Genomic DNA, 144,179 nt, shown 5'->3' with positions numbered 1-144,179 from the left:
TTTCCGGGGCAAGTTGTGCAACACCATGGTGGGCAAGCTGTGTAGCACCATGGGGTAAGTTGAGCAACATTAGTGCCAGGGGCAAGTTGAGCAACATATTACGACCATATTACTGTTGCACAACTTGCTCCGTTATCAATTGCACAACTTGCCCCATTCACACTTTTTTTAAAGAACAAAAAATTTCAAGAAAACTAACAAATGTACAAAAAAAATTTATCTGCGAAAATACAACTACATCACATGTCTACTGACCCCTGCTGCTAAAGTTTGACTAGTTCTATTGAGCATCCAAAAAATCAAAATTTCGTTTGCATCCGAATTTAGATCCTAAGACCTAAACACCTTATATCGTTGATCAAGCCTAACCTGACCAAAAAACTGATAACTGCAATTCACGTGCTTCAAAGGCATTATAGGTAAAATATAATAATGGCGTTAAAGATTCATTACGCTCTTTATTTCCTTTCAAACGGGGACTTGCACAACTTGCCCCGTTGCACAACTTGCCCCGGTCTCCCCTACCTACAAAAGCATGAAATCAAACGCTAGAAAATTCACCAATTGTTTTCATTTAATATACTCTTTCACTTTGTGCAGGCCAATAGTTAGTTGCTGGGATCAAACACTCACAAAAGTGGTGTAGGCTATATGCGGCCTCACAATTGTTGATTTTTAAAATTTATGACAAATGTTTAACTTTTTTGGCAATATCTAAAAATGATAAGCTATCTTTGTAGTATTTAAGTTAAGTTTTGCGAGCATAGCATTCATCTTGGTAAGATTGATTTGTACAATAAGTGGATATCTTTGCCCAAATATTTTTACTAACAACTACATCAGTAGGATATAGAGAAAAAAGCAAAAAACCGTAACTATAATTACTATACGAATAAAAAACTATGAAAGCTCAATTTTTTTTTATCGAGAACATCGTAACATGATGGCGATGATTTACGGAGTTTTCAGTCTCTGACAACTAGATATTGAATGGCTATCTGCAAGAACCTGCCCATTCAGGCCGAGGACCAAGATCATCGTGGTAGGCCTATAGGCTAAGACAGCTGGCGTTGCATAGTTCTGCCAACATTTCAACTTAAAGCACAAAAAATTGACTACCATCGCCTTGTTCAAGTGACACACAACAGCTTACTGAAACTCTGCGCACATCAGCTCTTGCATTTGTTGACCTCAAGGCTGAGCATTGCGCACCTGTGTGAGGTCGAAGTGCACATATTTTCTTCATTGATAGCACCATTAGCGACCTCCTTCTGATAGCGACTGAATGAATTTCTCATATCCCAACGAAATATCTTCCCATCTTCTTCGGAATCCAACCATGTGAGGTTTGTCGTGGGGCTCCCACTGTATATAGTTTGACGTGACTCGAACCCATTTCACTTGCTTTACAAAAAAAAGGAAATTTAGGAAATGAAAAAGGCAACGACGCAAATCAAGACAATCATTTGTGCCTACATTAACCCTTAGTCTAGAACTAGATATACTGTAACTGCATGATGGCCTCGTTAGTTCAGTGGTTACGCGCCCGGCTCAAGATCACACCCCGCTGGTTCGACTCTCGGGGTGTGCGCTTGAGCAACGCATTTCAGGACTGCTCTCCATTCAGCGGCACCAAGTGAATGAAATAATTCCCCGGCAACAATCGGAAAACTTCACTCTGCCAATCTCGGTAACTGGCCCTGCGTCAAGAGCCTCTACAAGCATGCGAAACTACCAAGAATAACCTATCAAGGCTTTGTCAGTCCGAGGATAAAGATTCAAAACCAACCACTTGAAATTATGCCCAGATGTCCACAGGGCCTCCGAAAGAAATCAGGACTGGTCGGGAAACAAATGGGCCCCAAAAATTTTTTTTTCAGCAAAAATAAAAGCAACGATATTGTATCATGCCGATTCATGCGTTGCATGATATGTTTTAAGCTGAACTTGGTTTACTTTCCTCAGCGTGAAATTGAATTCCTTTGAAGTTTAGATTTTAACAACATATCAATATGAAAAAAAAAGCTTCTTTTAATATGAAAATCAACAAAAATCACTCGACTACACTTGCAACAAAATTGCTAATATGTTCACTATTTTATGTAGAAAAGATTGTAGTTTACACATTCCATACGCGGTGCCTTTGGCACATTCAACCAGCTCTTTAAAAATGTCGTTACATATACTCAGTGGCGTAGCCAGGAATTTAAACAAAGGGGGGGGGTTGCTGACCGGCAGGCGGCGCTCGTGGGGGAGGCCCCCCATACGAGGGGTCTGGGGGCCTCCCTCAGAAAGAAAAGTTATTTTGAATTTGCTGCATTCTGAGAGCATTTTCAACAAAAATGTGGGTATGAATATTCCTGTAAAATGGTGCTGTCCGGTGACATAGCAAAAGGATAAGATCATGTTTTTTTTCTGCATTTTTCAGAAATAAAGCTAAGTCTCTATGTTTTCTTGTTGCTAATTCCTGGCCGAGATATTTGAATGTTTGGTATTGGCAAAACTCGCTCTTTTAATGCAGTTTCGTTTAAAATTAGGTAAACTTTGTTTTAGAGACATAAAGAGACTGAAATCATCATTCTCAATATCGTGACGTCACACGCATGCCAAAGAGGGGATGAAACCCCCACTCCCTTGGCTACGCCACTGCATATACTGTCATATATCAACATCTACACATCTGCTCAATCCGACACTGATTTTGGTGACTGGGCAATCCTTGACCAGGTGATCGACGTCCTGAATGATGAATTCGCAGTGTGGGCATCCAGGACTGCTGAAATTAAAGTACCCTACCTATGTAGTCTTTGGGCAGTGCGGGCGTGTAACCGCGTGTTTGCTGATGATCCTGTTATCCACTTTTGTCGGTTTGTTGAGTGGAATCTTGGAAGAGCCGTTGTTAGGGTCGGTGATGACGTCTCCTCTTCTTGACAAGTCTGCCTACCAGTAGCCTATTAGTTCCAATCATGATGCAAATCGAACTTATTGTAGCTGGTAATTTTAGTATAAGTGGAGAAAAATTTGTAAGCACACAATACACGCAATGAAAATAGCTCAACAAAGCATTCAATTCATTCCGAACCTTTTGCAATGCAAAGTTGCGGGTCACAGCGTCAAGTCAGCTAACAAAGATTTTGCAACATCTGATTTAAATGCACATCATGCATACGCTGTTCAATCGGTTTTGATCGTGGCCACGGTTTTTGAGTCATGGACGGTGAATCGTAAACAATTCTTTAAAAATTTCTATGCTCTAAAGTTAGGCTTTGAATCTTTATCCTTTGACTGACAAAGCCTTGAATAGGTTATTCCTTGTAGTTTCAAAACACTTTCAGAGGCTTTTGACGCAGGGCCTTGTTCCATCCATCCATTAGGTGCCGCTAGGAATTGTTCCATCCAATAGGTGCCGCTGAATTGAGAGCAGTCCTCAGAATGCGTTGCTCAAGCGCACACTCAGGGAGTCGGACTAGCGCCGCTTGATCTTGAAGCTTCTTCGTTCATGAAGTCACACGCGCTAACCAACTGAGCTATCGGGGCGGACATCTATCCATTAAATATCTTGCTATCCATCGAACAGTTCTTTATCGCTGTATGAATAACTAGGTTAGTCGAGTGAATATTGTTTAAAACTGTAGGCTAATCCACAGAATGAAGAGAAGCATAGATTTGAAACTATTCAAGTAGACTGCTTGGATGAGACAGCTTTCTTTAGAATTTCCTATCTGGCAGGGTTACAATTAAAAATGACACAATAGTAGGCTACATTCCATGGGGAGCACAAGTTGCAAATACGGACAGGAGAAAACGATGCAACATCTACTCGAATGCCCTGACCTAAAAGCAAGGTGTTCTGCACAGGATTTGGCCGAGTTCAACGATAGAGCAAGAGCTTGCATGATGCTCTGGGCTACGGCTGTGTGACACACAATGAAGAAGAAGCAAATCAAAGGTTGAGAACTGCGCATGATATGAAGTGAGCTGTAGTTTCAATTAGAACTGTGCAGTGTGCATTGCACCTGAGTTCGAAATAACATTGGCATGGATACTTAATCACATTTGGAATTCAGTCACTTTTTTTTCAAAGGATTAAGGTCTGTGTATAAGGGTTGCCAAGAAGCAAAGATGTTCACAGAATCATTAAAAATTAGCAAATCAGGAAAGGATCTTTTAAATTTCCAAAACCATCGGACCAGAACGAGATCTCGACTTTACTTGTCGGATCAGGATCTTGTTGTGGATTACAACTGACCATTCTTTTGTCGCGTGCCTAATCACTTCTTTTGCTTCTCCTTGCGGTACTATGACGTAGGTAATTGCTCGTTTTATCAATCAAGTACCTGCAGCGACATTTTACTTGTGTTCTAGCAGCGTAGCTTCATACAGCAGATTGTTTAGTAGTGAAGACATTTCAGTTGCATGCAATCTTTAGTTTGTAAGCTGTAGTGTATAATCTCTTTATTTAAGTTAATACCTACTACCTTATCATGTTGATGTTAACTGCTATGTTTATGTTCAGCTATATGGTGTGTTTTGTTTATTAAGCCCTAATTTGAGGATTTGTGATGAATGAGTATGGATTCATAACAGATCTTAGAAAAAGTGAATCCCAACATCTCTGGTGACTGGATGGCATGGCCTGGGTAATTTCACAAAGAATGATCGACCTTCAGGCAAAATGTTAGCGTGGCTAGCAGTGAATGATAGCGCCGGTAGACAACGGCAATTCGTCACAGTTAGGGCTACCATATGTCTTAGAGGATTTGTACTCTTTTTTGAAGAAAATTAAATTGTCCTCCGAGGACACATAAAAATGCTCTAATGTCCTCTTTTTTTACATTTTCAGTTTTCTTGCTCATATTTCCAACAGGATTTCATTGTCATGTGACTTTTTCGCAATTTCCAACCATTTGTACCAATGTACCAATGCAACATGTCGATTTATAGATTTTCAAAAACACATTGGCGTACTGTGTGATCTGTTGTTCTAAACAATCTTAGACGTTTATTTTTTTGTCGTATCAGGCTTACTCCTGGTGGTTGAAGATTTAGATTAAGTGGACGGGATGGCAAGAAAGCCAATCTTCATGTCCACCTTATCAGAGACGTTCATTGAAACATTACATTGCTTTGCTATTGTCGTAGGTAGCCAAATGGCGGTCAGCGATGAGTGTGAGCGGAGCTGTAAATCCACTTGTGAGGGAATTTCCTCATTTGAGGAGATCTGATCAACAATTTATACAGTGGCGTAGCTAGGGAATGTTCCGCCTGGGGCGGATTCAGATTCTGCCGCCCCTTCAAGAAAAAGCATGTGAAAACAGGCCCGGATTTAGGGGGGGGCAGAGGGTGCAGGTGCCCCGGATCCCTCGACTTTTAAAGGGCCCCCCTACGCGGAAAAAATGTGATTTTGTGTTATTTTTTTTCTTTCAGCCTTTGTAGTTTCTGCAAAATGCTGTGCAGTGCTGGATTAATGCTATTGTAAACGTCAAGGTGGTTTTTTTGCACGGGGGCCCACCGATCTAAAAGTGCCCCGGCCCCCCATCAGCTAAATCCGGCCCTGTGTGAAAAGGAAATGCGTTTTTTTATCAGATTATAATCAAAAATCGTAATCTGAAAGTGCCGCCCCCAGACGTGCCGCCCGGGGCGGTCCACCCCTCCCGCCCCCCTAGCTACGCCACTGAATTTATAAAAAAGAAAAATTGGGACAAACTAAGAAAATTGAGAAAATTAAAAAAATGAGTAAATCACAAAGAAATAAAACATTAAAAAACGCAAAAACTTGCAAAAGAGTTTGACGTGTTTACATTTTAAAGTTTTTGCACTTTTACAATAAATTATTATTTTACCCAGATCTATTTCATATTGAGTCAGCGCTTGTAGACGTTGCTGATTACCAACTTAATAGTTTGGCTAATTTGTCAAGTGAAGCAAATCGAAAACAATATCCAACTATGCTAGGGCTACCATATGTCCTCTTTTAGGAGGATTTGTCCTCTTTTTTCATAAAAAATGAATTCGTGGTTCCGGTGGTTCCGGTTCGTTCAATTAAATGTTCGTTCAATTGAATTCGTGCTTCCGGTTCGTTCAATTGAATGTCAGTATGTTAAAGTTCCTACCTTTGCAAGGGCGCTTGTCGTGTGGTTGAGAAGCTTTTTGCCAGGCCAAGACTACCCAGGTAGCAAAAATGTATAATTTTGCATCGTTTTTAAGTTGCTAAACGTTTAAAAAACCCATGTAACTTGGTTGTTTTTAGTAAGCTGGTTCTACCAGTTTGTGATTTAATTTCCACCTTTCGTTGTAATAAACTCATCAAGCTTAAACAATGTCAGAGTAAGTAGGCTGTGCAACAAACTCCCACAGCCACAGTTATCACCATTTGCTGCTGACAAGTCAAAGAACATCTATGTCTTTTGATGTTACCGATTTGAGTCACATTTTGGTGTTTTTTTTTTATAGTGATACTTGCTCTTCGCTATTTCTGTTACGTTACTTGGTGTGGTGTAGCACGTGTCATCATGCACCACCATCTCTCTTGACGACAGCGCAGTTGTGAGTTTTGCGATTTTCACTGTTATGCTACAGAACAAAAATCGCCCGAGACTAAACTTTGATGTCAAGTTAAATATTTCTGCTTCTGAAGTGCTCCAGCGCACGATCAAATTTGTTAATTCATTATAAAAGGTGCACGACTGCGCGCAAAAAGTCATGGGAGTGTGACGCATCAAAAATTTGAACATGTTGTTATTTTTCTACATCAATGTGACGTTAGTTACAAAAATCTTTATCTTTGCTTCTGTAGAAAATCCGCAGCAAACGCCTTATTTTACATGTTTAGTATCGGCCAAATTTTGCCGATACCGATCCTCAAAAAATGGCCGATATCACCGATACCGATATTAATCGGTACATCTCTATTCAGAATATTTAGAAGTTATATCATTATTGACTTACTTTTTTCTTTCCTAGAGTAAAAGTAAATTCCAAATATTATGATTACAATCTTCTTTCAGTTGTTGTTTCAGAAGTTCAGAAGTTGCTTTCAGTAATTTTTTTTTGTACTCCGCAAGAAAGACCGACCAAACATCACTTGCAATAATAGGTTATTTGTGAACAATGAATTGCATTCCCAGTCTACACCGAATAGCCGGCATTGTCTACTAAACTTTAAAAGTTAATCTATTTTTTAATAAAAAAACGTAACGTCGATTAGATTAACTGAAACGCCTTGCAGCTCTGATAAGCCCATTACAAACCTACATTTTGTAACCTTTCCATCAAGCCCGTTTCGTTTCCGCCGAGGACTAAAACTCGGTGGTCATGTTTTTTACCTTAAATTTTTTTTTCGATTTCTTTCTCAAGAACATTTTTCTACGTAAGCCACTAATTCAAATAAAAAAGTGTTTTTCTCAAGGTTTATGGTGCACCAGTGGCGTAGCCAGAAATTTTGAAAGGGGGGGGGAGTTGACGGCCGGCGGGCTTCGCTATAGACGATACCCAGCGGCTGAGGGGGCGCCCTCAGAAAATTTAAAAAAAATTGCATTGAATTTGGTGCATTCTGAGAGCATTTTCAACAAAGATTTAGGTATGAATATTCCTGTAAAATAGTGCTGTCCGGTGGCATAGCAAAAGGATAAGATCATGTTTTCTTCTGCATTTTTCGGAAATAAAGCTAAGTCTCTATGCTTTCTTGTTGCTAATTCCTGGTTGATATATTTGAATGTTTGGTATTGGCAAAACTCGCTCTTTTAATGCAGTTTCGTTTAAAATTAGGCAAACTTTGTTTTAGAGACATAAAGAAACTGCAAACATCATTCTCAATATCGTGACGTCACAACCCCTTAACTCCCAAACTCCCCCCCCCCCCCCCTGGCTACGCCACTGTGGTGTACATAGGCCAACTGGCGAGTTGAACGCTCAGTAGCTACTTCGTCTTTGTAACTACGCAGCTATACCGCAAGAACTGTGACCTAATTTCAATATAGTTCGTCTTACAAAACACGTTTGCCGCATTCTAAAAAATCAAGAGTCCGTCGCCGAATTGCGCATATGTCTTCATTTTTGTTTGTTATATGCGTCTTTTTTATGTGTGTGATGCATAAAGTAAAAATTTCTAGGTATTATAACAAATTCGTGTATTGGATAATGTGTAAAAAATATTGAATTTTACTAAAAAATTACTTAAGACTAATTGTTCATGTCCATTTAAATATTTGTGTTTCTGGAGTGCCCCCCAATCAAAATTGTCAGCTGTGATATCTGAATGTGCTTTAACCTGTTAAGTGCGTATGACGACAATTGTCGTCCGAGACAGTCGCTCTTGCTGTGCGTAAAACGACAACTGTCGTTTTCGTGATCGCAGCTTTCCATGGCACTTTTAATTTCGCTTTCCTCTATTCGCTTTGTCTGGAAGGCGCAATTATGACGTTTGAAGAAACATAGATGCATTATTTACACTACAATAACGATTGCAGCCTGACGGAAATCATTAATCCCTAAATCACTCTACTACAATATTGGATAGCTTCTGCACTTACCTACAATATAACCACAATGGCAAGAATAAGAAAATGTCATCCTAAATGTGTTTTTTTTTTTCTGAAATGGCTTCCTTCCGGTGTATAAAATTTGAACCACATCATCGCGTTCAGTCAGGGTGAAGTCATTTTGATGTAATGTTGCAAGCAGTTTCAGAAATATTTTGTTATGTTCGAAAACATATTTTGTAACGTATATATTACTATATAGTCAACAAAACAATAGGGTTTTGTGTTGCTGCTAATGTTAGAACAAGGATCAGAAAATGATACAGTTTGAATATTTCCAAACTAAACTTACGCGTTTAAGGCCTACTTTGTTTAGTGTCCTATAAATGCTTAGAAATTATTCTGTTCTGTGAACTGATGTATTTTTTTCTTCATAATAAACAACTCAGAGTTGAATAATTTCACAATTGTGAAAGGTATCAACTCACTTGAGAGTAATGCGTTTACACCAGAAAACAATAGTTCAGCGGGAGACTTCTCCGCAATAGTCGCTGAAAAGGTAAAGCAATAGATACAAAAAGAAATTGAACAAAAGCGTATTGTGCTGCGTCATGGGGGTTCCCCAATATCCTAGCAAGCAATAATGCGACGAAAAATACTGCAAGTGATCAAATTAAATACGCATAGTTAGGAGAGTTTCGAAAAATTAATTACGCACTTAGCGGGTTAAGCGAATGTTGTTTGATGAAAATAAATCAACTTTTTTACACAACTCTACACAAAACTTGGTAAACAAGCGAATTGTTGAAGTCCTTGTGTGGTCCGAAAGAAAATAACTTAAAACACAGCTTCAATTGTCGCTCAAACGTTTACAGTAATCCAGTTTTTATTTAGTGAATACACAACATGATAACTTGATATAATTTGGACTCGTTGTAGCCTACATTTTCCTTGAATATATAATTTATTTAATGAATTTGAGTAAATACAAAGTGTGTGTCTTCATCAAAAACGCATTATTCAACCTATAAAACCGCATAAAATTTGACCAAAACTAGATGAAAACTGTCAGATTGCTATGGGGTGTAACCCCCAGACCCCTACTACACTAGTTTGCTTTTTCGGAGTTCAATTTTTATTTTGTTTTACAGAATTTGTCTAGTTGAAACTCCAGTGCCCTCCAAAAAATTGTAGATCCGCTACTAAACCAATTCAAAGTATAAATTTTCCAGATGCTTTTTGAAGGTGGTTAATTAAGGTTTTTGTTGGTAAAAAGTGAAAAATAATAGAAAATTCGATGAAGAAATTGTCTGCTACTTTTGGAATCATCAGCTTCTATTATTTGCTCAGTGGTATAGAATATGGTAAGGATAGCTACCAAAATGTCTTTTATGACGTGCAAAAGTATGTTTATTATGCTTAGTTGCTTTTGTAAAGTGGAAAATACATTGCGACTGTCGTACAAGCCTACTCGCTAATGACACTAGAATTCGGCTTACTAGTCTATGCTCCGTCGTAAAATACTTGATTGATTGAATCTTTATCCTCGGACTGGGAAAGCTTCTTGCAGAGCTTAATCCTGGCAGTTTCGCATACTTGTAGAGGCTTTGAACCACTGACGCAGGCCCAGTCACCGAGATTGACAGAGTGAAGTTTCCGATTGTTGAAGTCTTGTTGCCGGGAAATTATTCCATACATTAGATGCCGCTGAATGGAGAGCAGTCCTTAACGTGCGTTGCTCAAGCGCACACCCCGAGAGTCGAACCAGCGCCGCTATTGATCTTGAAGTTTCTTCGTTCCAGAAGTGACGCGCTAACCAATTGAGCTATCGGGGCTTCACTTAAGTTCACTTGACACTTTTAGGCGAAATTAAACAAAAGGCCAATAGCAGATTTAAAACAATATGCCGGCATAATACGTTAGACCAGGAGTGAGCAACCTTTCTAACCCAAAGGTTAGTTAGGAAAATGCAATGCTTACTGAAAGGGCCGCACTGCAAATAAAGAATGATTTGTATTTTCCGCTTTTACTAGAAAATATTGCAACTATACACTTACGTGTGGAATATCATTGCAAATGTGTACACACGTAAATGTTCAACATGCAAATGAAAATATGTATAACTAGTAACACAAGTGAATGTTAGCTGAAAGAAGAGTATAGGCCACACAAAAAGTGAAAAAATGGCCGCACCTTGCTTAACCCCTGCTTTACACAAAGTTAACATTTGAAAGAATAAACAACGCAAAACTGTGATCTCAAAACAGCGAAGATTTACGTCAGAAATGTGCGAGCTTGCTTCCGAGAGCTTTATTTCGTTTTATTACTTTCGTTTTTTTTTTTTGCTTGGGAATTGTGTGAAACCAATGGCTTAGTCAATGACTGAACGAAAAAAAAAACAGTTCATAAAATTTTAGGCCAGCAGAAAATTTAAAGGCACTTACTTGGTCACGAACCCAAAATCAATCTTATAAATAAAAATATTTTCTCTTGCTTTGTTCCTTCAGTTTAGCCGTTTTTTAGTCAATAGGAAGTTAGTGCTGGCAGGCACCTATAGTCTCTTATAACCTAAAAACATTTCTAGTTTCAAGCAAAAATATTCGGATCTGCGATGTTTCTTTAACGGCCAGTTTATTAATTTAGGGCCTGCTTATATATGCCGGAGCTATAGAGTCTTAACAGCAGAGTCTTTTCAAAGAGAAAAGATTTTCTTATCCGTTTGTTGGAAACGCAATATGACGCAATGCTGCAGTAGGCTAAACAGTTGTTTTATAATTTTGCCAACAATTGTATTGTAGCCTACTCAGTTAAAACGATGCGTGAATTTTACTGAAACTAAACAATAAATTTCTATTATCATAAGCAGCTGACTTGATTTGACACAGTTTTTTTCAATGTGTTCTGTTGAGTGCCGATTCATTCAGCTGATATGCAATATCTGGGTTTAAATGTAGTACCTAACCTTAATTCATTTGAAAATTATGTAACTTTTGCATGAAAGCATTGGCCTCTACAATTCTAAATGTGTGATGATTTCCTTTTACCATTCTCTCTACCTACTAGGCCTACAATTTATCATCATGGCTATCTAGAGATGCGGCTGTTACATTGTTACATTTTGCACACTTTTCCAGATTTTGCCAACTTTGGTAACTGAACAATTTTTTTAAAATAATATTTTTACATCTTTTTTACTGTCTTCCCTAGGTGACAATTTATAAGTTTTAACATGACCAGGCTTTGAAAAACAAATAGGCTACAATTTAATTTTGACAATTTCAGTCAGACAGTCACTTGCTAACAGTCTAATTCAGGGGTGACGAACCTTTTTGCGGTCGTGGGCCACTTTGACAATTACACATGAGTTATCGGGCCACACAACTTTTTAATGGTAACCTACTATGAAATCTTTTAGAAGCGACTCAAGATATTATTCATGAAAAGTAACAAATGGCAGATGAAAGTAATAAAACCCACACATTAGAAATTATCTTGCGCAGCATCGAAACATACAACAGTAAAAAATAAAAAATAAATCAACTTGAGCAAAATGGATAGAGCAACAGTACTTGCACTGATAATGAACACAGTTCAATTTTCGAAGTGTTTGCTTTCATATGAGTATGATTTCTTCTTTTTTTGGCTCTATCCTTTTTGCTTAAGTTGACTAAATGTTTCGACCATTATGCTCCGAAAGAACAAATCAGTTAATGAAATTTCTTTTTCAAACAACAAACAGAAGCTCATGCAAATCATACAGCTGAAACTATCTAATGCAGCTTGAAGCTATCTAAAATATTAAAAAATAACATTGAAACATTGAATTTTTTTGCTTAGTGGGATTTTTGGAAAGTTTTTTGCTTGACTAAGCGTTCAATATTAGGTCGAACAGACGATGTGGCAACTCTCAACTGCATAGACTACTAAGATTTTCATCTGGCAGTCTCGACCTGTAACGACTTTTTTAGGCAAAGTGTTTAGGGGAAGAAAATAGCAAAGAGGAAAGGTGTACCAGTAAAGGCATAAAACAGCTTTGAGATGTCTTTTGTCTTTAATGCATGAGCGATTGTCAAATTGTTTTGCGGGCAGCACAAAATTCTTTGACTGGCCGCAGGTTCGTCATCTCTGGTCTAATTGGACATTTTTTGACTCAGTTTTTCTAGTTATTTTTGCTGCTTCTCCAAAGCAAGAGAAAGCTTTTATATAATTACCATTCAGCAAAAAGCAAAAAAAGTCTTAACAAATTTCAGTCAGACAGTAGGAGTAGCGGAAGTCACATACTGCAAAATGTGACAAATCAGACCCCTCCTCCAGGTAGCCTTAGTATCATGTTGGATAGCTGGTCTATAGTGGGCCTGTTAATAAATTACTAGGCTACGTTGGACGTTTATTAATTTAGATAAGTGTATTGTCTTGTTACGCAAAATCTTAGTGTACCATTTTGTGCTTTGTTTAACGGTTGACATAAGCGTGCATACTCAGAAGCTTCATTTTGTCAAAAATCAAACACATGTTTCTATTTATTTTCACAGCTGTGATCCTGCCCACTCTAAACTTGTATCTCATGAGCTTAGATGCACCAACTTTTTTCATTGGAATCGTGATGTCATCATTTAGTTTGTCTGGACTTTTGGGCGCTCCTGTATTTGGATACATCACTGACCGAACCAGATCGACGAAGGCTGCCGTTATCGTTAGTGATATGTTTGAAATTGCAGGTAATTCTACTTAAACAAGAAGCCTTTATGTGCTAACAAAACAGCAATGAAAATTTTTAACAAAGATGGTTTATGTACACTTTGTACAGTAGGGAGGGCCGTCGAGAACAGATCGCTTAGCAACTCGAGTTTCTTAGGAGGTTTGTCGAGTAAATGGCAAAATCAAAAACCATTTTTTAATTGAACACCACGAAGACGATGCACAACAGGGTCCAACTAATCAGTAAATCACCCCATTTCAGGGATATTGCAGTGACGTATATTCAGGGTGTGTGTGCTGCACACCCATCAAGCACGGTTGATTTATCAATCATCATACAGTTAAACTCAGCAACTCAGCAACTTTTTTTAAAAAGAGAGGTAAAAGCTCTCTTTTTAAAAAAAGTATGGAAAACCTTGATGACTAAATTGTACAGTAGATTAAAAGATTTTCTACAGAAGCAAAGATATAGACTTTTTAAAGTTTTAATTAACGTCACATTGAAGTAGAAAAATAACAACCTGTTAAAATTTTGACACCTCACACTCCCATGACTTCTTTCGCGCGCATTTTGGCATTGGTTGCTTGCAGTGATTCTTTCACTTAAATAAAACGTTTTGTTTCAGCAGTTTTGAGTTGTTCGATTCTTAAGTTGTAAAGGAGACTCAATTTCTCCAATATTTATCATTTATGTTTCTTCTTTAATCTCAGCAGAGTATAAAACTTGTAAAAGTTTTTCATCCATACGACGTCATGAATGAAATTATATCTCAAATCAGCCTAATGACGTGACATCATCTAAACATTTTACCGAATAATAAATTAACAAATTCGATCGTCAAAAGTGGTTTGGTGGTGGTAAATATTACGTAATGAAAAAAATGTGATAAGGTTGGAAGACATTACGTCATGTATTTTCAATACAAATATGAAGTTTAAAATTTATTCTTTTGTTCATAGTCGTAATCCACCTTCAAAGCGGTACTACAAAAAACAATTTTCGATAAGGGGGGCATCAAGAATAAGTCGACATGACTTTTAACCCTTAGAAGGTTGGGCTCCTGGAGCCTTGCTCAGTTTGGAGGGGGCTGTCAATTCTTCTTATGCTTTAGGAGTGATATTTCTGTTATGTTGGCACGGTTTCAAAATTTGGGATTCACTTTGTAAAATTATTCACGATGAGCATATCCGAAAATTAAAACTATGTGAATTTTAGAACTGCTCATATACGTTGAAATGTTGAGGTCACTTATGAGTGTAATTTGTATCGTGAGTTTACACATTATTTTTTGGTAGAGTAATGAAGAACGTGCATAGTAATGTTGTGATTAATTTGTTTTACATTAGTTTACATACAGCCAATGCCCTTCACGCTGTGAAACAGTTAGGATTAACGAGACATGGGCCAAATTAATTAAGCTACTTTCATCCAGCTGGTGGGAAAATGTTTCACAATAGAATATAAAATATTTCAGAGGATGTGCTGAGAAATGCCTTATATCTTTCAATTTATAACCTTTATTCGCTCAAAATTTCAGCTCAATAGAGGTGAATAAAAGTTAGGAAAAGTCAAGAAATCTCGTAGTCGCAGCCTCAGTGGTTTTAGAGATACAACTGTTGATACAAAAAAGTTGAATTGACAGCCCCCCCCCCCAACCTTCAAAGGGTTTGCATTGAGTCAACAGATCTATGCCTGGTTTACGTCAGCTCCGGGGATCAGTGAAATATAAGGTTGTCATCTTCAGTGCAACAAGATCATTGATTGATTGGTTTAGTGAGGATTCGTAGTCCCATTGCTTTCATTTTGAGTGATCATACTGATTTTCAATTTATTCCTACAAGACGTTACGTAATGAAAAAATATATAACTAAGGTTGGAAGACATTACGTCATGTCTTTTCAATTCAAAATGAAGTTTAAAATTTATTCTTTTGTTCATAGTCGTAATCCTCCTTCAAAGCGGTATTACAAAGAACAATTTTCGATAAGGGGGGCATCAAGAATATGTCGACATGACTTTTAAGGTTTACGTCAGCTCCGGAGATCAGTAAAATATAAGGTTCTCATTATCGTGATTGTAAGCCGCGGGAAATTTTTTCTCTAAAAAACAGATTCCCGGAAAGCTAAACATTTTTTCCAGCCCTGGTAGAAAACAAGAGAAATTAAATAATATACCATTGTCTTGCATGTCTTGCACCAGTGGCGTAGCCAAGGGAGGGGGGTTCGGGGGTTTCAACCTTTCAAATTGAATTTACGGATGTTAATACATTGTTTACAAGAAAAGTTGTAGCCTATGATGTAGTTTCTCGTCAAACTGTGCAAGGATGCAAGCCATCTGCAACTGCTGAGATCGCTTGTTCGATCTACAGTAGATTAACATCTAAACAGCTATTCGTTATACAAAACTTGAATATATCAGAAATAGCATAAAGTAACTTCATTGTCTCAAAGCTTTTTGTTTGACACTCATCAAGATGTATGACCTCTATGACGTTACATTTTCTAAACTTTGGGTTGACTTCAGAGCATAAAAGTTAGTGACTTACCGGAATAAGATCGTTTTTTGAATCAACCAAGGAGAACATTGATAAATAATAAAACTGTAATAATCTCGCAAAAAAAAAGCAATCAACCTATGTCTCTAAAACAAAGTTTGCCTAATTTTAAACGAAACGTCATTAAAAGAGCGAGTTTTGCCAATACCCAACATTCAAATATCTCAGTCTGGAATTAGCAACAAGAAAACATAGAGACTTAGCTTTATTTTCGAAAAATGCCGAAGAAAACATGATCTTATCCTTTTGCTATGCCACCAGACAGCACCATTTTACAGAAATATTCATACCCACAATTTTGTTGAAAATGCTCTCAGAATGCACCAAACTGAAAGTAATTTTTCAAAATTTTCTGTGGGAGGACCCCCAGACCCCCCGCCGCTAGGTGTCGCCTTCGGCGAACACGCCATCGGGCTTCGCCCGCCGGCTGTCAACACCCCCCCTTTCAAAATTTTTGACTATGCTACTGTCTTGCACTGTCAATATTTTGCCCCCCCCCAATGTTGAAAGTCTGGCGGCGCCACTGCTTGGGATGCATGACAATCCAGTTTTTCACTGTTTCTTGTTGTAAAACATAAAAATATATTGGAAACATGTGTGCTCAGATCTTAAAGCACAGCTGGTAGCCACTTAAACATGTTAATTCCCAGTAAAGATCCCAATTTCAGCTTTGACACCACCAACCAATCAGATCATGTCAAAAGTGGCTACTGTCCAATTGCAACCCTTCTGACAGGCAGGGTTGCCTGGATTCAGAGTAAGCTTAGCTATATGGCTAGATAACTAGGTTAAATAAGCAGGGTATGCAAGTAGCCTACTTGGTAGCCTATATAAAAGGTGATGGCATGGGATAAAAGTAAGCAGGCTATTTGGTAGCCTATATAAAAGGTGAAGGCATGGTATGCAATTGCAAGTAAGTAAACTACTAAAACTTAGGTAGCCTATATAAAAGGTGAAAGCAGCAGCAGGGTATGGGCATTGCAGGTAGGTAAATATAAAAGTGAAGGCAGGGAATATGGACTACTCAGGTATCAGGGCACAGAGAAGGCAGAACAGGTAGGGTGTTAGCCTACTGACTGAAGCAAGTATAATTGAGTTCTGTTTCAGTAAAAAAAATTATTCACAATAGTGAAGTGGAGGGAAATTTTAAACACAAATTGCAATTTATTTCGGGTATTCAGTAAAGTAATTCGTAGTGGTAGTGGTTACCTACCAGTCATATTTACATTGATTGATTGAATACAGATAATTATCAGTACCAATGGCAGTTTATCAATTAATTGCAGTTGATTGGGCTATAATAGTTATAACATGGCCGCATATACTCGATCTGCTGATCCGGTGTTCGGCTTTGCCAAAGAAATGAATGAATTGGTTCTTTCCACCAGTGGTGACGTTCTCCGATATTGCGCCCGAGTAAAAGAAGAATACAAAATCACGAAGAAGGACACCGGAGATTATAAGGAGTATATGGGGCTGCGCGAAATGGCGGAAGCAGTGGCGACTAAGATAACAAGTACTATCTACGATTTCGCCACAGTGGCGATCATCATGCGTGAGGGAGTGATCAAGAAGATCCTGAAGGAATGGGCCATGGTTAAGACGAAGAATAAAATCCTAACGGCTAGAAAGACGGCTGAATGGAAAGCTTCAATGAAGGCGAGTCTTTGCCTCGACACTCTCTTCGACGTCGTTGACGACAAATTGCTGTATTCACGCGAAGTTGATTTTGTTATGGACCAACGCGGAGCAACGTGGTTTCATTGGAAACGTCGATTGGGAGGCGGTAGAATCTGAAGAAGAAGAGGGACGAGCGGAAGGAGCAACTGCTTTCGAGAGAGAAGCGAGAAAACAAGCGGAAGGAATGCGAAGAATGTACTCACGACTCGGATGACGACAATATAAAAGAAACTCCCAGATGGCGCTTCCCTTCAGAGTGCTCGATCGCCAGAGAATAACTCGAAGAAGAGCAGGAGCGATATACTTTCGATAGTCGTACAGTTGCTCGTGAGGCGGAAAGTTATGAAATTCCGAGTCGAGCAGCAGCTGCCCTCGCAGCCGCAACATTACTGGACACAAAAGATGATTTCAATTCGACGATTGTAGTCGACAAAAACAAGCTCGTTCGTTCACGACAAACGGCTCCGTTTAGAGATGAATCACTTCGCTTCCAGTTTACTCGGCACAATAACTGAAGGCCTTTACTTTGACTGAAGAAAGGATAAAACCCTTCTTTGATTGTGTTTGACTGTTTAGCGTCGTTTTGTGTATTTTCTATTTTTTAATTAAGTTTTTTTTTTGGGGGGGGGGGGAACGTTTTTTATTTTATTTAAGTGATATTGATTTTTTGTGCGGCGTTTTCCCGCGGCCCGATCTAAAAAAGATTTTCAGATTATTTGTTTGTAACCTAATTAAGCCTCTTACCTGAGCTGAGTTGCTAAGTGATTTGACAAAAAAGGTGCATTGTTATTGACAACCCTCCCTAATGTGCAGACCACCGATTTTAAATCACAAATTAGGACCAAACAGAAGCCAAAACATTTCAAGGAATTAATTTAACAATTGTCAATTTAATACTATTACGTTTCATCAAAATCATTATGTATTTGTTTGTTTTTTAAATAAATAAGTTGAAATAACCTACAACCTGCTTTTTTACTGCAAATAAGTCATTCATTGTTTGTACTAATTTAACGACAATAGCTTAAACAAAGAAATGAATATGTAATGCAACGGGCTTCGATGATAAAAGCCTGAAGCATCGATAAAAGATATTCAAATGCCAAGCAACTCCACATAAAAAAATACTCAAAAGCCACAATAAAAATTCGAACGAAAATCGCAATCATGAAGGGCCATATGCATGTAAATACACCACAACGATCGAAACCTAACCAGGTTTCCGAGGCCAAGAAAGAAACCTTGTTCATCAGACTGAAAAATACTTTACTGCAGTTCTGAACCGATACATTGAGACGAAGAATCAGACTCGGGTCAAAACAATGAATTTCCCTAGAATGAAAGGGCAATAGTATTTGCTAAAAATGGTAGCCTACTGTTATTTTGCATTCATCAAATGCTGGCATTGGCACAATTTAACCTCTCAGTGTAATTTATTGAGAATCCATTTCGCAATAGTAATAGCATTTTTTAAAAGTTTTTTATTAAAAGTCTTTTGTTTTCAAGCAAGGAAAACAAGTGTATGTGGAATGGAAGCTGAATGTAGAGCTTGGTCATATAGAGCAGTGGTTCTTAACCGGAGTTCGATTGAACCCCAGGGGTTCGACGAAGCTGTTTCAGGGGTTCGGCGCAAACGTCCTCTGAAACATTAACACACGGCCTACTGAATGGTATATCAGCAAATATTTTTGGAAAATATTGTAAAGCCGAAACTTGATTGAGGCTTACATGATGGTAAACAAACATCTGTGTATTTGACTGGTGATGTAGGCTAATGATGCCATCTGCATGTAACACAGAATGCAAAAATATATATTACTACGTAACATCGCAAAAAAAATCGGTAAGAAGAACTTAATTTTCTCAAAGCATGAATTTCCTCATGCTTGTTTTTTGTATGGAACGGCAGAAGCAGGGCTCTCACTTTTAAGGAAATTTCCATAGTTTAAGGAAATTTAGTTCTATTTTTAATTTTTAAGAAAATTATTTTTTGTAAGGAAATCGAAAGGAATTGTTTAGCCCGCTTACTTTACTGCATTTGTACTTTTTTGTAGGCGTAGGCAGGTTTGCTCAAGGTTTTGTATTGACTGGCGGTAGTGATCAGTAGCCAGCCATTAGTCAGTACCGGACCAGTAGGCCTACATTTTATTTCTTCACTGTATTAAGAAACAGATATTTATGCTAGAAAAAAGAAAGGCTCATGGTTGCAACACCTTTTAAAATGTAACATATTAATAACAACGAATGATAAAAGTAAGCACGAAAACAGCACACTTCCAACAGTGTTCATTTCATGCGCATTTCATACATGTTGTTTTTTGTTTATTATGTATAATAAATTAATAATAATATAATAATATTTTTATCTGCTGTTTAACTTTAGCCTAACATGCCTGCCAAAAAAACGAAAGTGCCAACAAATAGAAAGTTATCCTTATTGTACAAAAGTTGCTCTTGAAGTTCTCACGCCATTCGTAAGCACTTATTTATGCGAGCATGCGTTTTCTATTCTGGTGAATGTTAAAGCAAAAAAACGAAACCGGCTTGCATGCGAAAATGACATAAGAATTGCTGTTTTTGAGACAAAGCCATGAGTCTCACAATTGGTCTCACAAAAAGAACAGCAGAGGTCTCATTGATGCAGTAGGCCTAATGTATAAATATTAAATGTGGTAGATTTTTGTTTTTGTGACTCAGCGAAAATTTGGGGTTCAACGAAAGCTTGCCGATTAGCATAAGGGTTCGGCAGGTTAGTAAAGGTTAAGAACCACTGATATAGAGCAACAAGAAATTTTACATCTGCACTTCAAAGCAACTTGATACTGTGTCAGTCATAGCAGCTTTAGTCTTCATTGCATTTCAAGCTACCTTTCAAACTAATATTAATGAGAGCCTGTTCTTTGCAGGCAACTTCATGTACTTTGCTGGTGGAAACCGTTACCTGATATTAGGAAGTCGACTTATAGCTGGAGTTGGTCCCGCTTCAGGTTCATCCCTTTTCGGAATGGTAACCCGATCCACTTCAGAGGAAGAACGAACTGCTACTATTTCTATCTTAATAGCTTTGCGACAATTTGGTCTGGTAATTGGACCAACGTTTAATTTAATTCTTAGAGAATTACATTTTTGGATTGGCCCGTTTGAAGTTAATTCATACACGTCTCCAGGAATTTTCATGGCGTTACTATTCATCATCCACACTTTTTTGATGATATTTTTTTATCGAGATCTTGACTCAAATCCCACTGACAGTGTTACAATTCACAACGAACATGAATATGAAAGATTAAGGCCAAAAATGTATGGCACGACATGTAAAGATGGATCACCCAGAGCTCAAATTGAGAATGGAGATACAGACAGGAATCACGAAACAGCTGTGGAGTATACATATTCGTTTTGGTCCTATGTGTACCAAGGTGAGTGTCATGCAATATTATATACAGTAGGCTCATGCTTTTATGTTTATCTTAAATTAATAGCAAGAATATAAAAAAAATAATTTGGTTAAGACATCTTAGTTAGTTTATGAAATTAAATAGTCCACAGCAGTCTTGCTCTTAAAGTATGAAATGTTTAATACAAAAGCGCTTGAAACTTAATTTCAGCTGCAGAGATTTTTTACGTTGTCAAAGTCTTCTATTTTGACTTGGCCTTGAATTAATTTTCATTTAACTAATTTCGATTAGCTTCGAACCGCCTTTCACGGGATCAAGGTTCGTTTGGTTTAGCGCACATTTTCTTGCTTTTGTTTTAAATTCAGTTTCACGATGCAGTTTTTTTGGTCTTGCCAAAAGACAATGACAGCTGACCGTTGGATCGGAGACGGCACGTGATGATGATGATGAAAAGGCACTTTGCTTTAAACCAGGAGTGCCCAAAGTTTTTTTTAGCCACATTTTTTAGCATTTCGTTTTTCACGAGTTTTGGTGATAGCAGTAAAATTGTCACTCTTTTTTTCCTGAAAATCGACCTAAGCTTTAAGGTTGTATATTCTAGAACCCAAACGAGGGCTGCAGACACTGTTTCCGCGGCAGCACTTTGGGCACCGGCACCGCTGCTTTAAACTTTCCTGTTTTGAGTTATTGAACTTCAATCGCGAGGCTGTAATGATCATCATCAAATGTTGATGCAGATGATGTATAACCGTTTGAAATACTGACATAACTTTTCAAGCATTGTTTGTAGCTAAGTTTCAATTTATTTCAGATTTGGTTCGAGAGGAAGTTGTCGTTTGTCTATCCTTGACATTTGTTCTTACGTTTGTCCAAAGTGGGATGGAAACGATGGTCACACCGATAACTCAGCTGCTTTTCGACTGGGAAGATTTTTCTAATAGCATATATTTTCTTGTTTGTGGCATCATTGTGAGTAGATTGTTTTTTTATGCTGCGATTATTTTGTAACAGACCACTGACATGACTAGTTAAGTGGTTAAACGCTTCGCTCTTTGGCGTATTTGTGATCTGCAGGTCGCTTCAGCAGATGAGGTTTATTAACCAATCAGAAGGCAAGATTCTGATTGGTTAATAAACCATCTCCAGGAAGTATGCTTATGCAGACGATCTGGCTCTCCTGCATCCAGCCGGAGATTGGCAGTCAATGGAGAGGAACCTAAGCCAGGACATGTCAACTATATCAACATATCTCCAGAAATGGAAGCTACAGCTCAGCAAGGCAAAGACAGTGTCGGCAGCCTTCCACCTAAACAACAAGGAAGCAAAACGTGAGATCAACATTACCACCGATGACGAACACCTCCCCTACTGCGCCGAACCCATCTACCTCGGCGTAACCCTGGACAGGTCACTCACGTACCGACGACACGTGGAGTCACTGCGCAAAAAACTATCTGCGCGCGTTGCACTTTTAAGGCGGCTGGCGGGTTCCGGTTGGGGAGCTGATGCGAAAACCCTTCGCACAGCTACCTTGGCCCTTGTCCATTCTACCGCTGAGTACTGCGCACCAGTGTGGTGCCGCAGCTCTCACACCCGCCACATTGACACCGCCATCAATGACGCACTACGCACTGTGACTGGATGCCTGCGTCCTACTCCAACGGACTGCCTTCCCATCCTTGCAGGCATCCAACCTGCTGAGCTTCGCCGTAAAGGAGCCATGATTTCCCTTGCTCGTCGCGCACTGGACCCCGACCACCTCCTCCACAGTACATTCCAGCGCCTACCTGGAGGACAGCAGCGACTGAAATCAAGACGCCCATTTGTGCCCTCCGCACGACAGCTTCTGAACAACGTTGAAGATCTTGGAATAAGTGCGGCACACTGGACGAACTACACATGGAACATGGAGTGGCAAAACAACACCTCCCGACTCCGTGATTTCCTACCCGACGTCGATCCCCACCCTCCGGGAATGTCCCTCGCAAGACTTGCGTGGGTCCGGCTTAACCGCCTACGAACCGGCGTCGGTCGCTTTCGTTCAGACATGTGCAAATGGGGCCTGGCTCCCTCACCGGGATGCGAGTGTGGCGCCACAGACCAGACAGTAGATCATGTCGTCCATGACTGCCCAATCCATCAACCACCACATGGAGCGCCTGGACTGAAGGCCCTGGATGACGAGACTGTCGAGTGGCTGATGACATCATGCCCAAACATATAGTCCAGAAGAACAGCTCATACGACGAAGAAGAAGAAGGCAAGATATAAATAAGCTGATTGCAGGCATGTGACTTATGCATGTTATGAAAAGTAAGTGAACGTTTCGCCGTCGTCAGAGTGGCATAGCAGTTTGAGGGTTAATGTTAAGGGAGTAGCCATTTCGATGGTGTGGGTTTGATTCCCACCCCTGCTATTAAGCCTACTATTTTTCTTCTGTAATTACCAAACAATGTTCAAAGCAAGAATCAACACTCTGGCTGAGTGCGAAGAGGGTCTCTTGTAATCAGCTGGTATATAAGAAAAATTAACCTATGTTAAAGCAGTGCCGGTCTTAGGGTATTTCGGGCCCTGTGCGGAATATGCTTTGCTGGCCCCAATGACAATAATCCAATTCAGTAGCGTAGCTAGGTACTTTGAAAGGGGAAGGGTGGTGGTGGCGGCGTGATCGCCGAAGGCGACAACCAGCGGCGGGGGGTCTGGGGGCCTCCCCCAGAAAATTTTGAAAAATTACTTTGAATTTGGGGCATTCTGAGAGCATGTTCAACAAAAATTTAGGTATGAATATTACTGTAAAATGGTGCTGTCCAGTGGCATAGCAAAAGGATAAGATCATGCTTTCTTTGGCATTTTTCGGAAATAAAGCTATGTCTCTATGTTGAGTTTGGATGCAACCTATTTCGTCCCCTGAAAAATTCGTACCCTGAAATCGTGTAACAAAATTAAATTTCGACCTATTTCGTCTCCTGAAAAGATCGAGAAATTTTGAAATGTTTGCGGCAACTCCGAGTAGCGACTTCGGCTATGTCGTTTTTTTTTCTCGATCTTTTCAGGGTACGAAATGTTCAGGTAACGAAATAGGTTGAATTCGTTGAGTCTCTATGTTTCCTTGTTGCTAATTCCTTTGTTGAATTTACTTGTTGAATTTTTTCATTGAAAATGACAAAATTACTGCATTTTCTGAGTAAATTGCGGGCCCCCTAATTTGCGGGCCCTGTGCGATCGCACGGTTCGCACATCCCAAAGACCGGCACTGGTTAAAGTGTTTGCTGGTCAAAATAACCTATCTACCTGGAAAATGGAATAATTTCCAAGGAACACTATAAGCTATCACCAAGCGGTAACTTTACTTTGTCAATCTTGCTGATCGTGCCGCAAAATTTTTTTCCCACAAACTTTTTGTCTCATTTGCATATTTCTGTAAGTGTAGCCATTACTGGTTACTGCGCGGCGCGCGTAACTGTTTTTACCGATTTTCGTCCTCACAGCAGCCGATTTTCGCCCTCCAGGTCCAAATCTAAACATTGAACTGGAAAAAAAAAAACGTAGCCTGGAGACACACCTAGTCTAGTCAATTTAAAAAAAGTTGAGAAAAGAAATTGATTCTGGTGAAATTGATTCTAGTCTAAAAGTAAGATTTTCCAAGTAACAAAAGTTCGTGGCAAAAAAATTTGCGACCGGGCCTACGTCAGTGATTCAAAGCCTGCACACGGATGCAAAACTGCCTAGATTGAGCTACCAAAAAGTTTTGTTTTGGTCCAAGAAGCTGTTAGATTTCGCATCATATCTTTCCATCACACTTTTTTGCTACATAGAGTGCAATCGATTTGTTGTGCCTCTGACCAAATCAGTTTGTTTTGCTAATTTTTCATAGTAATTTTTGTGCTGTACGTTGTTGATGCAAATATGATCACTTAGAATGAAGCTCTAAAAGCATTGCATGCTTAACAAAAAAATTTGACCACAAAACCAGGGATGCACAGAAGATACGGAGATCAAGTTACCCTTACTACGTAGCGTAGTAGACTTGGACAACTAGATAAATCTTGTTGTCTAATTTGATGAATTAGAGCGAAATGTCGGTATTCTAATCTAATTTAGAAAAATTAAAAAGTTCTAGCTGTCCAAGACTGCGATGTAGAAGCTTTAATTCATACGATTTGATCATGTTTTCTGACAAAGGCTTTTTATTCACATGCATGCTGCGCCGTTAAAATCAATGCTTTTTTGCAGCTCATTTTTAGCCTTGGCTCAATAGCCGTCATTAGCAAAAAAGTTTCCGACCGTGTTTTACTGATGGCTGGCATGACAGTTTCTGTGATCACATTGCTCGTGTACTTGTTGATGTTTGTATTCGGTGTGAAGGAGCCAGTTGGTGAGTTTGACCGCTTGTAGTTGTGTTGTACTAATGTACTGTAAAAATTGGATTACTACCTGAAACAAGCAAACCTATAAACTCTGATTCAACAGTGTATAGCAAGCACCAGTGACATCAAACTAAAATACATGTGACCGTGTCATAAGACGAAACACGTGTCTATCGCTGAGTTCTTGCTACACTCGACTGCCGAAAAACACACGATTGAGTAGATGTCGGTTCGACACCGCTCCAGAGCATGCAGCTGTGTCTCAGCAAGACGCTTAATGACATGTCAAAACAGACTAGATGACGATGTGCAGGTTTTTTTAAAGGTTTGGTTTGGGTGACCGCTAAGTAGTTTTAAGAGACCGCAAGTGTTTCATTTACATACCAAAAAATAGCCATATTTGCTGAAGACATAGCGAGAAACAACCATTACTTTTCTACTGTAGTTGCAAGTCCAAATTTTGGGAAACCGCTGGAGAAATTTGGGGGACCGTTTCGGTCCTCCAAAACACCTTAAAAAAAAACACTGAATCGCATTGTCGAAATGAAGCTAAATTAAACATGTTTAGGTTATATTTGATGTGAACGGGTAGTCGCAACCAATCACAAGTTTTCTTGTAATTAAATGCATTTCCAAAGTGTAGCTAACTGCTCTAGGCTGCTGCTGAGCTGAGTTTTAGCTAGCATTTCCAAAGTGTATCGATTAATTTTCTTAAGACTGAATCATCACAAAAGGCAAAAATCCATTTACTGCTCAATAAAAATGTAAAATATCCCCCATTTATGGCCTAGCCTTGTGGCTGTTAACCTTTTTAGAATCACGGACACCTTTCAAAGAAATAGTAAGTATGCGGCTTTCTTAAGCTTTCAAGAGTGATCTTGAATGGATATTTAGCGATATTATTCATAGATACGTTAATTGCATTGCTTAAACTTAAAAAAAAAAAATTAAAACTCAATGTATTGACAAAACCCCTTTAAACACTTCCATAGACTCCCTAGGAGCCTCCATAAGTGAAGAAGCACTGACCTAGTCACTAGTCAGTGCCACAAAATATTGAGTCAAAGCAGCAACGCAATGTTTCATAACAATAACAATATTGTGGTAGCTTTATTTGATTTCATCTTGTTTTTATATAACAGGCTTGAGATGAATTAAACAGTCACAGTACATCTAACATGACAATCAAAATCAACATTTGTGATTTGGAACTTTGACTAAGCAATAGCATCAAAGTTTTCATCTGCACAAATAACACTCGACTAAAGTGTTCTGGAAGCTTGATGATTAAGATTCGATGTCTTTTGTGTAACGTGCGCTTTTATTGTGACCACAAAATGTAAAGGTCTTCGGTTTACACATTTAACTTAAACTTTTGCAGTCTTTTAATGATAATGTGCACCATTTATGTGACCAATTCATGTGAAACATTGTGTTTACTTTTGGCAGTTCTGTAACTGATGTTACACAAGTCGTCCAAGAATATAGATTTACTGCCAAGGCTATTTGAGCAAAAAACCAGCCCGTGTTCCAGAATATAGATAATATGAAACTGGTAAAATTAAACTAAAACTATCGAAGTGATGCGTAAATGTATGACGATACATGGTCGCTTGCCAGAACATAAAATATCACCAATACTTGTGCGTTATTTGCTGGAAACCGATTACACAAAAGGTGTCATCGATTGCAATTATACCCCGCTGTCACAATCAATGTGCAAGGCCTCGCGATGGGCTGCTTTGTATCTTGACCGAACGTGCTGTTTTGATTGTGGAATTCTTGAGCGATATGTTATTATCAGTTACTGTCTTGTAGTAACCTCTGATTGCGAAATCTTTATTATGTAACATATTTCCCGATCATTTTACTTTTACGTGCAAATCTGGAAGCTTCTTTAACTTGCTTGTTTACGTGTAGTGCAACTTGACAGAACAATGAGTTCTTATGATGTAACATTGCGTAACCTTCTCGAAGTTACTAGAGCGAACAACCTGCTATAAATAGTGGTGTAATTTGCGTAAATGATTATTATGAATAATGAGTTGTAGATTGTTGTTGTTGTGGTAGTGGGTAATAAATGCAGAGATCATTGTTGATTGAGAGTTGAAGTAATTGAATACAAGTAGATGAGAAGTTGGTGCTGATATAAATTGTGATCGAAATTAGAGTTATTTGAGAAGCCGTTCGTTAAAGTCCTTTAAGAATTTTCATTATCATTTCACTAGTAGAACTATTCGACATTTAATTGACTGCCTTTCGGTAATATCCCATTAACGTACGTCATTGAACCTTTCCAGGTCTCTTTCCTGGTAAGAGATAGAAAAAAATCGTGACATCCGCATGTCTCATGCAAGCGCACATGCCATGAAAAAGACGTTTTCAATAAGGGAGAATAAAGTTTTTTAACTATCTTCGATCTGATTTACAGTTTGAAACAACTCATTTTTTAAGTATGCAAGATTTACCTACGCATTTAAACATTTAAAAAAAATCAAACTCACATTAGTTTCTATATATCCTAATATTATACATCTTCAAACTTTGCATACACGGTATAGACCCATTTGCTTTGTTTAGAACTTTCCTAAGATGTTACGTAACAGTAACGTATTGAATTGCTAAAGTAAAGTGTCTAAAAACACATTTTATATATAGACAATAGACATTTGGCAAGGGTTAGTTTATATGGAATAGTACGGTTATGGGTTTATATTGTAGTAAACACCCCATAGCTTGCGTATTTATTAATTGTTTTCAACATCTTGAACTCTCATTTCATTTTTTAGGTACTAAATGGGTATTAGTTGTGTTTTGGATTTATTCCGCTCTGTGGTCGTTTACTCTCTCGTATGCATGGATCCCACAGTCTTCATTATTTTCAAAACTAACTTCAGAAAAGACGCAAGGTAAAGTCATGGTTATTTTTGAAACTTCGTAATAACTGAAAACGTATCAAGTGTGGGAACAACTGTACTTTCCCACTTACACAAATGTCAAGAGCTGTACCGTACCGGTATTTAATAATTTAACTAATTTATTATTTCAGTTCATAAGGAATAAAAGCTGGTTTATTTCAAAAGTAACTAAAAAGTAAAACGAAATGTTTTTTCTTGTGGGCAAGATAAAATACTGTACGTTATTTGGTAGCACGACAATTCAAAGTAGATAATTCAAAGCCGTTGATTCAAAGACGAAAATTCGAAGCCGTCAATTAAAAGCCGACAATTCAAAGCTGATCTTAGCAACAAAAAACAAAACAGAAAGGAAACAGAAAAAAGCCGACATTTCTAACCGAAAATAGTTTACAAGAAAACTACATGCCAAAGTTGTGAGCAATTCCACGCAGATACTGAGCCGTTGTTCAAGCATCATACTGTTGCACAACACGAAGGATCCGTTCGTTTAGTTGTTTATATTTCCTTTTTTGCGGTGGAGGATGTGGCCTGCCACAAGACGTTCCATTAGGGCTTCGTATAATGTTTTTGCTCTTAAGAGCGTTGATGCAGCGAAAGATGGACGGACGAAAGCAACCGACAGTTGATTGAAAACGAAAACGTTTATGCCACCCTTCAATGCTATTGTTGGTGCGATGCTCTCCACCCAAAGTGCGCTGATAAACATTCTAAATTTCATTTAGGAACACAGCAGGTCTTTGATGCCCGTGGCGAGTTGGTCGACCAATCCAAGTGTCCTCAAAGTAATCAGCTACAGGTTGAACTCGGTGATCAAATTCTTCATTTATCACTAGGGCTTGTCATGTGTTCTCAACGTCTTGTTCTGGTACAAATGCTAGTGCTGCCAGGCTTTGAGCACTCATTGAAAACTTCCCATCATCTTCTTTACAAGCAGCCGTCAGTGAAGTTGCGGAAAAATTGTTTTAAATGGCATTGATTGCAGCCGTCTCAAAGTCTGTCATCCAGGACATTGGATTTTTTTGAGGTCAAAGGTTTTTTATAGCCTGCAAAAGTCGACGATAGGTTTGAGCAGCTTTGTTCGGAAGAAGAGCATAGACAAAAGGTACAATTGCGCCTAATTCAATACTATGGATAGTATATAGCTGGTGAAAGAGATTGCTTGGAGCTGTGCTAAACGTTCCATCAGAGAAATAGCTTTGAATCTGAGAGAGAAGTTCAAGGTTACGCTAGGTACTGAAGATGCATATGCGATCATTTTCAGGTCCAGAATCACAAAGCAGAAACACAGCACCATCATCCAATTTCTTGAATTCTAATGGAATTACAAGTTCTTCAGCATTTGACGGCTCCACAGGAATATTTTGTACTTGCCTTCTGGCTCGCTGAATGCTGCGCTTCAAAACACGTTCCTCAGGAATTTGAGCTACTGCATTTGGATTCAAATCTGCTGTTGCCGCCGTAACGATTTGCTGAGTTGTAGCGTAAGACGTTGCTGCTTGTAACTTAACCTGGGCACAAACGTCCAGAACCTGCTTACGCTGACCATTAGGAGCGTGATTATGTTCAACAAATTTCACTGCCTTTTCATTGCAGACATGCAGGGGCGCCGGAACGATTTTTGACTGGGGGGGGCAAGATTACGAAAAAAGGGCACTTTTGTTTACTAAAAGGCCAATTTTTTTTCAAGTTTTAAGATAAGACATAGCGATAATGCTAATCTATCAGCTCACTATGTATTGAGTAATGATAGCCTACAAGTGTCCGGTATACAAAGAAGGGCATCATGCTATTTTATAATGATGTAACCTACTGTCAAGCCTTAAAGCAGCCTGCGGCCATGGCCGCTAAGTAGTGCTTGAATGAACCGCCGGTGCTACCTCCTCAATCGGCCAAGTTTGGCTGCCGGTCTCTCCTAGCCAATTATTTAATTTCGCAATACAATGATCGTGGATTAACTGTCGAAAACATGCAGTATCAAAGAGTGACGCAAAGTTAGATCAGCGCGTCATAATCGCCACTGTTGCATTGTGTGGGGAATATTTGTTATTGATGGAATATCCATTTGCGATCGCCAGCGCTGTAAGTCTTGTTTGTAATTCCCGACGTTTATTTTAACAAAGTCTTAATCCGAATTGCTAATTTACATCGGCTGGCAATATTGTCGTTTTTATGTCGATTCGATGTTGTCGGACATTGAACCGTTGTTAAAAAGGAGAACAAAGTTAGTTGACATCAATGGGAAAACATTTTTTGATCATATTTTGCAAAAATTATGCTTCTTTTAGTAATGTCTTTTAGTAATGTACATCATTGAAATAGCTAAAACCTCAATTGCTAAGGCAACAGGATCAGATGTCAGTAGATGTAACAGAACAAATATTTCGCACTTGCTAGTGCATCGTCAGTTCTGATAAAGGGCAGTTAAAGCCTACAAGTAATGTTTTAATCATTGAAATACTTATTTTATTACCTTGCCGTCATCGTCAACACATGTCGAACGTTGTTTTTCGTTGCTAAAAAGAATTCTAGGGGAGTAGCGAACTTTTATAAAATCAGCCACATTGGAGACACTCGTGCGAGTGTCGTTTGAATAGTACTGGATTACAATCCCGATAAAGCAGTTATTGCGTGGTGCAGCGATTCTATTGTAGGACGTCGCCCAGGCCCAGACTTCAACAACGCTAAGTGATCATTTTAGCATTGTTGCAAGTTTAATTCTATTTACTTGTGCTATCGTTATTTTTATTTTGTATTTTGGCCTCCAAGCACGCAGATTTGGCAGCCGAGAAGGAGCTCCCGTTAGGCCACGATGGCTGTCGAAAAAAAAAACGAGTTTTAAGGCCTGTACTGTGTTGCAAAATTTTGTGCCGTAAATATTATTTTGAGGCAAAAATGAAAGATTATAATTAGGCTAAAAGCGAATAGCAGAAATTGTTATATTGCAAAATGTGCAGTAGCTTACATGACTTTAAAAGGGAACCATTGCCCCCCCTGCCCCTCCATCTGCAGAAAATTTGAGGGCAGGGGGGGCATTCGCCCCCCCTGCCCCCCGCTTCCGGCGCCCCTGCAGACATGCATTCTAGCTTTGCACTTGTTCTCCTTCCAATACTCTTCACACAACCAGAAGCTTAATCCCTCATCAAGCTTACTATCCCTGTCGTGATTATAGCGGTAGCCGCCATGACATGCTTTATTCTTTCCTCTCTCCGTTTTCGTGAAAGAAGCATCCATACCACTCATTGTTCGACTTCTGACTAACTTCAGCATTGCGAAACGATGGACTTTTGAGTACAGTACGAGCTCGTGCTCTTATCACATCACAGTAAGATTAATTAATTTCAATTATCGACTTTTCCAATCAAGCGGCTTAATTATCGTCAACTTTGAATTGCCGACTTTCCATTATCGGCTTTCAATTGACCGCTTTGAATTGTTATCTTAGAATTATCGGCTTTGAATAGACGCATAACCATATTATTTATACCATGCTTAATTGCTTATACTTTTCCTGATATTCTTCTTAAAGCTTTAGTAGAGAGTTTGCTTTGTTGAACCATAAACAAACAAAACAAAGTAACTTTAGCGGGTTTAACGTGTTTTATTCCAAAGATGAAATAAAATATGTTAAATCCCCCAAAGTTACTTTGTTTTATTTGTCTATTCTTCTTACTTGATAACTTACTCGTTTCATAACTGAAGACCAAGGAGTGTTTCAAATCACGGCCTTGAGTAAACATTTTATTCACTTCAATCAAGAAAAAAGTGTCTCAAACATGCTCGTTGCTTCTTGCAGGCTCGCGTCAAAACAAGCGTATTACTGTACGTACAGCTTGCTCTTTTGGTCGGTTAGCCTACATTTGTAGCTTGTTTTAACAGAGCTTTTCTTCGCAGGTTTCAACCAAGGTATCCTTTTATTTATTATGGGAATAAGCCAAGTCTTGGGGCCACTGTGGGTTGGCTATACACTTAACCACTTATCTGTGATGACTGGAATGTTTCTATTTCTTCTTTTGATCGTATATGTAAGAAAGCTTCCATTTTCCAATAGTAATGCTTCAACCTTTGAATGTTATGCAGAGTTGTAAGCTACTTAGGCTAAGAAATGCAAAACAAATAGAAGTGGTAGCTACTTCAAATATTTTATTTAAAAGCAATACTTGGACAACTGGTAACGTCATACATTAAATATTTTGTGGATTTGCAAGGTTTTAGGCTAATCGAAATGAATTCGCTTTAACGAAACGAAACAATTCGCAAAATTTTTTTGATAGTCAACAAACTAAAAAAAAAAAAACTTGTAGCCTACCGGAAGCATATGAAAAATGTTAAAGTTATGAAATATTTCTTTGTGTGGCAATCGTAAGCTTGAATATTGGGTAACCGTTTCGAATTTAAAGCGAAATGAACAACAAGCAATTTTTTTGCAACAAAAACAAAGAATTGTGCATTGACATAAAATATTTTTGCTGTGAGCAGTCCAAGTATATCTTTTCTAGTTACATTTTTTACAATTTAAGGATATATAATACTAATATGACAAAAATACATAAACTAGAAAACAAAGCGCAGTGCTATTGCATTTAACTTGCAGACTAAGCTGTAGCCCTGCTAAGTTCTATCAACATTGTATCTTTTTTTTGTTCAGGTAATGGTATTATTATCCTACAAACGACTTGATTCAAGAAATCAAGCTCAAAGAAACTCGGAAATGGCATCTCTCTTGCAGCAGTCTAGTGGAGACACCCATGTGACCTAAATTCGATTGACTGACATCTCGCAAAAGAATTTCTACAAAATTTTGGTTTTTTAATCTGGTCCATATTGCATATTTCTATCAGCAAAATATTATAGTTGATGTCAAAACAATAAATTTCTTCAATAGTGGAACTGTTTTTGTCCAATGGAGCAAAATGTCTTAAAAGGAATCAAACTGGTGTTTTTTGTTTCCAGATAACTGCAACAAAGCAGGAACATAGTCATGGGGGACTTGGGGGAGCAATTGCCCGTCCAAAGTTTTCTAGATCTTGCCCCCCAAAAATTCGTTTTTTTAGTTACTTTTAATGCTGTTACAATGTTTTGATGACATTGTAAATACCTTCAAAAATATTTAACTACAATCAGTACCAAATTTTAAAGCAAATTGTTTAATTGAAATATTAAATGTTTGCCCCTCAACATCCCCCCCCCCCTTTAAAGAAATCTAGCTACTGCAACAAAGTCTAGACTAGTGAACGTTTTGTCATCAAACATCCGATACTACAGGTCAGCCCTGTGCGCCATGAAAGATTGCCATGCGTTCCGCTGGGAGATAGAAAATTTATTCAAACAAAATCTGCACTACATAATTTTAGCATTAAAGTCAGAAAGTATTGTTTAGGCAACAAAGTTTTATATATTTTCATTAATGCATGAACCCTAAAAATCTCGCAGTTATTAATAACACACACAACAAAACGTTCAACTTGTTAAACAAAGCTGATTTAACTTTAATCTACATTCATAGACCTGTCTGTGTCCCAATTACCCTATATAATCCATCAAATTGAATCTTTTTTGCATCAAACTTGCACCTTTAAACAGAACTACTTCAATGTTCTATCAGTACCATCGTTAGGTTAATAACTGGACGTTTTTCCCCACATATTTTACAAATAACTGCATTAGTAGAGTATCATGAGTATGGACAAACAGGCCCGTAGCCAGCCGGGGGCCAGGGGGGGCCTCGCCCCCCTGAAAAAAATTTTGCCCCCCCTGGCAAAATTCCAACATTCTTGAGCAACAGCTGCAATTATAATGATTTTGCCCATTTTCCCGTTGCACAGCTCCAACTGGCCCAATTAACTACAATTGTTTTGTTTAGTTAACAGCTATGATGATTAAACAATTTCGCCCCCCCCCCTAACTCCTCCTTTGGCAACCTCAATAGGTTCAATTCAACCAAGGTCAACACGTGTTAGGTTGGTAAAAAAATTGTCAGAAACTGTGTAAAATAAAAATGTTTTGGGAAAGAATGATAACCTAACAAAGAGGGAATGGATTTCCAGCAGGCCTACAAACCGGTACAAATTAGGCTATACTTAATTCTTACCATTCTTAAATACTTACCATACTTAATTCATACTTAATTCATACCCATTACTTACCATACTTAATTGAAATTCTAAGGGTCAGTGATAACCAATCTGTGCAGTGATAAACCAAATTTGTGCAGTTAAGCAGTGTTTATTTTTTTTCTTCAATCCAATCAGTGTAAATAAATTTTGTTTCTAGTTTTCTAATCTGTGAACTGTTCAACCTTGCAGCAGATATTGCTACATTTGAATCTAGCACTGCCGTTTGTGAGTGTGGATTCTCAGTGTTAACAAGGGCTGACGCTCCCTCTAGACGGAGCATGTTACAACCAAGACAGGCAAACTTAGTGCTTACGGCCTTTGAACATTCTGTATCGAAATCTATCGATTTAGACTTGTTTGTGAGACGGCTTGCATCCAACCATCCGCGACTGCAATTGCAATAGACTAGCTCACGGTTGTATAGGCGGAATGTAATCATATATATCAAAATCCTCGGCACTAGCTTCTTCGAGCCAGTTAAAGTTTTTGCTCGTAACAAGTACCGCTATTTATACAACAAGTCAACAATTGCTTTGTTATGTTGGTCATTGTAATATGGTTGCCGTGATAAGAGACCAGTGTTGGTCTTAACCAGTGGCGTAGCCAAAGGGGGGGGTTACAACCCCCCCCCCCCCTTTGGCACGCGTGTGACGTCACGATATTGAGAATGATGCTTTCAGTCTCTTTATGCTTGAGCATGATGCTTTCAGTCTAAAAAAATTTGCCTAATTTTAAACAAAACTGCATTAAAAGAGCGAGTTGTGCCAATACCTAACATTCAAACATCTCAGCCAGGAATTAGCAACAAGAAAACATAGAGACTTAGCTTTATTTCCGAAAAATGCTGAAGAAAACATGATCTTATCCTTTTGCTATGCCACCTGACAGCACCATTTTACAGGAATATTCATACCCACATTTTTGTTGAAAATGCTCTCAGAATGCACCAAATTCAAAGTAATTTTTCAAAATTTTCTGGGGGAGGCCCCCCAGACCCCCCGTCGCTGGGTGTCGTCTTAGGCGAACACGCCGTCGGGCTTCGCCCGCCGGTCGTCAAAACCTCTCCTTTCAAAATTCCTGGCTACGCTACTGGTCTTAACACTAAACTGACATATTGCAATTTTTGTGGATACCGGTGTTTAAGAGGTTAAAATACCAAAATCATTCAAATTTTTTCGGCCCCCCTTAACGAAAAGTTGGCCCCCCCTTGCTCTGCGGTCTGGCTACGGCCCTGTGGACAAAAAAATCAAAGCTAAACAGGTTTTAAGCTAAGAGCAAAAAATAGACCTGTCATGTGGTGCGTGATCTGTAAACCTTCCTGTTTGAGCGGCCTGCAAACCATTTTGCCCTGGGTCTATAGCTCGATCCACATGAATTACCGTAAGTAATTTCCTGTTAACTTGTTTACGGTTTTGAATAAACGAGGTTGGGTTGATGACTGACGAAGTACAGACCTAGTCATGTTTGTCCAATTTAACAACTGCAAATTAATCTTATGCATTGCCATGGACATTTCTTTTTTATTTGAGCTAAAAATAAAATCAGTTTTAGTGCTTCTGTGTTTTTACCAGTGAGATTTTCCCATAAACGTGTTGATTCGGTGTTTTCCATTGAGCATCTTTCGCACCATAAAAACTCATAGCATGATAACAGCATACATAAACCGGTTGAGATTTGGAAATTCGAAAATACCACATGATTTTCAAGCGGCTTACAGGACCCTCGACATATGATCGCAGACAGGAGATAAGATAGGGTGGAATGGAAGGCAGATTTCGTGACGAAAAATGGAAAGGACCTGAAGATTTTGATTATGGGATGTGAGACAGTTTTCCATCATTTCACCCCAATTCCTATATCGATCTTCCTATTACCTACTACCGGTCTTCCTATATCAATTTTTGTAGTTCCTATCTTTTTCGTCCCGGACGCGTTAATGACGAAAAATAAAATGAATGATGATTGCTTGAATTCCATCATGAACTTAAAATCGTTTCAAAATATAAAAAAGTCGTAAAACATATTGAGTAAAAATTTCCGTTTGATTGCATTTTTCAAAATGAAATAATTCGACTCTTTTTTCGTATTGGACAAGCGACTGTTGCCCAGTTGTTCGTGAACAAGAAGTCGACAACATTCGCACTTCATGAGTAACTTAATTTCATTCCGGTTCGCGTGTGTACGCTTAACAGTGACGTGCGGTGAGGTTCCTAGATGGTGAGGCACTAATTTTTTGAAGTCACGTTTAGAATAAATCTTTAACATCAACAAAAACGGTATCGTACTAATCAAAAAAATTAGCAGCATGCTTTCACATTTATTTAAAAATAAAATCCATGCGCCTATCCTTTAGGACAAAAACATTTGTGACGTTGTTGTAGAAATCCCTTCTTTAGTCCAAATATTATCACTGGATGTTGAAAACAAGAGACAGGGAAAGCAGAATAGGCGATATTTTAAAGCACAGCCACTCCTTCTAATACCAATCTCTTTGAAAGTTACGAGTTATTTCTTTATCCAGTCGTCTGATGCAAACGAGTTTTAAATCTGGAACAGGTCTTCCTTTATTCATGACTTCAACTTTAGAGTGAAAGTTTAGTATTGAAAAATCACTCAGCTTAGATACTAAATGTTCTTCCATTTTAGTTAAATTTTATAAACAGTCCACCGCAAGCAGTCGCATACAGGTAGCCGGTGTCCGACGTTTTCTTCGTAAACAGTTCTTCGTAAAGCAATTCTTCGTAAGCAATTTTTCGTAAAACAATTCTTCGTAAAGTTAATTCTTTGTAAAACAATTCTTCCCAAAGCATTTATTCGTGCATGCAATGGAGATTTGATGTATACGAAGAAATGCTTTACGAAAAATTCTTTTACGGATTTCATTTCACCAACAACTGTTTACGAACAATTGTTTTACGAAGAATTGCTTACGAAGAATTGCTTACGAAGAATTGCTTTACGAAGAATTGTTTACGAAGAATTCGCTTATAACCCAGGTAGCCTACTACGCGGCGTTCCAGCTTGATGAAGAAAGGTTTCATAGCTGTAACGTCACAAACGTTCACATTTGAGGCATGCCTCAAATCGTAGCTAAATGGTTCATCATGTTTTCTGGGCGACTTGGCAAAAGAAAAAGGCACGCATAATGCAGTGTATGGAACTTTTGGAATCTGAATAGAGGCACAGCTTGGCACTGCATCTCTTGGTGTATTTCAACGACTTTGACCACGTGAACGCTTGATACGAATATCTCCACAGAAATTGAAAAAGTTAAAGCACAGTTCGGGCAGAGAAACGTGAAATTTGAGGAGAGGAGGCACAACAACTATAGCAATTCACACTAATTAAAGCATCTAAAAACGTGCAAGTTTTACTACTTTTTAGCAAATAATATTTATTCTGTGAATGTGATAACTATCTCTTTGATATAACTTTTTCTTTGCCAGATGTGGACAGGTGAGGCAGTGCCTCACCTGCCTCACCTGACTGCACGTCCCTGGACTAGGCTATAATCTGCAGGGTGCTGCAGCAGGCACGTAAATTTAACGTAAATTATCTGAAAAGTTTGCAGTAAGCAGATTGGCGTAATAGTTTAACGTTAGGGTTTGGGAGGTATTCATTCTGATAACGTGGGTTTGATTCCCACCTCTGCCATTATTTTTCTCTTAATTACCAAACATACTTCAAAGCAAAAAAGTTGAACAAAAAACTGTTTGAAAACTTGAACAATTACTCAATGAGTCTGAAAACCAGTCACATTATGTGAAAGCATGCAGAGCAATTTGAAAATTTAAGCGTTAAACTATGATAATAGCTAGTGCCTAGTACAATCAATCAAGTATGTTCCAGTATAGCTTCATGTAAGCCTACCGATGTAATACATTGTACAAATTCATATATCAAACACATAGCTTTTATTCGTATGGAAGCTACACCGTTGAGGCACCGAAAAAAAAAACTATGTTGTTATCTATGTAAGTCAAGATGCCCCGCAACTTCAAATAAAACTTAAACAGAACATACACGTAACAGAAATCACAGCAAAAACAAAACACATAGGGGAAGGTGGGGCAGGACGGGACGCTTAACTTTAATCGATGTTTTGCAGAATTCCTTTTTATCAATATCGGCAACTTTGGTATGATGTTATTCCTATTGTACACCACTACCAACCAGCAAGATATAAAGACTCAGTCAGTATCGCATGACCTCATAATTAAAAAAAAAAAAAAAAAAAAATTGTCCCATCTTGCCCCACACATGGGGCAGGACGGGACACATGTCCCATCTTGCCCCATTGTCACTAAAATTCATTACAGTATTGTTTATAACTTAGGGAATCAACTGTAAAACCACAAATCCACTGATATATTTTGTAATTTCAAAAATGACTTGCATTTACAACACACATAATGACATCAGGGCAAAATGACAGACTAACTTGCTTTTTTCCATAAAAATCACATACAAAATTGCCACGCCCATTATAAGCAGAACAGTTTTCGTGGCACCATTTTTTGCACAAAGAATAACTATCTTAGACTTTCAATACAGACAATTGATTGATTGCTTGTTCAATTGTATTTATTCAAGTCAAAGATAGAATTTTGTGACAAAAAGGTGGTCCTTTAGTCTGTAGAGGCTTTGACTTAGTTTAATGAGATAATAATATAATAATAATCAAGAGATGATAACATAATTATGTGACAACCATTTGATGTTCTACGGTCAAGCCACCTATTGCTAAAATGATAACTATTTTAACAAAGGTTGGCTACAGCATGCTAAAACTGCTTCAACTTTACAATAAAACAAAATTCATTTAACCTCTCCTCTACCATTTATAGTAGGTGTACTAGTGTAGCCCTAATGGAGAGTGTGATGCAAAGCTTACTAATAGGTGCCTAACTCTCAAGTTACTAGTTAACTTAGCATTTGCACTAGCTAGTAGGCCTTGCTTACGTGACAAGTTGGGCTAGCATATCATTGAAAATTGATAACTTCATTGGGGCAAGACGGGACAGATGTCCCATCCTGCCCCAAGCAGCTCTGTCCCGTTTTGCCCCAATGATTGGCATTTTGAAATTTTCTGTTTGTTTATTATATATGCAACTCACATCTAAAAAGTCAGATACCCCAAAAAGCACTTTTATTACTGTATCTCTAGACCACGTATCATCTTCCAGATTTTTCTGAAATCATGCTAAAATGTGAAAAGTTTGATAAGATTTCTTATAGCAACTAGCCTCTAATTAGTTATCCTGCTGCCACGACAACGTTGTTTCTCTGAACATCTCTTTTTTTGCAAGTCATTGAGAATCATGGTATCCTGCAACATCTAAATGGGTAGAGGTTGCTAAAGCTAATACTTTTAAAAATATCCACGGTGTCCCGTCCTGCCCCACGTCCCATCTTGCCCCACCTTCCCCCTAAAAACAGTCGCCCTTACGCTCTATACGTCTGGAAGTATAAAAACACTGTGATCTAAGTGAAATGCTACTGAAATTTTACACGAATTGACAAAACCCGAAAAATAGCCACTCCAACGCATTCCACCTCGCTGTGCTCCCTGCACACCAGATGTGGATCAAATACCCCAATACTATTTAAATGTAATTAATTGCATATTTTCATAAAATTCCTATTAAGACTTTTTGTTGCTGTATAACTTAACTGTAATTTCAAAAAATTGTGATCCAAATTTCAAGTAGCCTATAGCCTACTTGGTAAGCTAAGTTGCACTCACATCACTAGTATATATCTTAAAGGAACTCTAAAAAGCAATTCTACTGGCTTTGATAAAAGCAAACAGTAAAAAATCATTGTTGAACATAAATACTGAAGCATTAAAATGTTTGTAATTGAAACATGTACCGGTAATTAATTACATTTGGAAGTAGTTATCATTTGAAAACTTCAAAACAACGCGATTGAAATGTGATTAAAATTTTTAATCGTGTAATTGTTGTGTAATTGAACTGAAACTATACGCGACTGATCTAACTCTGCTGTACACCAAACTTTGTAATTGCACCGAAAAAATACCACAGGAATAGGTCTTTTACAGAAATTTAACTTAGGCTATATCACCAGATCCATAAATCTTGCAAAAATACTGCTGTAAATTTTCAGCTTAAACTTACCACAAAATTTACAGATAAAAGATGGAAGAAATTTTTGTGATGGATTGGAAGATTTCTGTGATGAAATAGAAATGGGGTGGAAAATCTCAGGAAGAAAGATGAAAAAAATGTTTTCCATTCCATCCCATACCTTAGTCGCAGGACCCTCACTTGGGGGTCGTATATGAACCACTTTGGAGAACGTTACATTGTTTGCTCTATAGTCTAGAAAATTCGCTTCCACAAGAACATGCTTAATATTCGTTTAAGCATGAAGACTGTAGGTAGATACATATATGTAAACTTTGAGACGAATCTTAGATACCAAAAAAATTTTGTAAGATTTTTTTACAAATTGGCTTGCAGGTCTCACCCTTCCATCCCTGGCAAGCGCCGAGCGAAGCTTTTCTAAGCTGAAATTTATGTAAACGTTTTTTATAGTCTACACTCTACAAAGCCCCGATATAAGCTTGATGGCTTACAATAGTTACGACGAGGGCCGTTGAAAGAAGAGGTCAGGTCCAATACCAAACATAATTTCAAGCCTTTTCTAAAAAAAACTTTTGCATCTTTAAAAAAAAATTCTGAAAAAAGTTAAATGTTTGTTTCATAAGGAAGGAGATCTCCGCCATTGAAGTGTAACAATGAGACAATTATAAAATTATCTGTCTCGGGCCTTTCAACAAGCTTTCGTGTATGGTAGCTAAAACAATCCTGGTCCCTGGTTCAAAAGTAGGCTACTCAACGGATCATCCATGTCAACGTTAGTAGATGTGACATCCGTCGAGCTTGACTATAGGTTACTCCCACGTTCAACATGGAGGAATTGGACAATAGGTAACAAAACATGTGAAAATTAAAGAATTTAGATTTTGACATTAAGTTGTAGATCTACTGTATTATTTTACCAGTATTGTGTAAATTTTAACCAGTCTTTAATTTTGAACTGCTACTTACTAACACAAAGTAGTAATTCAATCAAAACCGGAAGAATTCACATCTTTTATTATACCCTTATTACACTAAAATGCTGAGTGATGGGGCGGAGAAATTGAAGCTTGCTTAGGATAAAAAATAATTTTACGGCGGCCTTGCCAGGACCGGTGATACATCAGGGTTACCCAAACTAGGCAGTCGCCTAGGGCACAGACTTCAAAAGGGCGTAAAACTTTTTTCTCGCAATTTTGTGATTGTTTTGAAATTAGTTTTCTTTAAACATTTTTTTTTATGTTTCGAATATTGTCGCACAACCTGTTGGCAGAGATGTTTGTGGCTTTTTATATTGATCATCTTAATTTTGATCTAATATCACTTTATTGTGTGATCTTGAAAGTCAATAAAATCAAGATCACTTTGGAATATAAGTTAACTTACTAGAAAGAGGCATATTTTAGATCTCGTACTTCGTAAAGAAATTAGCGGCAATTACTAACATTAAGCCACTAGTGATGACGTTAAAAGAATGCACTCTAGTCAAATTTGTCTTGTGAAGTGGTTCATTGCAGAAAATTAATCCGACCATAAATCATTGTATTTGTTTAATTTTTAATTAATGGAGCGTCCCTCAAGGCTATCGAAGGACCCTTGCTATATTCAGGGAGCTTGTCCAATAAGTTTCTCTATCTTCTTCTGGCAGACTTTACACCATCACTAACTCATTTTATTTTTTACGGTTGTTTTATTTTACAGAATTAGGATTAAAAATAGATTTTTACACGAAACTCCAAAATATTAAACAGAAGTCACGGCCGTCCGGACGACATCTTACATCGCACTGAACTGGCAAAAGCAAAACGGTGTTGCCATCCTTTTGAAGCGTCTTCACGCAGGTAAAAGCGCCAACAACAAAAAAGAAGCAATGCGTGAGCACGACTAATAATGGCAAGAGCCGGCAAGCAGCTGTGGCACTGCGTTGAGGCAACGAGCCTCCGGAACATTCCGTGTTTCATCGTATGTGCTGCTCTGTTTCACTATTTAGAATAAAAACACCAGCTCTCAGTAGCCGAGTGGTTTCCCCTTCGGCTCTAGTGCTGGTAGAGATCGATTCCAGGTCGGTTCAAACTAATAACTTTAAAAACGGTGCCGCTTTGTGTTCTTTCTTGCATAACGCAGTGAGAACAAATCGGGAAATAGTGTGATGACATCGTAAACCTGATATAAAATTAAAAATGAGCCTTGTCGCTGAAATACCTTAGCTGTTGTATAGCGACAATACATAAAACCGTAACTATTATTATACGAATAAAAAACTATGAAAGCTCAATTTTTTTTATATTGAGAACGTCGTAACATGATGGCGGATGATTTATGGAGTTTTCAGTCTCTGACAACGAGTTATTAAATGGCTAACTGCAAGACCCGGCCCTTTCAGGCCGAGGACCAAGATCATCGTGAATCGTGTTATAGACTAAGACAACTAGCGTTGCATAGTTCTGCCAAGATTTCAATTTAAAGCACAAATAAATGAAAAAAATGACTACCATCGCCTTGTTTAAATGACACACAACAGCTCACTGAAACCCTGCGCACATCAGCTGTTGCACTTGTTGACCTCAAGGCTGAGCATTGCGCAGGGTCGAAGTGCACTTGTTTGCTTCATTGATAGCACCATTAGCGACTTCCTTTTAATCGCGACTGGATGCGTTCCTCATAGCCCAACAAAATATCTTCCCATCCTCTTCGGAATCCAACCATGTGAGGTTTGTTGTGGGGCTTCCACTCTGCATATAGTTTGACGTAACTCGAATGCATTTCACTTGCTTTACAAAAAAAGGAAGTTTAGGGAACGAAAAAGGCAACGACGCAAATCAAGACAACCATTTGTGTCTCATGTATCCGAGATGGATTATTTGAAAACCCTTGGTCTAGATATACTGTAACTGCATGACACTTCAAATTATGTCCAGATGTCCAGTTCAGATAAGTTATAGACTATTACACAACCAAGGGGGTCAAAAAATAACTCTCCGCATTAGGTGTGACGTCACGGTCCTACTCAAACTTCTAACTTAGGCGCAAAAATCACTCATGCATGGAGGCTGTATTTCTTTTGCCTGAAACCAAAAGCTGACGCAACGAGATTGCAAGTAAACTTTCACGCCGATTTGAGATATCACTTCGGTCATTTTCATTTCGCCCCTCATGTAAACGTTGCCTTACTACCGTTAAGTAATTTCATGAACAGCAGTTTGAGTTATAAAACCCGAAAAATTTAAAACTGTTATTATTGACTCATCACAGTAATATGTTGAGCAAGGGCGCGCAGAAATCAGAGCTTGCTTAGGGTGCAGAACAGCCTTGCGCCGAACCTGACTATCAGAGATGTTCACACGGTCAGGACATGGTTAAAAGTGGAAAGTGGCAGTGGAAGCAGATCAAAGGTTGAAAACAGCGTACAAAACTATTTACAAACTTACCAGATTTTATTTTTCATATGTAGCCTGCGCATGACATGAAGTGAGCTGTAGTTTCTATTAGAACCGTGCAGTGTGCATTGCACCTGAGTTCGAAATGACATTGGCGTGGATTCTTAATCAATAATCACATTTGTTGGAATTCAGTCACTTTTTTTTCAAGGATTAAGTTCTGTGTATAAGGGTTGCCAAGAAGCAGAGATGTTCACAGAATCATTGAAAATTAGCAAAATCAGGAAAAGATCTTTTAAATTTCCAAAACCATCGGACCAGAACAGGATCTAGACTTTACTTGTCGGATCAGTACTGGATAAGGATCTTAGAAAAAGTGAATCCCAACATCTCTGCTGACTATGGATGGCATGGCCTGGGTAATTTCACAAAGAATGATCGACCTTCAGACAAAATGTTAGCGTGGCTAGCAGTGAATGATAGCGCCGGTAGACAACAGCAATTCGTCACAGTTGACTTGTTAAAGTTGTTCTTATATAACTCAGTCATCAAAAATTGTGTTTCTTTATATTGTTTAAACGTTGCTGAACAATAAAAAGCACATTTAATTTTTGCTGTCGGGAAATACGTTGCTGCTGAAAGGAAATCGCGTTAGTCCGAATCAAACTTCCTAAAACAAACTTAAAGCAGGAATGATCGTAGTGTAGAATCGTTTTATTTGTCGGCTGTTTTTGCAACAAGGCACTACACAGCGTTATGCGATCTCTGTTTTTCTTGTGTGGGACAACCCACATGGCAGTTGAAAGCAGTCAAGCGCGTTGATGTATCATCAACTACCCAAGCAGGCTAGAGACGTTTTTGATTGGATGAAAGTGATTAGCAAATCGATTAGTATGTAACAGCAAAATCTCTGAGCATAGTAAGCATCACAGCCTTTACAGGACATGCAAGCTAGTTGACTTACAAATAACAACTAGCAATCAATATTAAAAACGACTAAAAACGTCTGGGGTGGTTCCCAACCGAGGAATTCCTCTCCAGGGAGGAATTTTATTATTTTAGGGAAAATTTTTTCTCTTTACTGCTCATAACTAAGTCATTCGTTATAAGTAGGCTACAATAACATTTAAGTAGCTCTTTAGGCTGACATTGGTCTTTTGAATTTATTGTATCAGTTTGTATCTTTAGGTAGTTACAAGTTACAGTTAAAGTTACAAGATGGTTTGAAAAATCTTTGAATTTTTTTTTTCGAATCTAGGCTTAGGCTATGCATGTGGCACACAAAAGATTTTATGTTGATAAACAAGTTTCTTTAATTTTAGTCCATTATACAACTACCTAATCTATCAAGAGAACGAGCAGAGTGACTTGTTTCACTCCTAGAAGACTTCTAATGTTGCCAAACGTATAACTTTTGCAATCATCTTTTGAGTAGATTTTTGCTTCATAAGTTTTCCAAATTTGTATTCCACCTTTTCATACTCTGTGGTTTAATGGTAAACGCAGACAAAGTAAGTCAAAAATATTTTTAATAACTACGTGATTCTAATTCTTACTCGAACGTTGAGAACAAAAAAATCGACAACCTGGTCTCATACCCCTGTTTAAAAAAATGATATTACAACCAGGGGTGGATCCAGTAAGTAGCCTTAAGGGGAGCGATTACAACGAAACACGATGAAGTGTAGGCCAGGTAAATATTATTCCAACCTTGCAAACACTGTACACGTGAATAACGTTACTTTTTGTGTTTTAAGGAGGAAGGGCTATCGTCCCCCTACCCCCCTAGATCCGCCTCTGATTACAACACCATGCTGTAGCACAATATATAAAACTCTTAATGAAACTAGAAGTACTCAAGGGTCAAGAACAATGAAATATTTTAAGCCACAAGAGCATTTCCAGTTGGCGTTTAAAAACACAGACCTTGGCGTTCAAGGACCTCTGGCAATTTAAATGGATGTGACTGTCAGTTGATTTCGCCGCTTTTAAGCCAAGCTAGCGCACTTCTTCAGTTTGTTGTTATTCCATTATTCTTCGATTGGCGGTAATCTTCTTGTCTTAGCGGATTTTGTGTTGGCAGCAGCCAGGGCCTTTGAGAAAATGATTTAGGCTCGGTAACAATTAGAGGCACAGGTCTCCAAACAAAACCCATTAAAGAAAACAATAGAATTCCAAAGAATATGCATTTTTTTAAATTAACCTTCGAACCGCTAAAATGATTCCGAGTCAAAAATTACCCGCTGGATTTCAGTCAACGCTAGTGTCCGTGGCACGTATTTGGATTCTTTCCATTGTCAGTAGTATCAAACGAGTTTGAAGTAGGTTATGCATTGACACTGACTACAGCCACTGTTTAGAACATATTGCAAGGTGCGTATATAATTTTACGCAAAAAAAGTGCGTAGTTAGCTGTTGCGTAGCGACAACAAATAAAACATAACATTAGTAGGCCTATATTACGATGCTGGTTAAATTACTGATGCTAATACTATCATTGTTCAAAAAATTATGTTTTAATGTTGATTAATATCATTAACTCGCAGGCCTATAGTCGAAGCACTTTGTCAACAAAGGTGTCAGACCTAAAATATTTTTAGAATATTTAAAAGTTTTATCATTATTGACTTACTTTTTTCTTCCCTAGAGTAAAAATAAATTCCTACATCGATCAAGTATTATGATGTATTCTTTCAGTTGTTGATTCAGAAGTTGCTTTCAGTACATTTTTTTGTACTCTGCAAGAAAGACCGACCAAACACCACTTGCAGTAATAGGTTATTTGTGAACAATGAATTGCATTCCTAGCCTACACCGAATAGCCGCATTGTCTACTAAACTTTAAAGGTTTAACCATTTTTTAATCAAAAAACGTAACTTCAATTAGATTCACTGAACAATCTTGCAGCTCTGATAAGCCCATTACAAACCTACATTTTGTAACCTTTCCATCAAGCCCGTTTCGTTTCCGCCGAGGACTAAAACTCGGTGGCCATGTTTTTTTTACCTTAATTTTTTTTTCGATTTCTTTCTCAAGAAGATTTTTCTACGTAAGCCACTAATTCAAATAAAAAAGTGTTTTTCCAAGGTTTATGGTGTACATAAGCCAACTGGCGAGCTGAACGCTCAGTAGCTACTTCGTCTTTGTGACTATGCAGCTATGCCGCAAGAACAGTAGCCAATTTCAATATTGTTCGTCTTACAAAACTCGTTTGCCGCATTCAGAAAAACCAAGAATCTGTCGCCAAATTGTGCATATGTCTTCATTTTTGTTTGTTATGCGTTTTTTTGTGTGATGCATTAGGTAAAAATGGCCAGACTTTATTACAATTTCGTTTATTGGATAATGTGTAAAATATATTGAATTTTATCAACAAAAAATTGCTGACTAAATGTTTATGTCCAATAAATTTTGTGTTTCTGGAGTGCCCCTTAATCAAACTTGTCAGCTGTGATATCTGAATGTGCTTTAAGCAAATGTTGTTTGATGAAAATAAATCAACTTTTTTACACAACACTACGCAAAACGGTAAACAAGCGAATTGAAGTCCTTCAGTGGTCCGAAAGAAAATTACTTAAAACATAGCTTCAATTGTCGCTCAAACGTTTACAGAAATCCAGTTTTTATTTTATGCATACACAACATGGTAACTTGATATAATTTGGACTCGTACTTGTCGTACATTTTTCTTGCATTTGGATTGATTCATTGATTGAATCTTTATCCTCGGACTGGGAAAGCTTCTTTGAGAGCTTAATCCTGGCAGTTTCGCATACTTGTAAAGGCTTTAAATCACTGACTCAGGCCTGGTCGGCGGTCACCGAGATTGACAGTGTGAAGTTTCCGATTGTTGAAGTCTTGTTACCCGGGAATTATTCCATCTATTAGATGCCGCTGAATGGAAAGCAATCCTTAACGTGCGTTGCTCAAGCGCACACCCCGAGAGTCGAACCAGCGCCGCTTGATCTTGAAGTTTCTTCGTTCCAGAAGTCACGTTATAACCAACTGAGCTATCGGGGCGGACAATTTTAATTTATTCAATTAGGGATTAGTTTTAGAAATTTTTAATTTATTTAATGAATTTGAGAAAACGCAAAGTGTGTGTCTTCATCAAAATCCCATTATTGAGCCTATGAATCTGCATAAAAATCAACCGAAACAAGAATAAAATTCTCAGATTGATCTGGGGACAAACCCCCAGACCCCTACCGCACTTGTTTGCTTTTTCGGAGTTCAACTTTGATTTTGTTTTACAGAATTTGTCTAGTTGAAACTCAAGTGCCCTACAAAAAATTGTAGATCCGCTACTAAACCAATTCAAAGCATAAATTTTCCAGATGCTTTTTGGAGGTGGTTAATTAAGGTCTTTGTTGGTAAAAAACAAATAATAATAGAAAATTCTATGAAGAAATTGTCTGCTACTTTTGGAATCATCTGTTTCTATTATTTGCTCACTGGTATAGAATATGGTAAGGATAGCTATCAGAATGTTTTTTTATGACCTGCAAAAGTATATTTATTAAGCTTGGTTGCTTTTGAAAAGTGGAAAATACATTGCGACTGTCGTACAAGCCTACTCGTTGATGACACTAGAATTCGGCTTAGACAATGCTCCGTAGTAAAATACTTCACTTAAGTCCACTTGATACTTTTACGCGAAATTAAACAAAAGGCCAGTAGCACATTTAAAAAAATATACCGGCATAATATGTTAGACCAGGGGTGTGCAACCTTTTTAACCCAAAGGCTAGTTAGGAAAATGTAATGAAAATGCGTGTTGTCGAAACTGCAAATAAAGACTAATGTGCATTTTCCGCTTTAACTAGAAAATATTGCAAGTACACGTATGTATGGAATATCATTGCAAATGTGTACACACGTAAATGTTCATCATGCGAATAAGAATATAGTAACACAGGTGAATGTTAGCTGATAGAAGAATATGGGCCACACAAAAAGTGAAAAAATGGCCGCACCTTGCTTAACCCCTGCTTTACGCAAAGTTGGCATTCGCAGGAATGACGCAAATAAATTTCGAAAAAGCGACGATTTACGTCAGAAATGCGCGAGCATGCTTCCGAGAGCTTTATTTCGTTTTATTACTTCCGTTTTTTTGCTTGGAAATTTTGTGAAACCTTTACTGTAACCGAAGCAGAATCGTTGGGAAACCAATAGCTTAGTCAATGACTGAACGAAAAAAAAAACAGTTCATAAAATTTTAGGCCAGCAAGAAATTTAAAGGCACTTACTTGGTCACGTACCCAAAATCAATCATAATAATAAAAATATTTTCTCTTGCTTTGTTCCTTCAACTACAAAGAATGTATTTGTTTTGCCGTTTTTTAAATAAGTGTATTGTCTTGGTACGCAAAATCTTAGTGTAACATTTTGTGCTTTGTTTAACGATTGTCATAAGCGTGCATACTCAGAAGCTTCATTTTGTCAAAAATCAAACACATGTTTCTATTTATTTTCACAGCTGTGATCCTGCCCACTCTAAACTTGTATCTCATGAGCTTAGATGCACCAACTTTTTTCATTGGAATCGTGATGTCATCATTTAGTTTGTCTGGACTTTTGGGCGCTCCTGTATTTGGATACATCACTGACCGAACCAGATCGACAAAGGCTGCCGTGATCATTAGTAATATGTTTGAAATTGCAGGTAATTCTACATAAAGAAGACGTGTTTATGTGCTAACAAAATTGCAATGAAAATTTTAAACAAAGATTTTTTAGGTTCAAATCCAATCACTGAATTTCAAATCAAAATTAAGACCAAACAGACACCAAAACTTAGGGTTTAATAACTAGGAACCCGGTTTCGGGAATTCGGGATTTTGTGGTTTTCGATTTTCCGTTACCTGGTTTTCTGAAGTAAAAGTTTCCGTTTTTCACAAGCATACTATCACTACCACACACTGGACACAGTGATTGCTAAAAAGTTGTTTAGCGTATCAAAAAAGGTAATAACTTAACTTTTCTGAAAATCAAACACATGTTATTGCGTATTCCAAAGACTCACACACAGGAGCGTAGCCAGCAAACAATTTTGTAGGGGGTGGCAAATAAGTATATTGCACATGTCAGTGAAACAGGCAACGTGTTGGCGAAAGCAAAGCGCCCAGAGGGGTCTGAGGAGCCTCCCCTGGGAAATTGGAAAAAAGCTTAAAATTGCGTATTTTGAGTGTACGTACTTTCAGCCTAAATCCATAGTAAAACTCTGTCAAAGGATGTTGTAACAGAAGGCGAAATGTTTATTCATAATATTTTGCGGGGAGGGTATTGCTCTCTTTATCCCCTCCTGACTACGCCCCTGCTCACACACACAGTACGTCACAGTGTTGAAAGAAGCCGGCTCCAAGTCATTACTGAAAGTTACTGGACAAATACCAAGGAAACTGAAGCAGCTTTTTCCCACCAGCTTCAGTGGAGTTAGAACGAGCATTTTTCGTAGCAGGATTGTTTACCAATCATGGCTAAGTGACAAATCTATCAATGTCCTGTGTTTTTTTACACCGTCATCATCAAAAATCAATGAAACAAGCGTGACTGCAGTTTTTGTTTAGTTCGATATACTACGCCCTACTGTTTGTTTTTTCACGTTGTTGATTTACTGTTAGTAGGCTCCCGGTAAAACCTCAGGCGGCGGCGTAGCCGGGTTTCCCCATTGTATTTACTGTTTAGGCCATTTCTGGTCTTTACATGATTCACTGCTAGATTAAAGGCACAACGCAAATTGATCGAAACGGCATTTTATTGCTCCGCGCTACCTTGATCCTGAGCTCCAAAACAGATAGCTTCTATATTTTGATCCGATCGAGAGTTGAAACTCAATCTCCGGACATGAAAACGGACGTAGTATGCAGGTAGTCAACTCATGATACTGTTCTTGAAAATCCCGAGGTTTTGTTTTGAGATCTAGGGATTGGGTAAAACTTTTCCCGGTTTTCGGGAATTTTTTCAAAACCTGAAATTCGGAAATCTGACCAAAATACTTTAAAGAATTAAACCTACATTAAAAGTTCTGCGTATTTTTTGTATTTGTTAACAAATTAAGCTGAAATAGCTAACAAGTAAAAAAACAAAGTAAAAATTTTTTTAATGCAAATCATCTTTTGTTTTTACTAATTAAACCACGATAGCTTGTAGCTTTAAGTGATGAATACGTAATAACACAATTTCGCTTCTTTGTGAAGTCACAAAACCTCGTAGGCTACATCAGGCTGAAGCATATTTTTATTTTAAACCGACATATTAAGATAAAAAGTAGGACTCGAGTAGAGGTATTTGCTCAAAAACATTCTTTCCAAATAAGGCAACAATTGTAGGCACAATAGTAGCTGAATACAGATTTAGAATGCTATGGTACAGAGAGCAACACAAGATTTTACATCTGCACTTCAAATTAGTTTGATATTGTGTTGGCCATGCTAACCTTAGCCTTCATTGCATTTCAAGCTACCTTTCAAACTAATATTAATGAGAGCATGTTCTTTGCAGGAAACTTCATGTACTTTGCTGGTGGAAGCCGTTACCTGATATTGGGAAGTCGACTTATAGCTGGAGTTGGTCCCGCTTCAGGTTCATCCCTTTTCGGAATGGTAACTCGTTCCACTTCAGAGGAAGAACGAACTGCTACTATTTCTATTTTAATAGCTTTGAGACAATTTGGTCTGGTGGTTGGACCAGCGTTTAATTTAATTCTTAGAGAATTACATTTTTGGATTGGGCCATTTGAAGTAAATGCATACACGTCTCCAGGAATTTTTATGGCGCTACTATTTATCATCCACACTTTTCTAATGATGTTTTTTTATCGAGATCTTGACTCAAAGTCCACTGACAGTGTTACACCATGTAACACTATTCACCACGAAAATGAACATGAAAGATTAAAACCAAACTTGTATGGCACGTCAAGAAAAAATGGATCATCTAAAGCTCAATTTGAGAATGGAGATATTGGCAGTAATAGGGAAACAGTTGTGGAGTATTCATACTCGTTCTGGTCCTATGTGTACCACGGTGAGCGTCACGCAATATTATACAGCAGATACAGACTTTCGTGTTTAGCTTACAATTAATTGCAAGAATTTCAAAAAATTTTTAATTTTAAACACGTTTTGTTAATAAAACAAAAAAAAACTATTTTGTTTGACCTATGAAATGAAGTACAATCATGTTGCTCTTAAAATATGGCATGTTTATTGAGGAGGTGCCTAAAATTTAATTTCAGCTGCAGCATTTTTTTCAATAAAAAATGGTTTTATTGTGACTTGGCTTTCTTCAAAATGATTTTCTTTTAAATTAATTTTATTCGCTTCGAACCCCCTTTCATGGAGTCAAAGTTCGTTTGGTTATGAAACAATTCTTTTTTTTTTCTTGCTTTTGAATTGAATTCAGTTTTACACTGCAGTCTTGTTTCGTATTTTGTTAAACGCAATTTTGTAACGTCTTGCCAAAAGAAGCTTTGCTAGCATCTATGATACCATCGTATGAACACCATGTATTTTGAATTGTTGGACTTCAATCGTGAGGCTATAATTATCATCATCAAATGTTGATGTATAACCGTTTGAAATACTGACATAACTTTTCAAGCATTGTTTGTAGCTAAGTTTAAATTTTCTTGCAGATTTGATTCGAGAAGAAGTTGTCGTTTGTCTATCCTTGACATTTGTTCTTATGTTTGTCCAAAGTGGGACAGAAACGATGGTCACACCGATAGCCCAGCAGCTTTTCGACTGGGAAGATTTTTCCAACAGCATATATTTTCTTGTGTGTGGCATTATTGTGAGTAGATTGTTTTTTATGCTGTCAGTATGTATCATAGCAAACAGTTGCTATAACTGGTTAAGAGTCGTCTGTTGTATACAGTACAGTGGTCACACTTGAAAGCAAAACCTAACATTTACGGCATTATGTGTTAAGCTGTAGGCCTATGTAAAATTTGTGTCAAAGGTCTTATTTTCTGGAGCCATAAAACGAGTAGGAATGTTGTCAATTACGAAGATCGTGATTGGATTTATACAGCTAACAATGTATTGTTCTATGTAGTGTAAGATCATGAAAAAGGTAAAGATCTCCTACTCAGATACTGAGCTTCGGGGAATTAGAGTAATTCATTATACTCGATGGCACTAATGAGAGTAAGATGGCCAGCTCGTTTCTCTTGGCCGCCTTTCGTTTAGCAACTTCCCCAACCCAACTAATTCGACCTCTTTTTAACAGTTTTACTTTATATGCAGTATGCACTGTGTTTTGATTTATCGTACATCTTTTTCGCAGCAGCCAATAAACATTTATTTATCTACCTAGGTGAAGGTAACCGTTGTTTATCAACAACCACTTTAGGCCAGGTATTCGACCAGGTTTGCATTATTGGAAAGCAAACATCTTATCCTTTGCGTCCTTCTTAAGCCTATGATAAAAGTAACTGAAGAATCCATCATGGTTCTTTCATTATTTTATATTATGAAACATCGTGACTTCGATCGTTATCGCAGAGTAACTAACTATAGCGTCATGCATTTTCAGCCAAAGCAATGACTGTCCTATTTCTTATTATCGCCAGATTTATTTCATACTGAAACAGTCCAGATAACGTAAACACAAAAAGCACAAGGTACAAATATCAGAATTGATGGAGTAGATTACAAGATTAGTATCAATACAGGATAGCGATGAAAAAGGTCACATTAGACACCGTGTTAAACTGTTGTCAGTCCAAAAGCATCGAGACTCAAAATAAACATACGTTTCATGTGTTCAACCATTAAGCTTATCGCTTATTGTCAGCCAATAGAACAAAGGATACTGAAGTGAATTACGCTATAAATCATGGAGTCGTTTTTTTGGTGCAGAAGTTCCATAAATTAGCTTTCAAAATAATGTTCTTGCACCCCACAATCATGTAACAAGACTAGCCTATCTTTTTTGACTAGCTTGGTGTAACAGCCTACCTGGGCTGGAATTTTGGGAATTTTGTCTCACGCCTGTTGTTTGCGTGTAGTTTAACTCTTTAACTTTACAGCCTTGATTCGTGCAAAGTTGGATAAGTTCCCAGCTTTCAAAACAGAAATGTGCTAACATCAAGCAATTTTGGTTCATCCTTTAGGGCAGGGGTCGGCAAACTTTCTGTACTACTGGGCCAAATCTACAAACTTCCGGTAACGTGCGGGCCGCATAACTTTCAACCTATAAACAATCGCCACATTATCCTTAAAATCATGGCGCACCTGCAACTCCTATTTCTGTGTCTAATTGCACAATGAGTCGTGTTTGTTGCCGTTTCATATTTAGTATCAAACACGTATTAAAACGCAATGCATTGTTTTTATTTACTTATCATTTATCAATGTGAAGCATGATGTTGTTCTGTGTCATGGCCAAGGTGTTTAAATCAACTGGCAACTTTGTTGATGATATTTGCAATACGTCATTCAACTGACGATCTGACAGGCGAGTGCGAAGTTTATTCTTTGCATAATTCATTTTTGAAAAAAGCTGCTCACAACAATATGAACTTCCAAACATGCACATTACACGTTTTGCATTGTCATACAGGTGAGGATAGGTGGATTTCTGGACATATTCTTTATAAAAGTTGGCAATTGGAACTGAATCGTATTTGGCCTTCAATATGTTGGATGATTGAAGTTCAATTATTTCCATTTGCATCTCATGTGGCACAGTATTGACATCGATTGAAAATGGAATGGCAAATAAATCGAATCTGTTTAGCCTATTTGATTGTGAAATCGCAAAAACGAGATTCAAAGTTAGTTTTAGTGGAAACGATAAGTGAATAGTGATATGTACTTATCAGGGTTGGAAGGTTCAAAAAGGCCCTAATTGTGATAATGAGCAAAGTTGGAATTGATTAGTTGAGTTTCCCAAAGACGTAGCTTGTTTACGAAGGCAGTAATATGATCATACATCTGATTAATAAATTGCTCTTATCCTTGTAGTTGTAAGTTTAGCTTGTTCATATGAGAAGTGAGAAAGGCTAAATCTATTAACCCATCAGGATCACTAAGTTCATCAATGCCGAAACCTGCATTCTTTTGTTTCAAGAAACTCACTATTTCGTTTCGCAAATCATAAAACCGTTGTAACATAGCACTGCCACTTAGCCATCTAACTTTGCAAAAGATTTTGTAGCGTAGGCTACATGGGAGTTACCGAGTAATGTCGGGACACATGTTAAAGGGCTTTTTGTTATGATATAAAATAAATTCACGCGTAGATAAAGATGAAACTTTAGTTTATGCACTAAAAGTAAGATCGTTCGAGGGCCGCAAAAAGTTTGTCCGCGGGCCGCATCTGGCCCGCGGGCCGCAGTTTGCCGACCCCTGCTTTAGGGAGTGTGTTTGAGTAAGAAACCTCATAAGACAGCTCCCCATTCAATGGTTAAGCAACATTATGCTGTCAGCAATAAAAACTTGTAGAACGCAACTTTGTCAACCGGTCCTGCGTCAGTGGTTTAGCTTTTACACGTATGTGGAACTGCCAAGATTAAGTTAACAAAATTTATTTTTTAAACCATAAACAGACATAACTAAGACATAGCGCTTATTAAAAGAGTTACCTCTCTACCCAAATTGCATAATTTATTTTTTGTCCGAGAATACAGATTCTCCCAAGCAAGTAATTAAGCTGCTAGATTTCCCTCATCCTATTACCCCAATGCGTTTATTTCGCCACTAAAAATGTGGTTGGTTTGTTATGGCTCTGGTCTAGCTATGCTTGCTTTACTAATTTTTTGGCGCGGATTTGCGCTGTATGTTGTTTATGCAAATTTCATCATCAAAAATTAACTTCTAAAATTTTGCATAATAGGCTGACAAAAAAATATACGAAGATGCAGAGATCGAGCCATCTTTATTTCGTCAAAGCTTGACGTAACACAGCCTCAAAATACGTTGTCTTACAAAGGCTTTTTATTTACATGTGTTGCAGCCACAGCGCCATTAATTTTGCTTTTTTTTGCAGTTCATTCTCAGCCTTGGCTCAATAGTCTTCGTTAGCAAAAAAGTTTCCGACCGTGTTTTACTGATGGCTGGCATGACAGTTTCTGTGATCATATTTCTCGTGTACTTGTTGATGATCGTATTTGCTGTGAAGGAGCCTGTCGGTGAGTTTGACTACTTGTGGTTGTGCTCTAATTATATTTATTACAATAGTTTTCGTGGATTAAGCCCAGAACGGAACCGAACGGTTTAGACTTATTAAGCGGGTGCGCCTATTAAGTGGAAAACATTATTTATTACAAATTCGTCTTAAGCGGGTGGGCCTGTTAACTGTGGACTTAATAAGCGGGGACTATTGTCAAATATTTACAATCAATCGCATGTTTTCATGCAATCAAATACATTCTCAAAGTGTAAGCTATCCGCTTAAACCACTTAAAATTGAATCATTAAAAAAGTAAACTTGAATCAACTGTATTTATTGCCAAAGAAAAATGTAAAATATCCCCATTGATGGCTTAGGCAGTGGTTCTTAACCGTTTTAAAGTCACGGAGACCTTTTAAAAAAGTAGTAGCCTATGTCTGCAGATTTATAACTTCGATCGACTAAGCCAGGGGTGTCCAAAGCATTTATTTATTTTCTTGCTAAAAAGTTCAACGACTTATTTTAAGATTTTGCCTCAATAATAAAAGACTTTTTGCAATTCATTTCTTTCTGAGTGAACCCTGGTGAGGCTCCAGCTCACCCGCAGCTAATTGAGCTTCTCAGCGAAGGCGACAGCAACATCTTTCTCTCATGCGTTTTTACCAGTCGCTGGATAAAAATAAATTTCCAGAAACGCAAACGCTTGTAAAAAAAATGTTGAGTTTGATCGGCTCAACATATTTGTGTGAGCAGACGTTTTTGGTTAGGCTATGAAACTGAACAAGAACCGCTTGAGACCAAAACTGAGCGATTCCAACCTACGTAGTATTTTGCGCTTAACTACCCTAACTTCGAACTAGACTTAAGCTGGATATAGAAATCAAGACTTCAGTTTCATTCTTTGCATTGACACAGCTGTGTTTTACAAAGTTTCTGGATGTTTCAATTTTTAATGAAAAAGCAGATTACTTATACGCCTATACGGCCTAACTTATAATATCCCGTCATATTTATATAATTAAATACTTGAACCTGCATACTGGTTTGTTGTATGATAATTACAAATAACTAGGGCAACCAAAGGTCACATAAAGTCAAAATTTTTCTGCCTTGTTCAAAGTTTATAAAACGTCCATAAACTAAATTTCAGGCTGACACGAAGAGAGGCTTCAAAGTTATTAAGTAAAAAAAAAGTCAAATTTCATGGTTAGGTCAAAATTTTCTTTTAACGTAGTTTTTCTTCTCTCTGTTGATATTTTTATTAAAACTACACAAATTTTGATTTTTTGTTGCAATTTCTGTTGCTAATCTGACGTAATAATCCATTTGTTGCAATTTCTGAGGTAATAATCTTGTTTCGCCCACTACTGATGATTGAATATTAAGTAGGCTAGGCGTGGAAGGCAGGTAACGTGGTCTTTGTTCTTGGTTAGGTGAATGCTCAAACCATTATACAATAACATATAGTATTGAGTTTTAGCTTCTTGATGTTCTCAAATTTGTCTTTAGCCAGCCTATAATTATGCCTAAGGTTAAACAATCAAATTCTTCTAAAGTTTGTAGTACACTGCTTGATTACGCTTCCGAGTATACCTCCAACACCTAAAGGTGAATGACAGAAGACAGGAACTTCAAAGGCGATAATGTGAAACATTACTTGATGTTGAAGTATAATGCTGCAGAACCCTCTCAGTAATTTTGGGATATTTAAAGACACTCCATATTTCCTTTTGCAGTTTTTCGAGTTACTTTCATTACCTGTTCGATAGCTGTGGTTTCGTTGAGTCTTCCACATTTTTCTTTTATCTCATTAGAAAAAGAAGATACGGTATAACGGTTTGACTTCTAGGGTTGCAAACGTAGAAAGTTATTGGTCAAAATTAGGTCAAAATTTGTAAACTATAAAGTCAAAATTTCAAGTTTTTAGGTCAAAAAATTGGTTGCCCTACAAATAACACAATATTACTATTTTCATCTTTACACAAAACAAGATTGTCTGAGGCTGTTGGCCGGCCATCCTTGCATTGACAAATCTAGCCCGTCTGGAGAAAAATTTGGACACCCCTGGGTTAAGCAATAGCCCCAAGGTTTTCTTTGTCACTAAACACACTAGCCGCCAGAAAACTTTTAAATCAGAGCTAAAGTGATAGGTTCAGTTCAGTTTAGTTGTTTTTTTATTTCTGACCATCATATCAAAACAATACACATCAACATAGCAAAGGTCAAGAAAAAGGTAGAAGCGACAATAGTATAGGTGTATTCAGAATGCCGAAGGTGACATAATAGAAGCATTGTTAAACATGGAACTGTTGAAGACAAGCCAGGGCACGAGAAGAATTGAAGCGCTCTAGAAGCTTCATGGAACACATTCAGTGTCTTTTGTGTAAAGTGCGCTTTTGTCGTGACCACAAACTACAAAGGTCCAAGGTTTATATATTTGAATCTTAAGTATTTGGTATCTTTTATAGAATATTATAACGTGCACTTTTCCGCGACCACATTATATGAAGCTTCTGCATTTACTTTTGACTGTTCGATAACTGGTGTTGTTTGTTGCATAATATCGTTCAAAGATAGATTTAGCTTACAGCAAAGGTCACTTGACCACAAAAAGCCCATGTTCCAGAACTTTGATGTGGATCGAGTAGAATTAAAATGAAACGGTAAAAGTGATGCGTAAATACATACGAAGGGGCATGGTCATTTACCAAGCCGTAAAGTGTGACGAATACCTGTGTATTTTTTGTTGGAAATTGATCACACCAAAAACTGTATTCGATTGCAATTGTACCGTCACACGTCTAATGTCACTACACAAGCTAATGCAAAACACTTTCGATCAGAACGAATATAGTTTTATGCGCACTAGCTTAAATCTGATCTACAATATGAAATAACTTATATTTTAATTACGTAAGCCCTTACCGCATTAAAAAAAGAAAAAAAAAAATTTTAAACTTACATTTATTTTCTATATATTCATATAGTATCACACATCCATTCGTTCTTTTTGCCAAATTTTTCGAATTGAACCCAAGACTTTTATGAGTATATAAATACACATTTTGTGACTAAACATTTAGCAAGGGTTGTTCTATGGAATAGTATGACCAATTGACCATACATTTATAACACAGGTGTACAAGCCAAGAGGGCAAGGGGGTTACTTCACCTTTTGTCGTCAAAAAAGTTGCAAATTTGAGTAAACAATTTACTATTCGGGCAAAATTGCTAAACAATAAGCTCTGTCGTTATATAATTTTAAAAATTACTTGTTGTACAAAATATAAAGCCTGCTGTAGAATTTTTATTTGGCACACTCGCATTCATGTGTTATATTTTTTGTATAGATACAAAACTAACAAAACTTTATTAATTTGGTGTCTTTCAAACTGTATCATGTTCATTTGGGCTGCCACAAAAAATGTGATATTATCTCGTATTTGAGCAAACTTTTTATGAATATGCCCAAATGAAAATGACTTATCATGATTTTGAATATCATGAATATGTCCAAATGAAAATATCATGATTTGCTCGTTTGGCAAATATTGCCAAAGTTATGTTTTCTGATATTCAAAAAAAAGATTTTTTTGATTTAGAAAGAATTTAAACACATTAGCTTCATTGTGCGATGTTTCAAAGCAGAGTAACAGTAGAAAGAAAGCTGGTCAAAGTCTCATCTTTTCAGAAACATGATTATACCTTACAGCGCTCTTATTTTCTCCATTAAACAGTCATTTGTCTTTCTGCGCTTGCTTAAAGCAGGGTGCTGTTAACAGGGTCGTTTTCAGAAAAAAAGGCATTTCCAAGATTTGCACTTGCATTAGCCTACTCTTGAAATACCAAAACCAACAATGGGGAAAAAATGACGCAGCGTTTGTCTTTCAAAAAATGAGACGCTAAGTTGAATACAAAATACTTTAACATGACAAAGCAGCTCCAAAAAATTTAGCGTTAGAGTTTTCTTTCGAATGCGAGCTAAAAAGTTTTTGAATTATTATTAATAAAATCATCTCGGATGCAAAATTATACCTTGTACAATCCCTATCAAGGCCACTGGCTGCCATTAATTATATCGAACACTTCTGCCGTTTCACGAACGTTTAATTTTAGACAAATCTTATTCTATAAACCTTTGAAAGACACTTTCCAAAAAAGCTAGAGGGTATAATATTATTTCTTTTATAAGTTTTAACAAAATAGTACAAACTGCTGGTTTTCCACATTTAATACGGCCCTGTCTTCAACCACAGATATGAATTTATTTGTCAATCTTCATGCATCTGCCCAAAATAGTAATATCAAAAAAACTGTAAAAATACCAGCTACAACTTTGCTACTTTAGCTGGGAGATCGTTCACTTGTTACTTTAAAACGTTTGAAAACCTGTATGGCCACGTTTACTCCTTTATGAGATAGAAACGTTTAGTTTAGCCGTAGAAGAAATAACCTTAAATACAGAGCTGTTATTGACCAGGACATAAGAGTCAATTTTACAGTGGCCTTGTTTGCAGTAATAATAAGTTATATGCGAGAAATAAAGTGATTCTGATGTTTTATAACCTCCATTCTGGCTTCTGCATGTTGTGAGATTTGCAGACCATAAATTTTATTAGGACCCATGCACTGTGGGATGCAATTAAACAAATATAATCAGTTATTAAAAACAATCAGGTTTTTCTGAAGCTCAGTCGATGGCTATTTCGACGTAGGCTATACATTTGAGCAATTTCAATAAAGCAATGTAAGCAATTTTTTGTTTTGCCCCCCTAAAATGTTTTGATCTCATACGGCTATGCTTTGTAAAGTAGACCACCGATTCTTAACCGGGAGAACGCGAAGCGTTTTTATGGGGAATACGAAAATTTCTGAGTTTGCAGCATGATTGATCTTCTTCGTCGTGTGTCAGACGGCCGTAGCCCAGAGCATCACGCCAGCTTTTGCTCTTTCATTGAACTCGGTTAAATCTTGTGCAGAGCATCTTGCTTTCAGGACAAAGCGTTCGAATAAATGTTGTATCGTTTGCTCCTGTTCACATTTACAACTTCTGCTTCTCAAGGAATACCCCCAGTGTCGCATCAACGTCTTACATTTGCACATAACAGTTCTTAAGCGGTTGAGGTATTGTCAATACTTCCAGGGTTCACGCTTTCTCGGAGGAAAGCTTTCTGCGCATGGGAGAAAGCTCGATATTGGCTGATGTCGGCCCGGCTGCCAACTTCTCCTGCCAAAGGTGTACCAGCACATTGGCGGCAACCTCATTTTGACCCAGTGAGACAACTGAAGCAAGGAAACTTTTCCTTGACTTTAATCGCCTGCGTGCTGGGGTTTGCTCATGTAGTGAGTGTCTCAGATCCATGTCCTGACAAGATCTTTCCTTTCTACTGGTCACGTTCCTTTGGTGTTGAGGAAAGAATTCCAGACAGAATGTGTAGCGACGTGATGTTGGTTGGTTTGAGACAACCTGTGATCAAACGGCAGCTTTGGTTCAATATAGGGTCGATTTTTTGGCATGTGCCGAGCGTTCCCAAACTGGGCAGGCATATTCTGCAACCGAATAGTGCTGTATAAGGCTAAAGCAGTTTACCGCATTGTATCCGGAAAGCACCCCAATCAAAGTCTCCGAATTTCTGCAAGATATCGCGTATCCAAGGGTCCACCGACCCCGTTAAGGGGTCCTGCATTAGAAGATGCAATATACTAAAATTTTAGATGCATGTTTTAGGAGTTTGCGACCGCTTCGAAGCCACCAAAAGAGGTCCGCCAATGTGAAAAGGTTGAGAACCACTGATATAGACTATGTAGTTTCTCTAATTAGTTATGGTAACGTTTAGCTTACGCCCTACTCATCTTGAATTCTCGTTTTATTTTCTAGGTACTGTATGGGTGTTAGTTGTGTTTTGTATTTTTTCCGCCGTGTGGTCGTTTACTTTTTCGTATGCATGGATCCCACAATGCTCATTATACTCAAAATTAACTGCACAAAGAACGCAAGGTACCGTAACGTTATAGTTATTTTTAAAACTTCACAATAACTGAAGGCGTATCAAGTGTGAGAACAACTTTACCCACCTACCTATCTACCTACCTATTTCAAAGTAATTAATAAACCTTATAAAGTAGATTAATTTTGTAATTTTTGCGCAGTCTAAGCTGTTAACAAATAAGAAGTAGAATATGTGTTTCTTGGCAGCCGATTGTAGCAAGAATTGACAGCGATAGACACGGTGTTTCGCCCATGAGGCTGGGTTCGTGAGTATTGCACCACTAATTCTTGTCACAATGGTATCTCGCTGTATTAGTGAGTGCTCAGCCTTGTACTGATAGCCGGGAAGAACGCTCCTTTCTTCACAAATAAGAAGTAGAGTATTGGGGCAGTGGACAATTAATAATTTATTATTATTGTAACTGTCTCCGCCGCCAGTGTACCCAAATCGTTTGGCATCCGCTGGCTTCGATCAGTCTTTCAACAAGGTTGATAGGATCTCCATACTGTTTTGTCCTTTGCGATGTTTTGCAATCGATGGAATTAATATTTTGGTCCGGGTTAATAGGCTTACTTCTGTAGATATTTGTTTTACTTATTGATTTTGTAATATTTTGGCTTTTTCTTACTTGAAAATTTGTTCCGAAGCAAAAGACCAAGGAGTGTTTCAAATCACGACTTGAATAAAAACTACCACTTCAAAAAGAAAAGAAATTTGTCAAATATGTTCGTTATTGCTTTTAGCCTTGCGTCAAAACAATAGCTTACTACAGTATATAGACCTACTTTTTTGGTCGGTTTTATTTGCTACTTGTTTAAGAGAGTTTTTCTTCGCAGGTTTCAACCAAGGTATCCGTTTACTTATTATGGGAATAAGCCAAGTCTTGGGGCCACTGTGGGTTGGATATACACTTAACCACTTACCTGTGATGGCAGGAATGTTTCTAATTCTTCTTTTGGTCGTATATGTAAGAAAGCTTCCATTTTCTAATTGTAGGCTAATACTTCAACCTTTGAACGCTGATCAAGGTTCTGTGAGCTACAAGAAGTTCAAGCGATAATTATTACTTCCCATAATTCATTTCAATGGCGGCAGTTTGACAATTGGTACCGGTAACTTATGTGTTTTTAAGATTTGCAGGAAATCAAGCTATTTGAAAAAAAATTTACTTGAACGAAACGAAATTATTCACAAAAGACAGTTTAAAACTTATCGAGATCAAGTCAACAAATTTTGCACCGGAAAATGTTGAAACTATAAAGTATTTCTTTGCTTGACACTCGTAAGCTTGAATATTGGACTATCGTTTCGTTTCGAATTCACAGGACTGAACAGACATTACTTTTTCATAACCAAAACAAAGAGTTGTGCTTCGAAACAAGGCTATGGAGTTAGAGTTATATTATGCTACAGTTAGATCCATTAGCGTTGACAAGGAAGATCTAGGAGGTACTTTTGGATTGAGGCCTAGGATGATTTTATAGGTCGTAACCTTTCTAAGGGGCCAAGGAACCTGTACTTCCTTGTATTTTTAAGATATAGTGCGTTTTTGTTTTGTTTTTTTTTGTTTTTCCTTTGTTTATCCTGCATTGCGGAAAGCGGACTTGAGCGCTATGCATCGGTATACGCCTTTCGACGTACACCTGATCCACGCTGCAGCCGACGGCATTGTTTGTTTCCGGTTGTCTACTCTACTTATGACTTAAATTTGGTACTACCCATTACTCGAAATCGATCACTGGGTAGAGGCAATTATCGTAAAGTTTCTTGCCCAGAGAAACAACAGCAAGTGCGGGTGGCTGGAGTCGAACATGCAGGCTCTCAACTGCGAGCCCAACGTGCTAACCACTCGGCCACTGCTGCGCGTTGTTAGAAAGTGTCTTGCTTTATGGCTCAAGGATCATTGATGCCGGGCCCAAATTATCCTCTGAATGGCCCAGGTTATCCCACTTGAAACAAAAAGGTTTTGTTTCAAGCGGTCCAACTATGGCATGACACAACTCCAACTTTTCCAGAAAAAATTGTTAGTAGAATAAATTTTGGACATAGACCTACTACAACTCAAGCTACTCAAGTAGCTGCTGAAATCATCTTATCAACAAAAACCGTTTGCTGCCTTTCATGTCAGTTCTCAGCTTGTAAAGTTGACTTATATTATTTTGATGCAGCGTCTGCAAACGTTAAGTTGTAAAAAAAAGAACATGTTTGCTGGCTGGATTAAAGTTCCGTAACTGTTATCTCAAAGAAACTAGACCGAACCCATGGCCACCTTAGGTAGCCATGACGGAACCTAAAAAAGCGCTGCCTTTTTCTGTTACTTTTTTCTGCAACCAAACCTTGTGTAACTGAACTGAAGATTAAGAATAAAAAATAAAAACACAAGAAAATTCGAAGCGCACTGCCACTGTGTCTAAATTGCAAACAAAGCTGTAGCCCTGTTCAGTTCTTTCAATAGGTAATGTGTTTCTAATTTTGTTCAGACCATGGCGTTATTATCCTACAAACGACTTCATTCAAGAAATCAACTTCAACGAAGAAACTCTGAAACGACATCTTTGTTGCAACCATCTAGTGAAGAAGCCAATGAAGAAGTGCATGTAACAATCTAGTGAAGAAGCCAATGTTGCCTAAGTTCGGTTGACCGACATGTCGCAAAAGAAGTTATTTAAATCTCTGGTTTTACCGTCGGATTTACCGTCGGAGTTGATTGCAGAATAAATTCTTCAATTGCTCAACAGTCTTTGACCAATAAAGCGAAATGTCTTGAACAGATTCAAACTTTTTTGCAGGTTTGTTGTTGTATCCAGGCCAGGGCCGTAGCCAGGGCCGTAGCCAGACCGCACAGCAAGGGGGGGCAACTTTTTTTAGAGGGGGCCGAAAAAATTGAATCATTATAATTGTAGCTGTTGCTCGAGAATGTTGGGTTTTGCCAGGGGGGCAAAATTTTTTTCAGGGGGGGCCGAGCCTGATCCAGGCTTATGCTGGTGGCTGAAGATTTAGTTTAAGTGGACCAGGAGGCAAGAAAGCCAATCTTCGTGTCAGCCATACCTTTAAGTGTCCTGCCAAAGACACAGCCGCATGCTCTTGAGTGGATTAACAGGATTTGAAAGGATTAACAGGGATCGCCACGTGAAGGCTCTCAACATGATCTGCGGCCTAGACAATCAGACGATGAAACACGTCCTCACCATCTGCCCCCTTAGCCCTTCATGTGATGACTACGACCTCAAAAACATCACAAACAATGCTCTTACCCGGCTCCGACACTGGGGTGACAAGCTATGAATGAATGAATGAAATGGTATCGATAATATTCTTAAAATTGTAAACGTGCACAACATGTAAGCCAGGGATTCATGAAAGAACAAAATGAACAATTACAAGATAAGCGAAGGGTGGTTATGCATACGTGTTGCCAGATGTTTTTTTCTAGTTTCTGGAGGAATTATTTTTGTACATTAGCGGTATTCCAAAACTTGTCCATAACGAACTATTCTAAATATAATCCAAAGCAATTTTATTACCCACTTATCAAAGTGTCATAACTTTTGTAAATTTAACTTCTTGTACGCATAAAACGTATTAGGCTACTTGAAAACATTTAAAGGTTTCAACACTTCGAAAATGAAGCTTTGTATTCCTGAGGCCTATTTTAACTTTGTTAATTTTTTTTTATTTCGTTCAATGCTTAGTAATATAATTAATTATTTTCTAAACATGTAAGTTATATTCAATTTAATTTTTGTTTGTAAATTAACATTCTCATTGCAAGGTAGGCTAACATTATTACAAATTGCTTTAAATCAATTTTGTGCAACTTCATTCTTAAGTTTAGTTTTATACGGCCAAACTTTGGGTGATCATTACTTTAAACATGTCAATTTTTTTTTAAGATTCAAAAATATCATTTTGTCTCGAATAACTTACCGGTACTTTGCTTGTCTCAACTCAACTGCTTTGGCCTTATGTTCTATTGTTCGAAAATTTTACGTCATCCAACGTAGAAAGTAACCGCTTGCACAATGCACATCTCTTGGTCACCATTTAAAATGACGTATTTTTCACTTTTTTCTCCTGCCTTTAACTGCAATGCAGTATAAAATTTTGTAAACTGTATTTTCTGAGGGTGCGCATAATTGTCATAATGCGCAAAACGTCAGCGGCCAGGTAATAAAGCAACTTGTATGTTTCTGCTTTTACTTTCGCAGTCATCAGATGAACGTTGAACTACTGCTAGAAAAGCACATTACTCTCTACTTGTCAGATGCCTTAGGCTAGTCGGCCATCTTGCAATTCTATGAATTCCTAACAATATGCTAAAGAAAGAGTGGTATCACAACTCATGGTGGTATGAGTGGTATCACAGCTCATGGTGGTATGAGTGGTATCATAGCTCATGGTGGTGTGAGTGATATCACAGCTCATGGTGGTAGCCATAAGCAATACGCTTTTTAAGTAACCTACGATGTCTTAGAAAATACCATTGTGCTTATTTCTAAGAAACGTGCCTTTTTTTGAATTGTGTATCCTACTTCAGTGCTTAGTTTGTCCCAGTTTATTTTTATTTCTTAACTGTTTATGAATTCGGTCACTTTGATCAGGGAATGACAACTTCATTCATCATTCATATTAGAAATATTTTTGATTTGGTGTTTATTTTCACTCAATAAAACTAAATTTGAAGTTTAACTATTGTTTCTTGTAAGTTTACTTTTTTCTGTAGAGCAACTAGGCTACTTCTCTTGAGCCTTAGCATAAAGAAGTCCATGATAAGCAATTATTCAAAACTGTGCCAGTTCGAAATATTTTAAACCCAAGGATTTCCCTAGATCCAGTTAGTCCTTCAAGCAAAGATGACACATCCAGAGGGGGTTTGGAGGGCTTCTAGAAATACTTGAAAAAAATATACCCTGAAAGTGCGCATTTTGATAGTGCTTTCAGACTAAATAAATAGTAAAACTATGTCAAACGATGTTGTAACAGAGTGTAAAAAAATTGCGTAAATTGCATAAAACCAAAACAGATGTAAGAATAAACAGAGTAGGCCTATATGGCTTAATAATTGGTGCAATGGTAAGCTTCAGTTTGTCAACAAGTACCGTTTGCAAAGTGTTACATGGCTAACTGCCGGATAAATTTGATTGAAAAAATACATCTTAAAGAATTAAAATGAAGAGCCCAAAATGTAGATATTAAGCTCAAGTTCTTCAAAAGAAAAATGAATAAAACTGAAGATGTTTAGTTTCTGAAACGTTTGCAGAGGGTTGGTTTAGCTTCGAATCTTTATCCTCGGACTGACAAAGCCTTGATAGGTTATTCCTGGTAGTTTCGCATAGGCTACTTGTCCGCCACGATAACTCAGTTGGTTAGCGCGTGACTTCGTGAACGAAGAATCTTCAAGATCAAGCAGCGCTGGTTCGGCTCTCGGGGTGTTGCGCTTGAGCAACGCATTTTAAGGACTGCTTTTTATTCAGCAGCACCCAGTGGATGGAATAATTCCTCGGCAACATTACTTCAATAATCGGAAAACTTCACTCTGCCAATCTCGGTAACCGGCCCTGCGTCAAAAGCTTCTACAAGTGTGCGAAATTACCAGGAATAACCTATCAAGGCTTTGTCAGTCCGAGGATAAAAAATTCAAAACTAAACCAACAATCTTGTAGAGGCTTTTGACGCATGGCCGGTTACCGAGAATGGCCGAAACATGTATAAGATGTAGCCTACAGTGAGTTTTTTATTATTTTATTTCATAAGGAAACCGCAAACTAAATCTTATTCCTGTTTAGCTTATTCTGAAGCAGCCTAATCAGTGATTATGATCAGGGCTGTGGAGTCGGTGGGATTTTCAAAAAAAAAGGGGGATTTTCGCGTGTCTCTTCTCTAGATATCCCTGGTCTGAAGTCGGAATCGTTAAAAAAAACTGCCGACTACGGCTTAAAAAAAACTATAAACAACCAAAATTTTAAAGTGCATGTAACTCCACATAAAGTGAATTTTGAATGTCTTTTGAGTCTATGTTTATTTCTTTAAAAATAATGTCTAAAAAGACATTATTAAAAGCAACTACTGACAGTGGCCAGTGTTTCGATCTTTCGATCTTTGCAGCTTGGTAAACTAATAGTACAAAGTTGTCTTAAAGTTTTAGATGATGGTTTCTAAGAGTAATTTTATTAAGCCAATGAGAATTGATTTTATTTTTAATACGGACTCCAGGGAAACGTAATTTTACCGCCAATTTGAAAGTGTGATATTTTTGAGAAAAGTTGTGCTAAGCAATGATTGGAATTTGTTCAAAATAAAAACTTAAGAAAAAGACAAGAGTTTGTCTCTAATTTTCTTTGAATCTTTGAAAACTTATATTCCTTTGTTATAAAATTATTATTTTCTTTGAAACTTATATGAGCCGCTAGTATCTAATTTCTCGTATTTTAGATCCATCTCATATCATTGTTATCTCCTAGCTTAGTGACAAATTTCTGTCTTTTTCTCAATTTTTTTTTTTTTAATTCCAATCGTTGCTTAGCACAACTTTTCTCAAAATGATCACACTTTCTAATTGGTGGTAAAATTACGTTTCGCTGAAGTCCGAAATTAAAAATTAAATCAATTCTCATTGGCTTATAAAAATCACTCTTAAAAACCATCATCTCAAAACTTCAAGACAGCTTTCTACTTTCATTTTACTAAGCTGAAGAGATCGGAAGATCAAAACACTGGCCACTGTCAGTAGTTCCTTTTAATAATGTCTTTTTAGACCTTAATTTTAAAGAATAAACACAGAGTCAAAAGTCATGCAAATTTCACTTTCAGTTTGGTAGAGTGAGCTAATGGAAGGGATGCATAACGCTTGCCATTATGGAGCGAGACATACTTCAGGTTACTTGTAGAGCTGTTTATAAAATTCGCTAATCTTCTGCTGGATAGTCTGTAATCTAATACTTGCATTTTCATTAAAATTTTACGAATCACTGCAATACGCAAGATTTTTTTTCTTGTCCTACTCTTTCTATAAATTAATTTTAGCTTTTTGATCAAGACACCTTTTATCTTTCACCCTTGGTGCCAACAGTTCACAGCTTTGTTTTGACAAGTTTATATCTCCTAATGAAGTCAGTCACCGCTCACCGAGTTAGACAGAGTAAAGTCTTCAACTGTTGAAATGTTGTTGTTTGTGAATTATTCTATCCACTAGGTGTCGTTGAAACAAAAACTGTTCTTGAGGTGTGTTGCTCGAGTCACCAAGGTATGAATGTAGCCAATAGGTCTAAACCCTCAAGAAAAAAATTTAGTCTGAAAGCAAAGATTCCTCAATCAAGTCAACCACTTGCAAGAAAAAGCTTCTGTTCCAATAAAATCTTTATCATGAAAATATGTGGCCGGCAGATGATGACTGTGAGCCAGCAGGAGTCGATTTCAACTCTCAACAAATCACAAGAGCCCAAGCACAAACTATTTGCTGTAAATCAGCTGCAGTGGTTTTTAATAATTGTAAGTGCTTGAGCAAAACTGTGCAGGAGTTTGCTTGGTTCACTTTTGTATCGAAATGACTCATGCCAGGTTAATATGGTTTGAGTTTTAATGCGTGTCGTCAGACTTAGCCTACATCGCAGCTTATTGTCTCCATAAAAATGATGGTTCAAAATGCTAGTAGAGTACTGACATCTCGCTGTCTTTCTGCAAGTAGGTTCAAAAAAATGTTCTGTAAAATCAATTTATGAAATTAGTGATCCATCTCATAAGTTGATAAACTTCAGCCTGCATGTTTTGAAGTTTGTTTAGTAGGCTGCATGCAAGCCTACACAACTCGAATAAAAGTAGTCTAATCAGTGCTGCGTAAGCTGCAAGAGTAAAATATCTAACTTTTTATAGCGTAGTTGTAAAGATTCAAAAATTATTGGTTCAAAGCAAGATATTCCTTTTGAAGTCAGTGTTTTGAAGCTTGTTTCATAGTTTTGCTTGCTTCATGCTTTTGCGACACAAAAGTGGAGTAGGTCGATCAGTAAAGTAGTCCTTCGATTTACAAGTCATGTTTTAAAGTGAATAACCAACACATTGATTCCGACTATTAGGCTACGTGCTATGTGTGTAGTACGTCATGATTCCGACGAATCCAGCGTCTTATTTCGTTTATTAAGTGTTATCTGCTTAAAATTGTAGATAATATTTTAGTTGTTTATAACTATGTTAAGAAATTGCTGACAGAGAAATTACCGCTGTTGAAACAACGCTCTGTCAACGTGAAAAAAACGAATCCATGAGGAAGTTTTCTCCTACCTTTGTGGTCATTTGCATGTGTTATATGCTGAGTGGTATAGAGTATGGTAAGTCAAAAATTTAATTGGTTTATAATTGATTATTAGGCTTTGGCTGGGTTTGTTAATTGTTTTGTTAATTTTTGTTCTTGCGGTCCACAATTTTCTTGGTTTTTAATAATTCGAAGAGGGAAACGCTGTACCCAAAGGCGTGTAATTGTACTTTTGAAAAATATCATGTAAATATAAAAAACGAAGGCAACGAATTACTTTTAGCGTACATTTGCAGTCTGGAATCATGAAAACGTTTTATTTTAGCACAAAATTGTTTTGTTTTTTTATTAACGCCTCATTGCAAAAATGTAAGGCAAGAATGTTAAATAGAATTAATTTATTAGCATTTTGGCTGATAGGTTTTTTTTTTGTCAGGGCTCTGTTGGGTTAAACGTTAAGCTTCAAAAAGTTTGCAAAGCGCAGTGTTAGCGAAAACAATTGTAGCTGATAAACAAACAGTACTGAAATTACACGACCTACTCAGTAAATCGAAAGCATGACATTGCATTTGCAGCTTTCAATGGAGCTAAACATTTAGATCACAAATTATTATCATAAATCAACTTCCTGAAGCTATGTTACAAACTACAAAGCAAGCTTTAGATTTTTAGCCACACAAATTACTTGAATGTTAAAGCGTTATAAACTTCAGCAAACGTGCAATTTTTGATAGAAGAGAACGAACGAAGTAACAGTTTCAGGCCCAGCATGAAATTAAAACCGCAATATTGATCACTAATTTGATTTTTTTAACTTTACGTCCGGTGGTTAAACTACAAGTGTGTTTTTTGATCCTTTTTTTTCATAAAAAACAAAACAAAAAACAACCGATGCTCTTTTTCGGATAAAAACCACGCAACATACAGCATTTCGTGGATTGCAATATTGCTTGCCTTTCATCGGACTCTGATCGCTTTCACGTTTATTGCTGTTTTTTGTGCAATTTAGAAGCCTGCTGATTAAACTGATTGTTTTTTGTCAAGGTATATTGATGCATTTAGGTTCTTGGCTTACACAGGTATGTTTGTAGCCTACCTACGCGCATGACTGTGTAACAAGTGATGCTTACACCTAGGCTATGTTTCTTTTGTTGCAGCACACTCCATACCACAAAAATATTGACAAATAGATATCGATATAGTTTTGTTACTTAAAAATTGCTTTCATTGACGATCACCTTTTCATTTGTTTTTTGTCACAGCTCCAATCCACATTTCACGATTTTGAGTCATTTTGTGAGTCATATGACGTGCAAGCAGGTTGAATCAGGGCTTCTCAAACGTGGAGAAAAACACCCTGCTTTTCTAGGGAAGTGGTTTAGGGCGAGATAACCTGCTAAAATAAACAAAATGGCTACGGCATAAATAAATTTATATTTCACCACAGCCTGCGGTTTCATAGAGAACAAAAAAAGTTTGTCGGGCTTTTACTAAAGTCTTGCTGTTGTGATAACGTCAATGTCTTCATTCTTTTTACAGCTGTGATCCTGCCCACTCTAAACTTGTATCTCATGAGCTTAGATGCACCAACTTTTTTCATTGGAATCGTGATGTCATCATTTAGTTTGTCTGGACTTTTGGCCGCTCCTGTATTTGGATACATCACTGACCGAACCAGATCGACGAAGGCTGCCGTGATTATTAGCAATACATTTGAAATTGTGGGTAAGTTTGTTTTTTTTTAATGTGAAAAAGCAAAACGGCATTTAAAGAGACATCTCGCAACATTTCGAATTTTTTCTACACATCTCCTGTGTCCTACACATCTTTGGCTCCGTAACTTCTCGCTCAAGAGGGTCGGACCTCCTCAAGAAAGATAGGGTCCGGTTTAGGAGAATAGTTTCCAAAAGGGATTTCATTTAAGCAACTTTACATGATGATAATGCACTCTGTGCTGTACTGCAATAGCCGAAATCATTTGTGTTGTGCATGGTGCAAAGCTAGCTATTTTTTATTTTGCCGGAAGTGAGTTGTAAGCTTATTGATTGTTGCAAATGCAAAGATCACAAAAGTGTGTTTTTAATGACGATGCCGTTCACATTTTTTCACATTGGTAAAAGTTCGAAAATTTAAAAATGTTAAATATTTCTTTCTTTTTTCTCTATCTAACTGGGTTTGAGGAGTCTGTCTTTTTCTATTGATGTATTCATCTCAACTGACATTAACGAGAGCATGTTCTCTGTAGGCAACTTCATGTACTTTGCTGGTGGAAACAAATACTTAATACTAGGAAGTCGACTTATAGCTGGAGTTGGTCCCGCGTCAAGTTCTTCTATTTTTGGAATGATAACCCGGTGCACTTCAGAAGAAGAACGAACTGCTACTTTTTCTATTTTAATCTCTCTGCGACAATTAGGGCTGGTAATTGGACCAGCCTTTAACTTATTTTTGAAGGAATTAAATTTCTGGATCGGACCATTTCATGTCAACGCATACACGTCTCCAGGAATCTTCATGGCGACCTTATTTACAATTCACACTATGCTGTTGGTATTATTCTATCGAGATCTTGAAGCTAAGTCTACCCACAATGCAACAACACTTGAAGGCAGTGACAGTGAAAATATACAATCGAAGAACGTGTATGGCACTTTAGATGAAAACGATTCACAGGTTACCAAAAGTGTGAATGGAAATATTAGTGATAATGAAAGAGAAACTGTGGAATTATCGTATTCGTTTTGGGCGTTTGTGTACAATGGTAAGTGCTAATTACGACGATGCTTCGAAGACATTTATACGATTAATTTGTTCTGTTCTGTTAGTCATAACTCACAAGTTAGTGATTCAAATTCAGAAAGTTTATTTTTTGTGTAAGATCTAGGTTGTCAAATTTGGTTGAAGCAGAATCACCATACACTCCACTCAAACGGAGTTAACGGGCAGAAAAAACTACAATCCACTCCAGAAAGCCAAATAAAAACTGTTGGTATATATGTGCCTTCAAAAAAAAAAAAAAAATACACGGTGGTAGCCTACTTATATTAGCCTACAAAAATACGGTGGCGCCATTTTTATTGCCCCTGGAAGACACCTCCGCTGCTCAATGGTAAAGCCTTTATATACAACGTAATGCACAATTCTGTATTGCAACATAATTTGAGAATCTTAGAGCTAAAGTATGCAACTTTAATCAGGGATATCTATGATTTTAATAAAGCGTTGTTTGCAGATTTGCTTCGAGAAGAGATCGTGGTTTGTTTGGCTTTGATGTTTGTGCTTATGTTTGCTATGAGTGGAATAGAGACCCTGGTCACCCCTCTAACGTATCTGCTCTTTGACTGGAAAGAATTTGCTAACAGTATCTATTTTTTAATTTCTGGTATTATTGTAAGTATTTTGTGTTAGTGACTGAGTGGTTAAGTCTAATATGGTACAGGTCACCAAGCAAGAAGAGACAGTGACAAATCCAAGGGCGATTGGGGCAATCGCCCATTGGCCCCACTTAAAATATTGAAAATTAGTTTTATTTTTGGTATATTTGCAAGATCGGATTAATGCAGATCCAAAAAAAATTTGTGTTGTTAAAATCTTGTTAATTTGTTGAAATTGCCCCCTTAAGACTATTTGCAAGATCTTTCTCTCACAAAAAGAGAAACTGCAACGAAGGCTGACACCAAGTAAATATCGCAAAAGGGTGGTTTGCTGTTCATGTACTCGAACAGAAAGATTACACATATCAATGATACGGCCTAATGGCATCACATGTTATACCAGAAAACGTTTTGAATTTCCTGGTCTTAATATACCTCACTGTGAGAGAAGGTGCAAACACGCATCAAATCGTACATTACAAATCAAACTTTGAACACTGCAACCGAAAAAAATGTATTTGACCAAGATACCAAAGATTTTTTATGCAAGCAAGCGGGGTTGATGTACTGTAACAGTACTTGACTGTCAGATACTCATCTATGAGCAGTACGCAAACACTGGCTACTTTTAGTTGATTTCTTTATATTTATAAGACTTATGGGTTTTAAAAGTGGCACAATAACTTTTCCAAACTTGTTTGGTGTCCCTCTAATATAAAAAATAAATAAATAAAGTCAAGTTATGGCGCTTGAGCCAGGCCTCCTAATTGGAAAAGAGTTTTTCTATCTGCAACTAATTTCCTGTAACATTAGGCTAAACAAAATTTTGAAAGAAAGGTAACAGAATAACCAGAGCGCTGACAGGGGGTCCAGAAGGTACTTCAGGCCCCGAGCCCAGCATGATTTTAAGGGCCCGAAACCTTTCCAAAGGGGCCGGGAGTTTGAAGCAACCACCTTGTATTCTTTGGATATCATTTTTTTCTATTAGTGTCTTGAAAGGGAGCACGACGATCTCATTACTACCGGGCCCAATTAATCTTCTGAACGGCCCTGAAAATAACATTTAAAGTTTTTGTTAACAAAAACTCTATTGGTAGATCTATAAATAAAACGTTTCAATTCAAACAGGGAATGTTTGTTTTTCCAAAGATCTTGATTTTGTGAAACAAAATTCCTTTTTGTTTGTGCTCAACTCGCACTATGATTAAACTCCAAAATAAGTTTCTTGCGTTGTAAACAAATAATTACTGCACTGGCGATTATGTAATTTGACGCATAGCTTAGGACTACATGCGCCTTGTGTGTGACATATGCGTACGCCCATTTGCAGCGTGAGGTAATTTATTGCTCCAAGCTTTCCTGTGCAATGTTTAATTATATCATCATCATTTTGTTATTTTCAAATTGTGGTGGCCCACTGTTGAGCGAAGGCCTTTTCCTTTCCTTGCCAACCTAGTCGATCGTGTGTTTTATGTGCCAGTTGGTTGTTCCACATGTTTTGTTAATCTCGTCTCTGCATCTCAATTTTGGCTTTCCCCGTTGGCGTGTGTTTTCCCAGGGTGTCCAAGTTGTTAATTTGCTAGTCCACCTATTTGTCTCGATACTTTGTTCTATATGACCAACCCATGATCATTTTATTTTTTTAATAATTATTACAATATTCCTTAATTTTGTTTGATTTCGAATCAATTTAGTAGTTTGATTGTATAATTGTCTGTAAAACATTTCGTTTTTTAAAGTGTTAATCAGGTTATTCTTTTTCTTGCAGTATATTTTTAGTCTCTGGTCATTGGCTGCCGTCAGCAAGAGAGTTTCCGATCGTGTTTTGCTCATAATCGGGTTAACAATTTTGGTTGCCAACTTTTTCGTCTACTTAGTGATGATCATTTTTGCTTTGAAAGAACCAGTTGGTAAGTGGGTGGTCTACCTTCAGGACAAATACAGTAGAATAGGTAAATCTGTAATAGATCCACATGGTGTATACTCCTTGGAAAAAGTTCATGTTTAAGTTGTAATCTTGCATGCTTGAAAATCATGTCAATTTAGGCAGTAAAAATATTAATTATACTTGCAATTGCTTTGTTAAAGACAGGCTTTTTTTAAATAACACTGGTTTTAATTTCATGAAAATTTCTACGGTTTTGTTGTATTTTGAAGTCACTGAAATCGAACATATGACATTTTTTTTCAAATTGACTCTAGTTTTTAAAATATTATAAATTGTTGTTACGTTAAAACCAAGAAAATTATGACATTAGTGTCCTTTTATGCTTCAACCTTAATCAAACCAAGAAAAAGTTCAACAAATTAAGCATTCTTAGCAGGAGAAAAGAGGCAAAACTAAGGAAATCAAAGTAAAACACTATTTTGTAGCTGTGATTATACTACACAAGATTTTCTTTTATCGTTCCCAAATCTTTGAACTTGGAAAGCTTGTATTTTATCAATTTATTGTAGTTTTCTGCCTTGTGGTATATTCAAGCATTAATATGTGCATACTGTAGTTATGTGCAAACAGACCAAACGATTGCCAAGTAGCAGGTTCCATATGTCTGTCATGGACTGCAGGAAACATGCATCTTTTTAAACTGTAAATTTATTTCTCGATGACCATAAAACACGCTTGCTTTCAGCTTTTAGATTGTCAAAACAGGAAAAGCAAGCGTATACTTGCTGGCAATGCTTTTACAGTACAAGCATCAAACCATATGGCAATTTAAAGTTCCCGAAGATGTTAGATAGCGTTTGACGATCTTCATTAACTTTCATTGTTGAATGTTTATCTGTCCCCACTTTTTTCTCGCAGTCATAAGCACGCTTTTGGCAACCTCACAGACTGATATAATGGTGACTCAGCAAAAATATAATGCGGATAACAAGTTAATTTGTTAGAACCCTTTTGGTGACTCTGCAAAAGTTTTGTTACTTTCAAATCATTATCTAGTTCCTGTGATACGTTGTAGGCTAGCCTACTCCTTAGTTAGTTGGTTTGAATCTTTATCTTAGGACTGAAAAAGCCTCTGATATGTTATTTCTGATAGTTTTGCATATCTACAAGCTTTGAACCACTAACACAGGCCCGGTTACCGAGTTTGGTAAATATTTCCGATTGTTGAAATGCTGTTGTCTGTGAATTATTCTATTCACTAGATGCCGCTAAATGGTTGGTTGGTTTTGAATCTTCATCCTCGGACTGACAAAGCCTTGATAGATAGTTTCGCATACTTGTAGAGGCTCTTGATGCAGGGCCGGTTACTGAGATTGGCAGAGTAAAGTTTTCCGATTATTGAAGTGTTGTTGCCGAGGAATTATTCCATTCACTAGGTGCCGCTGAATAGAGAGCAGTCCTAAAATGCGTTGCTCAAGCGCACACCCCGAGAGTCGAACCAGCGCTACGTGATGTTCTTCTTTCTTCGTATATAAAGTCGGGCGATACACCAACTGAGCTAACAGAGACAAAACCTCTTCGTTGAGGTTTTAGAATGGGCGCTTGAGAGAAATGCATATTCACAAAACGAACATTTGAAACTTTTTTTAACTGCCTATGTATAATAATGTGTTCATCTTATGACCGGTATTACGTCATAAACATTGTCAGAAAAAGTCCCCAGACAATAAACTCTTGTTGGTTGAAATACGAAGGCATTCCCTTTCATAGGGATAGCCTACTCATTGAATCCAAGTTAAAAATTGAAATATTTTATTCAGCTTCTGTGGACAAACTGGACATGCTGATATGATCACTTGTCTCTGTTTTTACTAATTAATGTACATTGTAGAACTCATGAACTACTTTAAAAAATCGCTTCCACGGTTGTGTCCACTGTAGACTGCTCACCAAGAGGCCGCATAGAAGATTATTTCCTGAAATGAGTCTACACAAAAATGTTTGAGAAGCCCTGCTGGCCTACGCATGTTATTCATACTACCGTTTTTATTGGTAAACGCAACGATTTTTTGCTTGAATTTATAGCCTTGCGAAAAGCGTTGGATGCCCATCAGCATTAATTAGTTTTCTAGCAATACAGTAGTCAATATTCATCCGGTGAATAAGAAAGTAAAAGCAGAAACACATAAAATGTAGTTGATGATCCACTGACGTTTTATCCATCAAGACATAGCGCATAGTCACAGTGAATGGCGCACAGTGATTATAAATACAATAGTTATTAACTATAGGCCTAATTAACATAATGGTTATTAACTAAGTATCTCAAAATTGCCAAGAAATCAATAAATTTTCTTTGACAATATAAAAAATTGCTTTGGACAGTGAAATAAATTGCTTGTAACGCGGACTTGGAGTTTAAGTTATTGAACTTTGAACTCTGAACTTTGAAAGCAGTAACTGTATACTGTAGAACTACTAACTTAATTACAATCTAGTTTATGCTCAGCAAAACTCCAAAATAATACCAGCCAATCGTCCCGAGTAACGAGATAACGTCATTCGTTCCAGGCTGCTGCATGACAACTTAATAACTCAATAGAAGAACAACAAATAATGATGAAACAAAAAAAGTAGCCAGTGCCAAAAATTGGCTGCTGCCAACAACCTCGGGTTTCCTTTTGAGGATCCTGCGTGCTAAAGATCGCTTGTGGATGTCTAAAATTTGTATGCTATGCACAGACGTAGGCTACCTGCATCAAAAACTTTTTTCTACTAACTGAGCTTGGCCTTTAACACTTGATTTCATTACAGGAACTACATGGGTACTGGTTGTTTTCTGCATTTATTCCGCTGTCTGGACGTTTACTTTCGCATATGCGTTTATTCCACACTCGTCTTTGTATTCAAAACTGACTGCAAAGAAAACTCAGGGTAAGGCAACAATGGAGTACCAAGACTCAAGTTTATGAACTTAAGCCGAGCCAATCATGCCAGTAGCTTGAGTAGCTATGAAGTACGGCTGTTCAAAAGTTCATCAGTAACCAGTAACCTACTGTTCGATTTGGACATCGAAGGTGGATACGCGATCATGTGGTATCTGATATAGATCAGCGTAGGCTTTGAGTAGCCTATGGGCCTCCAGTTTGTAAGTTGTGGTCTCAAGTCTGGATGAGTCTAATGCATGTGTTTCTTGTAGTAGGATGCTGTGGCTTTCAAGGTTTTATTGGTCAGGTGTTCTATGACCGAGACTTTGGCTGCTAATAGGCCTATTACATTTATTTGAAGTAGCATAATGGTGTTAGAATATACCTTATTCTGTTAGAATAATCCGAACATATGCACCTTCCCAGGTGATGCATCGCACTCAACATCGCATGTTTATCTGTAATCTGCAATAGGCTATTCTTGCACTTTCTGCTTCTAGTTGTCGTTTTCAGCTGGGAAATTATCCAGTTGTGAAGATTCCCCGCTTGGAGGTTGACGACATGAATCCCAGAACAGCGTTTCACCCTAGCCATAACAGCAGCTTTTTAAATGGTATGCTGAAAAACTCCAGCTCGCTATTTTAAAAATGTCAGATGCTTCGTTTGAAACTTTAAGCAAAGAACCGAACATAACAATCAGCCTGGTTTTATCTAACATCTCTCCTACCCTCTTCCTTCCACTTGGTTCTAAACTTCAGTTACGGGATTGAGTAAAACTGCATTGTCTAAGAAATGGAATCAGTCATATCAATGTTTGCTTGAGCCATTGAGGCATGGGAGCCTCTGTTGCATGTCAATGTAGGGCCATTTAGTAAAATATCAATTACATTATCTTTGGATATCTCATACGTATCCTCTTAATGGAATGATTGGCATCCGAGCTTTTGTTCTTGACAATAAACTGAGCCCAAGTCCTTCAATGCTATTGATCATAAAGTTTTTTGCTTCCTGCTGTAGAAACTGTAGTTTTACCTGGCTGCAGCAGTAAACTATAATATTTGTTCTCACAAAGAGTGACTGCTATTTTTGTACAGTCAACAGATGTGTTTAAACATCTCGTGATTTCTCAGAGAAAGGGTTCAAAAATGCCATAAGCTATTGCGTTATATATGTAGCAAACATGTTTACCATCATATGAGGAAATGAAAAGGCAACAAAATGGCTGTGATGTCGCATATTTCAACTGCTCTACGTCGTAAACAAATAAAAAAATAATATGAATAATCTGCATCAACGTTTTTAACAGAGCTGTGGTGTCGGGCGAAAAATATACAACTCCGACTCCACGACTTATAACTAGCCGGTTCTGACTTCGGACAGGCCAAAATTCCTCCAACTTTAAAGCCCTGTTTTTTAGGCAATTATTTTATCGCTTTCAACCATTGGAAATATTCTATACAGCGTACCTTAATTATCTATGGAGACCAAGTTCAGTTTATGGTCTTTTTTTGTATTTTCAGGTTTTAATCAAGGCATTCGTTTGTTTTTCAATGGAATTGCTCAAGTTCTGGGACCACTTTGGGTCGGCTATACTCTCAACCACTTGGTTGTTATGGCCGGAGTATTCTTTGCTTTACTTGCAATTGTATATGTAAGCAGTAGCTTCCTATATACTAGGCCTACACTAATGTAGCAATAGGCTATCACGATGAGCGGTATAAAATGGAGGACACAAAACTTTTATCCTTACATTTTTCCTCCAACAGGTCTAATGCGGTAGGCTACATGTGATACCGTGTAATCGACTGTCTATTTGAGGGTAAAAATATTTATCTTATGATGACTGAGCTTCTTTTAGCGCTTCATCCTGGCAGCCCTACATACTTGAAAGTGTATAGGCTTTAAATGGTTGACTCGAGTTCAGTGAGCTACGTACTGTAGATCGACAGAGTCGTGATTCCGCTTGTTAAAGTGTGATCGTCTGTAAATTATCCCATCCGCAAGGAAACAATGATTGGAGAATAACGTTGAAGCTCGTTGCTCAGCGCACATCGCAAGAGTCGAACTAGCGCCACACCACAGTGAGATGATTAATTGATTGGCATAAAATCTTTATCCTTGGACTGAAAAAGTCCCTAAAAGGTTATTTTTGGCAGTTTTGCATAGCTGAGGAGGCTTTGAATCACTGGCTCATGCCTGGTTGCAGAGATGGACAGCGTGAAGTTTTCTCTTGTGATGTTGTTGCTGGGAAATTATTCCATCCACTAAGTGCCGCTGAATGGAAAGCTGTGCTGAAATGCGTTGCTCAATCGTACACTCTGAGAGTCGAATCAGCGCGATTTTTCAAACGTTTTAAATACTCGATTCCAACCTTTTAGAACCTACATTTGTAGCTAATATTACAACTACTATCAAAACATTTTGTTAGTTAATGTTATTAGAACTTTAAATTGATAATGCACAATGTTACTTAAAACGAAAAAATACTTGAATTAATTATTTGGCAGTAGGCTAATTAAAAATATAGCGTCTATAAATCAAGAATTAGGTTGCGTGGTTGGTTTGATAGCGTTGTAAATCGAAAATGCCAACAAAGTGAACTTTTTTTTGCCAGGTGATGGTCTTGTTGTCCAACAAACGGTTTGATCTAACAAATCAACCAAATCGAGAAAACCCGGAAACGACATTTCTGTTGTCACATGACAGAGAAGATGACTTGCCTTGTTGAGTTTTGCTTTGTTATCAACATTGTAGGCTATATCACTGACAGCAACCTACCGTATAGCACCTTTTCAACTTATATTCTGGGCGCATCATAAGAAGAGGTTTGAACAATTTTGAAAGCTCTGTAAAACTTGTGGGAAAAATGGTAGCCAATTTTCAATATGCTGCTTTTTGATATTCATAGTGTTGTTAGTCGATGAACCAGTAGCGAAACTGAAGTAACTTCTGTGTAAGGTCAAGTTAAGAAGTGGCGAATATAATTTGCAGCTACCGTACATCTTGCAAAAACAACAATGAAATGATAACCATTGGGAAAATGGAGGGAACTTGTTCTAAGTTGCAAAATGATATGAATTCTGTTAAAAATGTTAAAAATTTTTTGCTGTCTTTGTTGTGTCATATAACATTTGCTTACGCTGACAACACAAAATTGAATGACGGATTTCTATGGCAACAACAGCTGTGACATCTTTTGTAACGATGTGGAAACAGAGGTCAATTGGAAAAAATACAAAATTAAGATTAAGCTACTGTGAACTCTTGTGCTCCCAATTGCCACATACAAATGTGAAATTTCGACATGCAAAAAAACGTGACATAAAAAAGTTTTAAAATGTGGTAGGCCAGAAGTGGGCAAACTACGGCCCGCGGGCTGCATGCGGCCCGTGACTACTTTCTGTGCGGCCCGCGAAAGCCTGAAGCAAATAGGTAATAAAATAATCTTAAAATTGCTTGAAAGTTTTAATTACTACAATGACTTAATTAAACTTTTTCTTCGTATATTTCATCTTGATAAAGATAAATTATAGTCTTTTTGTCGCATTGTAGTAGCTTTTTCCCCAGCCACATTGCGATCTTGCATGAATGGACGGCTAATATTAGTGCCAAAAAACAGCCGGTTACGTCACAATTGAAATTTCTGACTTCGGCCTGTCGCATCATGAGACTTTCTTTTCGTTTTAGTTTTTTTAATTATGTTAATTCGCTGACAGATGTATTCTGTTTAATTCGCTCAAAGTACGTCTGGCAAAGTGTTATCTTTGATGTGGGTTGTATTCAAATAAATAATTGAGACAAACCTTTTTTATATCTTTTATGTAATACATGTACTGCATATAGAATCTCCGTTTCTTTTGTCACTTTAAAAATAAATAAAAGCTTGTATTTTGACAATTTTAGATTTGACGTTTTGGCTTATAATCTTAATTATATTATACTGCAGCTCTCGAACAAATTCAGATTCTGAATGCGGCCCTCGAGATAAAAAGTTTGCCCACCCCTGTGTTAGGCTATCATAAGAGGCTATTATGTTTTAGCTGGGTTGAAAGAAAAACAAACAAATGCATTACCCAATAAATAAACGATAATTGGGATCAACACCAACCTCAGAAAACTACGATATTCAGGAAACATTGCAAGAAGCAACTTGGGAGCAACTCACTTGAAAATGTAATTTCGGCTGGGATTTTACAAAACTAAAAGACGATAAAAATGAAATATTTTGATAATATTAGGCAAATTGCAGGTCTAACTATCATACCATGAATCATCACTGAAGGTGGTCATATCTGATCAGCATAATAAATCTGTTGAAAAACAAGAAGGTAGCTTGCGCCCACATGCGGACAGCTTAGTTCTATGTTTAGAAGAAAAATCCAGGTTTGATGCCAAGAACCTTGCACGACGTTTCAAAAACATTACAAAGAACTATAGCCTACACAATCGAGCACGTTCAGTAGGCTACTAGGTTATAACATTACTCAAGATACAGTACCATGCGACGTCAAGTCAAAAGTGTTACCGTATATTCCATTTTTTTTGTTTTCTATACAAAATCTATGTAAATGAGTAGACCAGTTGCTGCACACTAAAAAAATATGTTAGGCTAATCATCTTATTAGCAAATAGGCGTTTTTTCAATTCGTTTTAGTTTTGATTAAAAAAAAATTTCCAATGGCTCTCCAATGAGAAAATCTTTCTTACGTCACTGCACATTGTTGTTGTCATCTACAGTTTCTATACAGAAATGCAACATCCCTCAGATAACTACAGCACTGCTGAGGTACCAGCTGTGCACAACTGCACATCCAGAGATGGGCTTGATCTTGATCTCAAGATCACGTTTATTTAATCTTGATATAAGATCACTTTTTTGTGTGACTTTAAGAACTATAATAAGATCAAGATTACTTTTACTTAGTTTAAGTTGACTTTCTAGACAGAAGAATTTTTTTAGAAGTCGTACTGTAGTGTTGACTACAAAGTAATTAGTGGCAATTTATCTTAACTACATAGTTTATCTGAACTTTTTTGATAGTCGGACAACAGTAACAAGATTGCCAAATGGGTTCTTGGTACAATGAAACATTAAATCCAGCCAAAGTTAAAAATACTTAGTAACACGAAAAAAAGCTTCCCATGTTAATTTTATAATCGACTTGAATATCATGTCAAGTAGCAGCCACTCTGTGAAGCAGTCTATGTATAATCAGCCGAACAAGCGATTGTTTGTTGTTTTAAGAAAACCTTTGAAACGTCAATCGCGGCTTCGTGTTGATAGAATTATTACGTTACTTTTACAGACATAAAGCTTGTGTTTACGTAAATCCATATATCTCTTTCCACGGAGTTGGTGATCTATCCAATTGTACGAAAACAATTACATTTTTAGCAATTCTTTATTCGTTGTGAAAAACAAGTTTAAATAATTGCTGTCAGTTTTTAGACGAGAAACTGAAGCTTGCAAGCTTGACGCATAAGAGGGCGCCAGAGTATCTGTAGTCTGTTGTTTTAAAACACTATTTTTAACTTTTCCTGCCGTGAAAAACAATTTTATATCATCTTGTGGGCTGAAAATTAATCGTTGTTTTTCATCATCCATTTAAACGTTGGCATATTGGCATAGCATGGCCAACGTTAATTCAACGTATAAATGCCGTTTGTCTGTATGTGATAGTAAATATTTGGTGTAGCACAATATTTCTTCAAAGCTTTTGCCGCATCTTGAAAAATGTTGTATCAACGTTAGTGAACGATTGTTATCCGCTTGCTTGCTTCAACCTAGGCATATTATTTGAAGCTATCTCTTTTTCTCGCTGTCTTTAAATAACACAGTTCCTCTGTGTTTTGCTGCAATCAGAATAAAAGCTTAGCAAAGCGAAGTCTGTTTACTTGTGAAAGCATAGACGAGCAATTCTCGTTCAGTTTTGTATTAGCTGCATTTGGTAAAACGAGATGTTTAAATCTTAACTCTTAAGCATAAATTGAGAAACTTTATGTTAAATATTTCTTGACCTTTTACTAATTGTAAATTTTGTATTCTATTTGAATAAGATGCACTAGTAGAATCAATTGCTGTATGACTGTTACGACTTATTATTATTTGGATTATTGTTTGTACGGATTTATCCTTCAAGCCCTGCTGCTGTCTTGGTGAGTCGACTAAACTGTCCCCCACCAGCTCTGCATAAAATTGAAGTAGCCCATATCTGCGCACTAAATTTGTTAAACAAACTTGCGACCTGCAAACTTGTGGCTAAACTTGCGGCCTGCAAACTTGTGACCTTGTGATCTTCTGACCTGTGATCTTGCAACCTTTCTGCCATAATAAACTAAGAGAACTCAAGACCGTGTTCAGATTCAATCTACTTAGCTTGTTTCTCTGTCTGTTGTAGGTCTCGAAACCGTATTAACTAAGCAACACATATAATAATCCGATCCACTGTTTGGCGCCAGTGAGAAAGATATTCTTTAACGTGGAATTTGCGTCAAAATTCTGCATCCCATATGAACCAGACAAAAATTTGGTGAAAAATGATGCAGTTCAAAAGTGTTTTTTTTTTTTTTTAATAAAAAACATAAAACTAATTGCAAATTTTGTGACTTTTTTAGTACTGTAATTACCTGTAGCGCACCCAGCATGGGGTTAAGAGGGCTCAAGCCCCCCAAAAATGAAGTTTTTATCTTTTCCCCATTTGTACCTTTTGCTTACAGGTTGGATATGAATAAGATACAACAATACAACAGGGCTGAGCATTATTATAACAATATATTTTACATATTTACAAATAGTTTTAACAGTCGAACGTTTTCGGCTTGGCTTTAAACCCTCATCAAGAATATGAAAATACTTTTAAAAAAATGCAATGAATTTCAACTTCTCGAAGGTCAATTTTCACTAAGAAAAGGCAACTACATAAACAACTACAAAAAATTTGCACCACAGGGAACGTGATACATCAAGTAAATGTTGAAGGGAATGGACGCTCTTCCAGCAAATTATTGTTTGTTTAAATTTGGTTTGTAGCGTTAGCAGTGCTTCCTGAATTTTGGTGTCAAATTGGGATTTGCCTTTGCGTAAAATTTTGAATGAGTCAGCAGAGAATTTTCGATCTGTGGAAAAAGAACACTTTATGATAGGCCAATGGTTTTGATGACGCTTTTCTTTTACTCTCTAAAATTCAGATGCTCCCGTACTCTGATGAGCAAATATGTGGTGGACATACCGATGCAGGCAACCGTACGTCAATGCCGAATCACACGGACATGTAAAACTATACACGGCATTTGAGTACAGAGACAAAGGCGTCTGGGCTTTAATTAAAAACACGAACTAATTGTGAATGTTTTGTAAGTAGAAAAAATGTCCACATCAAATTTACTGTTTACAAAATTAGTGTTTTGTTTCAAACTGTTTTCGTGCTATAGTTGTTGTTTTCGCACTTATTTATGTTGGCAAACCGAAGCTAATTCTATTTTGTCATACATGACGAAAAAGTCGAGATCTACAGAAGATTGAGAGACTGGACGTAAGGCTGAGGGTTAGGCTGGCTCAAATTCCCGAAACAAATTTTTTTTCTTTTAAATCTTTCGTCAGTTTGTAATAATGTTCTTTTTGGTAAATGTATCTCCGACACCAAATTTCACAAAAAAGTATTAACGTTTGACCCTGGTTCACCTGGTTTGAAAATTATCAAAATATCGAATTTTCGCTTATCCCTGAAACTGCTCACTCGCAATCTTCTAATGCACTTTAGCATCTCAATGGACACAATAAGAGGCAGTAACACAAACTTGTGACAAGCAAAGTGGTTTAATTAGCAACTCCATGAACGTTGAACACTGACACGTGTATTACTTTCAAAATATCGAATTCTACCACGTTTCAGACATGATTTTCTTGTGCACCTTTCTGAATTCGATTTCAGCAAGAGGCTGTTATGTTTTTTAAATGGGTTTTTAACCACCTGATAGAAAAATTGTTTTTGATCTTGTGATTTGGTGACCACAGACTGATGGTAATCTGTGACAAGCCCAAGAGCTAGTTCTGAAGAGTTATTCACAACTTTGAGATGAGATAGTCGTCCTCTGATGCTGTTATAATGCTCATCTTTTCCCAGGGAGAAGCCCGTTTGCACAGAAAGATAGGCCCCTCATTAATAACGTTGAAAAGCAACCAAGACTGTGCTCAAAATAATCTGCTGCAAAGAAGATTTTTTGCTGTATCTCTTCGTGGCCCTAGCCATACTTCGCGTTTGTTGCACAACAGTGTCACTAAAAAGAGAAAGGACGGCCAAGCGCTCTGTCAAATACCAAAAGTGGTTTTCAAATTTGCTAGCCATGGCTTGGCTGAATTGTCGAAATCTCTCAGATTTATGTTCTTTTGCATTGGTGAGCAACCGTTTGTATAAACTCAAATCCTCGACAGGAACTTAAAAGGGTAAAGCTGCTTTTGACGATGCCTTGACATAGAACAGGCATAGAAACTTAGCAAGCTCCACAATCTTCATTAGTTGCGACTGTGGAATATCTTCTTTCAACTGGTACTGCATCATGGCAATCTTAATAGTGTAGATAATTACCTTCGCCATCCAGCGTGCATGATGGCTTGCACCAGGTGCCTTCATTCTAAATACCTTTCCTTCTGCACTCCCCCTGCAATATCATTATCATCCGTAAGCTAATTACCACAGAGACGTGATATTATCGCACTAATGTAGAGGTTACAAAGTAAAAACAGGATACTTAAGAAAGATGAGAGTCAACTCCAAAATTTCTTGAATTTTTCTAGAAGTATCATCAAGTAATGCAGCTTGACAAAAAGAAATGGTGTTTTCGAATTTAGTCTTTTCCTTCCTGCATTTTACTTCACACACTTGGAAGTAATGTTTGTCAAGGGAAGGCCATGGATCGAGAAGAACTTTAAACGCTGCCTCATTTGGTGATTTTGTGGTGCTACACACCAAGGCAGCAGCCTCTTCGTACAAAAGTTCCAGCACATGACGTCGACAAGCTATAGTTGCAATAGACTACTTCCAAATGCTCTCTCCATGCACAAAATTGCTCCTTTATGAATTCCTGTGTTAACTGATATTGCATCAAACACCAAACCGATGATTACATGTCTATCAGGCGCGGATCCATGGGGGGGACCAAGGGGCCCGGGCCCCCCCCGAAATTTTTTGAGAAATTGTTGAATGGTTTGATATGCTTCTAAACAACTGATATTAGTCCCACAGCGGACTTAACTTATCTCAGGGAGGGAGGATTGAAATTAGCCATCGATTATACATTTTAATAGCAACATTTGTTGGAGCTGGCTCAGCTGAAACCAACGCTGAGCCAAATGACGTCAGTTGAAACAATCTGAAACCTGAATTGTTTTATAGTTTTTGGTCTTCATCGTAATTTCCATCAATTACCGTAGGCTATATGTCTGCAAACATACAAATATCCAATTGGTCATGGACACTGCATACAGGGTTTTAAACCAGATTTCAAGTTTACTTTGCATGCTTAGCAATTTTTATTCCAGCAAAATTTATTGATGAACATGGCTGTTTTAATGTCTATTTTATAGCATATCGTATGTGTCGTAGTATCATTGTTCACAGTGGCGTAGCCAAGGGGGAGGTGGCGGTGGGGTTACAACCCCCCCCTTTGGCACGCGTGTGACGTCACGATATTGAGAATGATGCTTTCAGTCTCTATGTCTCTAAAACAAAGTTTGCCTAATTTTAAACAAAACTGCATTAAAAGAGCGAGTTTTGCCAATACCAAACATTCAAACATCTCAGCCAGGAATTAACAACAAGAAAACATAGAGACTTAGCTTTATTCCCGAAAAAATGCCGAAGAAAACATGATCTTATCCTTTTGCTATGCCACCGGACAGCACCATTTTACATGAATATTTATACCCGTATTTTTGTTGAAAATGCTCTCAGAATGCACCAAATTCAAAGTAATTTTTCAAAATTTTCTGGGGGTTGCCCCCCAGACCCCCGCCGCTGGGTGTCGCCTTTGGCGAACACGCCGTCAGGCTTCGCCTGCCGGCCGTTAAAACCCCCCAAATGCCTGGCTACGCCACTGATTGTTCATATCTGTTTTATCTTTTTCTTACTTTTTAATTCATTTTCAAATTTTCTGCCCCCCCTCCCAAAAAAAAAAAACTCCTAAATCCGCGCCTGATGTCTAATTGTCTATCAATGTCACGGTTTCTTTCTATCTCTTACCAGGAAAAAGACTTGGAAAGGTTCAATGACGTAGTTTAATGGGTATAACCGAAAAGCAGTCAATTAAATGTCGAATATTTCTACTGGTAAAATGATAATGAAAATTCTTGAAGGACTTTAACGAACGGCTTCTCAAATAACTCTAATTTCGAACACAATTTATGTCAGCACCAATTCTCATCTGCTTGTATTCAATACTTCAACTCTCGATCAACAATAATCTTTGCGTGTATTACCAACTGCCACCACTGCAACAATGATCTCTCATAATCAACTCATAATAATATAATCCATCAATTCACACCATTATTTATAGCAGGTTGCTCGGTCCAGTAACTTCGAGAAGGTTACGTAATATTATATCATAAAGACTCATTGTCCTGTCACATGCACCTAACGTAAACAAGCAAGTTTAAGAAGTTTCTAGATTGTCACGTAGGAGTAGAAGGTTCTAGAAAACACGTTACATAATAAAGATTTCGCAATCACAGAACTACTGGTAAACATTCTTATGACGTCATGACAAACGTCATTTGGCAATTGTGAAAAACAACAGAACCTTCCAGATTTGTTCTGAATGAATGTCCCGAATGCTCTGGAAACACATTACATAATAGAGATCTCGCAATCAAAGGTTACTTCAGGTCAGTAACCGATAATAACACATCGCTCAAAAGTTCCATAATAAAAAAACAGCACGTTCTGTCAAGATACAAAGCAGCCTGACGCGAGACCTCGCACATTGATTGTGACAATCAATATTAAACTTGTTCAAAGTGTCCAGAATTATAGTAGGCCTATCTCATTTAGCTCTGCAGCTGTGCTATGATCATTATCTACTTTTTGAATGTTAAGCAAAATTTCGCTGTTTCCATGCGTTGCAGTCAAGAGAATGACAATGACTTTTTGAGGTGTCATTGATCTGATGTGAGGGCTACAGCCTCTCACTAAATCGATTTCCAATAGAATGTTAAGACTTTTGACAGATCCTTTGGTGCTGATACAATGCAGAGAGACTTCAAGCTTTTCAATACCGTACTTATAATTAATGGCTTCTTTTTCCAGTTTTGTATTTAAAGATAAAACGACTGTCTTGTGTCATTTTCTGGACAAAAAGTCGAAATTTTCGTCTTTTATCCTAGTAATTTGTATTGTGGTGACAAGTTTTAGTAGTGTACTGCGTTGTACTCCATTTTCGACAGCCTGTGGCTACTTTTTGCTGAAATACAATTTTTGAAAGACGTTTTCAGAAGAGTATTTTTTCGGTATCATCGCATACAGACGAAAGGATCCGGGAATTTTATGTTACAACTTTCCCACGAAGATATTATGGTTTTCCGCTGTGACCACTACTAAGTCCTCCTACAAAACCACAATACTTCACTGGCAGCGAAAAGGCTGTAAAATCAACTAGAATGACACTAAAAGTATGCACTATTAGTGACTCTCAGACTTGGAGCAGGGTAAAGATGTTCCACATGGAAGTTAACAGAGGAAGTAATGTCAAAATCACGTGATCAAATTTTGGGAATTCCTCTGATCAGATACTGTTAAACCACTTCGAAATTGACTAATTTTTTGGAAAAATTCAGAATTTCTCCTTGGATGAACCAGGGTCAAAAGTCAAAACCCCACAAAAAAATTTTGGTTTGCAAATATCAGTAGGCTAAGCAAAATGGAACATTATTCCAAACTGACAAAAATTTTAAAAAACATCAAGGAAAATGAGCCACCCTAATGAGGGGGCTATAGTAGCATGGGGTGCACTATAAGCTAACTTCTAATCTGATTGAAAGAACAAATCCTGATGTATCGGAAACCGGTGGGTTGTGGGCCCTGAGTGCTTTTAAATATTAATCAAAGGGATGGGCATTGGCCTACTGTAACTATTGTCGCACATCCCTCGACCGACAATTCTGAATTAGCTCCCCTCCCATAATTTTTTTTCTGGGTGCGCTACTGATAATCACCCTCGGTTTGGGTGTGACGTTGCGATTCTATGCAAATTACGACAACGATTGATAGGCCCAATAGCAACAGCCAAGATTGAACTTAGGCTATCACAATTCGTAGGCCAGCGAACGAGTAGTTAAAAGCTACAACTAGCAATAGCCTACCTACTACCTTCAACCAGGCTCTTTATAGTAAAATTCGGTTTTTTGCAGCATCGGTGGCCAAAAACTTTATTTTTTTCAAGTAACTTACCTTTATTTCTGTCAAGCAGCTGCTTTTGAAAAGAAAATACGTTGTATAAGTTTGCTACAGCACTGCTCAGTGTTATCAGGCAATTATTAATGATGCTTCTATGATCAGAAAGTGTTTACCTTTAAACAGTCATCAGCGTGCTTTTGTCAAAAGCCTTTGATAAATCTAGAAAGATGCCAAGGGTTGCTTCTTCATTTTTCATTGCTTTACAGATCTTGTTGATTAGTACGGTAGTGTAGTAACCTGGTTCGTGTAGTGATTATGTCTAAAACCAAACTGCTGGGTGTAAAAGAAATTACGCTGATCGAGGAAATAGCAGGCCTATAATCTTGAGTAGGCTACATAACTTACTGGTCTATAGTTAGGCTACTGCAATTGCTTGGGTCTCCTTTTTTATAGATTGACACCACCTTACCGATTTTAAATGCTTTTATGAATGGCTGTGGCTATTCTTACAACATATTGTAAAAATAGCCTCAGAGGCTATTCTTACAAGCACCACTCAAGCATTACGTTTGACATCAATATGCGCTCATGCGTGATCTGGAACTGGTATACAAGTCGCCACCATGGTTAAAAAGGCGATGACGTCACACAAGAGGAATCCATCATAAAATGGTGGAAAAGTGGGGTGAAATTAGTCAACCATAACAGAAAAAGCATGCAAGTGTCCGCTTTTACCTAATAGCTATGTAACACAGGCCCGAAAAACACCACATATCTCCTTAGAAAAGAATTAAACTTGACCAAGTTTAACTATTTATCCGAAGAATACTTCTAAAGATACCAGCATTTAATCAAGAACATATCTTTGTCGTTTCTGCTTCGATTTTTACAATTGAACCATTGCTGGAAAGCACAAGCTATCGTTTATCCAAATGAAGGTCAGCCAGATTCTAAAAGTTAAAAATATTTCCTAGGTAAAGAGTTAAACTTGACCGACTTTAACCATTTATCCCAAAAGTACTTTTAAAGATACCAGCATTTAATAAACGCTAATCTAAAGAACATATCTCTGTCTATTGACAAGCAAAAGTTGAGGTTGATAGCTTTTTCACAAAGCGAGCAACCGGGCTTCAAACACAAGCAAATAGCGCCAGATGACTCGTTGCATTTCCGAAAAGCTAGGCTATTTACAAAAAGTGAATACCGCACATGTTAAACAAAAACTGTACATATTTTGAGCACAGCACTGTAACTGTTAGGCCAGATCATCACCCATGTGTCCCTCCTCTCCTTGCCTAGATGAGACCTGCCATTTGTCCTCGCAACCCTTTTGTTTCCCGACCAAACTGAGAAGTTTAGAGTTTCGTTATTTGTTGGATGCAAATAGACGCATGCTTACGTTTTTGACCACCTTAAAACACTAAACCAGTTTCTGCTCGACATAGCCTACAGTGTTCAATTTTTGTCCCAGGAAGCAACTCTTCAAGCAATACTTTCCCTACGGTACTTTGTGTGCACTAACATCCTAATTTATATGCCATTGTTAACAATTGCGATATTCGTGAATTCATTTGAGGCTTTGGGTACCGGAATTAATATATTTGAATAAGCAAATTCAATCCACAACACTTTCCACTAGGCTGTTACTTAACACTAAGCACGCATATGCGCTGCGATTTGTGGCCGTGTGAGCAACTGAAAAAAAGCCTTGGTGTGAAGATCACAGAATTGTTCAAAATGTGAGCTCAGTAGCCTATTACTGTGCTTGCAACTGCATGGTGCTATCAACGTGCAAAACAACTCGGCTCCAGGTCCCCTGCGGTCACAGACACGCATATTATCCCTGAATAGGGGGGTATCGCGTTTGCCATTCGCTCATTGTCGCCTGGTTTGATTGCAAACAAGTCTGTTCTATGTAGTTGCTTTCCTCATTGCGTCCAGTATGCAGGGTTCCCACACATTTTTTATAAACAAATTCCCTACTTTTTCAATACTAAATTCTAAAAATTCCCTACTTTTTCAACACTAAATTAAAAAAATTCCCAACCTGATTTTGATCTAGATTGCGCATTAACAGTGTTTAATCAATGAAAATTTCTGTGCTGTATTATTTCCAAACACGATCATGCACAGGTTTAAAATTGTATATCCGGACTCTATTACTCATTCGAATCAGTATGAAAAATAATAATAATGTACAGTAGAAGATTCCTGTTTGAAGAAAAAACTCTTTTTTTTTCAAAAGACCCGAACTGAAATCAGTTTGAATAAACTGTCACATTTATAATACTAAAGCTGCAATTCAAAGCCTCATTCCATCGGACATGGCAACCTGCCATAAGCCAAACCAAAACAATTAAAAACCACACTACTGACAAACTGAAGTAAGTGAAAAGAACACTGAACACTGTCTTTGTGATTCTGAACACTGAATCACAAAAACATTGTACAGTAAATAGGATTTATGAATGATATTGTCTTTTTTGTTGTGTCATGATAGTAGGTTTTAGTAATGAATGGCCACCGTGATTGAGGACTGAGGTATTGTGGTCTTGGTCGCAGATATTGCCTGCATTAACTATGTCTCTTACCGCTATTATCACCTAGCCAACCTGACATCATTGTTTTATGCGGCCGCTAATCGTCTTCAACGATCATGGAATGTTACGTAATAAGAACAAGTATACACGCAAAAATAAAAAAATCGATTGCTTAAATCAGCTCTTTTGTCTCGTGAGCTTTGCGTATTGCTCAACAAGTGTATAAAGTTTAGAATTAACAAGAAATCATTAAAATTTGAAGTTGAAACTGAAGTTTGAATCACGGCAAATAAACGTATTCAAAACTTTTACTTCAGCCGACGCTGTTTCACACTCAGTGTCTGGTCGGCAATAATTTTGCCGCAGCAAATATACGTTAATTTTGAAGGCTGCCGAGTTGGAAACAGCTTGTCCCGTGTATAAGTCGAGACTGACTTTTTGAGGTGAAAACCACTTGCGAAAATCTCAAACTGCACTCTAGTATATACGATAATAAGTAAAATTTTGAATGTTAGGCTACAGAACAAAAATCGCCCGAGGCTAAATTTTCATGTCAAGTTAAATATTTCTGCTTCTGGAGTGTCCCACAATTAAATAAGTCACGCCATGGTTACGCTACACCACTGTCTGTACAGTAGAATGACCGGTATTTAAAGCGCAGATGAACAAGAAAAAAACAGTTCCCGAACTTTATTGAAAAACTGCATGTTGCGCCACAACATTGTTCTTTGTAATACCGCTTTGAAGGAGGATTACGAGTATGAACAAAAGAATAAATTTTCAACTTCATTTTGAATTGAAAAGAAATGACGTAATGTCTTCCATCCTTAGTTATCATATATTTTTTCATTACGTAGTCGTAATGTCTTGTAGGAATAAATTGAAAATCAGTATGATCACTCAAAATGAAAGTAATGGAACTACGAATCCTCACTAAACCAATGGTCTTGTTGTATCTAAGAGGACAACCTTATACTATATGTTACTGATCTCCGGAGCTGACGGAAACCTTAAAAGTCATGTCGACTTATTCTTGATGCCTCCCTTATCGAAAATTGTTCTTTGTAATACCGCTTTGAAGGAGGATTACGACTATAAACAAAAGAATAAATTTTAAACTTCAATTTGTATTGAAAATACACGACGTAATGTCTTCCATCCTTATCACATATTTTTTCATTACGTAATGTCTTATAAAAATGAATTGAAAACGAGTCTATTCACTAAATATGAAAGCAACGGGACTACAAATCCTCACTGAACCAATCAGTAAAAGGTCTTGTTGTGCCTACTGATCTCTGGAGCTGACATAAACCTGAGAAAATATGGACTTATTCTTGATATGAAATTTGACTACATATATTACATATCGATTAATGGATATTTTGTTTCACTGAACTTCAAAGTCAAAACGTATTTGTTTACCACAACCAAACCACTTGTGACGATCGAATTTGTTAATTCCTTATTCGATAAAATGTTTAGATGATGTCACGTCATTACGCCGATTTGAGATATTTCATTCATGACGTTGTATGGATGAAAAACTTTTACAAGTTTTATACTCTGCTGAGAGTAACAAAGAAACACAAATGATAAATATTGGAGAAATTGAGTCTCCTTTACAACTTAAGAATCAAACAAGGCAAAACTGCTGAAACAAAACGTTTTGTTTGAGTGAAAGAATCACTGCAAGCAACCAATGCCAAAATGCGCGCGCAAGAAGTCACGGGAGTGTGAGATATCAAAAATTTAACAGGTTGTTATTTTTCTACATCAATCTGACGTTAGTTACTACTTCAAAAAATCTATATCTTTGCTTCTGTAGAAAATCCGCAGCAAGCGCCTTTTTTACATGTTTAGTATCGGCCAAATTTTGCCGATACCGATACTCAAACAATGGCCGATATCACCGATACCAATACATCGGATTTTTTTATCTACAATTTAGTCATCAAGGTTTTCCATACTTTTTCAATACCACGAGGGAGGTTTCACAAAATTCCCGACCTTTTCCCGGTCTGGAAAACGGGTTTTCAAATTCCCTACTTTTTCCCTACTTTCCCGACTGCGTGGGAACCCTGAGTATGTCAGCACAATTGCTTTATAATCGCGAACGCCATTGTCACTTTTCCTCATCCACCTTTCCCAGGCTTGTTCGCGATGAAAGGCACAGAGTAACACGTAGCAATCTGCGGAACAAGAAGTCGTGGGCACTGAGTGGTAAAGTACAGTAGCAACTTAACAGTGACGACACAAATGCATGAGCAATGAAGACAGCACACAAGCAACGAAAATGTTAATGCAATTCACTAACTTGAAAAAACGCTTTCGATGGCCTTGATTTCCGCCTCACATTTATCGGTCATGAAAAACGAAGGGTTCCAGTTTTCTGACCACCCTTTTACAACAGAAAGTGCTTCTGCTATGTCCGAAGCTTGTTCATTTTGGATAATAAACGTAGCAACAACCTGGTAACCAACATTCGTTCTGACGCAAAGAAAAAATAGAGGAAGGGAATACTTGGACGTCTTGTAAGTTGCATCCAAGAGGCAAATGCCTTGGCCGCAACGATCGTATTATCTTCATCTAAGATGAGTTACAATCAACTAAATTTTCATCTTATGATAGTAGCCTACAGAAATAATATACGGTACTGTACGTAACATTGAAAACCACCAAGCCTACTACGTGAATATGGTAAAAAATAAATTGTCTCAAAACAAAGATTGGTTGTGACCCAAACCCTGCCTTTGGTTACCGCTGGACATGTCACTTGGTCCAATCAATAACACCACATAGGCGTATGGATTTGGCACACTAGATGGAAAAAATACAAAAGAGGTCAGTGAAGTAGGCTAGGCTACTTTGAATCAACAAAGCTTTTACACCTGAAAACTGAGTGTCTTTAAGAAACGAGATGAAAAGTTGATGAAACAGAACACATTTACATATGTTTATAGCATTTTTTGCAGTTAATAAACCGTTTCCTCTTTTATGATGCCTAACCTCCACTTTGGTGAAACACTGTGCTTTGCAGAAACCTTTTCAGAATCTTTGTCAACAAAGAAAAGGCTTATTATTGTAGTATGAATATCAACACTTAGTACACTAGTGAATTACAATGACAGGATGTTAAAAATCAACATTAACATGGCACCGTATGCTCGTTTCTGAACAACAACAAGCTTCGTTCCTGCTTTTGCTTCGTACTCTTCAATGGATCTCATGGCATCTTCAACTGAAGCCAACCACTTCAACAATAAACAATTGATTTTTTACTGTTATAAACTTATGGATCTTCATCACCCATTTTTTGCCATAAGAAATCAAAGCATTTATGCCATAGCCTAAGATTACAGTGAAGAAATGTAAATACTACACACATGCAACAAATCTGGATTTAGCGAGTATAAGGTAGCTGATAGTTTGAAGCTCCAGTTTTTCTTCTTTCCTTCTAGGCTACTATAAGTACTTCATCACATTTAGGTTTGTTTTATTCTGATGACAGCTCCTGATGAGTCAGTCAAAAAAAAAAAAACTGCAGCTTCGAGCTACCTTTTACTTGCTATTTTCAAGTTCTGTACCACCATTTGCTATGAAAGAGTTCAACATACGTATACTAATTGTGTTAAGTTGGAAACAGTAAAATAGTTGAATATTGATGAACTGTTGAAGGTCTTGTTGGACCGTAGTATATTGCAGCAACTACATTACAAACCTGTACTAGTCCATGACTTTCAGCCAGCTCTCCCAAAGAATGTTAAATGTCCTAAATGCATCAGAACTTTTAATGCCAGGATTGGACTCATTAGTCATTCAAGAACACATCGTTAGCGTTTTATGTGAGGACCATTGAATAAACGATTTTTATCAAATGTTACAAGTTTCAAGCATAACGCGTCAAGGCCAATAAGTCTTTTCGTAGTTCACGGTTTACATAACCTCGGTTTGATTGACAAAGCGAGATTGCAGTATCACCTGAACATTCAATGTCACTTCTCCATAAGGTTGCATTTCCTGCAGAACCAAAACTTCGTTTTTGGCGGCATTGTTCTACCAAGACATCTCAGATGGTGCCAATCCAGACACGAGTCGCACATGATGCTGTCGCCTGCATCAAGATCTAAATAACAGGAGGTGCACAACCAGCGGCCTTTATTTCGCAAAGTGGTCAGTAGGTTCTCCATCAACTTCCAACCGTCAATGAAAAATGTCTTCGCACAGAAGCAATGGCAATGTTTTCATCTAAACACTTCATTGGAATTCTTTCGGGCAACGTTTCAATTTCATTTTCTTCAGTCAGTCGATCGCTGAATGGACGCAAGACCTCTTCTACTACCTCAGAATCGACAAACCAACTGAGTATTGCTGAAAAATATGACCATAGGTGACTTTGTTTGATGTAGCCTACGTACGCTTTGACGTAACCTATCGGCTAGGCAGACCCACAGAAGTCAAAGTGTAGTTTTTTAAACTAACGTAGGCTATAACAAAAATGAAGTCACACAAACATAAATGCAACAAACCTGCTTCTTTCTGAAAAGACGACCTCAGTCTGAATGGAATTGGTCCGCTCTTTTTTTGTCTCTTGCGTGGTAACCCAATGACTGTCAATCCAGCTCCTTTTGGCCTGCCACGTTTCATCATCTTCGGTGGAAATTTAATTGATCCTGCATCATCTGTTAATAAACACAACGAGAATCGAATACAGGCTACAACGTAGAAAACATCACTATTTCAACGTTTTTATTAAAAAATTAATAAACATAGTGCATTATGCAATGCAAGAAAAAACAACTAATCAGAAATGAATGTTTCAGAAACAGCACATACTTGTAAAAGACTGAATAGAACTGGACGGTGTCTGCATCATAATCGCACTGGTATCAACGGTCGACAAGACGTCACCGGGTGTGTGCTGTGAACTACTACTTGAGACTGTAGGAAGTGTAATTCCAGGATCATTGCTGGAAGATGTTGCAGCAGCACTTCCAGTATCAGTGCCTGAAAAGGATCATGCAGTTGTTCACAAAAGCAAAATTACTGAGCATCTGCAACCTTGTATAATCGTAAATTAATGCGCAACTGCGCATGCAGTACATATTAGCCCACATATTGCATAGCTCAACGCCATAAAAATCATTGCTCAAAAAAGAATTGACTGCAAAATCATGACGCAAGTTGCAGTAACTAACCCATATCTCTTCAGATATTTGAAAAAGTAGGCTAGTTTTTCTGATTTAGTAAATAGTGCTAGCATATAGGCCTACCTTTCTGAGTTTGACCCAAAAAGTTCACAACTTGGAATTTCTTTCCTTCCTGCAAGAACTCTGCAATTTGTCGTAAATTATCCAGATTGTATTGGAATTCATCCATTCCTTGTTCAGATATCATTAACGCAATCTTCTGGAAAATATCTTGAACACGGCGATACTTTTGCTGTTCTGATAAAACACATCTTCTTTGAGGCTTGTTAAGAATCTCAACAGCTGGTAATGTGAATGCAGGACCGGTGTCTAGTGAGTTTCTTGTCAGGCGATGGGATTTAAGAAAATATTGCATTGTCCACCGTTCTGAACAAAGATTGGGATTGTACTCTGACATATGGAGCTGCCTTCTAACTGCCAAGACATGCCTACAAGGTAGCAGCATTGATGATGTGAATCCACGAGGACATGCTGTTGTTGTGACTGCCAATTCCCCATGGACACGAGATTTTACTATGGCAGAATCATTCAAAATCTCTGACATGACAACCTTTTCCGCTAACTTGAATTGTTGTTGCACATGAATATATGCAAATGGTGTCAGTAGCTGTTGGTATTTGTCTCTCCGCCACACTTGAAATCGCATCAATTGGAACCTTAAGGAAAGCATTTGACGCTTTGTGGTCACGTTCGGTGGAAAGAGATTGGATACATGCCATCAGATAATTAAAAAACATGGTCATTCCTGAGTATCTTGTTATGACACTTTTCAACTTTCCATTGATGGATTCCAGTCGATTATTAGTTCTGTTCAAAAAATTAGCTTTCAAGTTGCTCAGTCCATCCACCCATTGATGTCGAATAGCATGCCAGTTATTGTTATAATATGTTGTGACAGCAATTGGGACTGTGTCAACGAATTGGTTATACAGTAAATTATAAGCTGACTCATTTTTGGCATTTGCCAGTTTTCCTAAAATTTCCAGTGATACCTGCCTTTGGGCTGAAGAAATGCCTAATTTTTCCATGGAAACTTCTCAACGAAAAGTGCGAAGGGTATGAAAATAGCAAATTAAAACTTCTGCAGTAGGCTAGGCAGCATTTTCATCATGGCATCCCGCTCTGTCATGTCTTTGTCAGCCATTACAACCTCCACTTTATCCCAAGCTGGATTGTGGAGTTTAAACTGAGTTAACAGCTTGCTGATAGTCAGTTTGTCTTCAGTGGCTACAAGCCACAGACACACAATTTCACTTTGACCTAAGCCATCAACATTCAGCATAACATATAATGGCATTCTCAAGTCATTAAGTTTGTAGGTTGCATCAATCAGCAGCATTTCGGGATATGCCGCAAAGGTTTCCCGCATGTCTTTCGTTTGAAAGTATATCGCCTGCAATTGTTTGTCATCATCTGCAAACACATCTACTGCAGCACCTAAAATGAAAATAAACTGAGGATTAGTATACCCTACAAAGCAAGAATCTTGGCAATCCTGGGCCAGACTAAAATAGCGCAAAACAATTAGGCCTATTAGGCACTCCATCAGATTTAAAAGCAAAAACATCAACTTTTAGCGAAATTTTTTTTCTAATCTATGTTATTCTAATTATTGACCAGAGGAAGGATGTTTAGGCCTTTGGTAATATTTACATCATATAATCAATGTTCCAACTGAGCGGTTGTATACCACTCTCACCCCATTCTCTAAAAGATGCCACATGGCAATGCTTAGGGTCCGTTAAAAGGATCCATTAGGGGTAAACTTTTACGTAGATTTCAAATTTAGCAATGTTTTCTATTTCTATCCACTCAATGTAGAATTGTTTCAAGATATTGAAGACCTTTGATTGAATTCCTTGATCCCGGTTTCAATCTTACAATCCCCATAGCGCCTTATGTTGCAACAAAAATCTTTGGAGCATGAGTTTGGGAAAGTAGAATGAATTCTTGTGAAGAAAATGAAGCAAAAAATACTCTCAATTGACCCTTTATCAGGGTTGTCGGTATTTTACCCGACCCAAAAAAACCCGAGTGGGTTTTTAAAAAAAAAACCACTTAAAAAAACCCATAAAATGACCCTGACCACAGCTTGCACACACACATCCGGCTCTAGGCCGGAGTCACATCACCTCCAGCACGGAGCCAGAATTTGACTGGAACCGGAGCTCATTCTATCACTACTTATCATACTGCACATAGAAAGTCATCTCTACTATTTAGCATGAACATATCTTGTACTGTATAACATACAAAAAAGTCTTGTCTGTCGACTAACCTTTTTCTTTGTTCATTTCATTAATAAGTTCATCATAGGTGTTTTCATGCAAAGGTCTCTGTTTTGCGGCAATATTATGCAGATCTTTAAGAATAACTGTTTTTCCTGTAGAAGCTGCAATGTGCTTTTGTACCAACTTTTTATTTGCTTTGGTGGCAAGCATTTCTCCGATCACACTGCTTTCTGTTTCATTTAATCTTCGTTGTTTAGGCATCAAATTAAATGCATTCTGAAAAATAATTTATATGCACATAATCAAGAAAACGACATATCTTTTGACAGGTGTCCAACCCACAGAGATGGGCAAGATCACCAGGTTTGGTGAATCGGCGGCTTTAGTCATGCGCGCAAAGTGAAATGACCACTTTACCGTGTCTTACGATGAAGTCAAGATCAGAAAAACTGTCTTGCAACATTCTTAACGTGTTTTAGTACAGTAGCAAACAATATTTGAACTTCAAGTGTCATAATCAAAATGCAATTATACACGAAAAGTAATTTTTTGGATAAAGGGGGTTTTGGACGGAAATTTCAATTTTTTTTTACTAGTGGTCTTAGAATGTACTGTTGTATCCAGTATCCTAAAACCTGGGTTAAAATTGAATTTGAAAAAAAAAGCCCATTAACCCCCCCCCCCCCTAATGTTATTGCTCTTTTTTATCCTTCACATAATTTCTGATGAAAGCCTCCATATCATATACAGAGCTAGTGTGACTATAGCTCAAAGGCTATGACTACTACAAAGGGTTATTTCCACTTACTTCATTGAAATCATGATTATGATCATTGACATTACTAATCTCAGTGATGCATAGCGCTTTTCCATCTGACGTTGCATTTACTTTGATTCCAAATGGACAACCTTTGATAAAAGTACTGAAAAACAACAAAGATGAGGTGACATAGGCCGTGTTGAATTACCCATAAGTACACCTGAATTAGCCATAACTCACGTTGAAGCAGCCTACCTGCAAGTCATGTCAAATTGCCCATAAGTTGCATCCAATTACCTATAAGCCCACCTGAATTACCCATAAGTCCGGCTGGATTACCCATAAAGTCACGTTGAATTACCACAAGTTCAGCCGAGCATTCTCATAAATCTAGTCGATTTACCCATAAGTGACGTCAAATTGCCAAAAAGCTGCGTTGAAGTACCCATAAGGCATGTCTTTATGGATAATTCCATGAGACTTACGGGTAATTCGACGAATTGTGCTGATGAGCAATTCGACGTAACCTATGGGTAAATTGACAAAACTAATGGGTAATTCAATGCAACTTAGGAATAATTCTGGGCATGACAATTCAATGGAAAATACAATAGACAGCATGCGGGAATGGTTCAGCAGAATATATGCATTTTGCTAAGCTCTAAGCATTCATAAGGAATGTAGGCAATTTGCACTTATGCAAAACTCAATCTATTAGCAAAACTTATTACAATAGACAGCATGCGAGAATGGTTCAGCAGAATATATGCATTTTGCTAAGTTCTCAGCATTCATAAGGAATGTAGGCAATTTGCACTTATGCAAAACTCAATCTATTAGCAAAACTTATGCATATAGGCTACATGAGTAGCTCAACCTATGGGCACCAAGGACAAAACCATCATTACTTACCTTTGATTTGGTCTTTTTCCTTGACTACATGATTTGGGTGTTCTTCCTCCATGCACACAAGCATACTGTATTGTACGATACTTCAACTGTTCACTCCAGGTTACATGAGTAGCTCAACCTATGGGCACCAAGGACAAAACCATCATTACTTACCTTTGATTTGGTCTTTTTCCTTGACTACATGATTTGGGTGTTCTTCCTCCATGCACACAAGCATACTGTATTGTACGATACTTCAACTGTTCACTCCAGGTTTTTGTGGATGTAAGTGCTAGACTAGGGTTGCCATACCGTCCGGAAAATTCCGGACATGTCCGGAATTTAGGGTTAAATTTTGCGTCCGGGAGGAATTTAAAAAAATGCTCAAATGTCCGGAATTTTATGATGGCACTCTTGCATTTTCTCGTGCTGTCATGGCATCTCGAGAAGGCACTCTTGCATTTTCTCGTGCTGTCATGGCATCTCGAGAAGGCACTCTTGCATTTCACGCTGTTAAGCATCATCATAGCTTTTTGTCCATGGACTGTACATCTGCTTTACTTAAAAAGATTTTTCCTGATTCTAATGTAGCGAAGAAGTTTAGTAGTGGCCGCACAAAGACAGAAAAAGTTGTTACCAGCGTGCTTGCGCAATATTCTATTGATGCTGTTCTGAAAAGTTTTGAAGAAAACGATATCGCGTATTTTGGCGTTGCAACAGATGGCAGCAATCACAATGAACTGAAAGTACAGTATTTCCTGTAATTATTCAATATTTTGACTGGAGGAAAGGTGGTTTGCAACCAAAATTGATTGAGTTTACAAACAAGGCAAACGAGACAGCCGACACAATAGCCACTTATGTAAAAGATCTTTGAAAAAAGGATGCTTTTGAAAAAATGTGTGGCATTTACAGGAGACAACTGCAATACTATGTTTGGAGGACTTCGGCGTAATGAGCAAGGAAACAATGTGTTTGCAAAGTTAAAGAAAATGTTAAACCCATCATTGATTGGGGTTGGCTGTTTAGCACACGTTTTGAACAATTGTATCCATCATGGGGCTGAAAGAATAAACATCGATATTGAAAATAATATCAATAAGATATATCAATATTTTTCTATTTACACAATTACAACTGAACAACTGAAAGAATAGGCCTACTGTAAATTTGCAATACTTCTCTCTCATAGCAAGACTCGCTGGCTCTCCTTGTTTCCTGGAATTTCAAGATTGTTAGAAATGTTTTCACCCCTGAAGTCCTACTTTTGGTCACAAGAACATCCACCAATAGTTATTAAACGGTTCTTTGAGAATGAAATGAGCGAGTTATACCTTTGGCATATGCACTCACAAATGTCCGTGTTTCATGGACGTATTCAAGTAGTTGAGAGAGAAAACAATTCCGTTGCAGAAGTGCTAGAAAATTTGGAGCTGGTTTATAAGATACTTGTGGAAAGGAAGAATGAAAACTTTATGTTCTTGAAAGTTAAAAGGCTTTTAGTTGAAAAAAGAGAAGAGGGATATGAACATGAATGCAACAATTTTCTTTACGAAGTTGCAAACCTCTATGAGAGATGCTTAGAGTAGCCTACGGTACCTGTGCAAATGGATGAAACCAATGGAAAAGTTTGCTTGTTTCAAATGGATGACCTTGAACGAGATACCAAGTTGGAAGGATGTAGAGCCTTGCCTTGGATATCTGATTGGTAAAGAGGTTGATGTGGACGATGCAAAGTGCTTTGACCAAATCTGTAACTTGAAGCAGTTTGTGGAAAGTTACCTACAGGACGAAGAATTTATTAAATTGCCAACGCATAAGAAATGGTGCAAATATTTCGATCAGTCTACGAACATCACATGCCACTCAGAATTTTTAAGGATTGTACAGTTTTTCTTTGCTGTTACATCCCACAATGCCAATGTAGAGAGAGTCTTTTCACTGATGCAAAGTCAGTGGACTAAAGAAAGAGACAAGTTGAGCGTTGCGACGATGAAAGGCATATTGACTCTTCAATATAATTTCAAAGATATGTGCTGTAGTGAATTTTTGTCATTTTTGAAATCACACAAGGCCCTATTGAAGAGAATTAGATCTTCAGAAAAATATGCATGGTCAGAAGAGTAAATTTGTAGTGACTTGACTTACAAGCGTGTCTTTAATATGTTTTAAGCATGTACTGTAATTGCTGTTCTTCCTTTTTCAGCACAACCTAATTCTCATTATTATTTTTCACTCTGAAGTTGAGATTTTTTTCAGTGACTGTCCGTAGCTATATTTAGAGAGTGCTTACCCTGCCTGGTGTGAGATTCTGCTCGTGACAGAAGACAATACTTTTCATTTCGGTAGCTGGCGCTTTAGCATGAGTATCGTACAACTTTTGTAGCTTTAGCATTTCGGTAGCGCATATATATGGTCTCATGAAAATAGTCATGCACTGTCCGGAATTTTGCTTTTTCAAATATGGTAACCCTATGCTAGACGTCGTTTTGCGCGTTCAATTGTTATGGAATTTCTCAAAATCAGCAACTACCGCGGTCCACTCTACGATCAAGTGTGCAGCACAAGCCAATACGCATGCGCGCGAAATTACGTATGAGCGTCGTCGGATGAAACGCCTGAGCGCATTAAGGTCTTGCTCGAGTAAACAACGTCTTGCTTGAGTGGTGCTTGTAAGAATAGCTTCAGAGGTTAGTTTTACAACATGTTGTAAGAATAGCCACTTCGTTTATGAATTCATCATCTACCAAAGATAAGTTAAAAATATGTGTTAATACTTTTATTATGTTATAGGGGTAACCTATGTCTTTAAAATTTGCTTTCAGTACCACAACTTAACTTTGGTTTCAAAGATTTAATAAATCCGTAAATTTTGTGAATTGTTAGTTTTGTTCTGTTTGTGACTTGTTGCAGCTGATTTTTTTCTTATGTGTTACATTGTGTTTTGATGCTTTGTTTATTTTTCAGCAAATTCATCAGCTTTTAACTGTCAATAATAAAACTGTCAATTTCACTCAGAGGTCAACACCTTAACAAGTTAATTTGGTTGGATTTTTTTTTACAAAATTTTAAGATTTCCAGAAATTGACTGAGAAGGCTTTTGACCATCGAGATGCTAATAGCTACAAAGAAACCAAATTTCGTTAAAAGCATGGAAACTTACTAGTCAATATGTGTGCGCAAACTTGAAGGCAAAATACGCCATGCAAACGAATGAAACAGGAATATAATGACTTTCGTTGCTCAGACTGTGATGTTCTGCTTTAAGTAGGCTAACATCTTTTTGTCCATACCTTTCGACATAAAAGGATTTTTTTTCTAGAATGCTAGAGATGAAGATTTTAAAAAGCAATTTGCTCAAATAGCCGGGAAAGCCAAGTAACGTATATAGACTACTTGGTACATGCCCAATGATAAAAAATTGATATTCTTAAAATTGATTTTAAATAAAACAAAAAAAAGTTTGAAAAAGTGGATTTCATGACGATAAAAGCTAATGACTGATCTTTTAAAATGCAGACTAAATTAGTTTGCCAATTTAACATTTTTTGTCATAATATGCTTCAATCAACAGAGTGCCCTAAACAAAATATTATTAATTGCTTAAAATCAAAATATTTGTTGTCACGTTAAGTTTGGCTTGTTTTGCACTCGGCTATTTGGCAATCTTGGCTGGGGGGTTGCGGTTTCGGTTCCAGTTGGTCTGAGATGGTCGGTTTGCGGTCTGTTGATTGTTCGTTTTCAGTTTTGGTTTATTTATTTTTTCTGCTTGAGAATAGGACCGATAAGACCAAAATTTGATTCAATTGTTTTTTTTTGAAGCCTAACTGATGATTCCATAACCAACAATGAAAATCGGCAATTGCTGAGTAATGCTTTTCTGTTTACTTTTTATATTGGTTGGTTTTGGTTTTTGAATCTTTATCCTCGGACTGACAAAGCTTTGATAGGTTATTCCTGGTAGTTTCACATTCTTGTAGAGGCTTTTGACAGGGCCAGTTACTGAGATTGGCAGAGTGAAATTTTCCAATTGTTGAAGTGTTGTTGCCGGGGAATTATTCCATTCACTAGGTGCCGCTGAATGGAGAGCAGTTCTGAAATGTGTTGCTCAAGCGCACAGCCGCACACCCCCAAGATTTTTTAAAAAAGGTGCTCCAGAAATTTTTGAAATGTTTTTGGCAAATGTCATCAATATCACTTTCTAGTCTAAATTCTCGTCATTGTTAATTTCGAGGTACTTCATCGTCATTGTTAATTCCAAAGTGTCCTATGAATATCATTTATGTTAACTTGTATTTTAAGATGTTTAAGAATCAAAGCTTTTTGACTGATGTTACTCTGGTATTGTACTAAGAATGATAATAAGTAGCCTAATTTAAAGTTGACGGAAGTTAATTTATAATTAACATTACAAGAGATCCGATTCAAAAACTGGCAAAAGAAGCAAACCTGGCCTAGGCTATGGAGCCATGTTTACAGTTCTCAAGAAGGATTTGAAGATGAGCCCATTCAAACACATGAAGAAACATTTGCTAAATGCCAAGCCCAATACCATTGAGAAATGTCTCTCCAGAGCCAGAATTCTGCTCTCATGCATTGAAGGAGGAGACATGCTGCCAATGCCTAACCTTGTGTTCACCGATGAGAAGAAATTTGATGTCCAGCATCATTTTAACAGTAAGAATGATCGTGATTGTTCAAAAAATGGTGATGTGGAACCCCAGGTAGTCACTCGGAGACAAGGGGCGGCATCAGTGATGGTGTCGGCCGCAGTCAACAAATCAGGAAGGAGTCCATTGATTTTTGTTAACCAAGGAGTGAAATTAAACCAAGAAAACTACCCAAATGATGTTCTTGAGGGTTCATTGTTGCCTTGGGCAAAGTAACACTTCAAAAAACGTAATTGGTCATTGCAACAACTTCACATGGAGCTAAGGGAACGCAAAACTGGCTTTCAGCCAATGTGCCATTCTTCATTTCCAAGGAAGAATAGCCTCCTCCATCCCCAGACTTGAACCCCTCGACTTTGGTATCTGGTCTTACCTGGAGAACAAGGTTTCGACTAAACACCACCAAAGTTTGGAAGCGCTGAAGGCTAATCCGAAACAAGAATGGACCTAAATACCTGAAAGAGTTATTCGTGACTCTTGCAGGCCCTTTTCGAAGCGTCTCCAACTTTTTATCGACGCAAATGACACATTGAGTTTTGAATAAAACTTGTTTTTCCTAAATATTTATTTATTTGGCAGTATTATTATATATATGTTTATTACTCAAAAATTGTCTACCATTTTTAAATACAGTTGATTGAAGTTATAACGTTAATTATTATTGATGACCTTTGTTAGGTTGTTTGATAAAACATACTACAGCATCAAGACTGTAAACTATTAAGCAGTATTGATACACACGTTTTTCCTGCTAAGGTGTGTGGTTAGGGGAAGTGTTCTTTTTAAAAATATGTGCAGCAGTTGTTTGGTATCTTATTTCTGTAGATGTCTTTTATAAGATGAATTTTCTCTGTGCAGGGCCTGCCACTACAGGTTTGTTGAATGTTAGTACTTTAAAAGAAATTTTTTATGTTAGTTATACCCTAAGAATAATTTCTTCTGTGCAGAAATTCTCGTATTTGTGACATTCACAATTGCATGTCACTTTTATGATAAATTTGAGACACTTAAAGTGGGCTGAACAAAAGTGTTTCTGGCTCTTTTACAACATTATGAGTTTGAGAAGACTAGTGATGCCCTAAGCCTAGCTAGACAGAACCACTACTGGCAGCGTGGAAGTAAGAAATGATATCGTGAACCACTAATTACTTTCTGCACTGTATTTTCAGTCAATTTTATTTTTTGATTTGATATGGATGTACAGCAACAGCAACTGTAGCATTACTAGTATTTCTCGAAAACGTTTAAGTCATCTGTCGCCTAAAATTGGAGTGTGACTTTTTGGAAATTTTGGTTACAGTTACCATATAAGAGAACCATGCCATTTGGGACTATGGTTCCCTTGTATGACGGTTAGAAAACGGCATGTTTTTTACGTTGTGCTTCTAGTTGCCTGTTGGGTAACAACCAGGGTTCAGAGAAGTATATACGAGATGTTGAACTACCTACCAAGCAAAGGGTGTGTTAAACAAAACTGTGCCAGATGTTTTTCAAACTTTTGGAGAAAACATTACTTTACAACGGGGGTTTTTAACCTGCAGGTTGCATCCCCTGTGGGCGTCGCAAGCTATTTTTTGGGGGGGTTGCAAAATACGTGAAATTCCAGTGTATATATAGTTTTCAATAATTTTATGCCAAAATTTTTTTTCACAATCAACCATTCCTCGACCTGAGATTGTTCTATTGTTTAAACTTTCAGACGTTGTAAAGGCTTTAACAATAGAAATACGTTCAATATATTATACACAAAATTTTCTATAAATAGATTTCACAATAAAATATTGCTTAACCAAAGCTTATTGTAGGTCACTAGGTCAGTATTCGATGAAACACTACAACAGAATTACACAATAAAGTAGTTCACCTATTCTAGAGCAAAAATATAGCCTACCGCAGGACTGTGCATTAACTGTGACAATGATAAAGTAAAGGTTTTATACTCAGAGTTACTGAGTCTTAGGGAATGCGAAGATAAAGTTCTTCCAATACTAAGCTTTTGGTACTAAGAAAGTAGAGCTGCCAGTTCTTTGGACTGACACCAAACAAATGTGAAATTATTGAAGTTTAAAGGGTGTAAAGATGGTTCGAGCTTCATCTTTGCACCCTCCAAACTTCAATAATTTCACATTTGTTTGGTGTCAGTCTCATGGGGGTTAATTATCAACTAGTATAGAATAATGATATGCAAAATGGTAGTTCTGTGATTATTGGTTTGGGAGATAGCGGACATCAAAAATTGATAAAAAATTTTCAAATGTAAAAAATTTCAATTTTTGAAAAGTTCTATATCTAAAACTAATTGGTAATTAGCAATTTTGGTAGTAGATATGAAAACTAGGGCTGCTTCTTAATCAGAATACCAACTTTCAGCTTTGTAAATGCTTTAGATTAAAAGTTATGAAGACCCAAACATGGAGGAAAATTTACATCCGAACGCATTTTGAGGGACATTGGTAACTTTGAAGGGCTATAATTTCTAAACGTCTTGAGATAATGAGCTGAAATTTTTTTTTGTGTTCATTATACATCAATATGAAACTTTAGTGTAAATTTCAAGAAAATCTAAGGGGTCGAGCTTGCACACCCTGTTGAGTTGACAGGGAATGACCCATTTGTGTATTATGTGCAGCTTTCAAAGTCGGTAGCAACCTTAAAAATGCTTTCGATTGCCCTAAAAATTTGACAGGATTATTTTTTCAGGTATTGACACGATACAAGAGGGTGCCCCATTGAAATAAAAAAAAATCAATTTATGAATCACCCTAATGAACACCATCATGAAACAATGTTGTAGTATTTCATGTTAAAAAAATGGATGACAATGTCTGTTCATTGCATTGCCAAGTGTGAATGAGAGATCTGACATGACATAATTCTTGGAGAGGTGTCAGTTTGACATTTATCAGGAGCATACGTATGTGTCTTAGGCAAGACACTTAAATGACATTCTTGAAAATGCAGACAAAAAGATTGGCTATTTTGCCTTCTTAACCAATTAGTCTAAATTGTTAACCACTGCAACAATAAAATTTTTTATGAATTATCACTTTTGATCTTGTGCCTATTAGCTCGGGCTAAAATGATTTGCTGCAATAATGCTCTTTTTAATATTGAAATAGAGAAATTGAAACAAATGTTCTATAATAATGGTTATCCAAAATTGTACTTTGAGAAAATATTGAATCGCTTTATCTCTGAGAATTCCAACCAAAAAAAAAAGGCTGAAAATGAGTTAAACCTAAAACATTGCTTGTCCATTCCGTTTGTGGGAAAAGAATCCAAAACGTTTGCTCGTAAAATCGGAAAGTTTATGAAAAATAAATTTGATGTGGACGTTTTTCCTGTTTATAAAACATTTAAAATTAGTTCGTATTTTCAACTAAAGTCCCAGACGCCTTCGTCTCTCTGCTCAAATGTCGTATATTGTTTTACATGTCCGTGTGATTCGGCATTGACGTACATCGGTATGTCCACCAGACATTTGACCACGAGAGTACGGGAGCATCTGAACTTTAGAGACTTAAAGAAAAGTGCCATCAAAGACCATATCATGGATTGTTCTTTTTACACAGATCGAAAATTCTCTGCTGACTCATTTAAATTTTACGCAAAGGCAAATCCCAATTTGACACAAAAATTCAGGAAGCGCTGTTAATCAAACGCTATAACCCAAATTTAAACAAACAATTATTTGCGAGTGGCGCCTCTATTCTCCTCAATATTTATTAGTTGTATCACGTACCCCGTGGTGCAAATTCATTTGTAACTTAGTCATGCAGTTGCCTTTTCTTAATGTAATTTTTCGTCTGTCTGTATGTTTTCCACTCCATTGCTTTTAATCGTTGCGTGTTTCTCGATGCTTTTAGTTAGTTGTTTAGTTAGTTAGCTACGGTAGTTACTGTCAAGAAGTGAAATTTATTGTAGTTTATAAATATTTCCAGATTCCTGATGAGGGCTTAAGTTAAAGGGCGGGGAAACCCAAATTAACTTTGCGAGTTTTTTGTTTCAGCGTGATGTCATTGTGTACAACATGCGTTTTAGCAATAAAAAAAATCCAAATTTTGTTGCCCTCGTCTCGCTAAGGCCACTTTTGTTTGATACCTGTTTGCGAGGTCTCGTTGCGCATCAAGCTGTGATTCTGTTCGCTGTGACGTCACAAGGTACATATAGTTGTGGCCAAAAGTTTAAGACCAGACTTGATTTATGACCATTTTTGCATTACTTCAAAATACTGCATCAGATATAAGATGATGCATAAAGATGATGCAACTGAAACAATATATGATGCAGTATTTTGAAGTAATGCAAAAATCGTCATAAATCAAGTCTAGTCTTAAACTTTTGGCCACAACTATATGTACCTTGTGACGTCACAGCGAACAGAATCACAGCTTGATGCGCGCGAGACCTCGCAAACGGGTATCAAACAAAAGCGGCCTTAGCGAGACAAGGGCAACGAAATTTGGATTTTTTTTTGCTAAAACGCATGTTGTACACAATGACATCACGCTGAAACAAAAAAACTCGCAAAAAGTGAATTTGGGTTTCCCTCCCTTTAAGCCGAAAACGTTTGATTGTTGAACTATTTGTAAATATGTAATATACTGTTGTAATGCTCAACCCTGTGTTATTGTTGTGTCTTGCCTGTCTTTGGTATAAAAAAGCAAACTCTCTCCCGAAACTATATTTTCTTAAAATTATATTTTAAAGACTGTACTTTTTTAATTAGCTAATTAAATTTGAATTGTCTTGACAAATCATAGATATTTTTTTCGTTTTCAGCAAACCAATTGCAGCATGTCCTGCTTGAGCAAGCAAAGAAATTGTCAGAGGCCATACCTTCACCTGTAACTAACACCGGAAATGAAAACGCCAATCATCTTCATGCAAATTTGGTACCCCTTAAGTTGCTTGTCAAACAAAGTGTTGAAATCCAACCATGTTTTGGAGAATATGACATGACAAGGTTGAATAGCTCACCTGATCGACAGCTTTGTGACATCATTTTTAAAGACGCCAATGAAGATTGTAGACCCAAAACCTCAGATGAAAATTCACAACGGTATCATGAAAACTTGACTGTTTTAATGGGACCACATGGTAGTGGAAAAACTACTTTATGTTTATCTATGATTTCCAAACTTTCAAATAAACAGCTCTTTCCAACTGTAAGCTATATATTTTACATGCCTTTCGATCAAATACTATTTGATGTTGAAACTGACTTTTTAACCTTTGCCTTGAGGAGCTGTTCTTGCAATTTGAAATCTTTAGATGAAAATGAAAAGTTATTAAAAAGACTAAAGAATGGTCTAAATACGATATTTATATTTGACGAAATCGACACTTCAAATGTTGATTTTCACCTTTCAAAGGAACAAGCATGCACAGAGAGTGACTTGTGTACTCCGAACAAGCCATCGCTGTTTATAAATGGTTTACTTTCTGGCACAATATTTTCAAGCGCGAAAAAAATTGTCACCGGTAGTCCTTCAAGTATTTCAAAAATTGCTTCAACCTTCTCGCCAGGTTCCATTGTTGAAATTCTTGGGCTTCCTTCCTCTTATCAGATGATGATCAGCAAAGAAATTTATGGAGAAAATTGCGATGCACTATTGCAGAAGTTAACAGAAAGTGAAGATGTCTCTTTGTTTTGTTGCAATCCTTTGCTTTGTGTTTTGTTAAAGTTTGTTCTCACCTCAAATGCAAGCAAAGAAGCAGTTCCATTAACTATGTGCTTAATACAAACAATGAAGATGTACTTCTGTTCATTAAAGCAGTGCCATGACAAAAATTTTTCCAATAAGTTATTAAGCGTTGGAGCGACTGCGTGGAAACAATTTTTGCAAAAGAACTCATCTTTTGCTGAGAACTTTTGTGAAGTAAATAACATTTCTTTGACTTCTAGTAAAGTTTCTGACCTATTTTTCTCTAGAATGGGTGAAAAAAACATGTTCATCAATTCCATTTGGAAAGAATTACTAGGTGCGATTTACATCATGACTACATTAACTATTAAAGAGTTTCACAAATATATTTCTCTTGAAACATCGACTTGGACCTTTATGAGAAAATTCTTGTTTGGATTACAAAATCCATCAGTTCATGCAGAACTTAAAGAAATCTTTTCTCCGAATGCATTGGAATCGTTAGAAGAGAAATCCTCCATATTGACTGGATTCATAATTAAATCTTTAGCGACTTCAGTTGATAGTGATGGAGCTTGCTCTGAAGTACAGAAATTTCTTCAAATATGTGAATGGCTTTATGAAATTTGTACTGATAAAATCATGGCAAAAATTAACCCACTCCTACCGGATTCCATCCAACTCAACGGAATTATGAAACCTGAGGAATTGCTGGGATTGCAATATGTATTGACAAAAGCAGACGAATGCATATCCATTAAATTTGGAAGTGACATTGAGTTTCCTGAGAAATGCTTGAACGGTTTTCTGTCCAGCATGGAAAAAGCCCATCAACAGGTTCATGCCTAATTTTTTTACATGCTTACATAACTTTGCCTAATCTAGTGAAGTCAAACAACCACATTATGTATGAAGTTCAGTGTGGGTAATAAAAAAGTTATTTCGTGGTATTGTATTCTACTTTGGCAGCATAGATTTTAACCACAGTGATTTTATTAATATTGCTTGTACGTTAAGTGGGATGTCCATTTGGTGTATGATTACAAAAAAGGAAAACAAATTTGTGTAAAGTTGGTCATTATAAGTAAACTTCTTAGTAATTTTATTTATTTTTGTGTTCCCCTGTTTTGGCTTATTTTCATTTTTTCTTTATTTTATTCATTGACCTTATTTTTCAAATATTGCTTGAATGACATCAAGAAAAACTTTAATTTTATTTCAGCATTTGCACTGCCAATTTATGCACAAAGATGTTAGGCTGGCGATGTTGATAGAGTTAACCTCGCTTCACGTCCAAGGCTATCAATCTCCCAACAACAATTGTTCTATTTTCTATTTATGTGACTTGGTGTTGAAAGCTGATGATGAGAAGTGGACCCAAGTTGTCGTTTCAAGTTTTCCTGACATTGTCCATTTAAAAGGAACGATTCCTAGTGATTTGTCACAAATTTCAAACTTGATCTCGATTCTCCGAATGCTACCAAAGCCTGTCACATTTAAGTTTGGTCCAGATGTCAGAATATCAGAGGAAGCATTCTTGCACTTGTTAAAAGGAATCTGTAACCCACCAATTAAGGTATGATAACAATAGCGCCAAAGGTAAACCAAGAATGATTTGGACAACAAACATCTCCAAATGGACAAAATTTAATTATGAAAGTACAGTAGGCTACATAGGGCTCATGATAGAGAACAGTGGAGCATTGTATCCAATCTTCAATGCGAGGAAGGAACATAACGATGATAAAACATAGGACGATAGCAGCATTGTGATTTGCGTTGTAAATTTATAACACTATTTTCGTACTTCCAGTTCCACTAGAGAAAAGTAAAAGCAGTTTTTTTTTGTCGATTTATTTTGTTGTAGGTCTCTAGAACCTTTCCATTTGGAATAATAAATCATGCATTAAAATAGATATAATACGGTTTTCCTAAATATGCATCCTGCATATTTTGATTTAAATAGCTCTGATGTTTACTTTTTACATTTTACAAGCGTGATAATATAGATTTTAGATTAATGCATGCTAAACGACATCCACTTCTGGCTTATCTGTCACACTAGAATGGTCAAAAGGTCACTTTTTATTTGATTTACAAAATTTTGTACCGTACCGTACTTTTTATAGGTTGTGTAAGAGTAATAAAGTGAGCTTCAAAAGTGCTTTAAGCTTTGTTCAAAGGAAGCTGTAATGAGGTGTAAAGAATAATCAAATTGAGAATTGACCCTTCTAGTGCGGGCGAAAAATTCGAGTTTTACATTTCATAATGTAATATCCCTGGCAAGAAGATGTATATACAATATACATAAGTAGCACTAATGTTCTGATGTATTCTTTTATCCACTTTTTTGTTTGTTTACGTTTTGTTTCGTCATTTTCCCAGGTCAAATCGACAAGCAGTTTAAACCTTACAGAGCTTGGATCTGTTAATGAATTTATCATTGAAAAATTAGACCTCAATGATGGCGTATGCGCAGGTGAAGGTTTCACAGTTCTTGAGCATGTTCTTTCTGCTTTTTCATCTCAGGTACACACTACACAACGTATTGAAATCTTTCAATACCTACCCTTGATTTCAGTTTGAGCATTATGTTGTGACATGTCATGAGTTAAAATGTCAATTGTTTGGAATTGTCATTATTATATTTTCGACAAATGTTTGAGGCAAAAAAGTTACTACCCAGACATTGTTGCATTGATTCAACGTCTGCAGACGTTAAATCAATGTAAAAATAACCGATTTTGCTGTCTGGGTAGCCCCAGCACACCACTCGACACTGATAAACACAAAAAGGTGGCAAAACGGTTGATTTAAAACGTGCACAAGAGTTGCTTGTGCGATGGGTGCAAGCCAGCAACTGTATTCTTTACATCACTTTAATCAAATTCAGACATTTAGCACAACTTGCATTGCTAAATTTATCAACAGTTCCAGTGATTTTGCTTCTCATGGATTGCGATAAATTGAAATTCTGTGGAACTGGATCAAGTTCTTCGAATTTCAATGGCAATCCATTACAGTCATCCACTTCCAATCCATTACTGTCATCCATTTCCAGTTTTTTATCTCGAAAATCACACATGTACTTGTATATATATCGTCATCCACAGCGTTTGAAACATCACATTTAACAAATCCTTCCTTTTTTCAGGTAAGCCTTTTGGCCCTGTCAGGGACTCGTTTCAATCAATGTGACTTAAATTCACTTTCCGGTTGTTTGCACAAAATTGAGCGTTTGGATCTCCGCTCTTGCAACATCAATTCCAGCGATCTTGTGATGTTTTTGAAACACGTTTCTTCTTTATCACGGCCGGTTAGTATGTTGGCTGTGTGTCACACATGAAAGTTTTGAATGGAATTTTCAATCAATCTAGCCTGACCAAGAATGTTACAAGTTAGAACAAATATGGATTTGAACGCATTGTCAAAGTTATGTATAGGCTGCTGCAAACCAGTCATTTTTTTACGTAGAATCATTGTCTTCAGACGTTGAATCAATGTGAAGAAGGACTGGGCAATAAAACAATCACACAGTCTACTAGTCAGTTGTCCTTTTGGGGATTGAACTATGTCAACAATAAGGTTTTGTGATTAAAATTTGTGAAGTATCTCTATTATTACCTTTGCCAGTTCAATCCATCTTGCTCGTTCTGTACAGTGAAAATAACTTCTTTTTTTTTATAAATGTTTAATGTTTGATGATATATTTTTAGTGCTTTTATCTACGACAGTGCGGTGTTGAACCTTCTTCTTCAATCATAAAAAATGACCGATTACTTAGCATTTGGGGGACAGCACTCACTTTTGTTCTTTTTTTTAGTTAAAACTACTTGATCTACAATATACCGCGATTGACAAGCTGGGTCTGGCAGCACTTTCCAGCAGCATCCACAACATTGATTGCGTTGTGCTTGACGACTGTCGCGTGACAACGACTGACAGACGAAAAGAAGGAATGCTGGTTGACCCTGAAAAATCACACTTGGTACGTTCTCCCAGTATAGGCAAACGCCATTCTAGATAAGGATTCAGATATATGAATATAAGTGGACGGCGCCACTATTATATATAAAATAAAAACAGTCCGATATTGAACTTCGTTTTTGTGGAACTACATCCTTGTTTTACGCATATGTCCTATCTCCTGTCGGTGACACAAGGCGCTTGTCTCCGCCAACAGGGGTTCGTCGCTTCTTGCAGTCTTATTGCCATGTTACGTAGTTGTTGGAGTTGATTCTACCAGTCTCTTACTCTCTTTGCTCTATTGCTTTTACGCTAACTTTAACTATCTTGTCTGGTCACCGAATTTTTCCCAGCATCTCTTAATTAACACATCGGTGACTGCCTGACTGGTTATCACTGCCTATTTTCGATGATGATTCACGGAGATCTCACAAGGAGACGGAACCTGTTAAGTTGTATTTAAATAAGAAGTCTGTGTTATGTTTTTCAATGTTATTTTCAATTGACACTCTTAGGATTTATAATTTTAACTGTCAGCAGTTGCCATTGACAGATAGATGGGTTTAACGCGAGTGTGAGAAATAAAAAACTTACTCAACTCGTTTCTTTTTAAGGAAGTTTTATCGTTTGGAAAATAAGGTTGCGCGTTTGTTTTCAAAACGTTGACGCAAATATGTTTCTTGATAGCACTCGTAGTGGTTGCTCACGGTCTGAACTGTACTCCAGCTGAAGTACCTTTCGTTTTTTCAGTATATTTCCACGATTTGTTTAACGTTTTCAATGAAGTAATTATACCTTGAAATTATTGTAGGACGCAGTTGATGTAATAAATACAGTGCCTAGTCCTAGAAGCATAGTATCCACTATTTACATAGCGGGAAAATAAATTCTGTTGCGTAGTATTATTATGCGTTGTGTTTTTTTATTTTCTGGTACGACCTTTTAACAATGCGTAACCAGGCCTTGTACGGGTGAAAGGTTGCTCAATTGTCAAACATGTTTCTAGATCAAACGCTTGACCTTTACAAGAAGAGTCAAAGACAAATACGTGATTAAAATCATCAGCGGACTTGGCTTGCAAGCCTTCAACGACTTAAATTTGAGAGAATGCAAGATCACGAGCGCCAGCGTGAAGGTCATCTTTGAAAAGTTAAAGGCCCGCACAAGATCACCAGTAAGTGACTGCAACAAGCACAGCTTTTCAACATTTGCCGTTTTTGCGTGATCCTATGACTGAAAGAACAGCTTTCTCATTGGATGTAATGTAATTTACAACAGTAATCTTTTCAAGCTGACGATTTAAAGCAGAATTTTTTGATTTTATCAGAGCGTATTATTTAAGGTGAGGCAATGTGGCTTTTTTATAAAATTGATTTCTCGGCCAAGATACAGAAATAGCATGGCTTGTGCCTTGACGCATATCTTCTGCCACAGCAACTTAAACAACACCTAACACGCAGTGAACCTAATTACGTTTCACATTAACCCTTATTCTTTGCTTAATTGTAACTATTTTTTACGCTCTACGAGTCTACGTGAATGGATTCTATGCGTATTTATAATTTCTTGAAGCGTCATAGTTCACTGGGCCGTCTACTGGGGTAAGTAGCCAAGGTATCCTTTCCTGAGGAATTGACCGCTTTGTCGGTAAGCGTGCTCGTGGCAAACCACGAATGACATTTATGTCTTTTTCAACGAAATAAATCAATTAGCCAACTAAGAACACTTTGGGGCACTGCACGACATTAGGAATGTTGAAGAAAATTACAAACTGAGCATCGAGTTTATTAAAGGCCGCATTGGCTATGATACGTACATAGCCTGTCTATGATCAAAGCTACAAATCTTGATCATGGAACAATGCAAATACACAACCACGCGTGGTTAACCAGTCGACGTCCGACATACTTAATGCATGTCCTTCTGAAGCCAACCAACTACTTGTTTACATCTCACACGGAGCCAGTTATGCTTTAAAGCTGCTTACAAATATCGTAATCTGAGTAAGCGGTGAGTACTTGTCACAATACCTCCGTGTTGAAGCTTTTACTAAGTCGCTTGAATGTGAAAGAAATCTGTTTAACATGCCTGAAGCAGAATTTGAACCGAGCTGTTCCGTTGTTTTTGTTTTTTTTCCTTCAGATGCTAAATATGGAATTGGGATTCAACAAGTTTGGCGACAAAGGGTTGTCTTATTTCACTGGCTGCCTTCACAATATTGAAAAGTTAAGCTTATGGGACTGCAAAATTACCTCAAAAGGTGTCCGTATTCTTGTGAAGGAAATTTTGTCATTGGAATGCCCAGTGAGTCTACAAAATTGCCATATAGTAGCTACCGGTTGAAAAATATGTTTTTTTTTTGCAAGTGACAATAGAAACAGTTTTTAGTGTAATCAGGCGCTTGTGCGTCCATTTCAAGAAAAATCATTACCGAGCCACGCATTTTTAACCAATCCTTTAAACTCATCACTCATGAAATTGAACCTTGCGTCTTGAAATTAAACAATTACTATGTATACGTAATGCTATTCCACAATTGCTGCTGTTGAGTGGCGTGTTTTTGATCAACCCCGCCCCTTTTGTAGATGCAAAAACTTGACCTCAGTTTCAACGACATCGGAGATAAAGGAATCGCTGCCATCTGTTCATGCTTAAACAAGATCGAACAGCTAGATCTCTGCTGGTGTGGCATCTCATCCGTTGGCATCAAGGACTTGAGCCTCGCTATACTGGACTTGGAATGCCCGGTATGTTATAGCGAAGATAAGGCAGCATTGCAAGATAGTGAACTGATTGAGGGCACAACAAGATTTAAAGTCGTGCAGTCCTGCTTCAAAACCATGTAAAGATGAAAGATAAATTGTTGTCATTCATTTTATACTGTAGAATCAATGCCTTGTGAAAAGTTGACTGATAGGAAGAAATTACTCTCACAAGTACCGTGATTTCGATGTGGTAGCAACGTGGTTTTCGTTTGTTAAAAACAATCCCGTTGAATCTGAAATCTCTTCCATGACGTTTCTATTGTTTCAGATCAAAAATTTGACTTTGGACGAGAATAAGTTTGGTGAAGAAGGTTGCCTTTCTCTTGTGGACTGCCTTGTGAAGATTCGAAAGTTGTCCATAAGGCATTGTGACATCACATACGACGGCTGCCTTGTCATGAAGGAAAAGATAGCCAGTTTTGCTGATCCGGCAAGTGGTTTGTTTTGTACCTATGTTAATGTTTCATTACCGTTTGAAGAAATCATACAAACAAACTGTCCAAATCGTATCTGGGTTTGTTCAGTGTACTGTGCAACTTATTTTTGCCACACCGACAGTATCGATTTTCCAAGTTGTTTTTTTTTCGTACATTTTCTCCTGCCTGCCTTGCATCATAAATGTCAAAACAGTTAAAGTATGTGATTGTAACTTACAGTGCAGCCATAGTGAGCCAACCTTTGAAAGTTATGCGTTTTCATTCCGCCGATCAGTTTTTATGCGTTGAATCAACGTATTCAGACGTTCGGATAATTTGCTGGTTGTTAAGTCATTTATAATAATTAAAGTAAAAAACGAAAAGTTTTGCTGATAGAGAAAGGAACCGAAACCGTTGGTTTTATCGCCGCAATGCCTTACATTCGTCTGTAGTTTCGTTTTGATGTGACGTAGGAAGTTTTTGTAAATCATCTATATTTTCTTTCAGAAACCATCTGTAACCGGTGTCGACGTAAAAAGACACGTCAAAGTCACAGCTACTGAACTGTGACGAATGACGCAAAGACATCACGTGATCGGTTGTCACTCGAAATTACTAAAATAGACTGGTCGTTCATGTCACCCTGTCGTAGACTTGACAAAGCGTGACCCAGCTATCAAAATCTGTCCTTACATTGTTTTTACGTCTGTAGACGTTGAATCAATGCGAAAAAGACCAATTTTGTTTGCTGGAAATTCTGGCTCGTGAAGCAATCAATGCACGTTTACCTGCTACGGGGTGGTTAACTTTCCTGTAGGATTGAGCCAGGCTGAAATGGCGTCATTGTGGTGCAATGTACGTTCGATTGTGACGTAAGCATATTTGCGTATAACTGCACTTCCATAGGTTTCCCTTTGTTCCTCAAAGCAATTCCCTTATAATATGCCCCTTCTTGGTATTTTTTTAGCTCGTTTCAATCACGACCATGAATGATAAAACATATAAGTCAATAATGGTTCATTTCGTTTTGAGTCTGCGGTAAGCACATGCAACACAATTATACTTGTAGCTAGCGCAGTGACAGAAAAATCACAACGGAGTGAAATAACACAGACTATGAATTCGTCTAGTCAGGTATCTGTAATTTATAAAATATCAGTTACAGTGTAATTAGGGACTTTTTAGTATTTTCCGCAACCTTCCAGTTTTCAATGATTTCTTTGATGCATGCTTCGATAAATATACAACAAATTAACACGCACTGTATTTGTCGCTACCAGGTTCGTTGATTGTGTATTCATCAAAGATTAACTTTCAACTAGAAGTGACAGATTTTATTGCGTTCTACCCGAGGAACGTCTTGTGTACAGTAGTTCCTGGCCGACTTTCTCATTGAAACAGTTTTGTAACATCGCAAACATCAACGGTTTTAACTTGAAGGGGTTTTACCATGAACGTTCCAAAATTGCTGGTGTTGCTTAGCAACACCTAAAGTCGTCAGATGAAATTAAAATGTTTACACTTAAAATTTAGAACAACACTCATGGACCAGCAAAGGTTTCGGAAACTAAATTGTTTTTTATCTTTGCAACTAAAATTAACCGAATTTTTTTAAACAGTCTTTTGAAATAGAAACATATTCAAAAAGTTTCCTTTCTCAAGCTATGAGTTTAATTTCTACATTACGGGTTCTAGTTCCTTGATTCAGATTGGCAATACTTTGTTTCAAAAGGACATTGTTTTCAACTGTTCAGTGTTGATTTGTTTTTTATAAAGAAAATGTTTTTTCCACAATAAAGTTTTCTTTCATTGGTTTCTTTTTCTGATAACTTTTTTACGACCAATCATAAACTTTGATTTAATTTTCTGACCAATTTCCGTTTCACTAATGTTCTCTATTTTGGTTTCGTGAAGCGCTTCGTCAATTGTTTAAAGTTTTTTTCAGGTAATATTGTACTTAAAGAAACGTAAACCTTCCTATCTAACCTGTGTTGAGATTGTATGATTTTTTGCTGGATAGTGTGTGATTTTCCAAACAGTTCGGTTATATTGTTGTGCCTATGCTAAAAGTTTATACTTTGAATATGTGTTTTTTTCTACGTGCTACCTGTTTTTGTATTCATGCGTTTAGTGCTTGTTTCTAAGTTTGCACCACCGTGTAACACACACGTAGCTTTGCAAATGTGTATGTAGTTGTAAATTATAAATGTATTGTGTCTGCTGCAGATGATGTTACCTTTTCCTTGGACGTATATCTTGCAAATTGCTCTCAGTTATAAACATATGAATAACCTCGTGCGAGATTTATTGTCTTTTACCTTAAACTTTGACTCATAGCTCAACCATCAAAAGCGTTATTTGTATGTTTACTTTCAACGAATCGTTGTGTAAATGTTTCGTAAATTTACGTAAGTGATTGACAGTAGTTTTGTAAATCATATAACATTAGGTACTATTTATAGCTTACTAGCATTTGCTTATAATCGTGCTGTGCAGTAACACACGCTTTGCGCTTAAATTTACTAAAGATGTTTGTTTTCTTTCTGCGTTACCATCAGTGCTGAACATACGCTTCAAGCAAAATGCCGTCCCTGATTTTAATTTGTAAATGTTTTGTTTTTAGTTGGCTGTAAGAATTTATGAAACATTTATATAATTAAGAAACAAAAGTCAGTATGGCTTCTGTTCCGAACCCAATCGACTGGAGAAGTGACGCTTTTCGCAATCAACTCAAGCAACGCTTGTAAGTAGTCTGGCGATTTCCAGGCGAAGTCCATTTTATGATAGTAGTATGTGTTGGGGTCTTGAACCCCATTTTCTGGCCATGTTTAGGGAAAATTGGGTTTGGTTAGTTTTTGATAAAAGCTTTGGCCAACTTTTCAGCCAGAAAATCAGTTCTTTTTTGGCATTGTTTTAACGTCTGCAGATTTTGTTTTAAGTTAAAAAGTAGACTGGTTAGCTTGCTGGGCATTCCAGTGTAATTTTTATCTTCTTAATTTTATGTTGTTCCAGGAATGATTCAGCCAAGAGGTCAGGCTTCAACTACTTACGAAACATAGACGTCGTGGAAGCCAGAATTTTTCAACAAGTCAACACCAGAGTGAGTTTTGGGTGCTTTATCATGTTGTTGCTGTGCTTTAATTTCCCTAAACCAGTGACCCCAAAGTATTTTTATTCGCGTAACATTCAGAAGTTTCGTACAGTCTTCGCCTACCACGTATGTCAAAAAAAATCAAAAACCTTAACAATATGCAAGAAAGTTTAAACGCCTATCACCGCTAGGCTCAAAGCCCAATTAAGACTTTAAAAAATGTCAAAAACACTTCAAGTAGTTTTAATGAGATGGATATAATTACTTTTCCACCAGTTGGTCAATGCGATAAATTTTGCTAATAGCGCATATAAAATCATGCCCAGACGCAACAAGGCGGTTTCGGTTTTTCGATGTCATCGTCATCATAGCCGAAAATTCATATTGCGCAATAAACGCTTGAAACCATCCAGAAACAAAGTAGTATTTATGATCAAATCATGCACCTGGCGTGATCTGATAATTCTCGAAAATTCCATAGTTTTATGTTGAATTTTGTCAACTCAAGTGGCTTGTTTGCGTACCACCTGGAAGACTTTCACATTTTGGTAACCACTGCCCTCTACTTACGTTTACTTGCGATAAAATTACACATGGAAACCGAAGTTCATTTTCATTCTTTGTACAAATCATCTCAAGCAGAAAACCAGCCCTTTTACATCGAAATCAAGATAGCAGACGTTGAATCATCGTAAAAATAAGTGGCTTGCTGACTGGGATAAAAGTATTTATTTTATTTCTGAAACAAAATGCATTGAGTATCTTCAATATCTGTACAATGTAGCAGGTCTTAAAAAGTAGTCATTCAACGGATTTATATTAATCCCATCGTTGTATACACTATATATACCTTTTGACTATTAAAGTATCTTTTGCTATTGCTATCTCATCCTTTCATTTAACGCATGGCCTTTCATAAGCAATTTTGTGGAGACATTTGAGATAATTTGAAACATGAAATGCCACAGTTACATGTAAACTTAGACTAGTAATTGGCTCTTGTCTGAGATGTTTGCATCAATTTGGCATATTTGTTGGCATTAGATAAAAGCTAAAATACCTAACTAGATTACTCCACGCTTGGGTGGCTCCAGTTTTTACGTATTCTTACCAGACTGGGTTTAGGTGTTGTATCTTATGTTGCTCAGCTGCTTTTCATAAGCTAGAACCATAGCACAGATATCCCGGCCCGAAAAAGTCGTTTTTTACATTATTTCAACATCTAGCGACTTTAAAATAACGTAAAAAAATTAAACTTGTAATGTTGATGCCACGACCATGGACTGATGGTTTTAAACCTTCACCCCATTTAGCAAAAGTTCGACTTTTCAGGTTGATTGAAAGTCTGCAGACGTTGAATCAATGCAAAAAAGAACAAATTTTGCTAGCTGGAAATTTTGCTAGAGTGCTAAGGTTAATTCTATGATTGTTTCTATTATAAAGGAAATTGTGGGAAACTATTTCGATCTAATTAACCTTGGCACACTCTAGACTTTTTTCAATGTAATTTGGAGCGGTACAAGTGCGCATGTATGTGATCTGCGACAATTAATATATACAATTACCCATGTCTCGTGCATGAGGTTGGGTCTGGGAGTCACAATGATGTTGTTTGTTTATTTTAGGAGGAATACCTTAGCCTCATCACGAAGTACTTCAACCGGGCCCACGGTAAGATATTCGAAATGCTGTACCTCGCCCCATGATAGTGTTTTAAATGATGATTTCCATGCTTTAACTTTGGGTTGTTACTATCAAAAATTAGTAGCTTCACCATATTTTTTAAACAATTTTGATCTCTTGTATACGAACCTTTGTCATGCATTTGGTTTGGAGAACTGACACTGTCAACAAATCAACTTACGTTGGATTTCATTTTTACGTTACGTTTAATTTTCCGGCTGGATTTTTCAACAGCTTAGCTTTTTATTGATTAATTTGAGTCCAGAATTATTTTCAGCCGGTCGTAATGCAGCTGCCGGCCAACAGTGGGCTAATCAAAACAACTCAGGAATGAACCAAGATCAACAAATGCAACTTCAACAACAACAACAACAACAACAACAGCAGCAGCAGCAACAACCGCAACAAAAGACTCAAATGTTCTTAAACAACCAAGACAACAACAACAATTTGCAAAGTACCAGCAACATGCAGCCACCAAACAACATATTTCAGCAAATACAGAGCAATCAGGCACAAAGCAACATATTCCCTCAAGGCTCACCTGGCCAAGGTAAAAAACAATTGTCACCAGCTATGTATAATAGGCCATTGTTTTTTAAATGGTGGCCCGTAACCCAAAAGGGAGTCACGTTAAAAAAATCTCCGGGAGTCTCGTGAATACAATTTTATTTTTCGGCGAAATTTCCTACTGTTTCTACATTGTGGAATCGGAACCAGAACACGCCAGGACTGGAGTTTCTGAGTCTCAGTTTTTGGATGAGAATACTTACGATGATGAATACACTTTTAAATGTATTCTGTCGATTTTAGGAATACAGACAATGCGGAGCACACAGATAAAATCTAACCTCCCCATGTCTCGCGGGTTGCCTGGGTCAGCCCCGAGTCCCCAATCCAACATAAACACCTACCAACGGCAGCAGTGGTCCCAGCCATCCCCCAGCAGCTCTCAATACAACCAGTCATCCCAGTTCGTCCAACCAAAACCACCGTTGCCAGCCCCGAGCTCTCAAGTAAATCAAATCGATGTGTTCCTTAATGTTTTGTTGTAGCGTGTGCACGATGCTTAGTGTCTATGCCTTGTTCGTTTTTACATTCTGTTCACCTTTTTAGGCCATAAACCGTATATTCGCTCTGTTATGAATAATTGGTTGGCAACATAGTAATTGGGTTGAATAGCATCATTCAAACAGCGACAAAATCAACAACAGAACAAATTGGAAAGACTTCGGTTCAAAAAACATTGTTTTCTTCGAATGTGATTGATCATTTTTTTCTAAATAGGTCACCTAGCTACACCGAACGCTTCCTACAACGGTATGTGCACTGTGCAGTCGTATATTTAATATCACTTACATCCAAACACTTTTTGTTGCAGCCTGTCTTAACGATGCCGGATAGCACTGGACCACCTCACACGTAAGAAAACTCATGGTCCCATACAGCAAAATCCGTCATTTTTACATTGATTCAACGTCCGCAGACGTTGAATCAATGTAAAAATGATGGATTTGCTGATTGGAATATATTGTTTGTGTGTGTACCGCATTCTCACCTTGTGACTTTGACATTTGTAACAAGTGCTTCCATTTTTTCAGCATTATTCCAAGCTTGTCGCCTGCACAAGTCCCCGTTACATCACCCAGTCTCCGAACCCCCGGCAGCGTCCTGGCAGCTCCTTCCCCAGGTAAAGTCCCAAGGCGGTATCTCCTTTTCAAGTTTTATACTCCCTCCACGCACAATTATTTCTGTATTGTACGATGAACGGTTTTGAAATTTTTTTTTGTGAAATCAAAATTGTTTCTACATTGTCCTAAAGCTCAAACGTTATTTTTTCCTTCTTTTCTTGCATATATTCAACGCCTGCAGACGTTGAATCGATGCTAAAAAGGACTGATTTTCACATTTGTTTTCACCGACATTTGTTGGCGTAACGTTTCCGAAATCCAAGCAGTCACAGAGTTGTTTGTTGTTGAAGGTACTTTGACGATGTCTGCTGTCCCAAGCCCAGCGTCGGTCAGCCAGCCTCAATCTGACGACGACAAGGAGTACATGGAAAAACTCAAGCAACTGCAAAAATACATCGAACCTCTTTCTAGAATGATAAACAAAGTATGAAGTAAAGTATTGGGCTGTTTTTCCAGAGTTTTCTTATGGTTTGTTTGAAGTTATGTCAACTTCTAGTGCGTGCGCCCTAATAAGTCAGCAGTCTAACACCTTAACATGTCTGTAAAAGAAACAAGATCAAGTGAAGATGGTTCTAATCTCGGTCTTACTATAGATTTGAGTATTGCATTTCAAGTACAGCAATCAGCGGCACTTGATAAGTGAAACAGCTCACTAATATCAGTATATCGACCTGTGTAGAAACTTCACATTTAAATGTCAATATCAGTCATCGGGCCTTGATCAGTTGTTAAAACTTGTTACAAATGTGTAAAACTTTCAGGTTCAAGTTCTTATATAAGGCTTTTTCAGTTGCAGCGTAAACAGTTCCTTTAATTGCTTTTTTGTCAACTGCGAATACACCATTTTTTTTTCAAGTTCAACGAGGATGAATACAAAGATTTAAGCAAAATGAAGAACCTCCGCGATACTTTGATCAACCCGAAGAAGCGTCTTCCAGTGTCAACGTTAGAGAAGTGTGAGAGTGTCCTGCAGAACTGGCTTGACAAGCCAATCACGGTAATATTTACACACTGCGCTATTTCTGTCACACCTTACTGTTTGTGATACTGTCGTCCAAAAGCAAGCGAAGATTTCAGCATCTAACCGACTTTCAGCTCGTGAACAAACGCTACGGACGTTCAGAATATTTTACGTACTTTACGTCAGGGCTCGAGCGACGTAGAAAAGTTATCCTCCCAGGTTGAGCTGTTTCAACAGCAAACCAGTCCGTTTTTATATTGTCTCAAGGTCTGCAGACGTTGAAACAATGTAAAGGGCTGATTTGCTGGCTGGGATATTTTTAAATAAATAAAACCGTTCTTGCAGAAAACGACTTTCCCGCCTCAGCAACGAGACCAGCACATGTGCCAGCCGATACTTAACGTAATTGCAACGGCAACCAAATCTCCCTTGCTGAACCACACCTTGAAAAGGACGTTCGGTCCCGCCATGCAGACGATATGTGGAGATTACACAACGTAAGCACTCACACCCCAGTCAGCAAAATCCGTCATGTTTACATTGATTCAACGTCTGAAACGTTGAATCAATGTAGAAATGACGGATTTTGCTGGCTGGGACAGCAAATCAACCATTTTTTACAATATAAAGCGGTTGATTTGCAGTCAGTTTTAGCAGACTTAAAACTGTTGGTATGTTTTTAAAGAAAGTACGAACGTTTTTCAAGAATTGTTTTCTTGATAGATCGATGCATTGGTTCGTTGTTATTTTTCTATTGTCTGCTTTCACCTACAATCTGCGAACATCCTCATATCTATGACTAGTGGGCAATACTTCAGTTGAACAAGAATTTGACTTTGCAAACCATGGAATGGCAGGATGAAGCAGCATTGGATAACCTTTCACGATAGGCGCTAACGCATTTCAAGGACAGCTTTCCATTCAGCGGCACCTGGTGCATGAAATAATTTGTGTAAATATCAACACTTTAACAAACTTTAGTATGTCAAAGTCGGTGACTGGGTACGCGTTAGTGATTCAAAGCATTTGTAAGTATGCGGAACTGTCGGGCCTAAACTTTCCAAAGAGGTTTTCTTAGTCTGAGGATCAAGGTTTCTGAAATTAGACTATACAATCTTGGTTGCAGAATAGGTTGTACCGAGCAATCGGCAAAATAGCCGGCATGCACAGAAACATAATCAGCGAAGCCTGGCAGAGAATTGAACACCGAACCTTTTGATTTGGAACCCAAAGCGCTACCACTGCACCAAGCTCCGAAAATAATTTCCATTAAAAGTTTAGGCTGCATTTTCGATGCGATAGATTCGAACGACAACCCATCTTGACTACAACGGGTGCAAGTTGCGTCCAAAGTTCGGCCTGCGATGCGTTTTTGTATGGCCCGGGCCTGTTGTTGCACAATGTGTTAATTTTGTCCCGCAGACACACAGAAATCATACCAATTCAACTCGCATTTTTAAAAAGATTAGTGAAAACAATATTTCTCACAGACTAAAGCCAGGCGAGAAAAGTAGAATCATTGTGACGAATCAACTATTAATACAATCGAGCAATCAGTCTTTTTCTTGCTAGCAAGTTTAACGACCGTTTTCGAGATTTTGCCGCAATTGTATAGGGTTTATTGCTATTCACTTTTTTCTCAAACCCTGGTGAAGCTCCAGCTCACCTGCAGCTAATTGAGCTTTTCTGCATCGCAAAAGCCGGCAGTAACACCTTTCGTGCCTTTTTACCAACAGTTGAATAAAAACAAATTTTCATAAATGCAAAAGTTTGCAAAGAAAATGTTGAGCTTGTTGAGCTCAACATATTTATGTGAGCAGACGTTCTTGGTTATGAACTTGAATAAAAACCGTTTGAGATGAAATCTGAGCGACTACTTGGTATGTTGCGCTGTCTACCTCGAACCAGGCTTGACCTAAGTACAGAAATCATAACGACAGTTTTATCCTTCACACAGCTGTGTTTTGCAAAGTTTTTGAATGTGTTAACTTCTGATGGAAAAACAGATAACTTATACAGCCGAACTTACCATATCCCATGATATGTAGTCTATATATTATAACACAATACTTAAACCTGCATAGTGCTTTTAATGTATGAAAATGACACTAAATAACACCATATCACTATATAATATGCTTTTTTTTAAGCAAAATAAAAGTGCCAGAGGCTGTTGGCCCACGGGCACTTCCGCATTATCAAGTCTGGCCCGCCTGGAAAAAAGTTTGGCCACCCCTGCATTATACGATCAAGACAAAACCCGTTGCTCTGTTTCTAATCACTTTGATTTTTCTTTCAGTCCTGATTACGTGCCTAACAAGAAGCAATGCCTGCAGAAAGCAGCTCGTGAACTGGAGCAGCGACAAAACGCAGAGAGTGTTCCTGATGTTGTCCAGGGTGAAATTGCAAAACTTAACTGCAAGTATAACGTCAAACTTGATCGCTCGCAAACAGACGCTGAAGGAAACCTGAGAATCATTTGTCAACTTGGTGAGATGCGTTGGGTTAGAATTTCGTTGATTTGTCAAATCTTTGTTTGATTTAATTGCAGTGCTCTCACCCAGACAGTAAATCGGCTGCAGACGTTGAATCAATGTAAAAAATGGTTTTCTGTCTGGGTAGGTTAATCTACACAGCTTCAAACTGTTACCAAATATTGTTAATTTGTTTGATTTTAACCTAATGAACAACGATCTATTACATAACAGATGACCCTCGGCTCCCGTCTGTGCCCCCTCTTCGACTTTCTGTGCCTAAATGTTACCCAAAAGAAAGCCCTGAATGGATACAAACTCCTTTGTTTTCGGTTGCCACTAATAGCCTGACAAGTGAGGGCATCGCTCATGGATTGAAACAAGGTACATTTGCTTTTCCTGCTTATGTTTGGGCTACTGTATTGAAATGTGGTGTGACAGCTTTGAAGAGAGGGTTGTTCGTTTAATTCACCGTATTGCGTAAAATATAGCAACGAAACGCGTCATGTTTTGGCGAGGAAATGTAAGCAAATGGCGTTACGTCACATTTGAACAGCCTCTGATCTATCAGCGAATTTGAAGGAATGCTTGATGGTGATTCAATGTGTTGATCAGAGGTGCAGGTTGGGGTGGGATTTTTGGGCTTGATTAAAATAATGATTTCAAATCCACATTGCATTTACGTCGCAATTTCATTTTCTGAACAAGCGCGATGTGATACTCACACAGAGACCAAAGCACTAGTTTGAAAAGGATGCATTTTTTAATCCCGATTTTAATCATGAAATTAAATGAAGTTTTTGATCTGGCATCCCCGATATCACTTTGTTTGTCATGTAAAATATATACTGTATTTGATAAAAAAAAGAATTAGCTAGCACTTTTTGTACAGTACTTTAAACGTTGCAGACTTTTTATTATGTGTTTCAAATGCTCACTACTTTTGTGTTACATTCACTCAGAGGTCATTCAATTGTACTCAGGGTCTCTGAAAGGAGAAGGATTCCACAGCGAGCTTCAACCAATATTGAAGGCTCGCTTGACAAAACTTACCGACTCGTCCTGCACAATTACATCCATCATCAACGCTTGGGAAACCAGTGTGCGGGAAGCTTGTGCTGTGGCGGTATAGGCTTGCCGAGGACTTACTACGTCTTAACTTTGTTTCACTTGATTGTCAAGTGTAAGAGAGCTGTACAATACATCTAACTTGCATAAAAAAATTAGCCTACTTTCTTTAAAATTGAAAGCATGTACAGTATTTTCGTTTCTTTGGCCTTAACATCTCAGTGTTCAATTTGCTCGCAGCAAAAGACAACATTCAACTCAGACTTTTATGGGTACCAATGGCGCTTTGCAAATAGGCCTACAGACCTAGTTCAAGATATATTTATTGAAGGAACTTAGGGGTTTTGTGATTGATAAACATAGTATTTATACAAGTAAACTTTATACGTTTTCATCGCTCTGAAGTTTGTCGTATGAAGCCGTTTTTCTTGCTCTTAGAACCTACTGTACATCCCGGCCTGCAAAATTGGTCTTTTTTACAATGATTCAACGTCTGCAGATGTAAAAAGGACCAATTTTGCGGGTTGGGATATGACAGTTCTGACAACACAACCCCGTCACATATGGAAGCAGTCCATACGAGTAACTTTTACATAAAACTTATTTTTAGTGTTGACAAGCTTATAATGCTGATAGCATTTTGGCCAGTCCCGTACCGCTACGCGTTTTTATTCTGGAAATATTCTGTACATTGTTCCAGTTTTTCTCATAAACCAGCATCCAACTTCCAGTGTGGCAGCTATATTTCTAGCTTATAGAAAAACAGGAAAGTTGAATTGACTCGTCTCGTGTCACAACCTAATTGATTCCTTGATTCGGCTATTGAAAAAAAAAAGGTTTTCCGCTGTGGTTGTCTTATTATATGAATAAATTCCTTGCATATAGCAAGCAAGCCTATGAGTGATTCTACTTGCTTCAACGCCAAGCCATTGAAGTAAGATAAAAATGAAAAGACATTTTACTTGCCGGTTTCAACGTAATTTGGATAGCTCTTCAAATGCGCTGCTCCACTTTGCTGACAAAAGCGGGTGTTATTTATCGATTAAATCCTTTCTCAACGCGTATCAAAACAGAAAATCTGGCCATACGTCACTTGTTGATCACCTGTGCTTTGTTTATCCCAGCTAGTACTTTTATCGCCTACGTTGGCTTCAACGCTTTCAGACGTTGAATCAATGTTAAAAGAATGACGTGGGTTAGTTTTGTAGTGCATATGCAGCGCTTCACAGGTTGGTGAGGTGGATTTTCCTTGAAACCAGCCACTTCCGGAATTGTAATTAGACAACGCTAATCACTGGCATAAGGTAAATGTTGTCGCGTACAAATGAAAAGGGCGCTTCGCTGAACACAGCCATCATAGTGTAGGCTTCACAGCACTTTTTGTTAATATGCACTTTATATTTTGTAAATACGCAGAAAAGCGCATTTCCCAAACACAGTTTTCAATGATGTAGTCTGCATGTAAATGTCAGTCCGTTTAGATCTGGTCAGCTAGCTGGGCTATTACCAAGCTGGTGTCACATCGTTTGTCCGGGCCACAGCAATAAGCTAGTTGAAGACTAGTCACTGTAGTCAGCCAATTACAAACACGAAAGTCTTTTAATATCGTAGCAAAAAGATCTCCAAACAAACGTATCTATGGTGACGAAAATACAAACTCTTTTATGGTTTGAATATTTCATACACTCTTTATAAACCGATAGTAGCAATATTCATAATTGATGGATTGGACGTGGTACCGTAACTAAAATTACAACGTTGCAAGTATTTATAAAAACCGACGATGATCAATGACCATTCTGTGTGCAACGTATATAAAATCGTATTGTGAAACGTTGAATAACATTATATTGTAATAATGCTTTGGGCATTGGCTACATCAATTCATACAAAAGACTTAATAGGCTACTGACTCCACAGTAAATCAATAATCATGTAAATAATCCTTTCAGGCAACTGTCTCAAAAACTGCAACTAGCACTTTTTAGAATTTGATTAGCACGCAGGTTAAACGCAAATGCCATTACACCACAACGTATAATATTAATATATATCATCAGCAAACTTACAAATTCAATATTGGGGTTAATTTTCAGCCAACAGCTATGCACTCAAACTTTTTTTTTCCAATCGCGGTCTTTAAAAATCAATAATTTGGTCTCTTATCTTGTGCAATTTCGAAAATCCTTGAAGTCATTTGTTCGTTGAAGCAAACGTAATGAAATTCATTAGATTGCCAACTGACCTTGTGGGATTACGCTGCAACAAACGAATGACAGTGAATAGCAAAGGGCATGGTTGGTCTTCCACAAATCTGTACACCACGTTAACATAAAACCATGCACGAAAGCAGTTGATTTCAAATTAAATCGCTTTCGCACAAATTTTAGTATGACCAGAAATACAATGCAAGAAAACGTTTGTGATGATATATCAATCGTTACGCGACATTTTCGGAAGTATATCTTACTGATTGTCGCGCGTCAAACAACAGTGAAAAATTACAGAAGCAGTTCTTTCAGCCAGCGAATCTGTGCTTTTTGCATTTGCTGACAGGGCAATGTGCTTGTAGGACATTCGGCTGAAAGCTCAGTAATAGCGATTTGCTCATAAAGATTATTAAATAAATATTTGTAATGAAAAGGCTTGATGCAAAATCACGGGACGAAGTATCAACACTCAACAGCACAGCTCTGCGCGAATGCACAAGACACGAAAAACTTGGTAGTCGACATCATGTGGTTGAAACTGAAGTGTACTGATGAGGCCTGAACAACTGTACACAGCTGGTATTCTTTCCCAAGTTGACTGACTGGGCTACACATTGAAATAAAGGGCTGCAATCTACACAATATAATAATTGGAACAGAAAAAAACAAATGTTAGATCAAAATTCGTAATGTTGAGAACAACCATTTTTGCAATATCGAATCCCTGTGACAGGCTCTCATTAGAGATAGCATATCTCAGTTATACATAAAATAAAAAGACACCAGCTTGTTCCATTGTAATCAACACAACAGCATCGTGCCAATTTAAATTCAGTCAACACTTTTTTATGTTCTGGCTTACATCACTAAATGTACACGCTGTGGTAGTAGGGCATATCAAGATCAACATGATAATTAATGATATAGATGAAAGTCTCACATCATAATGATACAGCAATATGCAACAGATACAGAAAGTCGAGAAGGAGCAATCTTCCTGGCGTCAGCACTACCTGACTACTCACTATAGAACAGCGAGCGTGAGTACTGAGTAGTCAGGTAGTGCTGACGCCAGGAAGATCGCTCCTTCTCAACTGTACATATCCTTGGCGACATTTAGTTCAGTTGTTTTCTTTCCACAAAGGTAAGAATTCAATTGACTGTCAAAACCAACGGTTGAGTACTATGTGGCAAGAACTAGTGATGCAATACTGATGAGCCCAGCCTCATGGGCGAAACATGTGTCTATCGCTGAGTTGCCGTCTACAGGTGTCTATGCCGAGAAACAGATATAGAAAGTGTTGTGCGAATTTACTTTTCTCATAAAAATGGTCACTAAATCGCAAAAAGGTCTGTCAACGATCATATAACGCCGAGTTCTTGCTTTTCTTTACCTGCCCCAACATGCTGTTTTGAATATTGCAAATTCTCGTAACGCGATGTTGCATTGCAGACAACCACCCGATCCCAACGACTTCATAAGATATTTGAACAGGTTCCAAATTGCTTAAGTTACGGTACGAAGAAAGCAGGTTTAGGATGTCTGCTTACACCAGCAAGTACGTGATTTTTTTCGGGGTGATAGGAAGTTAAATACCATCCCGCAAAAAATTAGTTGTATCTGTGCTTCCCGGATTTCATAAAATACAAACAACTAGTTAGGATATACGCAGTTGTTACAATAATTGGCTGCACATATAAGCCTACGATCAATACGCACGACAATAATAATTACACGCACGCTAAAAACCGCAAATACTGTTGTTTTAAATGGACAATCAGGAGGACAGAATAATTTGAACGAGAAATTGTTTATATACGTCACTGTGAAGAAGCGATAAGATTAGGTCAGTAGTCATGACAACACGTGGCAAGGTAAATTAAATAAGCGATCATCATTGGCTATCCAATCACTTTTCTAGGAATCTGGTCGTAAGTATTTTTAAAGATAGTGTTCAAAACAACCTACGTTTTTAGGCAATAGCAACAATTCGATTTCAGATTGATTTTGAAGACAGGACCAGCACCACATGGGTGTGCAACTGTGCATCGTTCAGTAGCGCTACATCAGAGTCATAACAAAATCTTACTGACTTTGTCCACGACTCAAAGCAAAGATGCCTTGGGAAAACTCACAAGGGAATTAAATACGAAAATGACATTTTTAAATATATATACAGTATATGCAACACAAGAGAACAGAAGGAGCACACCTGCCCTCTGCCAAGCTAAATTTGTGGACAAATTGCCCTTTTCATATACTGCGAGTTAACATATGTGCAACATGCTTTGCGCTTACAGAAATATTCGAAATGTGTTCTTTTAATTTGCGATGCCCAGACTGTTTATAAAGTATGTTTTCTGGTCAGTATAAGCTAAACCGACCGTTACTAAAGTTGGACCTACCGTGCCTACCAAGGACGAGGAAAGATATCTAAAGCAAGTAAAGTGGGGTGGAATTAGAATAAGCTTTTGTGTTTAACTACAAAATTGCTTTTCCGTCGTATGGAAAGCATGCTTTCAACTTAAAAATATCTTCCCAGTTAACTTGGCCTATTCAATTTTGAGGAGACTTTCCTGGAGGAACTGCAAAACTTCGCAGATACAAAGTTCTACCAAAACGCTCGTGGGCTCTACGAATGAGTTTAAAAAGCGAACATAATCCAGTTCAGTGGTACTGACTGAAAAACAAAACCTCGACAAATCAATCGACAATGTTAACACTTAACAATCAATTCAAAGATGAATTTGTCATATCAGCTACACCTGTTATACTTTAACTTCACTGTCAAATGTTCCCTCAACAATCTAGCGCTCAAGAGACATCAGAATTGCACTGCGAATGGCAATTAAATAAACCTATGCAACTCAGGAAATAAGTATGCAAGCGATAAAATAAACATATCTTTACAGATTTACAGAGTGTTAATGAACAACGATATAAATTACAAGATGAAATTACACATAAAAAATATCAATTAACTTTTTTCCTATCATTTGTCGCCTCTATTTCCGGATTCGGTAAGTTTGTTGCAAAAAAGAGTCTTATAAAAGCTGATTTGATCCCATGAATCATAGAAGCAACAGCATAAGAAACCAGCTGGTAAGACTTCCCATGAAGAAGGTTGAGCAAGTGTTGATGGACAAATGCCCACATACGATAGTATTGCCCTTCAAATGGATCAGTTAAAGCCGGACACAGCATGTTATTGAGATTGGCATGTGTCACCTGCATACAATGATGACCAAATATTGTTTATATAGTTAACACTCATATGGAAAATCTCGGAATGGCCCGTTTCGGTGAGTCCGATCTCTTAACGGGGAATTTTTTCAATTTTTTTTTTAAATTATTGGGTACCGTAGCCTAATTATCATTGCCGTTTTAGGGTTAGAGGTTAGGAACTCACCGAATCGGACTCACCGAATAGTAGCAGACCCAGAAAATCTAAACTGTCTAGACTAAGTCATACGCTACATGCTTTAATCTTAGTTCTTAGGTAACGCATGACTCAGCTAGTTCAGATTTTTTCTATAATTGTATAAGCTCTGCCAGCTGCATTAGGCACTTTGTTTACAATTGCTACAATATTTAACCTTGGAATATGACTGATATGCATATATGCACAGTTTAATTTTGTCTGAAGACTAATTAAAGCCACCAGATTTTTCCATGCATACGTTTTTTTGGAATACCATTGGTGAGAATGTAGGTCACCAAACAAAGAACCCTATTGCGGCAGAACCACCTTACATAAAATTGGCTTAGTTTTCGCACTTCTAGGAATTATTATTGGAAAACCTACCGTACTTTAAAGTTTCAAGAATTGTATGGGTACACCAATAAAGTGTTTCAGATTTCAACAGTTTCAAGATGAAAGAAAGCTTTCACAAATTTACAAGAGTTCTGTACCGTACACTTTCACAGCTAGTCTGAAAGTCCGCTTAATAAAGTCAGAAAGTTTATTTATTCATTTATTTTTTAAGGAAAAACGTACCAGCTTCTACCGATAATTCACAACTGAACAACAACGTAAAGAAGACCTGGTCATGCCAATTATGTTACAATTGACTGCGAAGTATCGACAAGAGAATATGAGCTTTGATAGGAATGGAACAGAAAATGGTTGTGGCCATTGGTTATCTTTAAGAAAATGGACATGGAAGAATCCATGTTATTCCGGCGTTCAACCTAAAGCGGATGCTCAAAGACCAAAACCAGCTACCACTGCACTATGAAAGCTTAAGGTGTTTCATCACGGCAAAAAACGTGTTCAGCTGAACGTAAACCAAGATGCAAACCCAACACCAGATGGTGGAGACTGGAGAAGACCATGCAGAAGAAAATTTACCATAAAAGACCACACAGAACGGTCAGAATCTAGTTTGCAAGAAGTTTTATTAAAAAAATGCAATCACCATTCTTTATTCGTTAAACTTTAACAAAGTTTGTTTGAAAAGCCGATTCACAGGTTTGCAATACAAAGACTACACAGATATGCAGCGAGTGACACGTTTTAGTGCAAGAAAGTGGCCAAACATAGATCTGGCCCTGGGATGATGCTGCTGAATGACAACAGACTTTTAAAAATTGAATTAGCGTATCCCAAGATAAATCTCACATTTGCACCATAGAAAACCTTAACTAATGAGCTAGCAAAAACTTTATGAAAGGATTGCATAAAATTATAATATCTGCCACATTAGTTTAAAAAAATGTTGTCTTACCAATGATAAGCCTTGCAGAACAGTAAAATGGTAAAAAAATCCAATGCCAATGCTCAGAATAGGCCAACATTTGTCTTTGAGTGGCTCTGCCGTGTACGGGCCTCCAAGTGTTAACAAATAGCCAGGAATACAATATATTAGAATATGGTGGACCCAGTACGAATATTTTTCAAAGGATAAGAACCTCGTATTGACAACAGGAAGCAATATAGCAAGCAGAGCCCCGCTTAACAGATGTAAATGCACTCTGCAATCAACAACACAAATGACTGATTGAAGAAATTTATCTAAAGTAAAGGGTTCAACTTTGTCTTTGATTATTTCTAAATAGTAGCCTATTGTCTTAAATGCATGACTAAAATTCAGGTAAATGTCACCATGGATTTTCTTTACTTTTAACTTTGTTTGGGGTCAAATTTGACCCCACTCAGGCCACTCTGTTCTTCATACAAATGCCAAGTCATGGCAGTATTTTATGGTCTAGTTGTCAGTGAGAAGGTTCATTGCTCAAAGCTGCTTCTGTGATAAACCCCATTCTCTTTGGCAGTTCAACTAAATCATAAAATACTGCAAAACCTTGTCATTTGAGTGAAACGCACAGTGGGGACTCATTTGATCACAAACAAAGTTTAACTGTCTGATGGCAAATTATCTAGCACACAAAATGTAACATTGCACAAAAAGAACTTGTTACATAAATCCTTATAAATAATTGTCAAGTAGTACATGACATTTAATCACTGGGGATAGTCTATCTAAAGAAAGGGATACGAGGATCACGGCGATAGCCTTATTCTCGTGACACTACCAGGGTGGTAGTTTGTACCGCATTAAACATGCGGTTCTTTTTAGAATTGAAGAAAGTTGTGTAGTACAGCTGGTACAGTCAGCTACAGAACACAGTAAGCAAATGTTAGGTAGCACATATTTAAACACTTGTTTGGAAACAGTCGAAAAGTTACCAGTAACCTATTTTTCTTAACACAGCTTTTGCAGTAGACTAGATGATTGTAAGCAAGTATATATATGGGTAGTTGAATTAACAAGTAACCATGAGTAATTGAGCATGTAGTGAATATCCAGGCCTGATGCTAATACTGCAATGCAGGTGATCAAACTGATCATAATAAGATCTATTGAACTACTATCGATGCCAATTTACGATAAACAGAGATTATTTACGACAAACAGAAGCCCTTCTACTGTCAAACGTTATAAGAGCCTTTGTATCCCCTTCTTTAGATATCTCTGCACTTAATAATCACTATTAAAAAGAAATATTAAACAATATAGCTAGATAGTTTTCACAATCCAATCCAGTTGGCAGTAAACTTACCACTCACCTAAAGACAGCTCGAATAGTGTTTGAGTGTCTTCGCTCATCAGCAGCAAGCAAGTATATCTAAAATTTTATATGCAGCCTATTTAAAACACAACTAAGTTTTACAGTAGACTGTGACAATAATTTCAACAAAAAAGTTGGCATTTTATACATATTGAATTCCATATAGGTGTTGCAATTGCAACCATCTGTTCTTGTAAAGTTACTTTTACACATTCTTGTTAAAGCATCAATCTAGCTGACACCTGTGTTTTAATATAATTTTGAAAGTCTGTGTGTTAGTTGTAGACATCACACTTTTTATTACCACAGTATATAATATTCTTTACACTTCTAGCAATATCTTACTCTTTATACACTTTTTATACTTTATACTCTTTATGTAAAATATTGCTATAATGAATTACCGCATAAAGTATTTAAGTTATGATTGACTGTATGGACATGTCATACCAGATTAATAGTTAAAACATGGCATGGGTTAAGCAGGTAAATAAGTGAGTTCGTACAAAGCTTATATCCGATTTCAATCCCAAAGATTAGAGACACAATGATCAGTAAAAACCTTTTAGTTTTGGACCTGAAAAACATTGAAATAAAGCATAAAATTTTTTATAAACTATTCAATTCAATTTATTTTTTGTTGTCAGAATGCAAAAGAAATGATATTGTGAAAAAGAAATACAATAACAACACCAACAAAAGGAAACTATATAAATGCAATAATATTATATAATAAGCATAGTCCTATATACTAACCTTCTATCAAAATATGGATGATAGACAAACTCATTTGACTTTCCTTCAGCATTACTTGAACCAACAAAGCTTTTTTCGGGAATATCTGGAGTCAAGCTACTTTTATCATCATATTTCACATGTTTAAGAGCCCAAACTATTTCAATAATAGATGCAGAAAGCACAAAAATTGTTTCATATAAGCGATGGGTTGGTGTAAGATAACAGGCACACTCTGGTCCCCCATTTCCTTCCAGTGTAAAATCTATGCCCGCATACAACCAATGAAAGTGTTCAGGGCATATTTCTTGACCTGCTGTAGTCATTTTCAGCAGAATAAATTCACATGCAAACACACGTTATTATCTGAAAAAAGAAACATTATTTGCTGTTTATGGTGATACAGTATATCGTAACACTTCAAAGCTTCTACAAGTATCAGAAACTGCAAGGATTAAGTTTCAAAAGACATTCTCAAACCATGGACAGAGATTCTTATATATCATATAATTTAACTTACTACAAACAAAACAGCTGTTACAGCAAACCAGTTTTACTACAGTCACCAGGTAGAGAAAAACTAGGCTTTTAAGAGTAGGCCTAATAGCTACCGTAACACTAACAAACTGATTGAACAAAAATACAGGGAAGCCAATTTTCATTTTTTTTATCCTGCATTGCGGGAAAGCAGACTTGAGCGCTATGCATCGGTGTACGCCTTCCGACATACACCTGACCCACGCTGCAGCCGACGGCAATGTCTGTTTCCGGTTGTCTACTCTACTTATGACTTAAATTTGGTACTACCCATTACTCGAAATCGATCACTGGGTAGAGGCAATTATCGTAAAGTTTCTTGCCCGGAGAAACAACAGCAAGTGCGGGAGCGGGTGGCTGGAGTCGAACATGCAGGCTCTCGACTGCGAGCCCAACGCTCTAACCACTCGGTCACTGCTGCTGATGATTGATATCAATGCTATGGCGGAACTTTTAATATTGCATAAGCTACTAATGATTCTATAAAATAACTTTGCAAATATGAACGCTTAAGTGACAACTTATTCATGCAAACACAACAACTAAAATCGAAATATATCATTCAAAACAGAAGTAGGCGATACCACATACAACAGCAATTATTTACAATATGTCGTCCTATTTGATCTATATCTGACCAAGCCAAAGATCTGTCAAATTGCAAACCCATGAAAAGCAAAGTAGACAGTATCATATAATATCATACTAAATTAGAAAAATCGAAGCTTGTATATAGGTCCACCCCCTTGGTAACTCATGACAAAAAGGAATTGACCAAAACATGTAGATTGAAGTGTGTGAACAGTAAAGCAAAGGTGAAGTAGTTTCACCCTATATGTTTGGTCGAGTCCTATCTTTGTCATGAGTTACCAAGAGGGGGGGGGACTTGTATACCAGCTCCAAAAAATCAGTTTATTAAAGCTTTCGCCACACAAGTGTGGCTTCTTCAGTGTAACAAATGACAAAGACTGCAACAAATAAAAAATAGATATGCAATACAATTAAGATTACTATAAAATTTAATGAACGTATTACAATATTTCAGCTCAGGTTATTTTTAAAAAATCATCAAAAAAATAGAAATGAAAAACCACGAAAATCATTAAAAAAAGGCAGTGGCTATTTGACCGGCTCCGGTCTTTGAATCTGAAACACTATTTGACCGGTCATGACGTCACTACATAAGCACTTTTTTCTTTTTCTCTTTCAAAGCAAAAGACGATAAGCGCCTTAAGTTTTATATTCAATACGTTTTTTGCAACTGAATCCGTGGCGCATACGTAACGTATCGGGCTGCCATTGTAGAGGGAATGAGTTCGATTCTATCCGGAAGCGTTCTTTTTTTTTTTTTAATTAAATTTTTAAAAGTGGAAAGTTGTCTTGAAGGGTTGGTTGAGATGATGATTTGAAACTTGACTGATTGTTGTGCGACAATGAGACTGGATTTAATTTTTAACTTCGGACTTTAGCGAAACGTAATCTTACAGCCTGTTAGAAGGTGTGATTTTTTCAGAGAATTTGTGCTAAGAAATGAAAGGAATTTGTTAAAAATAAAGACTAGAAAAAACTTTTTTAATTCGTTTTGAAACTTTTTTATTCACTTGTTGATTCATTCATATCAGTTTGTATCCTTTTGTAGTTAAAAAAAAAAAAAAAAACGCTTCCGGATAGTATCGAACTCATTCCCTCTAAAATGGCAGCCCGAGACGTTACGTATGCGCCACGGACTCAGTTGAAGAAAACGTGTTGAATTTAAAACTTAACGCGCTTATCGTCTTTTGCTTTGAAAGAAAAAAGTGCTAATGTAGTGACGTCATGACCGGTCAAATAGTGTTTCAGATTCAAAGACCGGAGCCGGTCAAATAGCCACTGCCTTAAAAAAACTATAGACAATTGCCAGAGATGCCAGATGAAATGTACTGAAGTGCAGCAAGTTCTGCTGAAACAATGCAATGCGAGCAATAGTGTCGCTGCATTGGTAAAACCTAAAAAGTCAAAACAGAAGCTCGGTCAGCAGTTATTGTTTTTCATAAACTATTTTTTTGTTAATACTGTGTCAGAGTGGGCTGTTTTTTGAAAAAGTGTACCAATTCATGTGCACATTTTTCAAATTTATTTTTTGAACCATTTTTAAATAGATTTGTTAGGTACCGGTACCGTACTTTATTGGTTTGGAATCTTTATCCTCGGACTGACAAAGCCTTGATATGCTATTCCTGGCAACTTCGCATACTTGTTGAGGCTTTTCACACAAGGCCGGTTACCCAGATTGACAGAGTAAAGTTTCTTGAAGTGTTGTTGAAGTGTTATTCCTGGGGTGCATCCATTAGGTGCCGCTGAATGGAGAGCAGTCCTTAGAATGCGTCGCTCAAGCACACAATTCCAGAGTCAAACCAGCGCGCTTGATCTTGAACCTTCTTCTCCCAGGCTTGCCAGATTGGCCCTTTTGGGGCCAAATTTCACAAATTTGGCTCTTTTTTCGACATTGTTTGGCTCTTTTTCTTAAAAGCTGTCTGACAACCCTGTCTTTTCCTAACCCCAGCCTAGACTTCTGACAACCTAACTTAAAGTTACGTTTTAATTTCATCCAATCAAAAGTTAGCCTACAGGTAAAACAGAGAAACAACGCAAAACATTTCTTATATAAAGTGAACTATGTCAACGTTATCCACAGCTTGGCGTATAGTCTTTAGGCAGTGGTAGTTAATTCGATGACGTGTGTTCGATTCACACCCAAACCGTGTTTTCTTTATATAATTACCAAACAATATTTAATGTAGGATCAACTTTCCGGATATAAATGCTAGAAGGGTCACAGTTGGACGGTAGTCAACTATACATGTTCTAATTGATTGGCGGTGTCATAGGACACAGGCAGGGCCCACAAGAGGGGGGGACAACCGGTGCATTGCACCGGGGCCCGGTGAGTTCAGGGGGGCCCGACAAAATGTCTAAATTCACGCGCTAAAAATGTTGATTTCAACGATTTTGCATAAAATATTGTTGTTATATTAGTTCCGTGTTTCGATTGGGCCCCCTCATGGGTATGCCCTTTTTTAAAACTACAGAATTTTCAATTTTTTAGTTCAGGGGGACCCGACAAAATGTCTAAATTCATGCGCTAAAAAGATTGATTTCAACAATTTTGCATAAAATATTGTTGTTATATTAGTTCCGTGTTTCGATTGGGCACCCTCATGGGTATGCCCTTTTTCAAAACTACAGAATTTTTGAGTTCAGGGGGCCCCGACAAAAGGTCTAAATTCACGCGCTAAAAATGTTGATTTCAACGATTTTGCATAAAATATTGTTGTTATATTAGTTCCGTGTTTCGATTGGGCCCCCTCATGGGTATGCCCTTTTTCAAAACTACAGAATTTTCAATTTTTGAGTTCAGGGGGGCCCGACAAAATGTCTAAATTCATGCGCTAAAAATGTTGATTTCAACAATTTTGCATAAAATATTGTTGTTATATTAGTTCCGTGTTTCGATTGGGCCCCCTCATGGGTATGCCCTTTTTCAAAACTACAGAATTTTCAATTTTTGAGTTCAGGGGGGCCCGACAAAATGTCTAAATTCATGCGCTAAAAATGTTGATTTCAACGATTTTGCATAAAATATTGTTTTATATTAGTTCCGTGTTTCGATTGTGCCCCCTCATGGGTATGCCCTTTTTTAAAACTACAGAATTTTCAATTTTTTTTGAGTTCAGGAGGGCCCGACAAAATGTTTAAATTTGCGTACTAAGGTCGATTTTGCATAAAATATATTTTTTTATTAGTTTCATATTTCGATTGGCCAATCATGGATATCCCTTTGTTTAAAACTACATAATTTTCAATTTTTTGACTTCAGGGGGGCCCGGACAAAATGTTTAAATTTGCGTGCTAAGGTCGATTTTGTATAAAATATTGTTTTTTGTATTAGT

General features: G+C 37.4%; 8 protein-coding genes and 1 pseudogene across 11 annotated transcripts; 6 read left to right on the top strand and 3 right to left on the bottom strand.

The window, feature by feature from the left end:
- Positions 1–9,777: 9,777 nt before the first annotated feature.
- LOC145766537 (major facilitator superfamily domain-containing protein 8-like) lies at positions 9,778–32,908 on the top strand. Its single transcript, XM_082578261.1, has 8 exons — positions 9,778–9,844; positions 13,013–13,198; positions 20,320–20,832; positions 21,623–21,780; positions 25,045–25,186; positions 27,968–28,087; positions 31,988–32,118; positions 32,742–32,908. The coding sequence occupies exons 1-8, from the start codon at positions 9,778–9,780 to the stop codon at positions 32,850–32,852; spliced, it is 1,428 nt and encodes a 475-aa protein (XP_082434387.1). The 3' UTR covers positions 32,853–32,908.
- A 15,133-nt stretch (positions 32,909–48,041) lies between these two features.
- On the top strand, positions 48,042–64,557 carry LOC145767596 (major facilitator superfamily domain-containing protein 8-like). Its single transcript, XM_082579446.1, has 8 exons — positions 48,042–48,166; positions 49,177–49,362; positions 51,201–51,725; positions 52,336–52,493; positions 55,695–55,836; positions 61,696–61,815; positions 62,644–62,774; positions 64,288–64,557. Exons 1-8 carry the CDS (start codon positions 48,100–48,102, stop codon positions 64,414–64,416), a joined length of 1,458 nt encoding a protein of 485 aa, XP_082435572.1. The 5' UTR covers positions 48,042–48,099; the 3' UTR covers positions 64,417–64,557.
- Positions 64,558–70,006: 5,449 nt separating this feature from the next.
- On the top strand, positions 70,007–80,969 carry LOC145766536 (major facilitator superfamily domain-containing protein 8-like). Its single transcript, XM_082578259.1, has 8 exons — positions 70,007–70,128; positions 71,592–71,777; positions 72,298–72,813; positions 73,285–73,442; positions 75,195–75,336; positions 78,129–78,248; positions 79,762–79,892; positions 80,856–80,969. Exons 1-8 carry the CDS (start codon positions 70,062–70,064, stop codon positions 80,967–80,969), a joined length of 1,434 nt encoding a protein of 477 aa, XP_082434385.1. The 5' UTR covers positions 70,007–70,061.
- Positions 80,970–94,335: 13,366 nt separating this feature from the next.
- On the bottom strand, positions 94,336–99,050 carry LOC145767499 (uncharacterized). 2 transcript variants are annotated; one of them, XR_014288794.1, is made up of 5 exons: positions 98,444–99,050; positions 98,007–98,177; positions 97,700–97,852; positions 96,892–97,541; positions 94,336–96,424 (listed from the first exon to the last, which is right to left on the bottom strand). XR_014288794.1 is itself a non-coding variant. In XM_082579332.1 (4 exons), exons 1-4 carry the CDS (start codon positions 99,048–99,050, stop codon positions 97,360–97,362), a joined length of 1,113 nt encoding a protein of 370 aa, XP_082435458.1. In that variant the 3' UTR covers positions 94,336–97,359. The 2 variants fall into 2 exon arrangements, 1 of the variants encoding a protein (XP_082435458.1); XM_082579332.1 differs by having other exon boundaries at positions 94,336–97,541.
- Positions 99,051–99,452: 402 nt separating this feature from the next.
- Positions 99,453–102,740, bottom strand: LOC145766535 (uncharacterized). The gene is made up of 5 exons (XM_082578258.1): positions 102,675–102,740; positions 102,284–102,348; positions 101,420–101,534; positions 100,659–100,887; positions 99,453–99,817 (listed from the first exon to the last, which is right to left on the bottom strand). Exons 1-5 carry the CDS (start codon positions 102,738–102,740, stop codon positions 99,453–99,455), a joined length of 840 nt encoding a protein of 279 aa, XP_082434384.1.
- Positions 102,741–102,801: 61 nt separating this feature from the next.
- Positions 102,802–103,419, top strand: LOC145766534 (uncharacterized; annotated as a pseudogene).
- Positions 103,420–106,204: 2,785 nt separating this feature from the next.
- Positions 106,205–122,350, top strand: LOC145766179 (ribonuclease inhibitor-like). Of its 2 annotated transcripts, XM_082577836.1 has the most exons (11): positions 106,205–107,805; positions 111,715–113,417; positions 113,803–114,156; positions 114,966–115,109; positions 115,735–115,896; positions 116,404–116,568; positions 117,553–117,720; positions 118,689–118,850; positions 119,132–119,293; positions 119,580–119,741; positions 120,235–122,350. In XM_082577836.1, the coding sequence occupies exons 1-11, from the start codon at positions 107,772–107,774 to the stop codon at positions 120,295–120,297; spliced, it is 3,279 nt and encodes a 1,092-aa protein (XP_082433962.1). In that variant the 5' UTR covers positions 106,205–107,771; the 3' UTR covers positions 120,298–122,350. The 2 variants fall into 2 exon arrangements, with proteins under 2 accessions (XP_082433962.1, XP_082433963.1); XM_082577837.1 differs by lacking the exon at positions 106,205–107,805 and having other exon boundaries at positions 113,246–113,417; positions 113,939–114,156.
- LOC145766181 (mediator of RNA polymerase II transcription subunit 15-like) lies at positions 122,349–131,581 on the top strand. Of its 2 annotated transcripts, none has more exons than XM_082577839.1 (13): positions 122,349–122,470; positions 122,740–122,827; positions 124,444–124,489; positions 124,779–125,054; positions 125,315–125,517; positions 125,883–125,923; positions 126,103–126,191; positions 126,483–126,616; positions 127,049–127,189; positions 127,499–127,650; positions 129,453–129,643; positions 129,862–130,011; positions 130,611–131,581. In XM_082577839.1, the coding sequence occupies exons 1-13, from the start codon at positions 122,403–122,405 to the stop codon at positions 130,757–130,759; spliced, it is 1,728 nt and encodes a 575-aa protein (XP_082433965.1). In that variant the 5' UTR covers positions 122,349–122,402; the 3' UTR covers positions 130,760–131,581. The 2 variants fall into 2 exon arrangements, with proteins under 2 accessions (XP_082433965.1, XP_082433964.1); XM_082577838.1 differs by having other exon boundaries at positions 124,767–125,054.
- Positions 131,582–134,005: 2,424 nt separating this feature from the next.
- LOC145767126 (transmembrane protein 164-like) lies at positions 134,006–140,074 on the bottom strand. Its single transcript, XM_082578888.1, has 5 exons — positions 139,735–140,074; positions 139,429–139,555; positions 138,977–139,035; positions 137,634–137,880; positions 134,006–136,134 (listed from the first exon to the last, which is right to left on the bottom strand). Exons 1-5 carry the CDS (start codon positions 140,037–140,039, stop codon positions 135,880–135,882), a joined length of 993 nt encoding a protein of 330 aa, XP_082435014.1. The 5' UTR covers positions 140,040–140,074; the 3' UTR covers positions 134,006–135,879.
- Between the last annotated feature and the right edge of the window lie 4,105 nt (positions 140,075–144,179).

Source organism: Aplidium turbinatum, chromosome 3, assembly GCF_918807975.1.
Source record: "Aplidium turbinatum chromosome 3, kaAplTurb1.1, whole genome shotgun sequence".
Lineage (NCBI taxonomy): Eukaryota > Metazoa > Chordata > Ascidiacea > Aplousobranchia > Polyclinidae > Aplidium > Aplidium turbinatum.
This window is presented reverse-complemented; position numbering and strand designations above follow the sequence as displayed.

Excerpts from the sequence above, each read along its gene's own strand:
- LOC145766537 (XM_082578261.1), top strand. The coding sequence starts at position 9,778 with ATGAAGAAATTGTCTGCTACTTTTGGAATCATCAGCTTCTATTATTTG. Across the intron at positions 21,781-25,044 it reads TTCTTGTTTGTGGCATCATT|CTCATTTTTAGCCTTGGCTC; the intron begins GTGAGTAGATTG and ends GCTTTTTTGCAG. Across the intron at positions 25,187-27,967 it reads CGGTGTGAAGGAGCCAGTTG|GTACTAAATGGGTATTAGTT; the intron begins GTGAGTTTGACC and ends TTCATTTTTTAG.
- LOC145767596 (XM_082579446.1), top strand. The coding sequence starts at position 48,100 with ATGAAGAAATTGTCTGCTACTTTTGGAATCATCTGTTTCTATTATTTG. Across the intron at positions 52,494-55,694 it reads TTCTTGTGTGTGGCATTATT|TTCATTCTCAGCCTTGGCTC; the intron begins GTGAGTAGATTG and ends TTTTTTTTGCAG. Across the intron at positions 55,837-61,695 it reads TGCTGTGAAGGAGCCTGTCG|GTACTGTATGGGTGTTAGTT; the intron begins GTGAGTTTGACT and ends TTTATTTTCTAG.
- LOC145766536 (XM_082578259.1), top strand. The coding sequence starts at position 70,062 with ATGAGGAAGTTTTCTCCTACCTTTGTGGTCATTTGCATGTGTTATATG. Across the intron at positions 72,814-73,284 it reads TTGGGCGTTTGTGTACAATG|ATTTGCTTCGAGAAGAGATC; the intron begins GTAAGTGCTAAT and ends CGTTGTTTGCAG. Across the intron at positions 78,249-79,761 it reads GACTGCAAAGAAAACTCAGG|GTTTTAATCAAGGCATTCGT; the intron begins GTAAGGCAACAA and ends TTGTATTTTCAG.
- LOC145767499 (XM_082579332.1), bottom strand. The coding sequence starts at position 99,050 with ATGCTTTCCTTAAGGTTCCAATTGATGCGATTTCAAGTGTGGCGGAGA. Across the intron at positions 98,178-98,443 it reads TTTGGGTCAAACTCAGAAAG|GCACTGATACTGGAAGTGCT; the intron begins GTAGGCCTATAT and ends GATCCTTTTCAG. Across the intron at positions 97,542-97,699 it reads GTCTTTTCAGAAAGAAGCAG|CAATACTCAGTTGGTTTGTC; the intron begins GTTTGTTGCATT and ends CATATTTTTCAG.
- LOC145766535 (XM_082578258.1), bottom strand. The coding sequence starts at position 102,740 with ATGACAGCACGAGAAAATGCAAGAGTGCCTTCTCGAGATGCCATGACA. Across the intron at positions 101,535-102,283 it reads GGAAAAAGACCAAATCAAAG|TACTTTTATCAAAGGTTGTC; the intron begins GTAAGTAATGAT and ends GTTGTTTTTCAG. Across the intron at positions 99,818-100,658 it reads TGAAATGAACAAAGAAAAAG|GTGCTGCAGTAGATGTGTTT; the intron begins GTTAGTCGACAG and ends TTTTCATTTTAG.
- LOC145766179 (XM_082577836.1), top strand. The coding sequence starts at position 107,772 with ATGAATTTTCTCTGTGCAGGGCCTGCCACTACAG. Across the intron at positions 115,897-116,403 it reads TTTCTTCTTTATCACGGCCG|TTAAAACTACTTGATCTACA; the intron begins GTTAGTATGTTG and ends TCTTTTTTTTAG. Across the intron at positions 119,294-119,579 it reads TACTGGACTTGGAATGCCCG|ATCAAAAATTTGACTTTGGA; the intron begins GTATGTTATAGC and ends CTATTGTTTCAG.
- LOC145766181 (XM_082577838.1), top strand. The coding sequence starts at position 122,403 with ATGGCTTCTGTTCCGAACCCAATCGACTGGAGAAGTGACGCTTTTCGC. Across the intron at positions 122,471-122,739 it reads AATCAACTCAAGCAACGCTT|GAATGATTCAGCCAAGAGGT; the intron begins GTAAGTAGTCTG and ends ATGTTGTTCCAG. Across the intron at positions 127,651-129,452 it reads ATATGTGGAGATTACACAAC|TCCTGATTACGTGCCTAACA; the intron begins GTAAGCACTCAC and ends TTTTTCTTTCAG.
- LOC145767126 (XM_082578888.1), bottom strand. The coding sequence starts at position 140,039 with ATGACTACAGCAGGTCAAGAAATATGCCCTGAACACTTTCATTGGTTG. Across the intron at positions 139,036-139,428 it reads ATGTTTTAACTATTAATCTG|ATATACTTGCTTGCTGCTGA; the intron begins GTATGACATGTC and ends ATAAAATTTTAG. Across the intron at positions 137,881-138,976 it reads ACTATTCGAGCTGTCTTTAG|AGTGCATTTACATCTGTTAA; the intron begins GTGAGTGGTAAG and ends TGTTGATTGCAG.